At 38.3% G+C, this 144,179-nt stretch overlaps 9 protein-coding genes and 1 pseudogene across 12 annotated transcripts; 3 read left to right on the top strand and 7 right to left on the bottom strand.

The window, feature by feature from the left end:
• Positions 1-31,339: 31,339 nt before the first annotated feature.
• LOC129409292 (5S ribosomal RNA) lies at positions 31,340-31,457 on the bottom strand (annotated as a pseudogene).
• A 20,315-nt stretch (positions 31,458-51,772) lies between these two features.
• On the top strand, positions 51,773-57,378 carry pepd (peptidase D). Its single transcript, XM_020941490.2, has 15 exons — positions 51,773-51,823; positions 52,534-52,717; positions 52,786-52,913; positions 53,012-53,075; positions 53,650-53,697; positions 53,848-53,909; positions 54,184-54,228; positions 54,757-54,832; positions 54,966-55,012; positions 55,449-55,517; positions 55,612-55,689; positions 55,933-56,081; positions 56,179-56,363; positions 56,643-56,834; positions 57,030-57,378. Exons 1-15 carry the CDS (start codon positions 51,804-51,806, stop codon positions 57,168-57,170), a joined length of 1,488 nt encoding a protein of 495 aa, XP_020797149.2. The 5' UTR covers positions 51,773-51,803; the 3' UTR covers positions 57,171-57,378.
• A 5,924-nt stretch (positions 57,379-63,302) lies between these two features.
• LOC110175350 (thrombospondin type-1 domain-containing protein 4) lies at positions 63,303-77,462 on the bottom strand. Its single transcript, XM_055154837.1, has 17 exons — positions 77,416-77,462; positions 77,273-77,342; positions 75,977-76,279; positions 75,280-75,423; positions 74,390-74,492; positions 73,879-74,015; positions 66,829-67,033; positions 66,341-66,516; positions 66,159-66,249; positions 65,798-65,995; positions 65,594-65,723; positions 64,877-65,081; positions 64,567-64,740; positions 64,264-64,437; positions 63,984-64,163; positions 63,753-63,897; positions 63,303-63,638 (listed from the first exon to the last, which is right to left on the bottom strand). The coding sequence occupies exons 1-17, from the start codon at positions 77,460-77,462 to the stop codon at positions 63,496-63,498; spliced, it is 2,625 nt and encodes an 874-aa protein (XP_055010812.1). The 3' UTR covers positions 63,303-63,495.
• Positions 77,463-79,272: 1,810 nt separating this feature from the next.
• LOC110175349 (leucine-rich repeat-containing protein 49) lies at positions 79,273-92,398 on the bottom strand. The gene is made up of 18 exons (XM_055154692.1): positions 92,063-92,398; positions 91,922-91,981; positions 91,777-91,846; positions 91,491-91,682; positions 91,315-91,414; positions 90,969-91,172; positions 90,825-90,891; positions 89,685-89,828; positions 86,464-86,525; positions 85,790-85,937; positions 85,290-85,373; positions 84,714-84,889; positions 84,082-84,177; positions 81,362-81,590; positions 81,082-81,267; positions 80,906-81,015; positions 79,996-80,149; positions 79,273-79,852 (listed from the first exon to the last, which is right to left on the bottom strand). Exons 1-18 carry the CDS (start codon positions 92,141-92,143, stop codon positions 79,637-79,639), a joined length of 2,379 nt encoding a protein of 792 aa, XP_055010667.1. The 5' UTR covers positions 92,144-92,398; the 3' UTR covers positions 79,273-79,636.
• Positions 92,399-95,558: 3,160 nt separating this feature from the next.
• On the top strand, positions 95,559-100,051 carry larp6a (La ribonucleoprotein 6, translational regulator a). The gene is given in 4 exon segments (XM_020941428.2): positions 95,559-96,366; positions 97,677-97,875; positions 98,183-98,404; positions 98,406-100,051. Coding segments are annotated over 4 exon segments (2,076 nt in total). The 5' UTR covers positions 95,559-95,584; the 3' UTR covers positions 99,279-100,051.
• Positions 100,052-102,211: 2,160 nt separating this feature from the next.
• tm2d3 (TM2 domain containing 3) lies at positions 102,212-104,414 on the bottom strand. Its single transcript, XM_020941636.2, has 6 exons — positions 104,258-104,414; positions 103,855-103,956; positions 103,598-103,758; positions 103,285-103,459; positions 103,093-103,168; positions 102,212-103,006 (listed from the first exon to the last, which is right to left on the bottom strand). Exons 1-6 carry the CDS (start codon positions 104,409-104,411, stop codon positions 102,841-102,843), a joined length of 834 nt encoding a protein of 277 aa, XP_020797295.2. The 5' UTR covers positions 104,412-104,414; the 3' UTR covers positions 102,212-102,840.
• Positions 104,415-104,890: 476 nt separating this feature from the next.
• tars3 (threonyl-tRNA synthetase 3) lies at positions 104,891-112,617 on the bottom strand. Its single transcript, XM_020941364.2, has 19 exons — positions 112,277-112,617; positions 111,947-112,036; positions 111,695-111,882; positions 111,498-111,621; positions 111,228-111,352; positions 110,972-111,089; positions 110,821-110,885; positions 110,658-110,736; positions 109,749-109,895; positions 108,271-108,369; positions 107,550-107,716; positions 107,299-107,461; positions 107,089-107,226; positions 106,737-106,814; positions 106,571-106,671; positions 106,313-106,417; positions 105,939-106,011; positions 105,739-105,853; positions 104,891-105,312 (listed from the first exon to the last, which is right to left on the bottom strand). Exons 1-19 carry the CDS (start codon positions 112,604-112,606, stop codon positions 105,164-105,166), a joined length of 2,454 nt encoding a protein of 817 aa, XP_020797023.2. The 5' UTR covers positions 112,607-112,617; the 3' UTR covers positions 104,891-105,163.
• A 334-nt stretch (positions 112,618-112,951) lies between these two features.
• On the top strand, positions 112,952-122,659 carry ulk3 (unc-51 like kinase 3). 4 transcript variants are annotated; one of them, XM_020941637.2, is made up of 17 exons: positions 112,952-113,064; positions 113,940-114,076; positions 114,164-114,304; positions 114,632-114,752; positions 114,857-114,952; positions 115,041-115,184; positions 115,286-115,368; positions 115,709-115,864; positions 116,029-116,134; positions 116,236-116,276; positions 116,369-116,471; positions 116,993-117,057; positions 117,205-117,283; positions 117,795-117,835; positions 119,574-119,621; positions 119,699-119,762; positions 121,606-122,659. In XM_020941637.2, exons 2-17 carry the CDS (start codon positions 113,972-113,974, stop codon positions 121,620-121,622), a joined length of 1,410 nt encoding a protein of 469 aa, XP_020797296.1. In that variant the 5' UTR covers positions 112,952-113,064; positions 113,940-113,971; the 3' UTR covers positions 121,623-122,659. The 4 variants fall into 4 exon arrangements, with proteins under 4 accessions (XP_020797296.1, XP_055010908.1, XP_055010907.1 ...); XM_055154933.1 differs by having other exon boundaries at positions 115,691-115,864; positions 117,208-117,283; XM_055154932.1 differs by having other exon boundaries at positions 115,691-115,864.
• Positions 122,660-124,410: 1,751 nt separating this feature from the next.
• On the bottom strand, positions 124,411-126,886 carry si:ch1073-459b3.2 (growth arrest-specific protein 1). Its single transcript, XM_055154725.1, has one exon. The coding sequence runs from the start codon at positions 126,400-126,402 to the stop codon at positions 125,653-125,655; it is 750 nt and encodes a 249-aa protein (XP_055010700.1). The 5' UTR covers positions 126,403-126,886; the 3' UTR covers positions 124,411-125,652.
• Positions 126,887-129,961: 3,075 nt separating this feature from the next.
• cplx3b (complexin 3b) lies at positions 129,962-132,550 on the bottom strand. Its single transcript, XM_020941715.1, has 3 exons — positions 132,393-132,550; positions 130,284-130,371; positions 129,962-130,186 (listed from the first exon to the last, which is right to left on the bottom strand). The coding sequence occupies exons 1-3, from the start codon at positions 132,548-132,550 to the stop codon at positions 129,962-129,964; spliced, it is 471 nt and encodes a 156-aa protein (XP_020797374.1).
• Positions 132,551-144,179: the final 11,629 nt, after the last annotated feature.

The raw sequence follows: 144,179 nt of genomic DNA, 5'->3' as shown, positions 1-144,179 counted from the left end.
GGTGTACTTAAACCTGCTGGATTCTGACAGCATTTTGAAATCCTGTCATTTAAACATGGCATGTTTTGAAGAGCCCGTCACTGGATGAACTAAGTCAGAAATATACATAAACCATTTACTTGATGTGGTCATAGAAACACTGCGACAAATGCTCCCTTCTGGAGCAAGGTAACATTATGTGGAGTTGTAGCATGCTGTGGCAGATGGAGGACAGTTGTGCTCTAAATCAGCACCGTTAGCTTCTCCTGAATCACTGACTTGACCTTGGGCAAGGGGACTGTTGATATAGGGACCCATGGGTGACACTCTCCACTGCCCTGAGAGCATCACATTCCAGGAATATCTTAATTGTTGCAATGGCTTTAGAGCTGTCCTTATAAACAACAAATCACATTATTATTATGTCATAACTTGGAGGCTCCTTAAATACACATATTGATAAACTTGACCGCTGCATTATATAAAGTTGTTGACAAACAAGGACAGCAAGTATATTATAGCTGCACTTTTTTTTTCTTTTTTTTTATAATCTGCAAATAGAACTTAAAGAGAGACACATACTTAAAATGCACTAAAGCTAAAGTCACAGTGACCCATACAAGTGAACCTCCCAGGTTGTACGAACTCTGGAGCTTGTAGTCATTTGTGTAGTTTCTTGCAGTAATTTTCACAGCTTTCTATTCTCAATAACAACTTTAAGGTGTTCTTCAGAAAACAAAGCTGTAGGATGGTCATGGAGCTCTTTCATTGGTTTCAAATGTGTTGTGGAGCTTTGGTAATGCATCTTTACGGTAAACTTACTGATCAGTTTTCTCACATGGCCATCGTTTGCCTGTTCTGTGTATGACTCAAAGTGTTGTCAAGTTGTCCTTACAAAGATCTTGCAGCCTTTGACTAATTTTTGCAGGCAAATTCTATCTGGAGCAGAAGTTGTCATTTCACTGATGACTTGGAATACCTTTTACAGCATAAGCTTCTGAATGGGCTTTGGTGGAGTTTATTAGCCAGCACTGTCTTGTAGTTAATTATTCAAATTTTTGAGCTGCCTAAACACATCTTTGTTAATCATTGTTTAATAATTAAAAGAAATGGTAAACTTTCACTGAAAAGACTTAATGAAAAAGCCAATGTATTTCTTTGTCACATCATCAACTTGGGACACTTATATAGCTTGTACTATACAGCGTTTCATTACCCACTCTGTTTCAAAGTTTAATGGCAACTTATTGGTGTCATAAAGGAGAAACAAAGGCATTAATTTGACTCAAGATCAACTTAAAAGGTCAACAACACCAACATAAAGGATTCTTGAGGAACACTTAAGGCCAGTGTAGGAGCATGGGGGTCTCTAGAAGAGTTTTGAGTCTCAAATTCTGTGTGTTGTTCTTAGGGGGTTTGTAAGGCATTTATAGGATGCTCATAGGAAAAGGGTGACTGTAGTATTTTTGTAGAAAATCTTTGACAAGAGAATGAACCTAGCTACAAACTTCTGAATGTTCACAAACACTATGTTTTTCTTAAGGCTTCAAGAACACCACAGGAAAAGCCATTATTGTGACCAAGGCTTATGTAAATGATTGAGTTTCTGCCCCCTGCTGGTCTCTGTCGAGAGTTTCTTTGCCTGAATTGGTACACAGAATGGCATTAATAAACAAATCTGACTTGCCTTTATGCAACATCTGACCTATAACTTGGCCTGCAGGTGCTACATGCTTGTCTCCATGGAGATAGAAGAAGTTTATTGTAATTCTGTGGAACATTTTATGCAAAGAAATAGCATCTTCAAGAAGACAAGCAGGTGGTGGACCCTCCACCAAAAGTTACATTGAGCACTTTTAAACAATGGCACTAGTAGAGTGTTTGAAGTACCTTGCCCAAGGACACAATTGCATAAATATTAATGGCATTTCTTTAGGTATTGCCAACATTCCACTGCAGCAGGAAAATCACATTGTTGTACACCTATCCCCAATTCCGTCTCATTGACACACATGTAACTATGGACATCTCCAATTATAACCATAACTTAACATACAACAATAATAGCTCTTTGTACAAATGTCTTCTCTTATCTCAGTCTTGTCATGCTTATTTTCTTGTTTACGCTAAGACGTGACAAAATTACTTCCTTGCCAATTCCTCCAATTTACATTTTAAATACCTTTGCTTTTATTTATTTATTTTTTTTTATAAAAAAAATCTTGTTCAAGGGAAGAGGTGTGCCTAATTGTATAAGGCTGAGAGAGTGTTTTGTAGCTTTAATAATTGAGTAGCAGGTTCACAATTATGGATCCATGATAGAAGATTGAATTCCTCCAAAGCCTGGCTGTCCCTGGACTGACATGGTAAGAGAATGAAGGCAAGAGAAACGTCCATGGAAACAGAGTGTCCCTGCAGACCTGCATGGTAATGAGCTTGATGTTCGCAGTCTTCCTCCAGCATATGGCACATTAAAATTAAAAATGCATGCACAGCTTTGACACTTCTGAATGCCTCTTTAGAAGCAATACCTGCTAGTTTGTGAGGGAAAAATGACAGATCAGGAACGCCATGGGAGGTACAATATGACAGGGAAGATATAAAAGTAAAACTCGTTCTTGTTCCAAGTTGCTGCACACATTTGTTCTGTGATTTGGCATAATAAGCTTTGTTAGTCTTTGATCACATCTGCGTTTGCAAGATTTAGTTCTTTTGATCATCTCATTTATGCTATACAACGCTGACATAACCCAATAGCTTTGTGTTTTGTTATGGCGAGTGTGGAAATGTACTTCTTTGTAAGTAAGACAAGTTTTGCTCTGATACCTTTCATTACTTATTTTGATGAAAGTGCACTTTCTTTGATAGATCTCTTGTATGTGAGGGTATGAAAGTGGATTGTAAAGAGATGTAATATGAAGGCAAATGGATAGTTTTCAGCCTACTCAATATCTTTAAATCGAGTCATGTCTTTGCTGTGTTGCCGTGGGCTCTCCACTCCCAGCTTTCTTTCACTGTCTCAAAATGATTTTATCTATGTATCTAAGTGAAAGTGAGTAATTGATGTCTACCAGGGTGATATATAATTCTTTATTACAAGGTTCTTACTGCCTATAACTGGAGAAAAAAGAAACATGAAGTCAACGGCATGAACATAGTCACTTAGCAACAACCATGGGATTTCTTATAGGCTTTGTGTTCATAAATGTTTTAACCAACAATCCCATTCTTGCATAGGTTATTAAAGGTGGGATACCTGAATAAATTTTAATTTTGAAGGTACAGACTGCAAACCTAAATGAAAGAGACTTAGACTCAGCTCATTCACAAGGAAAAAAACATTGTATTGGTTACATAAACCATGTGAAAGTAATATTTTGCATTAAAAGTCATAATTCTAAAAGCAAGAACAACTTTAACCATGGAAGACAAATGAAAACAATATAGATCCACACATTGGATCAGTGGCTGAGAAGGCTCTTAGATTAGTTAGAGAAGACGTCAAATTAAAGTATTGTGTTAGAGCCCCACACATGTGTGCATGGTGCTACAGAGGGGGCTGTTGGCTGTTTGTTATGGGGGAGTAGTTGGACACGGTGAGTGCTGATGAAAGTGGAGCTGTTGTCTGCTCTGCCCTCGGGGGTGAGCACTTCTCTCACCACAGCCACGCACAGTTTGACATCCTCCACAGCTTTTGATCCTGCCATGTACGCACTGCAATATACGGGGAACCAGCCTGCTGTGAGCGTGAAAACAAAAACATGTACCGTGATAAAGGGTTCATGTTACACAACTCACTGTCATTCCTCACAGCATTTTTGATTTAGTAGTGAAAAAGTATGTATATATATATATACATATATATATATATATACATACATATACATATATATATATATATATATATATATATATATATATATATATATATATATATATATATATATATATATATATATATATATATATATATATATATATATATATATATATATATATATATATATATATATATATATATATATATATATATTACTAAAGATTACTCAAAACATGCACGAAACACTAACTTCAAGGGGGTAAATGAGAACTATAAAATGGTTAAAAGCTCTGAAAAGTCAATTTTGCATGATAGGTCTGTTTTAAATAGTTTTCTCAAGATGGTTGTTAGTTCCAGTGAAAATAGATGTGAGAGTGAATGTCTGCAACCTACAGTGGCCATGTTTGCTCTTTGACAATTATAATTTACTTACAGAATTTTGCTAACACGCGGCACAGTGTTGTTTGCATCCACATAAAATGCTAATGACTTGCTTTGTTGCTGCTCCTCACTCACCAGGCACAGCCATTGTGTGACTGTAATAACACTGTCAGATCCCTGTTTTATTTTTCTGGAATGAAGCCGTTAAATTTGCTGTAACAACACCTGTGTTATGTGCTATGCAGAGGGAGGCAAAAATTATGAAATACCAAAGAAACCACAACACGCGTTGTTTACTCTCTCTTCTTTTTCTCTTTGAAATATGACTAAAGACACTGTGCAAACATGTTGTTTGGTGGTGTTTTATTCATTTATTTAAAGGGGCACTAAGTAACATTTCTGGTGGGGGGTACCAGAAGGTAAAATATGTCTCCATATGTTGTTTCTTTGCTGTATTAGCAAAGAAATAACATGTGTTTTTATTTGTAAAATGATACAAGGAAAATCAAACATTCTTGCTGTGACTTGATCTTTTTAGTTAAAGCCATATAGTGGAACCTATATAGCAAAAAAGCACACCAACCAGGGGCAAAAATTACAGAGTTGAATTGAATGCACACATATGATGTTTTACTCTGTCAAATTGCAAAAAAATTGTAAATAAATAAATAAATAAATAGAAACATTACATTGAGATCATAGGATTTTGACACTTCAATCATACTAAGGTGATATTTTGGCATCTTTTTTAAAACCCCATTTAGTTTGGTAGGGAAACCACCAAGAGCTTTGATATTTTGATATCTTTTTTCTTTACATAATCGACATATCTTCCCTATTGTTAAATTGCATAGTTTTGCTCCATTGACTCATCCAGCGGTGATGGCTGTCTGTCGTGCCCCATGTTCTAATTACAGCTGCTTAACTTATCTGCAGTGTGCAAACAAGCACATCTTGATTGCTTGTAATGATCATCATTTTCCACTTAACTGGTAATCGGCTTTTCAGATGTTTTTCATCCACCAAAAAGCGGAGCAATTTGCTTTCTGCAGATTATGCATGTGTGCCAAATAAACAGTTTGAAGCACTTTGTGGACGTAAGACAGATTATGACAGGAGCAGCTTCACTCATTGTAACATACATTTTTTAAGAGAATGAAATCATTTTCACTCTCATTATTTACATTTGTAAAATTATAGCATGGCCAAAGTTGACCAGTGGCTCACTGATGTAATAACAATAATATGATTAACAATATGTGCCCCTCCAATCATCGCTTATCACTTAGACATCACATTACAGGTAAGGTAGATAAAGTGTCTTGCACAAGGACACACTGCACTGATGGGAGGAGCTAACTGCTGACCTTTATATTATGAGACTTCCATCACTAACAAAATGTTCTACTGTCAGTGGTTTATTGAATATTTTGTAGGTTAGAACATTGATATCAGACTAGTCATGATGTACAGTATGTGTATAAAACTAGGGGAGGTCCACTATATTTAAGTGTCCTTTCAGGACAACGCAGTCCTCTGCTCACTCAGCAGTGCACTCTGACACAGACGTGGTCATAATAAGATGATGGCCCAACACTTTGGATCCCCGCGGGTCATTTAAGCAGAATTAAATGACCATCTCTGGCCCCGTACATCAGGATAATAGCAGGGATTTCCTCATGCACTTAACCCCTCGCCACTTTTAACCATGGTGATAAATGGGCATCTCGTACTGTCTCTTGGACACCAAGGTGAGCTCTTACTCTGCAAACAGTGGACTCTGTTCACTCACACTGTACCTCGTGACACTTTATGGTATTGTGTATAGTGGAAGTGTGAATAATACCAGCTCATCGAAAGCTTAAATCTTTCGCACATAATTACCAAATAATGTTGTTGGCCATACAAGTTCAGCCAGGACTAGATCAAGACAAGATAGAACAAAGTCTAAAGTGAATTTAATTATAATGTGAAAAATTGTTCAAGACCTGTAAAACAAGACATGTCATCTTTGAGAAAGGAACAGCAATCACAACTGTGCCTAAGTTGCCAGTGCTTCAACTTACATATAGAGGACAAATACGAGTGTTTCTGATCCTCATGTGGACAGGCCACTAAGCTACAGAGGCTGCACTAGCAGTGAGAAAGTTCTTTTCATCTTAAAACAACTGGATTTCAGAGGAATTGGCATAACAAATAAGAGCTTTCTGCTTTCTGATTGGATAATCATCTTGAGAAACAAACTCCAAATGACAATATAAACCTTTTGATCAACATGAACAATGTTTTGGTATTCAAGAATGCTTCAACATCTTTAGCATCAACATGCATCAACACAAAAGCAATAATTCATTTGAAAACATTTACCTTGTTTCTGGGGACACAGATAGGTAATGTTTATGACATTTGAAATCAAAATTAAGCTATATTAGGCTATACATACCCTCCCTTTAGTAACTTAAGCTATTAGGACCTTGAGTACCATGAGAAGAAGCCCAGCCACAGTTGCATTTTTGCAAACACCTCTCTCAGCTCATGACAGTTTGAGATTGGATTTCAGAGGTTTACAAAGTGGAAACACAAACTTTGCTCGCGGGCCAATGGGATGTCCACTAATGACTCCAGTTGATTGACACAAGGACACTAGCACATAACACACCTGTCCCAACTGTCTATCTCTGTTTTACTATGTTTTACAAAAAATGTCAAATATCCAGAAGTGGAAAGATTACAATAATATACAGTATATTTTTTGTCAAATCACTTTGCATAGTCAGTAAGTCAACACATTAAGGCAGATTTTTGGCTTTTCATGAACTAATAATGGGCAGATACAGTTATTCCTCTAAAATCTGAAAGCTCAAATTCACCTAAAACAAAAAATTAATATGAATATATAATGCACATTTCTTCAGGAGCTTACATTCGTTCACATTGGAAACTAAAACATTTTTGTCAAGTGCCATGACTGTTGTTAAAAAGTATACTATATTCCAATACCTCCGACCTCAGTTTAGCTTATGAAGCCAGATAAAGAATAGACTGAAGGTTAGCTAAACAGCAGTGTCTCAAAGTCAAATGAGTTCACTATCAGTACGCCATCTGATGTAGATCTTTGTTTCCATGGCAACAGCCAAAAAGACAAGCTCCCCTCTCACAGAAATCTACAAACTGCAATATTCTTAAATGATCTAAACTTTTTTCTCTTTTGTGACCTGTTTATGCACCCTGTTCATTCTTTTAAAGAAGTTGATGTGTGCTAAGTTTTAATAGCTAGAATGTAATCTTTTTTAGACCCAAGTAAAAGTAGCCTAACAGCTTCTTTAGAGATTATAAGGTTTACAGAGAAGGTAGACTGTACTGTATCTGTAAGTATATCAGCATATGAAATATACATTTTATATAGACTCTAAAGTCTCATACATGTCAATCAATGGACTAAGAACTTTATATGGAATTTGCATGTTCTCTCCATATATGCACAGAAAACTCAGAGTTCATACAACCAAATTCAAAGCATTTTTGCCCCAAAACCTGTCAGACCACTCTTGTCCAGTGTCCATGCAGGTCAAAGAACCAAATAATGCAAATGGAGGCTAAGAGACATTCAGGTCCATCTGGAATATTCACACAAAAATGTACTGCTATAATTTTTTATTAAAATTCTATATATAACCACACACACATTGATAAGTGGCATCTTATTACTGCAGAGCAGAAACACACTGAAGATCTGATCATTTTTACTTTCATTTAACATATTGGATCAAAACAATAATACAAAAAAAAAAAAAACACAAGCTATTACTCAGTGGAACGGACTGTAGTTTGTCATCCCTGTACAGCTAACATGAGTCAGTGTCCACACTAAATACAAGTCTAATATTTGTCAGTTCCTTACTATGTGCAATTGAATGCTTCGTCTCATCGGACATCACTGTTGTATGCAGCAAGCATATGAGTACACACGGACTTCTCCAGATGTGCTTGTGAGATTCTGGGATATTCAAACACCTCTGGTTTTCCTGGTGTACATGTAAAAGTAGTGATTGAAACCATATAAGATCTAGAGATGAGTTCTCGAGCACTGCACTGTGACTGTCCATTGCTTCTGAGAGGTTGGCAGGGATGTTAAAGTTTTGCCACATTAAACCATAAGTGTGTTTTTATACATCCCTTTTTATTCTTCTCAGTTATTCTTCAAGAACACCCATGTGTGCCGGGCCTAATTGTCCACAGTATATTCCTATGAACATTACCAACTCAAGGATGTGCTTCCCCACACTTAAGCTGTTTGCAAACGGGTAATAAAGTGTGCTAAGCTGATTTGAGCGGTGCTTTTTAAATGTTCTGCTGCATGCCAGGGGAGCCATAAAACCATAGCAGCCACTCATGTGAGACACACTCCTGTACTGGGCCCAGAAGCGCTGCATAGTCTTCCTATTAGATAAGCCTATCCCTGTGTCGGTGAGATCTATTAACCATGGAGCGGTGGGTGGAGAGGTGGAGAGACTCACTAACAGCTTCTGATGGGAGTTACAACGCCATACTGGAACAGGCAAACTTTGCATATTTATATTAATAGGTCTCTGATGGGTCAAAATACTGCTTAATGCATAAAGGTATTTGCATGATGGTTTAGGATCTCTTAGCAGCTGTCAGTGTGGCTTCCTGCATGTAAAGAGATGTACATGTCTGAAGAAGACACTAACAGCTCACAAAGGAGTGGTGCAACTGACCATTATTAGAGGAAGAATTTGGAACTGGTTCTCTGACTGGATCTTGGGCAACAAAAATGTATTCTACATTGTAAAAAAATATGCACAATGTTTATTCTTTTTCAGTGTCAAAATCAGATAATCTTTAATGTGAGGTCATTTTACTTTATCTTTAATGCATCTGACATGTTAATCTGAAGGTCAGATTTTGTGATGTCCATTCTATATCAGAAATCAGCAGGCTGTGTAATACAATATGGAATGGTTTAGTAGTAGACATGACTTTAAGAGGTATCTGATTAAAATTCAGATTATATTTCCATTCAGTGCATGTCATGCTATTAAAACCATATTTGACCGCTGACATCAAATCATTGTGCGGATGAGTCTGCCTCTGACAGCTTGTTACTGAGTCCCCAAATGACATCTTCACAAAAGTTGAACTGATTGAGCTGGAGAGATGAGAGATAAACTATTTGGAGTGAGGCCTCACAATGTTCCAGTCTTGACACTCATGTTTTCATTTATTGATGAAAGGAAACAAAAAATGTAGTAAATATTTTCAGAGTTCTGTATATTGTATCCTTGCAGAAATCCTGTCATCTTTATATTAAGTAAGGTATCATTTAGAATACAAAAAAGTTCAATCATAGTAAAAGAAGAACTAGCTCTACTTTCACTTGCTACAAGATCCTGCTGAAAAAATGTATTCAGTATGGGATAGAAGAATTATAAAATCTGTTACTTTACAGTGAAATCACGCTGGGTGCATTTCAAGTGTGTATGATCCCATTTAGGTGTTTGATTTTCAACAAAAAAGATGAGAGCAACTATATCTGGAAAAAACTGTTGGTAAATGCTAGCTAGCTTGTGACATTATGTTATCTGTGGGGGTCTTTTCTGACAATAAAGAATCAGCTCACCTGTCTCTACAGCAAAGTCAGATGTTTATGGTCAGAATGTGCAGATCAAAGTTTAACTAGAGTATCAGAGCTTCTGACAGAGCTGTGCCTCCAATTAGCTTTACCCCCCATGAAATGTTGATGACATCAGATGCAAAGTATCAGTACACTTAGTGAGCCTAAACCTGTGGCCTGATGAGAGCATGTCAAAGTTTCAGTTCAGGACATACGTGGGGCCAAACATTAGACTTAGACAGATCATACTGTAAGGGGGGTGGTTGTAGGACATATAGTTTAAGATAAAGCTGTAATAAACAGGTCTTGTTCAGCATTTAGGTCCATAGATCCTCATGTTGTGTGTGTGTGTGTGTGTTGGGACTTGGGAATTGGAGCACTTTACATTCGCACCTCTCTCTGTGACCTTTTATCCATCGGCAGAATGTTCTCAGACAGGAGCCACAGGGGCAGCTGGTGACGTCAGTATTTTTCTACCAAGTATTTTATTGATGATTTTTAGGGTGGTGTAAGATATGACAGCACAAGACTTGTCCTGGAAAGAAAACTGGCACCTCTTCAAAATAATAGTTTGTGATTTTGTCACAATTTGGATCTGTTTGGAGAGCAGTAATTTTGGTGGAGAAAAAAATATTTTGGTGACTGTCATTCACAAACATTTTTTTTATGTTCCCTTCAATTTTATGATTTGCTCAATAACATCCAATTCTTCGAAGATGTTGTCTACATGTTGTCACCTTTTGCCTCATGAGTAAATCTGGTCACATAATGGCAAACATAAAAGCAAGTGGCCACTGCTCTTACCTCTGGAGCTCAACTTTAAGGTGTGCATGCCTGCCTCTGTGCCCCAGGCATTAGCTGCAGACCTTTATTACCTACAGGAAGTGACTTCATTAACATATATCTCTGCTCCTCAAACTTTACTCCCTTTCTCTCACATCATTATCAAAGACCACCACAGACAGTCCTGCTCCTCACAGATGATGTCACTGTTATTGTAAGGGCACATCTCCCTGGTGAACATAAAGGGACTGCAGACCTGCGGGCTCGCTGTGAATATAAAAGTTGTTTTAGTTTTGTGATAAAGGAGAAGCATTGTAAATCAGCGTGCTGTTGCCTAGCATTAATGGGAAATGTGATCTAAAGTGTGGATGAGATCGATGGCAGCAGGTGACATCATTGCTGTAACCATGGGTTACGGCTGCTGTTATTTCTGGGTAACTATTTTGGTAAAACATTAATAACGTGTGGTGTCTGTGTGTGTGAGTCATCTAAGGCGTGTCACTGAAGCATCACCATGGAGGAATCATGAGAGCGACTAAAGATAGACTGTTAGGAACAGCGCTAACAAGATAACAACTGATCTCCCTGACATTTCCAAAGGCTGTGTGCAGAAACACTGCAGCACAGGGCCAGAGGAAATGATATCATTATAGAAAGCCAGAGAAACATAGTTCACTTTTGCAGAGTGCATAATTACTTTATGAATACATCATGTGATTTAAACTTTCTGACTTTCGCATTCTAGTGGAGCTGTTAAGGACTAAAAAAGTGCCCAATTGTTCACTTTTATGGTACAAGCGTGAAACTTTCATGAAACATCCCTAGGACCAACATTTCTGGATATGGAACCAAGCCAAGTCGATCCTGGAGCTAAGTCCTGTGCATGTCACAAAACATGGAAAAGAGGCTGGTAGCTAAATTACTGCTTTAACCACCTTTTTTGGAAAATGATGTTAAAATATCACATAGGTTATAAAGAAGAACATGTATTTTCGATATGTAAATTTCCGATGCTATAGGTAGAAAAATAGAACAACAAATCAGTTTCTTAGGTGATGTTATCCCACTGATGTTTATGAATAAAAAAAATAAAAAAAAATATTTGAAATATAAAAAAAAATAAAAAAAACATACTGGGAAAAGTCCTGGGTGAAACCCAGTGTTGTGCAAGTTCACACTTTTCATGAACTAGTTCAAAGTTCAGTTCACACTTGTTCAAAGTGAATAGTTCACGTTCATAGTTCACAATTTTAATTTTGAACTAGTTCAAAGTTCAGTTCATTTTATATTTAGATGAGATCTGTAAATGAAAGGCTGCTTTTATTTTTCAAACTGATTTCTAGTTTACAACAACTTTACAAGATCCACTGTTGGACAAGTGACTTTAAAACTGTAATGTTTTATTTATGACTTGTTACTGTCATTTCAAAGTCATTTGTTACATTACAATATTACTGTATTTAAAATGTAAAACATTACACGACTATTGCAGCACTTTTAATTTACTCTCACCAAAAGAACTGTTAAGATGCTGAACTTTTGCGCCGTATATGGACTGAACCAGGACTAAACCAGAACTGAACCAGGTCCAAACCAGGAATAAACCAGGTCTAAACCAGGACTAAACCAGGTCTATACCAGAACTGAACCAGGACTAAACCAGGTCTAAACCAGGTCTAAACCAGGACTAAACCACGACTAAACCAGAACTGAACCAGGACTGAACCAGGTCTAAACCAGGAATAAACCAAGACTAAACCAGGACTGAACCAGAATTGAACCAGGACTGAACCAGGTCTAAACCAGGAATAAACCAAGACTAAACCAGGTCTAAACCAGGATTGAACCAGGACTGAACCAGGACTAAACCAGAACTGAACCAGGACTGAACCAGGACTAAACCAGAACTGAACCAGGACTAAACCAGGTCTAAACCAGAACTGAACCAGGACTAAACCAAGACTAAACCAGGACTAATCCTGGACTAGAACTTGGAATCTAGGACCGCCCCTGAGTGAACCCCGAGTGCGCTCGGGCGTCAGCTGCGTTTAGTTCGGTGGAGCGCGGACTTCTGCGTCGGTCCTTTCGCTCAGGATCACGGTCTACGCGGGCGCACCTCCGGCGTTTCACCGCTGCTGATATCGCGGTGATTTTAGCAAATTTGTATGAAGAAAAACGAAAAACCCACCATTTCAATCCAGGTTAAAAAAGCACTGTGACGCGCGTTACTGACATATGTACCAAGTAAAATAATACACGCGCGTCCTGTGCGTGTAGATTTCAGAAAATAGGATCCAACCTATTTTTTGACGCTCTACGCGAGCGTCCCCGTCAAAATACACAGAGAGCATGTATCTATTGTTGTATTTTGTGCATTTACCATCAGCACATTGTGCTCCCTGGGCAGTTGTGTATCATGTGAAAGAGCCCAGATCCACATACACTTTTAATTAGTGCTTTGAAATTTACTTTTGAAATCCTTGCGTTTGCCGTGGTCAGCCTGTACAGAAGGTAAATACAAGCAGCTAAACGCGCCCAGTCAAGTTTGATTGACTTTCCCATTGAGAGACACAAGAGCCCGTACGTTCTGCTAAAGCTGCCGGTGGAGTCGCCTTCGCGTTGACACGCGGCTGTGGTTTCGCGAGGTGAAGTGCGAGCAGATCGTCACTCGTCAGGTGAAAACAAATTCCGACGTTTAACTGAACCCCAACAGTGACGTACGTCGTTCATCACACATAATTTGAACAAATTCACGTTCAAGTTCTTGATTTACAAAAGTGTTGCGTTCAGTTCAAAGTTCACTGAAAAATGAACGTGTTCAATGAACGCGTTCTTTTGAACTCGTTCATGCACAACACTGGTGAAACCATTCATCTGATAGAGACATCAATAAGTCCAAAAATCCATCCATACAGGCAAAGAAGGTGATGTGTCTTGCCCAGCAGCACATTTTACAATGACAGTATACAATGCTGCACAATAGATGTAATAGAACCACCAACCATCAGGTGGGAGAAAATGATTTAATTTATTTTCTTAACAAAATATTTATACTGAATGTGTGTTTTTCTTCTCAGTTATGTGGCCAAAGTTACAATGAGATAATTATTGGGGACAGTTGACTCTATTCTCATTCAAAGGCAGAAATTGCTGAGTTGGCAGAGACACTAACTCAGGTTGGTAGTTTGAACCCTATATTTTGTGTCCCTAGGCAAGACACTTCACCTCCATTGCTGTCTGTGTCTGCATACAGAATGAATGAGCATATGCATATTATGTGTGAAATGCAAAGTGCACTTTGAGTGACAAAAACATGAGAGAAAAGTGACGTATTTACCAACACAACCATCCACCCCAAATGTGACATGATAGATTTCATACCTTTACTGCCATTTCTTGAAAGTCCTCTCCTGCCTAAGAAACAATGTATTTGAGGTGAAAAAGGCAGTTGGGGTCTGTTTTATGGTGAAACTCACAGCTCTTCAAATAGGACGAGTTTACATGAATGTTTCTCCTAAAAAAACAAATAATGTTATGACTACAGACACATAAAACACCTATTCCTTCACTCCCCTGACATGTTTACTCACTGATGAAACTTGAATTTTGGATACCTCAGTGTTTTTGATCAACACAGTGACTTTTTCGGCTGCCTATAAAAGAGCAGAACTAGAGAACAATACTGTACAAGTTAAGGTCTAAAATAAAAATAAATTGATCAGTAAAATTGCGTCTCACTTTGGCAAATCTATGTCATTCTCCAGAGGGCATCATAAAAACACCTGACAGGTTAGGATAGAATCAGAGAAGTTCACACACTGCCCCATTTGTATACCTACAAAATAAATCATATTATTTTTTATTGCTTTGTCATTGTTGTATTTTAGATACATGAAGCTTCTCTGGCTGCACACACATTTGAACAACTCATATAATCAACAATAATAATAATACACCTGTTTATATAGTGCTTCACACAGTAACTCAGACACTTCACAATACAAAGGACAGGACAAACAAACTCAAGTAGTGAGGAAACGGTAATTTTGTGGGATTACAGGATAAGAGGAAAAGGTGAGCTGTTTTTTGAAGGTGTTTAGTGAGTTCACGTTTCTGATGTGGAGGGGGAAAGAGTTCCAGAAGGTTGGGCCAGCAAGGGCAAAGGCTCGGCCCCCCAAGGTCTGGTGCTTTGATTTGACTGTGGGAGTGAAGAGGTTTGAGTCAGCTGATCAGAGTCTGCAGGATGGGTGGTGGGACTGGAGGAGGTCAGTGACGTACGGAGGCGCTTGGTTATAGAGGGCCATAATGTGCTTATGACTTGAGTCCAAACATAACCAGTTGGGCTGATAGCAGAACAAGAGTCTATGACGGAGTAAGTGAAAATTCTTCGCAAACTGAGACATTTCCGCTTTCTTACTTAGAAGCTGCAGGTTCATCAAATACTTCTGCTTTCCCAGACTCACATGCTAAAATGCTGATAGTCTATGACATTTATTACCACAGCACAGTGCTCACTTCTGTGTTTTCTAAAAGCTGACACTTGCACTTGTTTGGAGTTAAGAATCACTTCCATACAGCTTTTAATTATCATTATGAAATATGATATGGCACTTACAGATCTTTAGAGAATGAAATTTCGGGTTTTGTTATCAAAATCCCAATAAATATGGCTTTGAAAGATAAAATATTTTACTAACTTAGATTTCAACCACAGGGAACCCACACAACCCTTATAATCTTGACCTCTTTATGCTTTGGAAAAAAACAGTTGTTCAACATAACACAATTGATAACGAAGCAAATTAACTATAAGAAAGGGATTATGCAGTATTTTTTATGCCAGTCTCGTTTTCATGTATCCATTTTGTGACATTTGCAGTTTCATGCTTGTATCATAAATGCAAACTATTTTGGTCCTTAACAGCTCCGCTATTCAATCAAGTTAGGGTATTAAAATAATGAACATATGTAATATATCAATACAATTATATCAACAGCAATATTAACCCAAGCACACAGAATGTGACTTATTAAACTAGACATAAAAACAAAGTACTAATCCATTCCATTAGCTGTTTGCCTTTTTGGAAATGCTATAACCAGAATTGTGACAGATCTACAACTCATTATACCTCATATTATTGTGATCATAATTCATGAAAAAAAGGATGTGTGATTGAAGTATTGGACCCAGAACAAGCTCTCTGCTCATACAATTTTCACTTTTAAATAGGGAGTGACTTTCAAGGCTGGACTGAGCAGCCACAGGGGAACTATTGCTTCGTCAAAATCATCTCATTTTCAAAAGCCCAGATAGATTTTTTGGACACACATAGAAGAAAGATGTGAAATCATGTCTGCAATCAAACTTTAAAAGTTTCTTTGTATCATTAGTAGTTATTAGACTTATTTTAAGAAACACAATGGTAAGACTTACATGTGGCTTTTTAGTAATCTGTTGGACTATCTCCTTAAGGCCAATTGTATTTTCATCAGAGAAAAACCACAATAAGGCTCCAAACTCACACGTTTTAGGGACACGTCCATAATTCAGTCTAATGGCGGCTGTTTAAGATCATCTCTAAAAGTTGCTTGATGAGATGCCTGTGTGCAACTTCAGAATATTTATGCGAGCGACAACAAACCCACAAAGGCTAATTGGGCAGTTTAGATTGATGGCACGGACTTCAACCACCAGAAATAATTGCTTGTCGCCTCCAAATTGATTAATGAAAAGCCACAGACAAGATATAAATATATAACTTTTCACTTTGTGTAATTTTAATTGAGGCATGGACACTGTGGAAACAATGACATGTCAGCTTACCTTTCAACCGCATACATTACCCAGGCACAAATGTGTAATTATGATTATATAGCTGTCAGTGGAAATTATAGTTTTTAACAGAGATGGAAAAATATATTAGGTGTATAGTCTTGAATTGTAAACAACTTAGCTTCATTTCTGCTTTACATGGTCTTGTTTTTTACCTTATGTGGTCAAAATGAGCTTCTAGATTTATATTTAGATGATGGCTGCTGAGACAACAGGTCAAGTTTTCTTTTTCCCATCTGAATGCCTCTGAATGATTAAAATGAGTAGTGGTACTGCCTGGTGAGGTAGTCACACTCAAATTGATTGAATCAATCAATTTTAATGTTTTTTTCTTTTTTTTCTTAGTATTATATTATTTATTTCTTAGTACTTCTATTTCTGTGGTTTTGTTTTCTTGGTAAACTACTCAGTTCAATTTGGTTTTGTGTTGTTACAGGCTTCTTTATAATATATCAGATAATCTGATACTGGGATAATGGGAAAACACATTATTTTAACACCTGTAGATAAATTAGTTAAATGACTGTGGAACTTTCTGGGGAAATAGCATCTCTATGGAAACAAGTAGGCTGTGGTCCCTCCATTAGATGAGTTACATATAGTGCATTTCACACTTGAATAGACTTAGATAGTAGATCACTGGCAAACATGACACAATGCAGAGTTCTTAAATGTTTTGTTTCTGTAACAGATGTGTGTTTGTAAAGTAAAAGATTTGTGCTGGTAGCAGTGGCCTTGACTGGTCCTGTGGCCTTGTGTTTAGGAGGCATTCAGCTGCTTACCACGGGCATCCCTGTACCCCCCCCTTCAGCTCATGATGTATATTAAATGACATAGGTCTTCATAAGTGTCAGTGTCTCACGAGTCTGATGAAGACTAATATGTGCCACTTCCACCGGCTGTGCCTCACTCTTTTATGGCTGAGCTGAGATACAGTGAGGGATGCAGGGCTCTGGGGGCGGCAATAAAGCACACACCAATACATCCAATACATGAGAAAAATGTAATCTGCTCTCTGAGGAAAGAGCATGGGGTCAAGGCGAGTGCACATCAGCGAAGCTCTGAATATTTATCTGAACCAAGGCAGGTTTGCAGAGGAAGTTTCTCCAAGGAATTCAAGCAATGCACGGTGAAGATCTGATCCAGCTAAAAAAGGATGAGTTATCTTTAATGTACAAAGTAGCCCAGTAGCACAATGATTAGCACTTTCAATGTGAGGTTGTGAGTTCAGTCCCCTAGTCTTAAGACCACAGTTTCTCTTATTTCTTTCTTTCGTTCTGCTCTCTGGAGGTACAGTGGTTTCTTCCATTTTTAAAGTGACATGTATCTGTGATTTCATGCCTTAAGTGAATAATAAATGCCTATCCTAACCCCCCATCTACTCCTGAGTTTGAGAAGAAAGTGAACAATATACAATCACTCAGGCTCCACACATCTGCACAATCAATCCATGTTGTTAATACATTTTATGGACTGGAGTATGAACACATTTTTAAACCTGTTATTTTTTGCATAAAGAAACCCTGTATCTCCTCCCATACTGCAAGAGCTCACACTACAAAAGAGAGGTCTCTCAGGTGATCTTCAGAGTCTGTCTCACAACTAACTGTTCAACAGACATTTCAGGCAAAGCAAGCTCTATGGAACAGGTGGCTTACGTTCCCTTCACCAGAAAAGTTACCTATAATTTACATTATTTGTATATCACATTAATAATAACTGTAGGGTCATGCTGTGAATGAAATCCCAAAGGATCACAAGTCAGGTACAGATGAATTGCTCTGGCTACACAGAGAAAAAAAGGACAAAATGTGCAAAACCATATTCTGTTTCTTGGTCAAACTTCTTCTTTCTTTCTTCTACTTCTCTTTTTTTTTCTAACCAACTCACCCATTTTCCCAAGTTTTGGCTATTTTCATTTTCCAAAAATAAATAAAATGGCCCTAGAGTGCGCTCCAAACTACTCAAAAATACTTAAGGGTGTACAAATGAAGGCAAAAAAAAAAAAAAAAAAAAAAAAAAAAACCTGACATGTAGAATCATGAAATTTGACACAAAAGTAGATCATGTCAAGACAAGGAAAAAATACTATTACAACAACACCATCCGCTGCACCAGGGGGCAGCAATATTGGTTTAAACTTTTTTAAGCATCACTCAACATTTTTGTAAACTTCATACTTTTACACACTCCTTCTAAGGTGTTCTAGCCAGGCTGGCATCACCTAGTGCCTCTGCTCAATTTCATTTCTCTCCAGCAACTAGGTCAGGAATCAAAATACAATAGACGGTTTGCAAAAACCCTGGAAGTGCAAGTTCAGGCACCAGCCAATCAGTACAGAGCCATCTATTCAGTGTTGTCTACGATTCCTGAGATCGAGGATTTAAAGTCAGAATAAAGAGAATGTTTGGTGAATTTCATCAAGGGGAAAGACGTTATTGCCCTTCTTCCTACGGGATTTCGGAAAAGCTTAATATACCAGTTAGCCCTGTTAGCAGCACATTACATGACTACCATATAGCAGAGATTGGTTAAATATAAAAAGTACTCACCTACCGTCGAGCAAATGAATTCTAACACTGCAAGGTCAGACGGTTTCTACAAAATGAAACAAAGTGAAACCTGCTAATGAATCAGGTGTCAGCTTCTTCTGGAGGGGCCTGAAAAGAGCCTTAAAAGAGAGTCCAGAAGGATTAAAGGTGTTCACAAACATGTCTCTTTATTCGGCTCACACAGGTACAGGTCTTCTTGATTCAAGTTGATTCACACAGCATCTCTCCACGTCACCTCTCCTAGTACAACAGAGCTGGCAGCTTTATACTGACCATCTCCTCAAAATATTGACAGACTATAACTGGTATTTACAGGAAATTTACAGTAATGTTGACCCAGACAATGTAATCACAGATTGTCATATGTTAAAGAGTTCAGACACTCCCTCTTTATGTCTCGTATACATCACAAAGTCCATCATGACATGTCCCAAACTCATTGACATTTTAAAGTTCAGACACTGACTTCTCTTTATGACACATGTACAAGAACATTACACCCCTTCCATATTGCATGGTGAATTAACATGAATGAAACACTAAAAACACAGAAAATAATTCCCACACAGGCCAAGGGTGTTCACCCGAACTGGCTCAAATTTGATACACATTAAGGGGTGGGACACCAAAAGTTATCAAAATTTTTTACACATGTTTTACTCTAAGCAGTAAAGCAACAAAAAATGCACACAATTTTGGAAATGTTAGATTTTCACGAATTGGTCCCATTTGCACATATGAACTCCGATTTCAGTGAAATTTGAATCAGTTCTTCAACTCTCTGCCCTATAGCTACTTAATGTGAAAAAAAAAATGAATTTGGCGCATTAGCATCCCCTATAGCTTGAACCTAAATTTAATATGGGAGAAAAAGTTTAGTTTTCCAAAATTTTCAGATCCAAAAGTCAATGACACCCATGTTATATTTTTTACGGTGTTGCCATAGTGATGACATAAACTCTCTATGCTATTTTCATGGTAAAATCAACATATTACACAAATTTTGGCCAATTTCACTCAAATCATGAACTGTGGGTGCACACCCCCACCGTGAACAGACTGATTATGCAAGAAAATACAAAAATGGTTGCAATACCCCATAGACAACTTGTATGGAACAATAAGGTTTTATTTGTTGTAGATATACAAAATTTGGTACGAACATTTGTAACATGGTCTTGATTAAAATGCTCTTGGACATCCACACCCCATTTACATTGTGTTGCCATGGTGACAAGCAAAAAATCTGTCCTCCCCAGTGGGATGTCCTTACACAAAATATTGTAGCCAGATGGATCATAGGCAAGGCAAGGCAAGGCAAGTTTATTTGTATAGCACAATTCGTACACAAAGTAATTCAAAGTGCTTTACAGAATAAGAAATACATTAAAATCATAATAAAAACAAATCAAAACATAAATAAATACATTAATACATAATACATAAATTGGAGAGAAGAGTGCGGAATGAAAACCTTTCAGTTATATGCACAGTTAAACAGAAATGTTTTGAGCCTGGATTTAAACAGCGTCACAGAAGAGTCTGTCTCACATGTTCAGGAAGACTGTTCCAGGTTTTAGCTGCATGAACCTGAAACGCTGACTCCCCTTGTTTAGTTCTGACTCTGGGCACCAGCAGGAGGCCGGTCCCTGAGGTCCTCAGAGTGCGAGATGGTTCATATGACACTAACATGTCACAGATGTACTTTGGTGCTCGGCCATGGAGAGACTTGTACACAAGCAGAGCTGCTTTAAAGTCTATTCTCTGAGGCACAGGAAGCCAGTGCAGAGACCGGAGCACAGGACTTATGTGCTCGTACTTCCTAGTTCGAGTAAGGACCCGAGCTGCAGCGTTCTGGATGTTCTGCAGCTGTCTCACAGCTCGTTTGGAGAGACCAGTGAGCAGACCATTACAGTAGTCTAACCTACTGGAGACAAATGCATGGATAAGTTTCTCCAAGTCTGATTTAGACAGTAAACCTTTGATTTTTGCTATGTTTTTTAGATGGTAAAAGGCTGCAGATGTTATTGATTTTATGTGACTGTTAAAGTTCAAGTCTGAGTCCATTATTACCCCTAGATTTCTTGCCTGATTTGAAGGTTTTAGAGAGAGAGACTGGAGGTGACTGCTGACACTGTCCCTTTGTTTCTGTGGACCAAACACTATGACTTCAGTCTTGTCAGAGTTTAGCTGGAGAAAGTTGTTTTGCATCCACACACTGATCTGTTGGATGCAGTGACCAAGTGACTCCACTGGTCCATAGTCTCCTGCTGCCAGAGAGACGTAGATCTGAGTGTCATCTGCATAATTGTGGTACAACACGTTATTGCTGCTTATTAACTGGCCTAATGGCAGCATGTAGAGATTGAACAACAGGGGGCCCAGGATTGACCCCTGAGGCACCCCACAGGTCAGGGCCATGTCATCTGAGACACAGTTTCCAATTTCAACAAAATACTTCCTGTCTTCTAGATAGGACTTGAACCAGTTTAGTACAGTACCAGAAATGCCCACCCAGTCCTCTAGTCTCTGTAAGAGGATCCCATGATCGACAGTGTCAAAAGCAGCACTCAGATCTAACAGGATCAAGACTGAGACTTTGCCTGCATCAGTGTTCAGGCGGATGTCATTTGTCACCTTGATAAGAGCAGTCTCAGTGCTGTGGTGGGCTCTAAAACCTGACTGGAAAACATCAAAGGAGTTGTTCATTTGGAGAAAATTCGTAAGCTGTTGGTAAACAGCTTTTTCAAGGACTTTGCCAAAAAACGGCAGATTTGAGATGGGTCGGAAATTGTTCAGTACTGTGGCATCAAGACTGCTCTTCTTTAGGAGAGGCTTAATGACCGCAGTTTTCAACGCATTTGGGAATGTTCCAGATTGAAGTGACATGTTAACTATGTGAGTGAGTGGTGAAAGTAAACTGTTGAGGACGGACTTTAGAAATCTAGTGGGTAACATGTCCAGGCAGCAAGTAGATGAACTCAGACTGGTATAGCAATAGGAACAAAAAAATATATTGTGACTATGCCCTGTTACAAACCGGAAGTTAGCAAAAAAGCAAACATTTTAAAAAATTGCAGGATTAGGTTAGGAGTTAGGGCTAGGGTTAGGCCTAGCGTTAGGGTTGGGGCTAGGGGTTAGAGCTGTGGTTGGGGTTTACAGTTATTAGGGTTAGTGTGTGGTGAGTCTTCGCAGGATGTGGCATTTGCGGGATACTGTGTATGCGGGGCATGGTACTTGAGGTGCGCGATGTAGTGAAGTCCGATCATTGCCGCTTGCACCTACTACTGAGAGAGTGATCCATCCTTGGATTAACAATGTTATTTGTATCTCCCTTGAGCGACCATACTCGGTCATTCAGTTCACCTGGAAAATAAGAGTAGCACATCTTCAAGGCCTCGAAAGTGCCGTAAATCCAACAAGAGACACTTGCCCGCCATTTGACCTTTGACCCTGCTTGATGAAATGGTGGGCTGTGGGGGGTATGGAGCCTTGCATTGGGTAAAGTTGATGTAGTGTGTTATAGGAGCAGCCCAGTGTGAGGCCGTTCCACTCACTCTCCTGCTAAGTCAATCGGCAGTTAGGATGGGCTGCGGTGTCCTTCACTGGTGTTTTGGAGCATGGGCCACCATCTGTCACTGTAAATACGTCTCAATGACACACGCACACACACACACGCATATACACATGCACGCACACACACACACACACACACATATACTGTTGCATGTCAGCACCACTCAGGTTCTGGGTTGACAAGTTATTCTGCTATGGCATATGGCATAAGTGTCATAACCTAATTTTGTTTTTGCTTCCCTCCTTTCTTCCTTTCTCAGCACAGGTAGCCTTGCAGTGCTACACTTGATCAGTTTAGTACTACAAAGAGTTATTATACGAAATCCAATTATTTTCATCAAGCAGTTATTTTCAGACTTGTTTTGCTTGTTTTAAAGCAACACTGTGTGTAACTTTTTGAAGGTAGTACCTGAATGATTCTAAATGAAAACTTTCAGATACATTTTATATCATACTGTAGAATATTATAGTAAAAGGTCAGGTAAGAGTCAGGGCTGAGGAGATGCAAACACGCTCAGAGTAAGGAGACATGTTTTTCAGTGTGTAATAAAAATGTATGTAAAAAAAAAAAGAGAGAGAGAGAGATAAGCACACACTCTTTTTTTTTGGCTAAAATGTTACATGGTGTGGATCGTGTGGCTTCAAGTGGTTACAAAGCATATAGTAGTGAAATTAGTGCTGTCATGCGATTAAAAAAATTGAGAGATTAATTAATTATGATCTGTAATTAATTAATCTAATTAATCTCATTTTAATCTCACCTAAAAATTGCTGAGAAAAGCCTTCAATTTGAGGTATTTTCATTTAAATTCATTATTACATTATTGTGGCAGATCAAAAGACTGATATAGAACAAAAAAATGTGACTTTATAAAGTCATTTATTGTTTAACAAATCTCTCCAATTTGGCTGTTGAGCCCAAGTCTCCATGAATAAGAAACTGTTTGCTGTAAAGTAGCAAAGACGAGGAAATCTGAACATAATAACCTTTGTCTACTTAAAGACAATAAAAAGTCCAGTCTTTCCTTAACCATATTAAAAATATTATTGATAGAGAAATGCTTTATATATGAGATCACTGGTTTTAGTCCTGGTTTAGACCTGGTTTAGACCTGCTTTAGTCCTACTTTAGTCCTAGTTTAGTCCTGGAATGGATTAATCCTGGTTTTAGTCCTGGTGTTTAGTCCTGGTTTAGTCCTGGTTTAGACCTGGTTTAGACCTGGTTTTAGTTCTGGTTTAGTCCTGGTTTAGTCCTGGACTGGATTAGTCCTGGTTTTAGTCTTGGTGTTAGTTCTGGTTTAGAGGCGCACAGGAGGAAGCGAGAAAACACGATCCACACGCGGCTCACAGGAGCACGGTGTCCGCGCAGCGTCCACGGAAGGAAACGTGGTCCGCGCGTTCTCAGGTTAATGACGATGATGAAGGTGTGTTTGTGTGTGTTTGTGAGTGTTTGTGTGTGTCCCCTCATGTGGCAGGTCACTATAGGACAGTAGTGCAGACATCATGAGCCTATGCAGGGTGTTTTCAGGTGATATTATATTTGTTATTTTCTTTTATATTTCACGTCGGGAGAATAATTTCCAAGACACGAATGTGTTTTTACCTGTGCACTGCTGACTCTGTTCTACTGCCTCTTCGACCTCGTCCACTGTGTGACTGACGCCGCCAATGTTAACATGACGTTTACATCGCTCTTACTGCGTGCGTTTTGTGTGGCTTTCCGGCAATGAGTGGAATTACCGAAATAAAAAAATGTATAAATGTGTTTTTTTGTGTGTGTGTTGTTGTCCCAACAACACATAAAAACAGGTTTTATAATAAAGCAACTCGCATACAGAAACAGTAAAGTTAGAGATTAAAAATTAGATTAATGCGATTAAAAAACATAACGCGCTAAATATGACTGTAATTAATTAATCGCAATTAACGCGATAATTTGACACCCCTAAGTGAAATATCTGTAACGTCTTAAGAAAGATTATCTAAATAAAGAAATCAGTCAATTATAATGATCAGAAAATATAATTCAGAAGTTGGTTAGTAATAAATACATTTCTGACCAAATCCTCTACATCCCAGCTCTCTAAACACTACTCATTTTTCTTCAGTCAGTGCCCACAAACAAAAGAGGGACCCTTTTACATGTCCTGTGTCCTGGCAAGGTAACCACGGCGCTCAGCTCAGACTTGACAGGGTCAGACTGAGATGGCTTTGTCTCCTCCTGGGACATCATTAAATTTCAGCTTCCAGCACCCGCACCTCTTTGACACATCCGTTCACGTCCTGCCTCTTCTCCCTAAGCTAAAATGTGATGTCCCCTCAAATGTTCAGATAGATGAAGTTTCTCCCAAGACTGCGTGGTCACTTTTTATGGTGCTACTTGCAGAGATGAGAATGGGAGAGCCAGCTGAACACACCTCTGCAGTGGCCTAGATAGTGACACTAAAGGACAGGGACATTAATAATGATCCCAGTGACGTCCTCTGCTCCACAAAGTTAAACTGGAGAAAGAACCTTGTGCTCGCCTGTCAAGGTGAACAACTTAAGATGAAATTGGATGAAAGAGTACAACACAAAATATGCAAAAAAAGAATTTGATTATTTTTTTTTTTATGTCAACATTTTACATACATTTATATATATATATATAATTTAATCCATATATGTATGTGTGTGTGTGTGTGTGTATATATATATATATATATATATATATATATATATATATATATATATATATATATATATATACATATGGATTGTCAATTATCAAGTATTAATCTGTTTTTCTTATTGTTAACTACAGTTGTATTTTGAGTTATGTTGTCTTGGAAATTTCTGTTCTCACCTATCACTTATCTTTGTCATCAGCCCAGTGCTTACTTAGCATTTCCTTTAAAATGTAGACTCATGCATAGATGATTTAAACATTTTGGTATATCTATTAAAAAAAGACAACATATAAATGAAATGCTGCTTGTTATGTGTAAATGCACAAGGAAGCAGCCCGCAGTTCAATTTTCTTAGGTCTTTATTTGTTTCTCATTTAAAACGGCACATTTCAAACACTGATTTTCTTTTTTTCATTATTAATTATGACTCACCATTTATGCATCTCACATAGCTGAACTGTTTTCCCTATTCAAGTCTGACTGACTGAGTTTCTGCATCAAGTCATCCACTACATCCGCTATAGCTGTCAGTCACTCGTCATTTCTCCATTACCACGCTGACAGTTATTTGATTTATTGGACTTTCTTAGGACTAATTAGACATACACAGTCATTATATATATACTAGTATATTATTTATACAAATATGAACATACAGTACAGATGATCATCAGCTGGCAAATCTTGTATAGACCCTGCTCTACACTGTCTTGATGTGAAAACATGATTCTCAAAATATGGTGGGGTGATAATAGTGAACTGTAAGTATCATTTGGGAGATTTTTATTTATTTATTTATTTTTTGTTAATTGCTATGGCAATGGTGCTAATTTTTCATCTCAAGTCCCATTACATTTCAGCTAAATATGTCACAACCCTCCAGTACCCTATCAGGAACAAAGGCATCAGCGTAACAACTAGAATTGCAACCTCAGAATCTATTTTTTTCAGTAGTGTCTTGTTCCAGTTTTAGGCCTATATTTGTGCTCCTTTTTGTTGCTGTGTACTTGCAATATCTAAAGTTAGTTAAAATTATTATTATAATTTTATTGGATTTTTGTTTTGTAAGTTTTATGCAAGAATGTTCAGTTCAATACATTTTCATTTGTTGATAGGAAGTGTCTCCTTTTGCCATACAGGAATAATGTTTCAGCTTATCTCCTATCTTTCTCTGGCACTATATGTGCTCCCTCTTATCAGTGTCAGTGATTGTTCTCGTAGCACTCCACAGCACTCTGACAGAGATAAGACCACCGCACAGCCCACAAAACGCTGCTCCTCTCCTCAAACTGACCAGATAAGATTTTGCAGAGGATTTGGTCTTTGTTAAATTGATGATTCCCCACAGAGCCACGTGGAGAACTCAGGGTAATTGTTCACGCTGAACTGGCAGCTCGGCTTGGTATCTGTAACCAGTGAACATAAAGATAGCACTCCAAATCCTATCATCAGACTGAGCGATATGGCAGTAAACTGGCCTATTTGTGCAGCAGAGCGTGGTCAAAATGAGAGCTTACCTTTGATCCTACCTGTTTCCCTTTTCCTGGCAGTGCCCCGGAGTGTGCTCGACCTGCGCAATGATGCTCAGGAAAGAGAAATGGCTTTTGAGTCATTTTATCCGGATGAGTTTGGGCGCTGGGGAGGTATGATGACCGCGTACTAATTAGGAGGCATACAGGAAGTGGCAGAGCAAGTGCAGGTGGAGGGCATAAACGGATGGGGAAAAGGTCATTGGAGGCGCGTGTGTGCTCACTGTGAAGGATAGTATATGACATGGGGACAGAGCAGTGACCCACTGCTGGGGCTGTGTCCTGACACTACATGCTTCAATTGGCTTACACCTGCAAAATGACACCCGTGCCAGCAGATCTGCCCCAGAAATGCTTTCAGGATGAATTTGTGGAGAAAATTTCAAACAAAACTTTTTCCTTTTTCTTCAGTGAGCAATGGTCTCTGTGAGAGCAATACTAATGTAAACACTATAATACCTTACACAATGTTCAGAAGCCCTGTACCTGATTTCTTTCCATGTGTGCAAAATCTCTCTTGCCCCAGTATGCATTTGTGTTGTATAAGCAGCACTTAAGATCAAAATATATCTGCCTTGTACTGCTTGCATCTAATTGTAACACATTTTATTTTCCGGTCATCAGAAAGTGCATAGTTAGCATCCTATTAGTTGTTACTGTGGCAAAACTCTGCTCTGGCCTCTGAAAATTGTGAAAAGTGCTTATAAACTAAATAAGCTCTGATTTTTGGCAAGTATAGAATAGGCTAACTTTTGACCATTGCAAATCATTCTAGTTCTAATTCTGTTTTTCACGTTTTTAAGATAGGAGAAATCAGGTACAGTGCCTTAAAGTGACTGCAACTATCCACAGTGAGGGCTGTCAACAGGGTCACTCAGCTGTCATAATGTTTATGATATACTTTGAGAGGGAGGATGGAAATCAGCTTTGACGTTTTCAACCAGATGTCAGCAGACTTGTTCCTTTGATTAAGTCATTTTATATTGCAAATTTAAAACACCTCAAATATAAAAATAATGATACAGAGATGTCATAGTTTACACTTGTATAGCAGACGAAAGCATTATATTTTAAGTCGCAAGAGTCCTCCTGGTTTAAATCAAGGCTTAGTATGGTTGACTAATACGTTGAACTCAGCCCATTGCTCTTATAGATCTATTTATGTCCTAACACATTATTCTTCAACCAGAAGGACTATGCTTATATCCATGCAGTCTGAATTGTTTAGTGTCCTTGGGCAAGACACTTCATCTACCTTGCTTTTGATTATGTGTTTTGTTCTGATGAGAGGCCACAGGCAAAGAATACTGCAAGTTCTTTAGTTTACATGCCTAAGAAGACATGCTTGGGTTTAATCAATCAAATAGTTGGGTGAATTAGCTATTTTGTTGCTTTTGAACACTTTTTTTTTTTTTTGTCGGGAGATGCAACCACATGTAGAGGCAGAGCTCTCGGCTAGTATGAAGGCTGCTCTGCTAATTCAGATGCAAGCTGATAAGGCTGGCATTAAAGCGCATTGGGTGTTCCAAAGCATTCCAGATGAAACTATCTTATGCCATCCAAAGTGCTTTCCATTCCCAATGCCCACAGCACATATTCACATTCTAACACATTATAAACACAGCAGGAAATCAAACCAATAAGTTCCAACTGTGCAAAACAAGAGCGTGTTTGTTTTAAATGGGAGAGGGGCTGGAGGAAGCAGTGCCAGGGCATCCATTATGGCAGAGAATACAGCTTGTGAAGATTACCGATTTGTGATTTCATTAATGAGTTTTTGGTGTTCTGTGATGGAGTCAGAGGGCCTTCACAGTCAACAATAGTGGAAAACGCAATTATCCCGGCTGTAATTATTCATTTAAACTAAGCTTAGAATGAGGAAGTGTGATTTCCCTATCCTAACATTACACAGTGGATGCATGGTCCATTCTGTTTACTGTAAATGTCAGTACGTAGAAGCAGTCTTTATTCGGAACAAAGGCACGAGACACTGAGTTGCTGATCATTTGCTGTAAGGCTGCCAAGACCCAGACAAGTTTTATTGCTTCTTGTCTGAAAATTGATTTTTACTGAAATTCCTCTTGGGCGGTTTAATGTGGCTCACAAAGCAAACAGCCAACAGTTGTTCTGGAAAGGCATTGTCAATTGGCAAACATCAGATGGGATTTGCACTGAAAGAAGTCACAACCAATGTGGTACGGCCCTGTACCTGATTTATTCCCATGTATTTGAGCAATGTTTTTCTTGCCCCAATACATATTAATTGTATAAGAAGCCCCTGAGTTCAACATATGTTGCTGTTTGCATCTAATTATAAAGTGTTTAATTATCCAATAATAGGAAGTAGGGGTTACTGGGTACTAGTATTTGTAAGCATTATCCTGTGGGCAAAATTATGCACTAGGCTTATGGAAGTTGTGAAAAGGCCTTATGAACTCATTGCCTTGAATAATTAGGATGCTCAGAATGCATTAAAGGTTGTATAGAGGATTTTCCAAGGAAAGAGAAATCCAGCGACTGTTTGTCCTTTTTCAAATGTTGCGCATGCGTGAAACCACCCCCCCTCCCCTACAGCTCCCTACGTAGAAACGCCTCCTCCCTCCTCCTTACGCCAGAAACAGGTTTGTTTACAGCCGGTGTGCTGCACATGACTTGAAAACAACTAACTACAGTGTTGGTTAGGCAAGGTGGAGAAGTGAGGAGCGGGGGGAGCGGGTGCGCAGACATTTCGTGCGCGGACAAGAAGTGAGGAGCAGGGAGAAGAGCGGAGCGGGGAGCGAGGAGAGGAGAGGGGAGCAGTGCGCGGAGATTCCGTGCCCGGAGAAGTGAGGAACAGGGGGAAGAGTGGAACGGGCAGCGGGGAGAGGAGCAGGAAAGGGGTGCAGAGAAGGGTGTGCGGAGATTCCGTGCGAATGAACTAGCTACAACACGCAGCAGCAAGCGGACTCTTTCTTTGCCTTGAAAATTACGTTTTCAGACATAGGATATCGCTTTCATGTCCAGAAAAATGTTTGTCTAGCTCTTGGAAATAAAGTACGGTTTCATAATAAGCAGAAGATACCTGTCCAGGAGTAATTTGGCGACCAGTGCGTCAGTCTTTAGACCCTTCGTCTGCTTCAGTTGCGCCATCGCTGGAATGAATCTACAAGAATCACCTTAGTTTGGCTTCGCTGCTTTTCCCCTTGTCTTCTTCTTTCAGCGACCTCAAAAACAGACTTTCCTTTACGGCTAACTGCTCCTGGATTCTTGTCGCCATTGCAACAAACTTTGTGCTAACTGCGAGGAAGATATAGGCAAAAAAAAGCCGCTAAGAACTGTTGCGTTGGTGGAGTAAACAGCGTCTGTGCGTCTTGCGTCTGAGGACTGCGTGACAGGCGTATGCAAACCACGTAATGGCAGCGCGCAGGCAAGTCAGTTACGCTAGAAACGTAGGGAGTTTGATTGACAGCCTATCAACTAAAAGATAACGAGGCAGTGTCGTTATCTATTGGCAAATGTTTAGCTAGCCCCACCACGTCCAGAGTTGATTAATTTTTATTCTCTTTTTTTGGTCATCATAATTACAAGGCTACTGCACCTCTATAATGCTATCATTGACAATTTGAAACAAAAAAAATCCTCCATACAACCTTTAAGTGAGTGACTGTAAAACGTTTAAAGAGCCTATGTTATGTGAAATTGACTCTTGTCGGCTTTAAGCCATTTTAGAATGTTGTTACCTCCTCAAAAACATGCCTGGAGTTATGTTTTGTTTCATTCACACATGCTTGAGTAATCCTTTATTGTCTACATTTCAAAAAGCTCTGTTCCACCTTGTGATGCCATATGGTAGTTTTCAAGTTCCCAGTTCTTTTTACTTTTAGTTCAGTAGAGATTGGCAATTCCAAAGATGAAATTATCCAAATGATTCTAGTTAAGGTGTGATAGAAATGTATGACTGTTTATGCTGTGAAAATATTCTTATCATTAACATGTATAAAGGCTCAGCAGACACTGGCTCCAAGCTCCAGGAAACTCTTTTTTGTTTTACCTGTCCTCAAGTGTAAAAGTTAACACAGACATGAGATTAACTCATTTCTGTGAAATAAAAATCACGCTGCTTTGATATGTATGTAGCTTTGTATTTCTGTATTAATAGTCAGAGCACAGATGCTCTAGGAGGAACATAATGGAGACTTGCTTGGGACATTGAGAGGCTGTTGGTCTCTGACCAGCAGGCCTAGTCCCTGTCCTATCTGCTGTTACAAGAATAAACCTTTTTCTGTATTTCATCAACTCACCAAGCTCTGCAAATGGATTATTATTCTTCAAGAGATATATAATTTGCTGTTGTTGTTTAAAAACACAGTTGTATCACCACATTACATCACAGTGTTTTCACTCCATACTCAGTGGTGGTAAGCTACTATTGTAGCCACAGCTGCCCTGGGGCAGCCTGACAGAAGCAAGGCTGCCAATCTGCACCATTGGCCCCTCCGACAACCAGCATCACTCACGAGCACACCACTTTCATACTAGGCAGTGTGGGTGAAGTGCCTTGCCTAAGGACACAATGATAGTTCTTTTTGTGACTGGCACCCCTCTGTGGCACCTGATTTTCTCAGAGGTCTCCCATCCAAGTACTAACCAGGCCCAGCCTTGCTTAGCTTCTGAGATCTGACGGGATCAGGATTTAACAAGCTGGTATGGCCACAAATTATTACAAAGATCAGAAAATAGTGTAATATGAGTAACTTAAAATGAGCTAGATCTATTTTTCACATTTTTAAGAGTGTAGCAATGCGCACCTGCTGCCTTCTGCCATCAGGTGGTGCCTGGGCTTATAAAAGGGCACTCCCCGTAGCATCTTGTTCTCTTGCATGTGTCTGCAGCCTGACCCCCTCTCTCTAACGAGAGACCTCGGCTCACTTCCGATATAGGGCCCCGCCTTGTCGCGTACAGGTAAACAACCACTGTTCTCTAATTACAATTTGCAAGTTTATAATTTAATGTATGGCTTTATTATAGTGCCACCGCTCCTAGAGTCCCGATGTGCCCGATCGGAGTTATGGCTTGTTATGTAAAGCTCCTGTGAGTATTTGCTGTTGATCGCTACAAGCGCCACTGAAGCAGCTGTCCACGGTTGGGTCAGTGTTGCTGTCAGATGCCTTGTGGATTTAGAAGCGTGTGTTTTGTGGTATGTGGGTTGTTCACTATTAGGTTCATGTGTGGGGCTGCTAACAAGTGAAGCAATAAATAAATGTTCATTTTTGGGGAAAAAGTCATCGTACAGCTGCTTTTGGGAAGCGCTTAATTGGCAGTTATGTGAACAGTGAATAGTCTGCTCTTAAAGTTAATCTAAAAAAAGGAAACAAATGAATAATGGTAATAATAAATTATTTCATGTTTTGTAAGTCACTTGTCTATGTCAATTAGTGAATTTAGTTTTAGTTTCTGGGCTATGCCCAATGGCGTTGTTGGCTTTGTTAATTAGGATTACGTTGGATTTCTCTTACCCTCCCATCTACCCCTCTGCTACAAGAGTAAAAAAAAATCTGATAAAGCACCTTTAACAGAAGTGAAGCAATCCCTTTTACCTCCAATTGTCATCAACTACAGTTAGATTTATGAGTCTTCGATGGTAATGTTTGCCTTATGGAGCGTGAAGCAGTTGTCTGCGCTCAATTACAAGGCCATACTTCATATAGGCCTATTATATATGTCCTTTTAAATGCTTCTATTCCAGATGTGACTACGCTTTTCTGCTTTGAGCTAATACAATTTCTGATCTTCATGGCTTTCAAATTGATCATTCATCTCGCATAATAACACCATAGGATTTGGTTTTGTAATAGGATGAGAACTACTGTCATGATGTCCTTGGGCAAGACACTTAATGTTCACAGCCTGTATGAATAGTTTAATGTGGCTGGTGAAGGTGGAAGAGGCAACTAGCACTGATTGGTTTCCAGGATTACAAAATAAATAGCATGGTACAAAGTTATGTTTTCAGCAATTTAAAGATGCGCTATGTAACTTTTCTGGAAGAGTTCTGCCTCCTGCTTGTCTTTATTACAGGTGCTTTTCTTGTTAAATAATAATAATGTAATCTTACCTGTAAATCGCCTTGGTGGTGCTGTCTGCTTGTCTCCTTGGAGCTGGTTAATTTCAATGCCATAGTGTGGAATATTCCAGACAAAGTCATAACATCTCCTGAACACAAGCAGTTGGCAAATTTGCACCAGAAAAGTTAGACAGAGCACCAAGGGCCCATATAACGCTATTTTCCGATCTATGTTATAATGTTTCCTCATCAAAAACCTGCCTGGATCTTTATTTTGTTTCATTCACACATGTTTAACACACAAACCCTGCATATTTGGGTTGATTTTTTTTTTTTGTGAAAAAAGTGAAAAACACTTGTGAAAAACACTTGTGATGTCATGTGGTACTATTGTGCTCTGCTGTGGTTTTAAACTCCATACACCTTTACTACAATCATTTGGATAATTTCAGCCATAGAACTGCCAATCTTGACTGAGCAAAATGTAAAAGGTTGCTGTTAACATGAAAACTACCACTTCATTACATCACCAGGTGGAACAAAGCACTTTGAGCTTTGGAGATGTAGACATGCTAATAATGCAGGATTACTCAAACATGTGTAAATGAAACTAAAACACAACTCCAGATATGTTTTTGAAGAGTTAACAACATGTCTTAAAGCTCATGAAAGTAAATTTTGCATAATATAGGACATTTAAATACAACTTAAATTCTAACTGTAGAGATCCGCTGAGATTCTGCATTTGTAGGCTCACATAAGGAAGGCTTAATGAAATTGCCCGATGATTGTGTGGCTCTGTATAATAAACATAAGTTAATAAACACAGCATATGGTGCATGGAGGGATATTGCAGATTTACATGTGGCTAAATGATTTAAGGGAGTGTTGGAACAGTGCACACGGCTCTCTGAGGGAATGAAGAACATTTACTGGCTCCAATAAAGAAACAGCAGTGAATTGATTTGGAGCATGCCCACTGTGAGCAATCCAGTTTGTGCATCTTTCTGTGCTTATGGCTGCAGATATTTTGGTATTGAGAGGATGGAAAAAAGAGGTTCATAAGAAGATAGGGACAAAGAAACAATAAAATAAGCATGAGTGCTGCAGCATGTATTATTTCGTATTACAAACTTCAGTCTCAGTGTCCTGCATTTCCTGCTTTATAGGGATGAAAAATGTCATTAGAAATGCTTATAAAAATAGACTTCAATGAACTTCTCTCATCATTATATTATTTGGACTGATTCAAGAATGTTTGCGTAAAACTATTGCCCTGCATTCACTGCTTGAGTGCAGAAAATTCCAGTTTTCACCTATCTCCACCCCAATCTCTGAACTTTTGTAATAATGAAAAGATAAGACCCTGCAAGACACATGCTATTAGAATTGTAAAATTTCAAAACTAAAACATGTAAAACTTTGTGTAGAATCCCTCAGTCATCCAGATAGAATCCATGGCAAAGGAGAAATCCAGTTTGTCAACTGGATGAACGTTTATTTAGGTCAAAAACATTTTGCAGCTGCTTCTTCAGTTTTGGTCAGAATGCTGGTGTCCCCCAAAATTTGTCCAGTTGACAAATTAGACTTCTCCTTTGCTATTATTAAGCTTTTTAAAATCAATTTTGCACTTTACAATGACCAGAATGTAAAATAATGATCAGCTTATGTTAAACTTATGTTATCAATACAAAAAGCAATAAGTCTTTTTTTTTTTTTTTTTTTTTTTTTTTTTAACATACTGTGTATATTTTTGAACCCATGGCTATTTAACCATTCTACACAGCACCACAACTTTGCAAAGCTGTGAAAAAATCAATTCACTTATGTATTTTCCCCATGAGACATATGACTTGCGGCTTTTTGTTATGTTTAGATAATATATTGAAAGAATACCTCAAAGCATGTACAAGGCTGATCCTCCAGCGAGGTGCTCCTGACCAAAATCCTTGCTTATGTGGACATGGGTCCCCAGGCGCTGCACTGTCGTCACCTGTATCCTCCTGACAGATCGCCCGGAGGCACTGGTTGAAGAATGGGTGAAATCCAGAGGTCAAATTTTCCTACGGGGACAATAAAATCTACAAATACAAAAAATGCTGATAAATCTATATTGGCAAATGACCTCCTATTATTTTGAGCTGTCTTCTTTTCAACTGAGCACTGGCCCTTGTCTAAAGAAAAGAAGAAAGTGTTTGTATATTTGTATTTGTGGCCTTGTAGCAGTCAGCTGTACACTCAAAAGCCTGGGTGCTGACAGCTTGTTACTGCACAGAATCAGTGACAGGAACAGTGATTGTGCCACAGATTCTGCATTGACAGGATAAACATGGCTCACAGCAGAATAATGAAATCATGTTTTCAACTACAGCCTTACAACCTAAAATTCTGAACCAGGCTTACTATTTGTGACAATTACAGTGATATAGTCACACATGTATTTGATGTCTCTTTTGCAGACAAATAATCTCGCGCAATGTGCCAGTGGTGGAAGGAGTACTTGATTTTGTTACTTAACTAAAAAAGTACAAATACTGGAGCAAAAAATACTCTAGTAAAAAGTTAAAGTATCACACGAAAAACATCTACTTGAGTAAAAGTATTACTTGGTACCTATTTTAAAAGCAAATGTTTTTCATGCTGATTTTGATGCATTATAAGGTTGTGAGTTTGATAAAGATTTTTGCAGAATTTTGTTCACAACTGAATCAATTTCCTAGCTGTTTTTATTTGTATTTTGCATGTCTGTGTTTGCTCAAATTATGAAAGTGTTAAAAATAAACCTGTAGCCTTTTCAGCAGGTCTCAGAGTATCATAAAAAATACTTTTACTTTTCAGTCCTGTTCAAAAATTTAGTGGTGTAGAAAGTTCAGATACCTGCTCTCAAATGTAGTGAAATAAAAGTAAACAGTATCTAATATGTATATTTAAGAACAGTACTTTACTATTTATACTTTGTTTACCTTCCATCACTGAAGAACGCAACACACGTTCTATTCTATTTGGTGGTTTAAAACTATTTGATAAAGTGTCTTGCTCAAGGACACAGTAACATAAAATGAACAAAGATTTAATCACCAACAACCCTCTGATTAATGTGCAACCTCTTCCACCTCCAGTGCCAGCTGTTTTCTATGAATTACAACAATCTTAGAAAAGAACCTTTTCCCCTATGGCGTCTAAATGACACCCATACATTATTTTGTCAGAAACTTGTAAATTTAAATGCGTGTAGAGACCATGGATTGTGCATCGCTGAATCAACCTTCATGGTCTCTGGAAAAGGACACCAAAAGTGTACCGCATCTCTATACACCAAATGTTGTTTAATTGAGGATGTGACTCATCTCATCATAAATAATCTTTTAAGGCGCTTCAGATGACATTAGCAACAAGGTCAGGCTGCTTTCTGAAATAATAAGATTGGGATAATAATTTTTAATCCCTCCCAGCTGCTACACTATGAGATAAACTTCAGTTCCCCAAAACTCATTCTTCTCCTCTGTAATCATCTACCCATTTCTGACTATCTTAAAGAATGCTTTAGTCTTTGTTGGCTCCTCAATATGCATATTTTGGTTTGTAAAACAGAATATTATATTATATTGTTTATAAGAGACAATAACCAACAGTCAGATTTGCATAGAGCTTAGGGTGATCAGAATTTCAAAAAAAAAACAAAAAACTGGGACATCACTGTTTTTTGGTTGGTAATAATAAAATTGTGAAATGAGTGTGTAATTAAGGAAAACTGTTATGCAGAGACTATTCATGGCCAGTGTAGCCACATTTTCTTTGTGTTTTGGTCATTTTAAGCAGATTTTTTTGTATTTTACCTAAACAAATTACAATTCCTCTCTTTACTCTTGGCAGGGATCAAACTGGTCAAAAATAGGGACACCTGGAACATTTCTTGTAAAAAAAAACAGGACAGTTGACGCAGGGCTCAAAACTGGAATTGTCCTGGATAAACAGGGACGTCTGGTGGTCCTATTGATTTGAGCTACCCGTCGATTTGAGCTCCCTAGCACATGTGCACGACCCTCAAGCACTGTTAAAGTTTTAAATGCCGTCGATTTGGGCTCCCGAGGCAGAAGTGGAATAACAAGTAATATTTTAAAAGTGTATTGGTTTTATTGTATATTTTGACCAATTAAGCATGTAAGCAGCAACATATATGCATGCATGTTAAATTTGCAGCAGAATACCTACATTAGATGATTGAATAGTTTGGATTTAATATTTGATTTTATCATTATCATTTTCATTACATCACATTTCATTTTGTTTCCATGCATAGAAAATGTAACTTGTTTAAAAAGACACTGTATGAAGAAAATATCACTATATTATAATAGGAAATTCATACTATAGCCTAAGTTATTAGCTTTAAATATGTAATATTTAACACTATTTAATATAACGATTTCAGTGTTTCCAGTTATTTCTCTCTCTTATATAGTGGAAGCCTTATTTGATAGAGGATATAGGCCTGTCAAAATGAGCTCTATTCAAATTCACATAAATTAATGAATACCGGTTATTATACAGTGGGAGCATTATTCAATGGCTAAATTGGCCTGTGGATATGTGTTACCTTTAGCTGGAGCCCTGTTTGAGCATACGACTGTCCAAATAAAATATTCATATAAATGAGTTGAAAGTTTCCATAACTAAGGTATAAAGTCTGATCACCGTGTGCAAACAGCATCAAACCCACTGTCTCTAATCCAAAGAAATATGTTGTAAAACTATGGCGGTTACCTTTATTGGATCTATACAAATGTGATAGGAAAAACATAAGGTAGCTTATTTTGACGGGACAGCATGAACTGATAGACATCACTGCTGAATTAGGCTGCTAGTAGCTCTTTCCAACGGGGCAGCCCATTTTGACAGAACACTGGTCAGTCGTCCTAGTAGAGCTCCATCTCTTGATAGGCAATAGGCCTCTGTGCACAGCACGCTAGCTAGTTCATTGTGTCTCAAAGCCATAGACCGTTTAAATGAGTGAACAGAGCTAACGCTGTAGCCGCCACGTGCCAAATAGGAAGTTTGCCAGGAGGCTCTTCCGGCTCCTTCTGACTCTGGCACCAATTGACTTACATTAGGATCTTGTCGCCCCTTTCTCTGTAGCTGCTGTAGTGAGCCTGGTCATTTTGGTCTTAAAATGTTCGCATTAACTTGCTCTACATGATCCTGAATTTATTTTTTGCTATTTTGTTTGTCAAAAAAATCCTATTCCTAACACAGCCTGGCTTCAGATTGGCTCCTGTAACCGTTAGCATTGTGAGCCTCACTTGAGTGGCGCTGAACGCTGTGGGTGACATCACACTTGCTTCTCCACTTCTTTTATACAATCTATGCTCAAAGCTAACTCACTTTTATTAAAATCATAAAACATAAAATAAATAACCTATTAAAATTCAAATTAATTCATACAAAGTCCACCCAATTACTTTTATTTATAGAATACTTCCATTTGTGGTGTTGTTGTATTATGCCTCAAAATTAGCATTAGTGTTAGCACTGAGACACAAACATCTTCTAAACACAGAAATGTCCTCTGCTGAAGTATTCATTTTATTTGTGTACTTTTTAAGATCAGTGACATCCACCCGCAGCTCCCGGTTCACTGCCTTAGCTTTAAATAGTTATTCATTTTAGCACAACTCAGCAAAAACCTCATGGAGATAAAATTGGAAAGGAAGTAGTGATACTAACAGTGAGGCTGTCGAGTGTTATTGTGCACAGAGTCTACACTCATGAAAAATGTGACTGGCATAATTACACACGTACACAGATGTAGTGAAACCAATCTACCTGTTACACTGTCTGGGGAAAACTGTGATTTCTGAGGACCTAGAACACGGGATTACTGAAACAAACGTGAATGATACTTACAACTCCAGGTATGTGTTGTTGTTTTTTTTTTTTTGTTACAAGAGATCAATTTGCATGATCTGTCCCCTTTAAAGTCATGGCCACATTATGCATTTTTAAAAGCTTACCTGCAATTTCAGATAGACAGAACTTGGACCAGATTCATTTAAGGTGGGATCCTGGGATTGGTCCCACCGGGAGCAATTAGCGCTCACTGAAGGCTGCGTGGTAGTGGGATCAGCCAGATGTCAAACAATGGCTTCACCTCTCGGCAGCTGAACGCGTGTTAGCCTGTGTTAGCCTGTTCCTCTGAATGGCTCTGTACTGTTTGTGTTCATGCATCAGCACTCCCGGGTGTGCTGGCTGTTTAAACGTAACCTGCTCCACTGACAGCTCCTGATGAGGGGAGTTGTCTGGGATGGAAACACACACAATGATCTCTGCTTTTGGGAGCTATTCCACCTTACATGCTATAAGCTTATCCATGCATAGTTTTAAATAGAACCCCTCATGGGAGCAATGTGGTCTTTACCATACAACAACAGCATATTCAAGTGACTTAAAGGGCCCATATCAAGTTATTTTCTCATCTATGGTATAATGCTGTTTTAGGGGTGGGCGATATATCGATATTTTAAATATATCGAGATAGTTTTTAAACTCGATATGAATTCTGACATATCGTATATATCGATATAATGCTTATATTCAATTTAGATTTCGCCTCTTCGCTTGTTTACCTTCTCTCTCGTCGCTTCCGCCTCCCTGATTTTGTTCGCTCGTGTCTCCTTCACTCGTCACTATCGCCGTGAACGCCGAAAGTTGGTGCCAGTGAAAAGCTTCAAGCACCACGAACCTTTTCCACCATTTACAGACAAGAGCATCAGCAGCACATCCTCATATTCCACCTCGTGTCCTTTAGTCCAAAAGAAGCTAAACGAGCTGAGCTGCACGAGAAGTGCGCTGTTTATGCAAATGAGCCATGCGCTTAAAGGTTGTATGGAGGATTTTTTTTTTGTTTTTTTTGTTTCAAGTTGTCAATGATAGCATTATAGAGGTGCAGTAGCCTTGTAATTATGATGACCAAAAAAAAGAGAATAAAAATTCATCAACTCTGGACGTGGTGGGGCCAGCTAAACATTTGCCAATAGATAACGACACGGCCTCGTTATCTGTTAGCTGACAGGCTATCAATCAAACTCCCTACGTTTCTAGCGTAACTGACCTGCCTGCGCGCCGCCGGTACGTGGTTTACGTACGCCTGTCACGCAGTCCACAGACGCAAGACGCACAGACGCTGTTTACTCCACCAATGCAACAGTTCTTAGCGGCTTTTTTTTGACCTATATCTTCCTCGCAGTTAGCACAAAGTTTGTTGCAATGGCAGACAAGAATCCAGGAGCAGTTAGCCGCAAAAGAAAGTCCGTTTTTGAGGTCGCTGAAAGAAGAAGACAAGGGGAAAAGCAGCGAAGCCAAACTAAGGTGATTCTTGAAGATTCATTCCAGCGATGGCGCGACTGAAGCAGACGCAGGGTCTAAAGACTGACGCATTGGTCGCCAAATTACTCCTGGACAGGTAACTTCTGCTTATTATGAAAACGTACTTTATTTCCAAGAGCTAGTCAAACGTTTTTCAGGACACGAAAGCGATATCCTATGTCTGAAAACGTAATTTTCAAGGCAAAGAAAGAGTCCGCTTGCTGCTGCGTGTTGTAGCTACTTCATTCGCACTGAATCTCCGCGCAACCTTCTCTGCTCCCCTTTCCTACTCCTGTCCCGCTGCCCGTTCCGCTCTTCCCCCTTCTCCTCACTTCTACGGGCACGGAATCTCCGCGCACCGCTCCCCTCTCCTCTCTCCTCTCTCCTCTCTCCCTGCTCCGCTCTTCTCCCTGCTCCTCACTTCTCGTCCGCGAACGAAATGTCCGCACACCCGCTCCCCCCGCTCCTCACTTCTCCGCCTTGCCTAACCAACACTGTAGTTAGTTGTTTACAAGTCATGTGCAGCTCACCGGCTGTAAACAAACCTGTTTCTGGCGTAGTGAGGAGGCGGGAGAAGGCGTTTCTACGTAGGGAGCTGTAGGGGAGGGGGGGTGGTTTCACGCATGCGCAACATTTGAAAAAGGACAAACAGTCGCTGGATTTCTCGTTCCTTGGAAAATCCTCTATACAACCTTTAAGTTTCGTTTCTGTAAAATGTAAACGCACCTGCGCAAAACTGCATTAAACACATTATTATCGCAAACGGGCTCATGTGGCTCTAGAGTCGTTATGCTTTATTTGTTGTAAAGTGTATTTATGCAGAAGATTTTAATGAATAATCTGCTGCAGTGTAACTTGTACAATAGTGTTTGGAAACGTTGGGTTTGATCTGCAGTGGATTGTGGGAAACCTCAGAGCTCCTGATGCTGGTGAGGAACATGGATCTGTTAAAATAAGGAACATCCTGAGCTTCCTCTGCTGAAGGTGCTCTTGGTTCTGGTTCTGGTCTGGATAGCAGGGTTAATGCAAAGATGAGCTTGTGTTGAGTTGTTTTATTTATGAATGAAAAGAAGGAAATATGTACCGGTATTATTTCTTTTATTTTACAGTTAAATTATTATTTATGTAATTAGGGTTGTTGTAATCTTAAATGTTCCTATATGAACTGCCGACCTCTTACACTTCAATTAAAAAAAAAGACCTTGTGGAATTTGGCATATTTGTTTTTGCAGTTTTCAGTTTTAGGAGGTTATTTTCATATCGAGATATATATCGTATATCGAGATATAGCAAAATATATCGAGATATATTTTTTGATCCATATCGCCCAGCCCTATGCTGTTTCCTCATCACAAACTGGAGTTGTGTTTTGTTTCATTCACATATGTTTAACACAAAAACCCTGCATTTGTATTGGCTGAGTTCTTCTCTCCATCAGAAAATACTTTCTTCCACCTTGTGATGTCATGTGGTAATACAGGAAATGCTCCACTGTGTTTTAAAAAAAAAACTCAGGACCTCAGATACTATTCTCATGTTGTTGTCCAGAGTCAGGACTTAAACATGGGGAGTCAGCGTTTCAGATTCAAGCAGCTAAAACCTGGAACAGTCTTCCTGAAGATGTTAGACAGACCTCTACTTTGACACTGTTTAAATCCAGACTCAAAACACTTCTGTTTAGCTGTGCATATGACTGAAAGGTTTTCATTTCTCGTTCCACACTTTACTCTCTAATTTAATGTCTCTCTCTTTAAAATTTTATGATGATTATTTATGTTTTGATTTGTTTGTATTGTGATTTTAATGTATTTCTTATTCTGTAATGCACTTTGAATTACTTTGTATACAAATTGTGCTTTACAAATCCAATTTCAGTCCTGGAATTGCCAATCTCTACTGAACAAACATTTAAAACTAGCTGTTAACATGAAAACTACCACTAGATGACATCACAAGACGAAACAGCGCATCTTGATCTTTGGAGATGAAGACAGACTAATAATAAAGGGCTACTCAAACATGTGTGAATGAAAGAGAACATAACTCCAGATAACTCCAGGTATGTTTACCTTTAATACCAAAATGCTAAGGATGTCGCAAGCTATGGTGCAGGATGTTTATGTTATATTTATAGTCCTACTAATGTTTTTTTGTTTGTTTGTTTTTTAATGCTTTTTTGAAAGTAGACCATTGTTAGTAGACCAAGCTCATTATTATACATTCTATAAAATAAAAAGACTTATGTGCTTGAAAAATAAGCTCCTAATAAGTATGAGGGAAGTTGTGAGATGGGTGCAGAAAACCTGTACAAGCCAAGGGATGTTTTTCTTCCTTATTTTTGCTTCATGTATTCATGTCACCACCACAACCACATTTGATATGCATGACACATTTTACCTTGTGCATTAATTTAACTTCAAACCAAGCGAAAAACTTTTATCAAACTGACAGACAGACTTGTTTTCTTCCCTCTGTTCATCACATGAAGGTTGTGAAGAGATCTGAAGAGCATTAAGTCCTAGTTCTCTTCAGAAGAGGTGCAAACGAGAGGAAACTTTTTTGTGACACAACAATGCTCCTGCACCTGCACAAAGTCTCATTCATCTGTGGCACTCTCCTCAGCTCTGACAATTTACACATCACACAAGAACTAAGCCAGGCACTTCACATTCTCTGGGGAGGCTCAGAAAAGTACAACTTTTTAGTAACTTTCATAAAACCAAAATTTCACTCCTCGAAAATCCAGAGAGTATGTGGCCCATTTAAGTTCAACTGGTGGCACAAAAAAGTGTCACTGGAACATGGTAATGGTCTGCTGTTCCTAGTTTGGTTGCCAGGTTACTTTACCTGGAATACTTTCCCCATCACCAAGCAAAAATAAATTATGTATTCATACATTTCATACATATACTTATATACTATACTATAAATTTAAAGGCATTTAAAAACAGCTATCTTTTAAAATATTTCCAGTATAATGATGTGATTCAGAACCATGGACAGCGAAGTGTAAGTAAAAATTTTCTTTTGAAAGGAAATTCTGCCCTATAGAATAAAGAGGTTACAGATATAAGTTCAATAATTTAAAGCTCAACATGCTGCATACTGGAAGCACAAAGACACCTAGTGACAGACTCCTCATTTGGCAAAGAGAAAAGACCAGTTGTTATGGTTACACGTTATAAATAGAGCTGCTAGGAGTGTAGGTGACAAGGGAATTGAGAGAGTTTGAAGATGAAAGACGCTCAATGAAATCCACCCAATCCCAGGCCACCGATCTGTGCGACTCAGGGAACATGGGCGTGTGCAGAGCAGGAGCAGACAGATCAGCACTGCAAAACACATCTGTGACCACAAGTTATAGTGCTGGCTTCTCACATCGTAAGTCCATAATGTTTGAATTTGAACTGAAATGGGGAGCCATCAAAACTATACTGTTATGTGTATGGGTAAATAAAGATATCATGAATTTTCCTATAAATATTAATTATATAGTACATGGAGTTTATGGCATTATCAGTGTAAGAGAATTTAAGTCATTTATCCTCCACTTACATTTCTCTTACAATCACATAAAAGAACACATCGAGTGGTGAGAACTGTTCTATTAAGAGTCAATAAATAAATAATAAATACAGTACATACACTAAAACAAATAAATAAAATTATGCAAATGGGGTAATGCTGATAGATGGACAGGTAATAACAATGTATAATATTTTAATGATGGAAATAATGTCAAATATGGTTTGACAGTATTTACTTGCTAAATAGGAAATTGTATTGGGAGAAAGGTAAATTTTCCTTAGTTTGAGATTGAATGAACAACATAGATGGTGGAACAAAAAAAACAATGTACCGTGCAAATTTAAGTTACACCCGGAAAGTTCTCAGACCAGAGTTTTCACAGGGGCTTATATGTTTGTAATTTTACTTTGATCTTTTAACAGTTTTATAAACTTTTTCACTGTTTTTCTTCATTTTCTTTCACAAAAACCTTAAATGTTTCAGATTTTTAATCATTATGTTTATCCCCAATGTCCTTGCCACTGGCAGATAAAAATGTTAGTATTTTTAGTTTTTCTGCTTTCTGTCTTTATTTTAGCAGTTTTGTTCTGCATTACACACTGTTTGGTGCACTACTGCTTAGAAATGAAGGCCCATATACTGTTGCAGTGATGCGGGCCATAATTAGAAGCAGCTCTAGGATTTAATGACAAAGCGCTCACTTGATGATGGCAGTGGAGCAGGAGACTTGGCCAGTGGCTCCAACATCAAAGCAGAAGATAGTGCTCCTCTGTGAAGGCCGGGAAATGCAGCTCAGAGATAACAAGTCATGGCTTCCTTTTGATTTGTGCCATACCAGGGCACTTTGCAGCATATAATCTCATCCAGGCAACAAGCATGCAAATGACAGAGCAGTGTAGGACAGCACCGGGCAGCTAGTCTGAGGAGCAAAGCCAAAATGATCTAAGTGAAGAGGAGATAAGAAGTGTTGGAAATGTAGTACACAAAGTTACTAACTACTCCCACCTAAAACATGTACAAAGTAGTTAACTTTTGCAAGTATTTTAGTACTTCCACAATCACAGCAAAAGATAGGTCTGCATTTCTAGTTTTTGACTAGTGCCTAATCAACAATAATACTACTAGTTCTATTATCACAACAAGGTTTTGTGTGTACTTTGCATACCTTTAATTTATTCAGTTACCTTTAATTTATTCAGTTATAAGTGTGTTATTTATCCCAATAAAAACTCTCAAGAATTCTTTCTGTGAGTGGTCTCACATTTCCACAGATCTAATCTGTAACTTGGCCTAGTAAAGTAGAGTCATTGGCAAATTTCTGTGGAAATAGATATATTTAAATGCCGAATAAATTCCTAGAAAAGCAATAATAACCTCAGAGACAAGCGGATGACAGACCGTTCACCAGAAAAGTTACTTAGTGCTCCTGTGATTAATAGTCTAACTGCTAATGACTATACAGCTTCAACTACTTTTACAACAAGAAATACTACTTTAATGACTATGACCACATCTACTAGTACTATGGGACTGCCATGAATACTACTGCTACCCACTTTATAATACATCTCATGCCTCTGGAACAGTGCCTTCCAGAAACAAACTCTAAAGGAGAATCCAAATACTCCCCCAAAGACTCATGGGAAAAAGAAGGGAGTATTTCAAAGTCATTTTCCAGTCCCTTTGACTTCTGGGAAATTCAAATGAAAATAGTGGCTCCTGCGGAAAAGTGAAATGGCATTTGGATGAATATTAATCACAGTTGTGGGGCTATGGTTTGTGTGAGAGGCATTGCGCTGTTTCGACAGCATATGTTTGGAACTGCTTTGTGCGGATTAATGAACTAGATAATGTCCTCACTTGTGTCGCTTAAGGGCCTCCTCCCCCACACTTTATTTCATATTAGCTACAGTGTATTCCCCCAACTTCATCCCACATATAAGATACTTAACTTTGAGATGCCCTCCAAACACACTTAGCTCTTTTTCATTCTCTTTCTGCAGAGCATACATCCTTGGCTGGCTGTACATATGTATCCTTGTAAACAACATGTCATGTCTGAATAGAAAGCAAGACATTTTGGAAGGGATTAGAAGAACAAATCTGGCTTTTTCATGCATCATAAACATGCTGGATGAAATGGTACATCTTTCTTTGGCATGCTATTCAGAATCCTCCCAACAATATGATATAGCTATATCAGATTTAAATTCGGTGGTACAGTAAAAACTCAAACCATAAGGTGCTCCAAATAAGTCCTCATGAGTAAATCTTCTGTTTGTCTACGTATATTTTAACCTTTTTACTTTTTAAAGGTTGTGTACCACAGTCTTCTTATATATTTGAACAAAATGTGTACTTGCCTGAGTACAAATATATTGTATTAAATAAATAAGTCAGCCGTGTACTATCTGCATTTAGTTATAGTGTTTTATTGTCTGATAATCAGGAAGAGCATGATTAGAATGCTAGTTGCTGTTATCTTTACTGTGGCAAAGCTCTGCTCTGGTCTCTGAGCCACGAAAAATGCTTGAAAACTTGTTGCGGTAAAAAAAATTAGGCTCAGAATGTATACGGTGAGCAAGCAATACATTAGACCACTGTAAACTAAAATAGTTTGATTAAGTTGGCTAATATGGTGAGTATTGCTGAATGCTGTAATATTCAATACCATGGACAGCAAACTGGGGTTATTTTAAATTGGGTTTATGGAGCACAGTAGACTTGAAAAATGCTATTTACAGAACAAAGTGTTCAGTACACACTTTTATAACCATAGTCGCACCGATAATAAATAGAATCTGTCCTTGAATCGACTGTTGTGTGTGTGTGTTTATCATATAAACAGTCTGTCTTGCTCATTGTACTGTTATTTAGCACTTTTCTAAACCATAATATAATATACAGAATAATAATAAAGAATGAGAATGAACCACTGTTGAATGAAACCAAACAGTTAAGAAAAGTTACGTTTTTTGACATCTGAAGACTGGGGTATACATTACTAGTAAGCTGCCTGAAGTACATACAAAATGCACTGCTACACAAAGGAGTTAAGAATAGTAAAAAAAAATTTCAATCACAGAGATTTGCCAATAAGTCTAACTGACACACCAAAATCCTAGGGAAAATTACTGTTGTTATTTAACATCAAATGGAAAACTTCAGAGGACCACAGGCTAAACAGGACACACTCATGCACAGGTTTTAGTGTCTAATAATCAGAAAGTGCACCATTAGCATGCTAGTTGTTCTTAGCATTACCATGGTGGCTATATTCTGCTCTTGTCTCTGAAGGCTTTGCTTTGAAACTCATTGCAGCAAATAATTAAGATGCTCGGAATGTGAGGTAAGTGAGCAGTAAAATGTGGACTACTACAAGCTGTTTAAAATGAAGTACTTCTGATTTTTTTTGTTTTGTTTTTACATTTATAAGACTAAAAATCGAATCAAAACCTAATAAAATCAGATATAAAAATCAGGTACAGCGCATTAATGTAATATTGACACTTCATTCTATCTTATATGTGTAACTACTATCATTTATGCGTCTACACTGTTTAATGTAAAAAAAAAAAAAAGTTTCAGAACCAAGCAGCTGGGGTCAAATAACTGTTGGCTTCTTGCAGAACTTCTCTCATTACCTTGAGCTAATTATACGATGTTTGTGTGAAATGATGACACATTGGCCTATCACTGCTTATTACGTTCATTTGGTCTCCTCTTTAGTGTGGGCAAGAGAACTCACCAAAATACACAAACTTGAAAACAGACAAACTTGGTGAATGTAATGCCATACCTCATGTTTGTTGTAGTCATTCTGGTTTGATTACCATGCTATATTCTCTGGACTCCCATTGGCTCTCCCCCACATCCTTTCCCACTCATGGAAGAAGTGACCAATCATCACGCCTTCAGATCTCATTCTTTTATTGTTAATATGAGCCTTACTGATACCTCCCAAGTATTTTTCATTTTGTGACAGCACCAAAACCTAAAAGACCAAACACAGAAGAGCCCTCTGCTGGTCTCTTGTCAGAACCAAAGTCATTTAGTATTTAATATTTTCATGCTTACATAAATTCAATAATGTACAAATTAGAAAAAAAAAAGCAAACTGTTATGAAGCAGGTTTAGAAACAATACAAACACAGATTTCTGTGGCAAGTTAAAAAGAGAAAGACAAACAAGCCAGGTTCCAGGTTTCTCTTTAGGTGACATTCTGAAGAGTTTGTTAATTACTATTGCGACGGTGCAAATTTTTCATCACATTAAAGCTTCCTGGTTTCACATATCAGTGTCAGTAAAAATGCATGGAAAAATATAACGTCAAAACTAGTAACAATGACAAAATATCAGTGATCAATGATTTTCATAAATTCATATGTAAAACAAAGGCATGAGACATGATTTGTGTGGCCTGGAAAACAAGAGAATCTGTTAATACATGGGAGCTGTTTCATTGTAGTAATTATTGTCCACATTGAAAAGCATGTGATTACAGCCTGTGAGTGATTAACTCATGAAACACACAAAGCTGAAGAGCTGAATTAAGAATACACATCACAAGGAAAAAATACAAACTGTTATTATGCCACAAGGCCAAACCATCAATTACAAGAGGCAACCTTTCCATGTATTGATGCACCTGGACCATTTAAGATGTTTTTGTTTTGTTTTTGCAATAGAAAATCTTGACTGAAAAACTAAAAACTGATGCCAGGCTTTCAACTTCTGGGCATAGCTCTGGGTAATGTCGTCTGGACTGGCACATCTCACAGACATTGGATTCCATGACCACTGTAATTAAAATGATTTGGCAGCTTAAGCCCTTAGTTTTTTAAAATTTGAGCTGAACAAATCATGATGAAATATGTGGTGCCCCTAATCCGGTCCAATCATAAACATCTGCTGTGGGTTATGGGTCATGTGACAGCGGCTTAACCTGCTCACAAATGTCCTTTGATCAGTCAGAGGCCACACAAGTCTCTCTGATCCCCACTGGGACCATCTGTCACACTATTACTTTATTAAAGTCATATTTTTGAAAAGGCTCAGCTCAACATTTTCTCATTTAGTTGTTGAAAAGTATGCAAAGTGACTGCATCAAAAATGACTTCACGCCGCATTACACCTACAATAGGAAGGTTTTTTACACCCAGCTGACTTCCTGACAAATCTGCTAAAGACAGGGCTGAAGGGCTGTATTGTTGTCTGTAGCATAATTTGATTTAATAAAAAAAACAACAACTCTGCATTGTATCAATCAGTTATACATGTAAAAAAGGAGTTACAAATAGAATAGTAGTTCTGTCACAAGGTCATACCAGGCTCTGTGCTAATCTTAATAATTTGTTGAATGTTTATCCCAACTCAACCCATTTCACACTTAAATCTGTCCTACCCAATAAAGCATATACAAGACAAAAATGTCTTGCTCCCAGCAGTTGATATTGCTTTTTAAACAATCAATCTACTTTCAACATTATTATAAAATTAACAGGGAATTTGAAAGAAAGCAGAAATCAATCAGGTTACTTTTAAAAGAATGTAAAGTCAATCTGAACAGCCCTCACAGAGTGAATGGTCCGGCTGTGGCAGTTGCATTAGGAGGAGAGCATACTGACCTTGGGGTGAGGTATATGAGCCTGCATTGATCATTTTCACCTGCCAAAGTCAAATTGATCTGTGCAGACACTAATGATGTTTTACATCCTATACACTTGCACAGAGCAGAACAATACTTTATCATTGTAATTGTGATAACTGATGTATTTTTACTTTCTTAATTGTCTGACAAAATTGACTGCGGAGACATTTGTTTTCCAACTGAGTCATCAAAATGCAGTGGCTTTTCCATTTTAATTAAACACTTGCCTGACCATCTGAAGCAAATAAATAAAGTCAGCCAATAGCCTCTGTGCCACAGTCCACTATCTGCCTAATAGACTGAAGCATTATTGTAAGGCAGCAATTGACTTTTTCTTCTTGTGAAAACTTACTTGGGGCACTGAGCTGTCCCTGTCCACTGGTTTGAAAAATAACTACAACAGGTTTGGATCAATTTGATTTATTATTGTAGGCACTGAACGTATATGATTAATAATATGGAATCATTTTAAAGGTAGGAGATCTGTGGTCAGCAGTCATCAGATTAATCTGATCCTATGCAAATTACCATTCCTGGACATTTAGAAGATGAAGACCATAACCATTGTTGGGGAGTAACGGATTACATGTACCGGAGTTACGTAATCAGAGTACAAATTAGTAACTGTATTCGGTTACAGTTACTGTTTCAGTGAGTGGTAATTGGATTACAGTTACTTTGTTGAAATAAATGGATTACACGGCAATATTGTCCTGTTTTTACATTTTGGGCTATATCCCCTCCCTATTTTTTCTGTAATTCCATTCATTGCCGGACACTAAACCAGGTCTAAACCTGGTCTAAAACCTGGTCTAATATCAGGTCTAAACTAGGTCTAAACCAGGACTAAACCAGGATTAAACCAGGTCTAAACTAGATCTAAACCAGAACTAAACCAGGACTAAACCAGGTCTAAACTAGCTCTAAACCAGGAGTAAACCAGGACTAAAACCAGGTCTAAACCAAGTCTAAACCAGGACTAAAACAGGATTTAACAGGTCTAAACCAGGTCTAAAACCAGGTCTAAGCCATGTCTAAAACAGGATTTAAGAGGACTAAACCAGGTCTAAAACAGGATTTAACAGGACTAAACCATGCCGCGCGGACCGTGTCTCCTCCTCTTCTATCAATAATATTTTTTTAATACGGTTACGGAAGGTCTGGGCTTTTTATTGTCTTTAAGCAGACAAAAATTTCTTATGCGAAAATATCCTTGTCTTTGCTTCTCTACAGCAAATCAAGTAATCCAAAGTATTCAGATTACGTTACTCACTTTAAATACCTCAATGGATTCCATTACAAACTACATTTTGGTGTATGTAATCTGTAATCTGTAGGGGAATACATTTTAAAAGTAACCTTCCCAACACTGACCATAACCCATCAAGTCACTCCCTGTTTAATTTTCAGTTCGTCCTACAGGTCATGATTCCCAACTTTTTTCTCCTAGCAACCTACAGATCCTAATATCCTTATACGGAAGAATATAATTACTTTCTGGTTAATAAAGATGTTATAGAACAGTAATCATATAAAAATAAATTATGAGTTACGAGTTATTAAGTTATGAGCGTATTTAACTTCCCGTTTCTTCATCATAATTCAAATAACAATTTGGACATTTTACCCTTTTATCCGCGATGATCCCTTGGATCCTGTCCCCCAGGTTTGGATCTTACTTAAAATTCCATACATTGACCAAGCTCAAGATATTGTTTGTGTCTTTGATAGTGGTCCTCTCAGTAGTCTGTAACTTGCAATTGTCCAAAAGGCTGCAAGCAATTAAGCCTCTGGCACTGAAGCAGAGAGTGCAACTGTTGCACAACTTGGTTAGAGCTACGGAGAGCTATAACGTTTTGGATGCAGGGGTATTTCCTCCACAGTGGTAGGCGTAGAGGCTTGACATGTCTGCAGAGTTTTCCTTCGGAGAGGACATCCTCCCTTTAACTAAGGGCAACTGGAGTGAATGGAACAACTTAATGAACATAAAAACACAATTATTAAAGTATTGTACGCTAAATAATTGAATTTATGCAGAGTGCCTTTTGTGAATCAACACATGGCCCAAGCCTGGCTTTGTAGTCAGTTGTGACCAGTTGTGACCCACAAAGGTAATATAGCCTGCATAGATTTACTTGATTTGGAGGAGTAGCCTCCCCCTCTTCACGTGCTCATATTCTGTTATGCTCTGGGCTTCTCTGTATCTGTCTGCAACACGGTAAAATTTCCTTTAGCCAATAATTATGTTTAATACATTATGGTACACACATTACACGCACCGTAACGTGATCGCACAAACGAATAAATTAAATTAAATGTCAAGGCCCAGAAATGTTCAAATTACAATTGTTTTCTAGAACTATATTTTCCGACGGTTTTAAACGCACCACGACGCTACGTCTGCGCTATATACTCACGTGATTCACGAAAGCACGTGACAGTCTGGTTCAACGTGTCATCATGGCTGCAGCATCTCCACAGTAAGTGAGATTTACTTTTCTTATAAACATAGTATTTATAACAGTAGAATTTGTATTTAACATCACTATAATAAGTATTTACTTTTAAAAATGCGTGCATGATCCGTTTAATCGGGCGTAAACTACTTAGGCGTCTGAATTATTTTTAGTTTCTTTTTGCAATTTTTTTGTTTTAGTTTGCATATTTGGTTCATGACCGTGAAATATGAAAAAGATGTGAAGCAGACAAATGCTCTGGACTACAGTTTCCATAAAATGAGTTCTCATCCGTCAAAGATCACAGGAGTAACAGGAATTCTGACAGAATAATTTAATCAAAGCTGACATAAGATAAAATTAACAGAGAAACAACTTTCCCATGACATTGTATGTGCTTATTTATGTGTACATTCTTAGTTTGCTCTAATGAAATGCACACAAAAAAATCATACTTTCAATCTGTTATATAACACACCGTAAAACACTCCAATTAACCTTTGGTACAGTGCAAGTATTACTGCGAGTGTACTGTGAGACAGAGTTTTATTACTTTATCTTGTTTTGTATCCCTGGCGGTCATAAATACATTAAGTACTTTAAGTACTTTACATACCCCATATTTGATCTCACTTGGTTTTTTTTAACATTTTTTGTGTGACTCCTAAATCATGGAATATGACCCAAACCCCTTTAAAATTTTCTTTTGTCTTGATTTACTTCTCCTTTTTCAGCGCTGTTTACTGGCTCGGCAATGACACCCTGAGGGTGTCTGCAGCTCTGTTTGCAGAGAACCGCCAGCGCCTCTGTAAAGGGCTGAAGGCCAAAGATGGAGTGGTGCCACAGAGCCTGGTGCTGCTGCAGGGAGGAGAGCAGAAGCAGAGGTACTGCACAGACACCGACCTCCTCTTCAGACAGGTAAGACTTAACATAGACATGTTTAAAATATAACTCTGACATTGGTGTTAAATGTGTTGATTCTGCAGGAGTCTTTCTTCCACTGGGCCTTTGGAGTGACTGAGGCTGACTGTTATGGGGCGATTGATGTGGACTCCAGAAAATCCATCCTTTTTGTTCCTAAGCTCCCTGAAAGCTACGCTACATGGATGGGAGAGTAAGTTCTTATAGCTCTTTTATGTTAGCACATGGTTTACTGCTACAAAATAGTTATTCAGTTATTGATTTAGCAGAAATGATATTTTGTCACTGTAGGATCTACTCCAGGGATCACTTCAAGCAGAAGTATGCCGTAGATGAAGTCCACTACACCTGTGATGTAAGTCAGCTGCTCCTGATATTGCTATCTTCAGACTGAATTGTTTACAGGAGAAGTCACCATCTGCTTGACACAAGTTATATCTGATTAGATATTTTGAAAAGCACGTGTTATGGGTAAATTACATTGGGTTAGACTATGACCTATGGACTATTTGACTGTTTCCTTTCAAGTACTCACTCCTTCTTAACTCATTAATAAGTTTTGGTGTAAATCAGGAATTTTAAGAAAATTGACAATCATTCAGATTTTAATGTTTGAAAATCACACTTGTGCTTGGAGTTGAATATTTATTTTTTCACTAAATGTATGTTGTATGTATGCTAAATTACTTATTATAAATTATAATCAATCCACTAAGCCCTTTTCTCAACTTTTCACTATGAATTTTCAGTAGGACTCCACAATTTGCCATTTGAACCGCTTGAGATTTTGGTTGTTAGTTGCTGTCTTTCTGAGGCCACTAAGCCACTCTAGAGCCTGTCCAAGTGACCTTTATCCCAGCTTCTGAAAGGAGAGGGAAAAAAAGTCTACTCTCACGGACACTAATTGGCCCTTTTTAATGTCCTTTCAGATCGCCGATGTGTTGTCCAACCTGAAACCGGCTCTTCTCCTCACACTGGTATGCCATTTGGTCCCTGTCTCGACCTTCTGAAACTTTTTGAATAGGCTGCACACAACAGCACAATAATTTCCCTTCATCTAATTATAGTAAATGTGTCCAAGACCGGTAATAACCATGCCAATCACGGTTTTCCACGGTCTTTTTCAGAGGGGACTGAACACAGACAGTGGCAGCATCTGTCGTGAGGCCTCATTCCAGGGAATTAGCAGGTGTGTAAAATTGGCATCATCGACATTTCTATAACTAGAATTTAATTGGACACATTATTATTTTTCATGTTTTTATTACCATGGACACCACACCAGCGCTTAGTTATTGTTGATTCCCCTCATTATAAATGCAGCTGCTTGTTAGATATTAATTAAAAGCAAAGCAAGCTCTGTCCTTCACACAGCTTTTCTCTGTAGAACAAATTAGGCATGTTCCAATTGCATTTATTTCCCTGCATCGAAAACTGAATATCTTTCTTTTGTTCTTCATCAGCTTCCAGGTTAATAACAGTCTCCTGCACCCAGTCATTGTGGAATGGTAAGTTATTAAATTGTTATTAAATCATTATGCCTGTGTTTTCTCAAATAAATGAAATCCTAGTGTTTGCACGCTCCCTCCAAGTGCAATTACCGCTTCCTGCTCGTGCGCGCATGTACACAAAGGGCCGGCTTTATTTGCTTGTTTCTTGTCCTCTCCTTCAGATAGATGTCACCAAGCACTGATATAATGGGCTTCGTGCTCGCTTGGTATTTCATGGCATTAGTGTTCACTCCCTTTAGTTCTATTGACATTTTCTGAAATAAACAGGACGACTTGGCAGACACAGCACCTGGGGAGAAGGATTGTACCGAACCCCTTTGTCTCCTGCTCTCAATCAATTCTGCACAAATTGAACTATTAGATGGAGGCATTAGATGAATTTTTAATGTGTTTTTATTGAGACTGTATGAAATATTGTTGTCCTGACAAAGAAGACTTTATTTTCTGTCACACATTCTCATGACTGATGAAGAGATATAGATAATATGATGTATATGAAGCACTAATCTAATATTGTCTTTGAAGCCGTTTGCTGAAGACTGATATGGAGTTGGAAGTGCTGCGTTACACCAACCGGATCTCCAGTGAAGCCCACAAAATGGTAAGCATTTAAACAAAAATGTGTTTTTTTATGTATTAAATTTGAACATTGAAACAACAAGGTCACATAGTCAAAAGAACATTTATTCTGCTTATTTGCCTGTCCTTACAATATACTTATGTTATTTTTCTAGATCATGAAAAATGTGAAACCAGGCCAGAAAGAATATGAAATGGAAAGGTATGTGGAAAGACATGCTTTTTAAAAATTGTATTAATTAACAAAATTAATGTAGTACATTTCATTTATTTTACAGTTAACATAAATCATTGAAACCTTTGTACTATTCAAGTTGCTATTTCTAATGGTGTTGAACTGCTTTGTGTCACATGGTTCATTTACTCTTATACACTCCACAGTCAGATGATCACAGGCATACTGTATGTTGTCATCGGTGTTTGTCCTAAGTGAAAATACAATACCTCAGCATGGTACTTCATGAGTAATACGTAGAATTAACATGCAAATACCTACATTTGAACACTTAGAGAGGAGTTGTTTAATTTCTCTTCATGTTTTCATTCAAGAAAATTTAAGAATAGTTCTTTAAAGTCATAGGATGGATAAACCAATACCAGAGACCTAGTCTACAGCTAATGATCCATTGTTTTGGCAGCCTTTTCCAGCACTATTGCTATACCAAAGGAGGGATGCGCCACACTTCATATACCTGCATTTGTGGAACGTAAGGAAATGTAATAAACTAATACATAAATGTTAAGGTGACATAAAATCCATTTATATATTCTATGTATTTATTAATTGATCATTTCTAATAGGGGACACAATGGTTCCATTCTTCACTATGGACATGCTGGAGCCCCAAATGACAAGACTATTATGGATGGAGACATGTGGTAAATCATAGGATATCTATACCTTTTTCCTTTTTGTGATGGTGGTGCCATGTACTAAAGTATCCAGAAGGGGGAGTTGTTGCCTTATAGATGTGCTGCCTGTATGCATTCTCAGTGTTGTGTTCATAAAAAGGAAAAAAAAAAAGGGATTCAATTTGGTTAATTGATGTGATGATAAAAGTGAACTGTTCTTTTAGGCTCATATTGCCATGTTTCTCTTAATATCCTGTTTCTTATATACAGCCTCTTTGACATGGGTGGAGAATACTACTGCTACTCCTCCGACATCACCTGCTCATTCCCTGCTAATGGCAAATTCACTGCAGACCAAAGAGCCATCTATGAAGCTGTCCTCAAGTCCTCCAGATCTGTCATGGCTGCCATCAAACCAGGTTAACAGTTATTATTGTATACCACATAATGTACTGCAGGAGGGTGTGATTTGAATACATATGTTATTTAAGTCGAATCAAAAGTCATTTTTTACAGGGGTGAAGTGGACTGACATGCATCGTCTGGCTGACCGTGTGCACCTGGAGGAGTTGGTGAAGATTGGTATCCTGAAGGGTAGTGTTGAAGACATGATGAAGGTCCACATGGGCTCCGTGTTTATGCCTCATGGCTTGGGACACCTGCTGGGCATCGATGTACATGATGTGGGAGGATATCCAGAGGTGACCTTTCAAGACAAATTTTTATTCATACATATGTAGCAAATTTAAGTCTAGACTCACCAGTCACAACTTGTCTTAGAGTAAACTGGCTGAGTGGCTAGCTCTATTGCCAAGAGGATCAGAGAGGCTGCCCTGAGGCACCTGTTAGATGGGTTAAATGCTAAAGTTAAATTTCCAAGGGATAATAAAGTCTACAAAAATGTAAATCTAGATTAGAAAGGTTTTACTTCTGCCTTATAAAATCCAGACTCCACACTTAAGATAAAAATGTCATTCTAGGGCATAGAGCGCATTGATGAGCCAGGACTGAGAAGCCTGCGGATGGGTCGTCCTGTACAAGAGCGCATGGTCCTGACTGTGGAGCCTGGGATATATTTCATCAATCACTTGCTGGACCAGGCGCTGGCTAACCCTGCTCAGAGCTGCTTCATCAACAACCAAGTGCTGCCTCGCTTTAGAGGCTTTGGAGGGGTTAGTCTAATAACACGTTTAATGTGTGCAACATTAAAGCCCTACATTGTGTTCACTTTTACTTATTTCAACTAATACAATTGTAGCCATTACTGGGGTTAATGCTTCATCGTGCAGTAGTTATAATTTGTCTTAAAAGTTTCACTTAATATTGTGTACAACAATTAGTATAACACTTCCCAAAACATCTTGCAGGTTCGTATTGAAGATGACATTGCTGTGACAGCCAATGGCATGGAGCTGCTGACCTGTGTGCCCCGCACAGTGGAGGAGATCGAAGCTTTCATGGCAGACTCTGCCAAACCCTTCAGTCCTGTCACCAGCAATGAGAAATGATCAAATATAAGTGAAAGCTCAAGACACTGACTGATCGGATATTTACAATGGAGAAAAAAAGTTTATATTTTTTACAGTATTTTAGAAGAATAGACTATTAATCATTCTAAGTATTACTTCAGTGCCTCAAGATTAATGTTTTTGCACTGGTAATTTTGTTCTTTCTGTATGAACAGACAATGGTTAATAAATTTGCACTTCAATTTTCTGTCTTGTAGTGTTCATAGTATTGTGTAAAACGCAACACCTCCATTTGTTGTAAACAACAAATAACTGTGATGAAGCCAAATTGACATGGGTCATGTCAAATGGTAAAGAAGTATAACATGACTCCTGCAAAAATGCAAAGATATGAGCCAGTTTTGATTTATTTTGACAAATTCTTATCTGAAAATCTACATTGTTATGTCTCATTGCAAGAATTTCAGCTTTGTAGCTGTTGCAAAAGAGTTGTTTTTCTGGTTAAAAGGGTTAGGCTCACAGTATTGTTTCCAAGCTCATAGAGAAAATAGTCAACCAGTAAAAGGACCATATCCTACAGAAACTCCCCTATAGTTAAAACTACCAAGTATTCATAAGGATTTACGACGTCTGTCCTCATCTGACCAACCGAGAGCATTACCATGACCACTTTACAGTATAACCAGTATAGTAATAGACAAAGAACAGACCATTAGACTGTTAAATTACTGTAAATGTCTATAATTTACAAAAGATGTATTATACTTATAGACTCTAAATCTTAAACCCATTTACATTAGAATGGTCAGCTATCTCTGAGTCAAAATGAGATAAGAGGTTGGGCTCTGGAAAGGACCTGTGGACCACTATAACAGCATAGCAGCAGAGCAAAAGTTAACACTGGAGTTTGTCTCTTCACTGGCTTTGTGTGATCAAAGCTTTGACTCAGTGGTCTTTAATTTCTTGAGAAATTGTCTATTTGAACATTTTATTTAAATCCATTAATTAAGTAGTACTACATATAGCTATTATTTTGTACATAAGCATATGTTCTTTTCAGAGCCATTTACTGGCTTGGCAATGACACTCAGAGGGTATCTGCAGCTCTGTTTGCAGAGAACCGCTAGCACCTCTGTAAAGGGTTGAAGGCCAAAGATGGAGTCACAGAGCCTGGTGCTGCTGCAGGGAGAAAAGCAGAAACAGAGGTACTGCACAGACAACGACCTCCTCTTCAAACAGGTAAGACTTAACATAGGCATGCTTAAAATGTAACTCTGACATTGGTGTGTGCAAAATCCCTCAGTTGCCCGGGTAGAATCCATAGCAAAAGGAGAAATTAAGTTTGTCAGCTGGACAAAAGTTTCTTTGGGCGAATACATTTTGCAGCTCATCCAAGCTGTTTCTTCAGTTCTGGCCAGACGCTGGTGGATGCTGCCTTATATTTGCCTGAAGGAAGGAACTAACTACACTGAAACTACTCCGAAACTAACACCCTATAGCTACTAGTTAGCTACTGAGCTACACTGAGTCACGGGCCACTTCTTAGGTAAAGAAGCTATTTTTGTTAAAAAAAAAAAAAAAGAGAGAGAGAGAGAACCCTTCCTTAAACAGAAATGGAGCACTCTATCTCCTATTTAAAACTCCAACCCCAAACCTAAATCAAAACACACAAAGGAAGCCATAGGGATAGCCAAGTCAGGCCCAGAGATGTGAAAGCACCCAATTATGGCCCTGAATGATTATGCAAAAAAAATCCCAGTTGAGTAGACCTAGCTAATAATAGTAAGTAAGTCTTTATTTATATAGCACTTTCACAGACATTTCTGTCCCCAAAGACACTTTACACTTTATTCAGCATTTTTCATTTAGCATTCATTCAGCATTATTCATTCACTCTATACCCTGGTGATGGTAAGCTGCTATTGTAGCCACAGCTGCCCTGGGGCACACTGACAGAAGCAAGGCTGCCATGCCACTCGGCACCATCAGTCCCTCTGCTCTGACCACCACCCACTCACACACCACTTTCATACTAGGCAAATTGGGCGAAGTGTCTTGCCTAAGGACACAATGACTGAATTGATTGTATTTAACTGACCTTGACTATCAACTGTTTATGGAGACCTATGCAGCATGTTTTGGGTTGATGGGGGAAACCGGAGCACCCGGAGGGACACGGGGGAGAAACATGCAAATTCCACACAGAAAGGCCCGGGCGACCCGGGGATCAAACGCAGAACCTTCTTGCTGTGAGGCATGAGTGCTAGCCACTCAGCCACCATGCCGCCATAATAGGAGTAGTTTACTTAGTGTAGTTAGCACCTTCCTTCAGACAAATATAAGTCAGTGTCCACCAGTGTCTGACCAGAACTGAAGATGCAGCTTGGAGGAGCTGTAATGTATTTGACCAAATAAACGTTTGTCCAGTTGACAAATAAAATTTCTCCTTTTGTTCTGACATTGGTGTTAAATGTGTTAGTTCTGCAGGAGTCTTTCTTTCACTGGGCCTTTGGAGTGACTGAGGCTGACTGTTGGGGCCATTGATGTAGACTCCAAAAATTCCATTCTTTTTGTTTTGAGAGTGAGATACTATCTAAACTATTTTCACTAATGTTCATCAAGCAGTCATGTATTCATTCTATGATTACCTGACTTAATGACATGATTTGATCAGATATTTACTTTTGTGCCACCATTGAATTTTTTTCAAATTTTTTCAGCAGTGTTTTGTAACAGAGTTACAGACTCACATTGCTGAAATTAATTCTTTGTGTACAGCCTTGCAGCTGTGATCGATGTATATCATCACCAAAAAGAGGCATGCTTTTGACACTGTCTTTATAATTTCCATACATTGCTGACGTGTTGTAGATCCTGGGAGAAGCACTCCTTCTTACTCTGGTATAAAATCTTTTTTCTCTATTTATGAGCTTGTTTTATTAGTCATAAATCCTTTGTCTAATGTATTAGCTTTCTCTCGACAAAAGGGGGGAGTGAACACAGACGTCACACGAGAAGCCTCCTTTCAGGAAATAAGCAGTGTGTAAGTGTGTAAGAAGTGTAGGTCACAGTGTCAATTATGGCTTGTCTTAGGAGCTGATTTATTTGTATTCAGCTTTCAAGTGAACAACACCTTCCTATACCTAGTCATAGTGGAATGGTAAGTTTTTACAAATATGAGGAAAAATGGCAAAAAGGTTTAAGTGTAACTCAGAGACAAAGGGGTACTTTGTTAGCATGTGACTGTATGGGAGTATGTGGCAATAAATAATTGCTTAAGCCTACTCTTTTTGGTCTATGTATGTTTTTATGGACGCATGTAATGTAAACTAAATGTAAAGAAATTTCAAATAAACAAAACTAAACTAAGTTTAAATATCTGACCAAATGATATAACTTTCCACAGCCATCTGCTAAAGACTGATATGGAACTGTAGGTCCTCCACTGCATCAACAGGAATTCCAGTGAAGGCCACACTGCTTTTCTCACACACTGACAACTAATGGGACACTTATTGCACTGATTTATTGAAATCTCAAATCCAGATCTCTTAAAACAGTACAAGCAAACTAGGCCTGTTGTAGCAATGTAAGTAAACTTTGTGATCCAATACAATATGCCTTTCCTCTGTAGGTTGAAGAATGTAAAACCTGGAAAAATGGAATGCGAGATGGAAAGGTGGTTTAATATTCATAATGTCATTCAAACCCATTTAAATTCAAAACTATGTAAGAATTAAACAACTAAAGAGCTGTGCATTAAAACTGTATAACACATAGTCTATTAGTGAGTTCCAGCATTAAACCAGGTATCGCTGATTAAATAAAATGTATTTGTTACAGTCTTCATGGAAAATATTATAGTTAAAGGAGCAACATTTCTATGGAAAAAAAAACAGGCAAGAGCAGGCTCTCCTCAAGGCCAAGGTCAAGTCAAATTTGTGGTACTGCCAGCCCTCCCAGAATAAGGAACCATGTTTTTCAGTGCAAAAAAACCCCCACATGCTTATTTATTTATGTTTGGCTAAATAAATAAACAAATAATAACAAAAAGCAAACAATTTGTATGCTTCGTATCACTGGTTGCCGGCCCAAAAGTGACATCCATGATCACAACTTCTAGCAATCACACATAACCTTTGCCTGTGTGTATACTGTAATCCGCGTACTTATACGCAAGTTACGGTAACCCCCAAACTGCGACCATGGATGCCACGTAAATAAAGCAGACTTCAGAATATAGTTAAGTATAATACTTAAAATATACTATTGTCAGGTTTGATTCATAGTTGTCACATTTCTTTCAGCTTGCTAGTATACTCTTTTACAAAGAAAAGTAAAAGTAAACAAAGTGTATTAGCATTAGTAGTCTTAATTCTCATACAATTAAAAATAGTTTGGCTTGTGTTTGGCTTATGTTTGATTTCTTGTTTTATATTTTTGCGCCTTGCTGTCCCACGGCTTTATGGGAAAGGGGGCGTTGATGTTTATGGACAAATACATAATTAAATAACAAAATAATAAAAAAATAAATCCCATCTTTGATAAATGAAAAATACTAAATCAATACTGAGTTAATGTGGCACTCGCTTTTGCATGAAATGTACATGAAATGTACATGAAATGTAGCCTACGTTATTTAGTGGGTAAAGCGCTTGCTTTCTGTTGGCTAAAGCTGCAAATGGGCTAGCATATATGGCTGTATAAAGATGTTCATATATATAAACTACAGCTTTAATTTAAAAAAAAGTAACATTAAGTTTATACATAAAAGCAAAAACTGTCTTTTAAAAATATATTTGAAACTCAAGTATACTTCTCTCAGACATCAGACACCATTTTTTATTGGTTGGGGGTTAACTTTGCACAAAAAGTTTCATGTACAGTTAGACCTGGATATTTAAGTACAAAAATAAATATAAAAAGTGAAAAATGTTCAACTTTACTTTGGACATTATGGAAAAAAATGTAATTAAATCTTAAGTAATGTAAGGAGCAGCATCATCAGTGTCTGATGTGATGTTGATCCAAAATATAAAAATAACTGGATATTTTCACATTTACAAAGTATGAATTTCAAGCCCCTTTGTCTAAAATACATTTGTTCTTAGAAGCACAGACTGTATAAGAAAATTATATGAATATTTTTTATAATATAATTTATATATACAGTCTATGGTTAAAAGCAATTACACACACCCATGACTACCTTTCACTATACCACCTGTGTCTCACATGTGTTTCTTTTTCTCATGGAAGAGATTAAATACAAAATGATAAAAATAGGGTATTTGTGGTAAGTGGTAAATTTTACACTGGCTCTTCACCTTGTGCAAAGTGGCAAAGTGTTAAATATTGGGATGTTTCCCATCCCGTAGCCAAATAAAAATAACTAATATATATATATATATATATATATATATATATATATATATATATATATATATATATATATATATATATATATATATATATATATATATATATATATATAGTCTACTGCAGGAGTCTCCAACATTTTTCCTACTGTTACAGAACGAAAATGCCAGAGAGCTACTCTACTCATTCTCTAGTTGCAAGAAATTGAGACGATTATAAGAAAGAGGACAAGCCTTGAGGTACAGTTAGAAAACTATAAAACCTAAACCCTTGTCTATTTATTAATTCACAAAGTGTGCTTCAAAATGGCACATTTACCATGGTAACAGGCATGTAATTAACCATTTTTTTGTTATTATTCAGCACAATGGCATAAATCTGAAATACCTTAGTGAGCTACTTGAAACAGGGTGGAGAGCTACTGGTAAGTCCTGAGCAACAGGTTTGGAGACCCCTGATCTACTGTGTAGCCTAGTGCACTAGCCCTATTCTTTTTCCATATGACAGTGATTGTTGGGTAATTTTTTTTTAAAAGTAGTATTTCCACAATAGGCTACAGTCTATTGTAAAAACTATGCTATATCAAATAAATATCATGACATTATCATGAAGCTTCGGCAGAATCTCATAGCAGTAAAATACATTTTTACCCATGCTACTGGATTTGGAGAGCCTACTACCAACTGATTCTGTCTGTTGGTCTCACCTGTTGGTCCAAGCAGTACCAAACTACTTTCTCAGTAATACACAACTAGAAAGTCTAGAGTAAAGCGTAGCTCCTGAAAATGCTATAGCATTTAGTTTTTCTCTATGCTATGCTCTTGAATAGTCCCGCTTATTCTGTGTTTGACAGCCACGTCATCATGTGGTCAATATTTCTACAGTTTCCACAATGAGCACAGAAACCACTGTCCACAATAGGCAACCCACTCTGGAGTGCCAGCAGTGTATTTTCCATTAAGTTTGAGGCCTCTGTTAGAGCTGGCTAGCTACGGCTCTTGTGATGCGATAGTCTGTGAGCCACTCTTGAACAAGATGCACAGCATGTAGTCTTGTAGTAATCATACACACAAAGGCGAGCTTGGACCACCACGTTGCAGTTGAAATACTTGTCCCTGCACTTATCATCTGCAAAGAAACAAATGCACTTTAATCTGTTTTGTCCATTGGACTAATAATGACAGCAAACATCCTTGTTGGCACAACTTTACCAATATACAATCGTATGGAAAGGCAGCTGACCTTTGTGAGGTATACAGGGCTCAGGGTTACAGTCCTCTTTAACTTCTGGTTTAATGGTTTCATCACACTTTTCACTGGAGAGCATGCCATCAGACAAACAGCGGACTTCACGCACTCGGAAACCTCCCTCACACGTTTTTGAACACTGAAATGAGTTTAAAGTCAGAGTGAAACTGAATGTACATTCACTCCATTGACATAGATGAAGACAAGATTATTAATGGAACTTACTGAACTCCAGTCAGTGTGGTACCATTTGGCCCCACACGCTTTAAGTTTACAGCTCTGCTGGCTCAGCGGTCGCTCCAAAGAGGAGCATTCGTAAGGAGGCACGATAGTGAATCCTTCATCTGACTTCATAAGGCACACCACTGACCTCTGCTGGCTACCTGTGCCACACTCTACAGAACACTGAATCATATATAATAAGAGAAAATGCAAAGCTGATTTCTAAGTCGCTGTACTCAACTTCAACAGACAGCTTCTTATTTTAGTCATTATGTGCTTGTACCTGACTCCAGGGGCCAGTGAACCATTCAAAGCCATTCTCACATGGCCCATTGTTGCACACCTGAGAATCTGGGGGTCGCTCGCTGCCACAGCCCTCCAGAGGAAGACTGGTAATGTGGTTGGTCAGGCAGAGCACTCCCCTGGTACGTACTCCCATCCCACATTCAGCTGAGCACTGTGAAAACACATACAACCTTAATATAGGACAAGATGCTATAACAAATAACATCCATTAGGTAAAACATGTCAGAAGCAGGACACAGCTCTGGAAAAACCATTATATAATTTGGTCTTTACACATTACCCGGTTTCCCCACTCAGTATAGAACCAGCTCTTGGCACAGGGTCCTGAATCACAGTTCTCCACATGAACAGGCCGCAGGTGCATGTTGCACTCATCATCTGGTACAATGTCTCCCACATTGCTGACACAGTGCACCTCCCGAGTTCTCTGTCCCAGCCCACATGGAACTGAGCACTGGTGCAACACAGATCACAAGATTCATTCATTACTCCAGTAAGAGTTTAGTTACTCTTGCAAATCTGGACATGAATATACACATGTCCAACCAGTTAAATCAATTAAACATTCCAATGTGTATGCTTTGACTTACAGGAGACCATGCTGAGCGTATCTGCCACTCACTGCAGATCTTCATCTGGCAGGTGCTTGTTGTTTCTGGGCGCTCCAGGTGTTGACAGCGGCTCATGTGCACATTGAGAGTGTGGTTGGCATATACTTGCCGACAAAGGATTTGTCTTTGCTGCATACCAAGGCCACAGGTCTTGCTGCATTCTGACCATTCCCCAATATCCCAGCTGAAAAAGACACATCAGGTTGAGTTCACATGATGTCACAACATTGTAGAACACTTAATTTACAAATACTTCAAGTTGAGCTGAAGGACACATCAGAATTCTATTCTATATATATATATATTTTTTATTGTTTTTTAATGAGATTGCATAGTTTTTCTTCTGGTTGATACTTTATTTGTCTGTAATTACTGAGCCTACCCACCACATTAATCAAAAACTGCCAAAAAGCTGAATGACTTTTCTGTTACTCCAAATGAACCAAGGTTTAACAATTGATTCAGAAAGTGGTGTCATTATTCAACCAAAGCTCTCAGTGGAAAGGACATAAAATTGTAAGATGGGCAATATAAGCCTCTGCCCTGTGTATTTTTTTCAACGCAATCTGTTATATTAAATGTATATGGCATCTGTAAATTTGTTCACTGATTGTTCTTTGTTCAGAATTCAGTAAGAATTTGTTAAATTCATAATCTGAGGTACACGTGATAAAATACCAGTCTAAAATTTCTTACAATGCTGGGCAGGGCTGCAAGTTACAGGCCTCTTCTTGTGCACTAGGCTTGTGGCTGGTGTCACATAAAGTATCAGATACATGAAGGTTCTTTCGGTGGTGGACACAGTGAAAGACAGAGTATCGAAAACCTGACAGAAAAGATTTTTTAATGAATGCATTCTACACTTTATATTAAAAATGAACAAAGATTGTCTTTCCTGACCTTTCCCACAGGAGGCACTGCACTCTGTAGAACCAGCCAGTTTCCAGCTGTACTCTCTGTCCTGTCTTGGTGGCAGAACAGCAGTTACCTGGTTGTCAGGGAGACGTGGAGAATACCTTCCTATTTCTTCACCCTCTCTGCTGTGCGGAAAAACATTGTTATGGTGGCTGAATCCACCCTCTCTATTCAAACCATTGCCTGTGAAGAAAAGAAAATAATAACAAATGGATAAACACGATAAGAAATACCAGCAAGACAACTCTAAGCTACATAGAAAATGCATTCGTTTTCTAGTTCTATTACCCCTTTGGTAGGTAAAAGACTAAAGATGGAACTGTCTGATTAGAGAAAAATTGCTTACCTTCTTGTTTGTTGTTAGACCGTGGATCTGTTTTCTCAAAGGGAAGAATGTATTCATAAAGAACTCCAGGGTTTAGCTGCTGAAAAATCATCTAAAATAACATTCATATTTTCAGTAATGATGCACAATAAAAAATCCTAATATCAAAAGAAATCCCCAAGATTAGAAAAAAATATTCTTACATAAACATCCAAAATTTCATTGGTGGGTCCCTCTGCCACAAAGGACTCTCCTGTGGTGCTACTGATTTCATTGGGTCTACGGTAAGTAAACATGGTTCCACCTCCTTCATACTTTCCTGGTCGGTCGATGGCCCAATTTCCATTAATAATGGATCGCCCGGATCTACTTCGAAGAGCTGAAAACATGTTTTTCTTGTACTTTTAGAGAGTGGAACCTTTTTTATAATGCAAGATCTAAAGGAAAATTCTTTAAAATGTTTTCCACTGGTTCCATGGCTTATCTTTCAAGAAGCTATTAAAGAGGCAATAAAAAATCTGAATCCACTGTATGCCTCTTGGATGTAAATTATGGTACCTTAATCTTGCATTATCAAAACAACAATATCCACATATATATTTTTTAACCTAGACATTCCTTTTTAAAGCACATTAAGCATGGTTAAAGGTTACTATTAGCGAGTGTTATGAATCACACAAAGTATACCCACCGAGGTAGTTTCGGCTCTTTGCCATCTCTGTGATGTTGATCTTGGTGGCTCCTTCTGGGATTTCTACTATTTTATGGTAGCCCATCTTTGACAGACTATGTTTGAACACTCCAGAGACCAGTCTACAAGTGGTGTTATCACCTCCACAAACCCCACATCTGTCAAGGGACTTTCCAGATCCAAGATACTCATCACAGCCTGGACTCTGAAAGTACAAAAAATGCATTAATTATTACCGTATTGATTATTTAGTATTCATATTTCATTCATATATCACAGTTGTGTACATAGCAAATTCAACATACTATAGTAAAAATCACGATCAAGAGCCAGAGAGAGTAGTTATAAATTACAGCATAGTTAAAATAGAATTGTTTACATCAGCAGTCCATAACTGAACTCATAGCTGTAATAAAAGTAACCTGCTGTTCAAACAGGTGATGTGGATACTGGGTTCAGACTACTACATGTGTCTATGAGAAAAAAAAACGGTTCACACACACCAGAAACCACTTAGCTATACAGACAAAAACACAAACAGAACCAAAACAAACAGCACCTCTGCCTACACGGGGCGAGGAGACAAAATTACATCACAAAATGAAATTGCTAAATGCAGGTGCCAGGGCAAACTGATGCTTAAGAACAGGTGAGAATGAGTGTTTAATATTGTCTATTAGTGTATTATTATTATTATTATTATTAGTATTATTATTATTATTATTATTAGTAGTAGTAGTAGTAGTAGTAGTAGTATTTGAATTTTTATGACTTGATCAGTATTTTACTGCAATGTTATATATTTTGACTGTAACTGGAACTTATTTTGAAGATGTTATGGAAGTGATGCATACTTTCAATACTCAAGGTTTAGATCAAGATGCAAATATATCTGTAAAATTTCATTTCACATTTGAAGTGTTTATAACTCTATATTTCCACACCATAGAGACATTTAGATGTGCGGCCATGCAGCCAAGTTGTTAAATGAGATATAGAACTAAAGTGAAGAAGCCAGACAGTTAAAAGAAGCCTGATTCACATCGCAGGTTGTTCTTACAGTCTGGGGCAAAGGGCATGCTTCATAAAAGGCCCAAGCTTGTAAAATCAGAAATAGCATTGAACATTATTATACCCATTAAATGCAAAGGTTTCTCTTGACATTACTGCTCTATACTTAATGCTATAGATTCAGCACTGAGCAAGTTACAAGAATAGTGAGAAAAGCAGAGATGAAAAATTAGGGGGAAAAAACACATTCCATTATTAGAGTTTTGTACTTGTCTTTTTGAACATGACACACTGAAGAAATAAACATGTTGGCTTAAAAAAATCTGCTTTTAACCATCAAATAAATCACAGCTGGCATGAGTAAAATAAAGACATTATAATAATGAATACCTGGTAAGATTTACTTGTCCAAATTGTAATCATCAGTAATTGCGCATGGACTAAAGTGAAACCTGTAGTGACAAGTTGAAACAGCATCCTCAACAGAATTGAACATCTTGATGACTTTTCCATTAAGAGAGATAGTACCTGGGAAAGTTTTGTGGATAAAGAAACCCATTCATACCAATCAAGCAAACCAACAAAACAAGACTTAACTTTTGGCCACAGTATCAGAACAAAAGAAGGAGGCGTTCCACATATTAATATATAAATGTTCAACATTTTGAAAGCACATCAGATAAGACTTTAAAAAAAAAAAAATCCATGGTCCTCCAGGTGAGATCAAAGTGAGTTGTTCTACCTGTGTCCGCAGCTTCCCCTGCACACGCATGTGGAGACAGGCGAGCAGCAGAAGAGCCAACCCTGACAGCATTCTCTGATGTGGTCACACAAATGTTTGACCAGCCCGTCTGCCTTCTGCCAGGGCTAGTAGCTGCCTCCAACAGCCTCTTCCTCGCCCTCGTAGTATGGAGAATGCCAAAAAACTCTTTGAGTACAGACCTGATCTGTACGAGCCCCCCTTGTAAACTGAGCAGGGGGAGGTGCAGCAGGGGATCTGGGGAAAGGGCTTTTTTAGTGGAGGCAAAGGGAGAGGAGAAATGAATAGCAGGGAGAAAGCAGGCAGAGAGCTACTGCTGACAGTAAACTCAAAGTCAGGGAGGACATTCTGGCCACTACTTTAACAGGACAGTAAAACAGCTGCAGAGGAAAGAAAGTATCCTATCAAAAACAATGGAAGGTCAACTCTGTTGTGTTTCCCCTGATTAAAATAAAAGGAGGGCTTTTTATTCTTTAGTCACACTGTAGATTTTCTCATACAAAGGCACATGACAGGTGAGGTACTCATTCGTGTCATATTTTCAACACGGAAAGATGTCTTGTTTTCTGAATTAGACAGAAGTGAAAGAAGAATAAGTTAACAAAAATTGAATAATGCTACATTCTAGAGCACACCTTTTAATTTGGGCTGTATCTAGAGATTAGATACTGCCCTAATTAAAACAGATGTCTAAATTTCATTAGATTAGTAGATTAGTAGATTACAAATTCACATAGGTTTTACTAGTTGCAAACTTGCAATGTTTTAAACACGCAGCTAAAGCTCACCTCCTCTAGTAAAATTAACAGCTTCTGGGAGGCTTGGGAGTTCAGATTTATGTGTGCCCTCACACGCACAACAAGTTATGTCGCTCTACAGATGCCAACTATTCACTCTATAATAATGTTGGCACTATTAATCACACTCTGACACTTTTTCAGATATTCAGTTAAGATGTTTTACAGATGAAGTAAAGCTGCTGAATGCAAATAACAACTATGTGCACACCTGCAACTGGCGTGGCGTGGCTAAGTCCTTCTGGATCCCTGACAAGTGCAACAGGCTCAAAAGAGGTATATCCAGTCTTATACTAAGTGCACAGTAAACTTATTCTGAGGCCTCTTTTTATTGTAACGATAAACAGTAATTCTCCAACACAAAACATGACATGTGGTTGCTGTGTTTATTTTGCGAAATAAGGCTTTTGTCACCAAATAACTTTTAGCAATACACTAATAGTTGGGGAAAAGCAAAAAAGTAAACAAAACTATATATTCTTGAACTAAACACTGCTGTTGAGACATTTACTGATTCTAACTGTTCGCATTTTTGAAAGTAGCACAATGTGGGGTTGACAGGGCCAGATGGACCATCCCAAGCACTGTAGGGGCATTGTCTGCCAGAACAAGTAGGTCAGTTCTGAAGGTACATAGACTTCAGCAGGCGCCTCATTTTCAGGACTCCAACCCACACACGTCCGAGTCATGCTCTCCAGCAGGTGGGCTCAGCGCTCCTGTAATGTTGCAATCTGCAAGACACATCCTCCCTACATTCAACTACTGCCCTGTTCTTACAGATTGCAATATAAGTATTATTTTTATTGCACCATTTCAAGTGTTAAAGAAAAAAAAAATCTCAGTTTAATTTGGCCAGATTCTGTTTAATGCATCAACTGCATCAACATACAGAGGGAGAAAGTTGGAAAAGAAAGGATGATTTTGGTGCATCTGGGATACATATTAGTAAGCAAGGCCAGGCATGTAGGTCCCCTGACTGTAATGTATTTAAGTAAAGGAGGTATGAATGCTGCAGCGGAGGAAGGGGAAATGTAGAAAGCAGGTGCAATGACAATCGGAGCCAGGAAGTGCAAGGTGTGGCTGAGATAGAGCCATCTTTCTCGCTGAACCGCCTACACAACACTGGACTAATGCTCTGATCATACATGAACCATATCTTACAAGAGGAGCTTTGGGCGTAACGCCATTTATATTAACCACGTGGTTAGTTATAAGACAAAAATAGGGATGGACGATTATAATAAAAAGGAATCTAATCAGACAATTTTGTTGCAATCACTACCAGAAATGGGCTCAAATGTGCATGTTAATGTCGTTATCAAGGTTTCAGTAAAGTGCATGAACTGTAAGACAAGCTTCAAAAGTGGTATGGTGATGTTGCCACAATGCTAAAATCAAACAACATTTTGACACCAAGGTAAAGCTTTTTCTAGCTTTTATTTTATATTCTATTTTATTGAAGATATGCTTCAGTAAAAAAATTAATTAATTAATAATAATCTATCATCCCCATCCTCATAAATGGGGATGGGTGAAGAAGGGTGAAATCAAAGGATGCATTTTGCCATGTTTAAAAATGTTGTTTACCATCATCAGCCATACCTGTTCACAAAAGTGTTTGGACAGACACAGTTAAGACATTTACTTTTCAAGCCCAATTACACATATTATCCAAAGCCCAACACAATACAACAAAACTGGATTGAGACTCCCATCCTTAAACTCATCCAATTCTCAAATAATGGCCAACCTACAGTGAAACAAGAACACTGGATCCTTGACATTACAAACAAAATGATATAATGTAAAGAGTATAATGTCCTCTAAGTGTCTGGTCAAGAGACAGCCACCCAGCAAGCAGCCACTGTCAACAGGCGTCTGTCTGAGGAAGACCCGAGTGACCACTAAGTGCTAAAAATAGAACGCTACATGTGTGTCCTCTCATAAATCTGTCCAGGACTTCTCTGTCCACCCAAACACACCTCCTCCACAAGTTAAGTAAGTTGACCAATTAGCACAAACTGTCAGTCAAGAGATTCACAAATGCTCAAGTGCTAAACCTAATTCTACAATGCATCATAATGAAAGAGGACTCAAACTCAGTCTCATCTCATCTTCTTAACCCCCTTAAGAATATACAACATGACTTAAGAGCTCATTTGACTATTAAAGATCCAACAAGTGATTGTATTTTAGACAGGTGCCCTAACAAGTGCCATTCACCAAAATATTGCTTCACAAGTGCTGCTCTAAGATTGAACCTGACCTCTGACATTCCTGTGTAACAAATTCCAAAGACTTGGCATTACATTTGAAGACACATTTTTAGCATAATAAGGTCAATTTAGGTTACAAGTGATTATCAAAAATTTGCTATTATTATTTTGATATACTAGATCCATTATTTTTATTTTTCCTACATTTATCAATAATATCTACAACAAAACAAACTTAAATGTAAGTTTCTTTTAGCAACCTAAGGAGAGTAATAATAGGGATGCACAAAAATTCTACTATCTAAATAAATTCAGCCTTTGCAATTTGATAATTGTGCCAAATCAAACTGTGATTTTGATTTAATTGCAATATATTGTGCAGCCCTAATGAGAATTGTTACTTTGATAAAGAAACTAATACAACTTTCTAAATATCTTTTATGACTTTAATGCAAATCCCATATATACAGGACCTTTCAAATGCAGTTATTGATAGAAAAGCAATCTGTGCACTGAAATGAAAAACTCAAAACTAGCTGTGACATGGACATGATTGAGGTATCTCCACTAGTGATGTGCCAAGAAGGCTATATATCAAAGCACTCATCCCCTTTTTAACAAGTCTGCCTGTCCACCACAGCAGGGAATGTACAAACCAGATGCAGCTGTCATGAACGGAGCCGTGAGGAGTGGTTTGAATGCTGTTTGATGAGAATGGCTCAAGCCAAAATGCATGATATGTTATGATAGCTTTCATGCCAGCAGTAGCACATGAACAAAAATGTAATACAAATTTACATTTAACAAATTATAGCTTAAGGAAGCAAATTTTTTTTCAGATATACAGTAGATACACTGAGTGAACATGTGCCAAATCAATAAAAGAATCACTGCGCAATAGGATGATTTACAGTGGATAACCAAGAACGAAAGGAAAGATAAACAATAACAACTTAAGCTTTCATAGTTGGTTTTCCTATATTTCATCATCAGCTGTGCAGAGGGAGCAGCACAACCCCTCTCCAGGGTGTAAAATAGTCCCAGTCTACATAGATTCTACCCTCAGTGGGGCCCACCACCGCCTGCAGAGAACTGTGTGGTCAGTGATCGCCCTTTAAAAATACACACACCCTTCTCAAATGCACTTCCTCAGTATAAAAGAGAGATGTAGCTGCTGAATGGAATTCCCACTATAAGGGGATCTTTCTTTCATTGCCCCTTTGACCACATTCAAGTCTATTTAGTGGTTTGCAGTTGGTTCGCACAGTGTTGGTCACCTAAGAAGTGTTTAACATTTCTCCTAGGTGGACTTCGAGGATCAACATTTACAGCCTGAATGTAATTGAATAAATATGAAATAACAATTTACAGCCAATTAGCCAATTACAAATGCAGCATCCTGGTGATGATGACTTTATTCTGTTATAAACAGGAAAGGAGAAGGGATGGAAGAATAGACTAATGCAACGCTGATACTAAATTTGGAAATGTGAGAAGATGGCTGGGATGACACTTAGGGCAAAGGGTCTAATGGACAGACCTTGGTAGTTATTCATTTAGCAGTAAGGTGTCACAGTAGAACAAGGTGGACCACACAAACTCTAGCTCTGTGGTGGAGCTAGGGATTCTCCTCTTAAACAGCACCAAAAGACCACTCAATTCTTAGGACATAAATAAGTTGCATATTATGTAAGTATTATCTTATTTTTTATTATTACCAGCTTACTGAGCTAATCATGCAGTTGCAAATTTAAACACTGCTTTCGTAAGATTTTTTCCCCCTCATTAGATAGGAACCACAGATCTCTGTGGACAGGCATTGACCTATCCCTCTGTTAGAGTCATTAAATAGAAAGTATTAAATGGAGTGGCTGCTCTCATGTGAACCATTTGGGTTTGTGGTGGAAAGTGTTACTGTGACACCTTTACCACTATAAAATGTGAACCAACATGGAGACATGTAGCCTGCATGTTGTAACTTGCTTGCCTTTTTTAAGTGAAAATATATAATAGGGCTACATTCATCTTCCCTTACTCACTTTTTTTCACGCTTTATGCCTTCTGTCTTAAACTGGATGAAATGTACTTAGAAATGTATAAAGCTTTAAGTCAATGCACTAATTTAAACATGCCCACTTGCAGCAAAAGAACATAATTCATGCTCTACACACCTTGTGTATTTTAATCACTGTAGCACTTATTCTGTACTGCCCTCTTCTGGTCTAAACCAACATAGCATTCAGTTTTTTACTATCCATGCACTTACCATGCACTTTCCTGCCACACACACAGTAGAATGATTTTGTACACATGGTGTGCCATCAGTCACTGCCTTTGACAGTCGCACGTAGAACCTGAAGCCAACGGCACGGCAATGGAGTTCACACTGCTGTTCGACAGGTGCTATTGACAAAAATAGAAAAATATTACATTTGAACATATGCATATTTATGTTTAGTTCAATTGGAGCAGTTAATATAAAACTTTACACACAGTTAATGTGTGGTATTTTATTCACACAATATGTCAGTTAAATTCCACATCCTCAACCAGATATTATTGCAGCAACTGTTCTTACCATTAGCAATCTCAGACAAATGGCTTTTCATATTGTGTTTTGATTGTTGTCAGGGTGAGCATGCTTGAATGAACACTGCACCTCAGTCTTTAATTGTATTTCTAAGGTTTGACAGATCGGGAATCATTCAGCCTACACATAGCATTTACAGGAACAGTCCAGCAATTGTACCATAGTGTCATTTGAGGCTGAGTCCTACCTTCATTAAAAGGCTCCCACTCATACAGTCTGCCCATGAAAGGCTTGCTGTTGTAAGAAGAACACTGGACAGCTCTGAATGTTCTGCTCGATGGAAGACAGGCCTGAAGCAAAGACATACACTTTCCATAAAGTCATCATCATTTAAGATCTGAAGCCACTCTCTCTGTGTAAACTATGCATTTGCAATGTCAGCAAGATCTACCTCTCTGACTGTTTCCCATACTGTCATTGTCTAAACAAGGTACAGGTCTGTCTTGCATCAAATGAAAAGACATGGAACACTATGTACAGTGAACAGAAGCTACAGTATAACTGACCTTATAGATGCACAAAACTAGTTTCTAGTTAAGAAATGCATCAATGATTAAAATACGAGTTAAAGTACACATGTGCTTGTGGGGACAAGCAGTTATATGATTTAAATCAGGGGTCTCCAACCTGCAGCTCGGGAGCTACCAGTAGCTCTCCACCCCCTTCCAAGTAGCTCGCCAAATAATTTCTGAATTATAGATACTGTGCTGAACAAGTAAAATTGAATTAATTACCATTGTAAATGTATCATTTTGATGCATAACTTTGTGTACTAATAAATGGACAATTGTTAGTTTTATAGAGATCTAACTTGTTCCCCATCTAAGGCTTATCATGGCTGTTATATATGCAACATTTTTTGCAACTGCTAAAATTTGTAGCTCTCTAGAATTTTTGTTTTGTAAAGATAGCTTACTGAAGGAAAAACATTGGAGACCCCTGACTTGAATGTTTAGACATGTTGTGTAACATAGTATAATCAAAATATATAATGATATGAAAGAAAAATGTATATTAAAAAAATTATTATATGAACAAACCTAAATAATAATTTGGTAAAAAATTTAGTTGGCTTACACTATTGGTACAGATCTTGTAGCGAGCATGCTCTCCATTGCAGAAGGACACAGGTAAAGGGTCATAAGGTCTCTCTGGTTGTGGATTTCCTGGCTGTATTTCCTGGTTGTTTTCTGCCTGAGGTCCTGGTCCAGCTCCTTCTGGCTGATAAAGAGGAGCCCATACAGGGTTGTTCATGGGCTGTTGTGGCAGTCTATGGTTTATGAAGGACCTCTCATACTGTTGGGGACTTCTGGAAGTGCCAGGGTAGTTAGTCTGGCGATCACCTTGTCTCCTGGAGCCTTGAAAGTTTAGGTTTCCTTCAGGAGAGCGTCTGTGTCTGTGAGAGCTGCCCCTGCCTGCATCCTGGCTTTTATCAGTATGTGAGGTACGGACAGAGGTTGCTCTTCCATAACCATACCTCCCTGGGACCATGTGGCCTTGCCTTAAAAATAAATATTAAGAGGTATTCAGATTTATACTCATTTATACGGTAAAAGGAATCATTTAGATTTTTTTTGTTTGTTTTCCATTAATTGTTTTAATTTTAACCCCATAGTCAGTGCAATTGTCCCAAAAAAAGAGGGTGCAAAGCTATTGATCACATGTTTGCTAAATTACTCAAAGGATAACAACCAAATGAAAAATTTAAATTGTTTATTTTACTTTTGAATGAACTAAATAATAATAAAAAAAATGTAATATGACCTGTGTATACCTGTGTGCTCTTGATTGGGAAACTCTGTGCTTCCTCAGCTCTCCCTGGGAGCTGCTGTCGCCGTGGCGCAAATGGGTTGTAGTTTGCAGGGCTGATGACATGACCGGGTTGCTGTGGATTTGCTCTAGTTCTGGTGGAGGGATATTCATGTGGGAACACACGCAGACAGGGCCTGCTTTGCTCCTGGACCCCTTTTGCACAAGTCCGAGAGCAGCTGGTCCATGGACCCCAAGCTCCCCATGAGCCAGGAACATTTCCTTGATCCGCTCTGGTCTCCTGGTGTGGAACCACCCTATGGGGAACCTATATATGAACAGCAGCCATTAAGGACATAAATGCCACAGACACAGTAAAACCCCCTGTCAAGAAGATCATATAGACAGATATGACCAGATCAGCCTAGTTTAAAGATTCAAGTCGGTGATCTCATCCTATAAATATCCCTTAAATGTGTGTGGCATTCCCCTATGCCTCCTGCTCTCCATGAAGACTTCTGTTGCAGTTAATACTAATGATGCCTGATTTGTCTGCCTAACTATGTTGTCTACCTGCACTTCTCACTATACTCTGCCCTGAGCAGCTCTACCAGAAACATATTAGCTGCAATCACTGTTCTCTCTGAGGAACTTGCCCAGAGATCCTGTGCCAAGATAACTTTATCCATGGAGCTGCGTGGAAATCCTGCTCTTTAAGGACCACTTTGTCTTCATTCACTGCAAAGTCTCTATGCAAACACACTGTAGTAACGGTTCAGCTGCCTCTGACTTTTAGTGGATGGATGGAGAATACTCAGTAGGGAGACTTGGCACAACTGTCTTCCCCTGTCAATCAGCATGTGCAGCTATTCAAAGCCTTCTTCTGTCCTCAACCTTTGTAATGCAATGCCACTGTCAGTTACAGGGTCAGCCACAGGTCATTACAGAAGCACAGTGTAAGCTGCTCTAAATGTGCTTTTCAAAAAAAAATCTTGACATCCGTTTTACTGTGGTGCTTGTGGCCCTTAGGATCAGGAAGTGCTTTGGAGACATGCTAACAAGACGTGTAACCTAAACCTCTCACTAGTGATCTTCTGATGGCCTTATGATTATTAATGTCTACAGACCCAAGAGAGGCAAGGTATTAAGAATGGCCATTTACTCTTAGCTAACATGGCAACCTTAACGTTACTGTGAACAATGTGAAGCTGATATTAAACTATATTAAGGTTAAAATGGACAAGCATTAAAGTTTGTGTTTACAATGTCATGTAAACAATAGGTCAATGTTTTCATGTTTCTATCACCATTTGCTCCTTACCTTTCTGTGATCTGTGGTATGCTGACATTTTAGTGTCTCTGAATGAAGCACAAGCAAAATAACTGACACTCTACAGAGAACAGGGGAGGAGAGGCCATTAAAACAAAAACATCTTCACAGGATGCATAGAATTACCTACTTACCTGACAAAGGCATTGTGCCTCACTCCTTCATAGCTACATTCAGACATCTAAGTGTGGACAAGAAATATACATTATACCGCTGTATTTTATAGGCAAACCTTTTATTCCTAAGGCTTATGTAATATAGAAATATTTTCTATTGCCCATGGCACATCGAGATAGGTGTAGCTTGGAAAAGAATTTCAGAAAAGGAATAAGGACATTATTAACATGATAACTTGCACTGATAAATTGCGCAGCAACAACTGCAATTGCATACAACTTTCTGCTTTTCTGAATGCATGTGTGTATTAATATATTATTATATATTATAAGCTTACCTTTCAGGTAATTTAGGAATTTAAAAAAAATCTAACTCTTAAAAGTAAATAATCAAAAAACAAACAAACAAAAAAAAAAAAAACAAAAAAAAAAACGACTAAATAATACAATACCTACCCAAATATTTTGCTTGCTTACTTTTCTAATTCAGCGCCCAAATTATTGCCTACTGACCTGTCCACCGCTACCACTATCTCAGCATGTTAATTAAAATGTATTTGCAAATCTTCATTTCTAAGTGTCAATAAAAATATCAATAAATGATACAATATACAAATGATTAACAGCAAATTGAAATGACCTTATTTAACTGTAGCTATTTCAAAATAAGAAAAACACGGGCTATGAATACAAGGCAGTGACAATTAACTAAACTAAAATAAATAGCCTACTGTAAAAAGGGTCAAGAGATGATCTTTCTCGTTTGGATAGAGTAGTAGTTATCAGTCAAAAGAACACTGTAAGGTCAGATAGGCTACTAATACTACCTGTAGAAGTTTTCTTCCTTACATCCACTTTTTTGCATATTTTAGGAGCTGCGCCCAGAGCTACTTAACCGCAGGTGTCCTCGTGCTGGAGACACTCTTCCAGGTAAACATGGTAAATTTGTCTTTGTGAGGCTGATCTAGTCGCACTTCAGAAAAATTAATCCACGTCGAGGACCATGTTGTAGCTGATATCGAGCGCGGTCGAGGCTGTTAGGTTGACTGAGGCAGACTCACGATTCCAAACGAGGACTGTACTGCGCCCCCTGTCGTAGACTTGTAACTGTCTGCTATATGTGCGTAAAGTCATCGACTGACCCCTTTGTCTACGTGGACTCGGTGCGCCTTTATGGTAGTCTGAGAAGTGGGAGACACTAACATTGTAATAATAACTTCATCTAGGCTACAGAGTTTGTGAGTGAATTGGGACCTAGTAAACAATATATAATGCATTGTAACACGCACGCACCCATTGGTTTGTAGAAATAGCGCATGCTTGTAAAATCTTCCTGATTTTTTTTTTTTTTACAAGAATTACAATAATTATACAGAAAGCAAGTTTTAGCTATTTCAGTTAGTCAAATAACGTACATTCAGCCAGCCCAGTAAATTTATATTCTTTGTCTGCGATACGGTCTACTCAGATACACCTGCAGGTTTGTCCTGTGCCCCTGTAGTTTCATTTAAAAGCGGCCTCGTCAGGACAGTGTGAGAGAGGGTGAACAGGTGGTGTAAAGCTCACATAGCTTCAACGCCTTCAGGGGCATTCCACTCTCAAGTTTACACTTAGAAGTCCATGCTCATGCTGTTCTGTAGACCTGCGCAAGCGGACGCTCTTCTTCAAGGTCAGTGTCAAGTGCAATATAGGATAAGTGATTAGTGAGGGAAAAGCAGATCAACCATATTCAAACATTCAGTAGGCATTAAAACCAATAAATATACATGAATGCCAAAATATCGAAATTGTACATATTTTAATATTAACAATACAGAAAATCTGTAGTAAACAAGAATGTTTAGTCCATTTTTAGGACCATTTGAGTCAGGCAGAAGGTGAGAAATTAATGCATGGTTAAAGACAAATGATTTTAGTAAGAAAATACACCCTGGTCAGTAACAGCTGATGACAGTAATGTTGAGGAGGAAAAAAGTGCACAGGGTGCATAACCACAATGCACAGTGAGTCATTAAGTCTCTAGCCTGTCTTCAAGTACAATGATATAGCTCCCAGCATTGCTGATTTTCAGGAAAATTCTACATTCACTCTATAATGCCTTTGACATGTCAGGCTCTGACCTTGCAAACATGATTTAACTCTAGTGCTAAAAATGAAGCTGAGTACAAGAGAGCGGTGAAAGCTGTGTCCATGTGTGAATATACTAGCATGTCCAGTCGCAGTGAGCCTTTGATCATTGTTACTTGGTTTCCGAAAGTCTTGCTAAACTGGCCCGACGAAATGCTGCCTGGTCTTTCATCTCCAACACACAGTCTTTGACCATTTCTGCAAACATGGACGGCCAAAGCTTGTGAAGAGCCTCACCCTTTAGATTAGTGTCTGATGCCCTCTGGGCTACATCCTGAAGATATTGCTCAGTCATGGAAGCTCGCTCTGAAGACTCCACTGTACCCTCCTACAACAAAACAAACATAAATGACCAAACATATAGAGCAGATGTTCTTCTATGATCATTGCTTTGGGCTGAATGTATATCATTTATAATATTCATCCCATAATTCAAACATACAAGGCTAAGTAGAGACTGTAAGGACAGACCTCAGGGCTTTCTGCATTGCTGTCTCTACTGGGATAGTTGAAGAGTGCTCTGCTCAGACCTTCCCCCAGAAGTTTCCCATTCTCTCTTAACTCCTCTGGACTTAGCCCTGCACGCCGACCACGTCCTTCTAACAAGAACTGAAGCTGTCGCTTTCTGCAAGACAAGAGAAAAGAAGACAGGATATGATAGCAAATATAGTTCCCATGCTTTCCAAAAGTATAACTAATTAACTTTTGATTGTATGCTAATATATCCAGAATGCCAGCTTATTACAAGATGCTGTGCCAGCATTATTTCAAAAGATAGCAGCTGTTATTAGTTTAAATGTTTTTATTTTGAAGCTGCTTACTCATCTGCTTAACATCTGTTATGGCCTGGATATGAACTTAATACAGTCAATGAGGATGAATCAGTGATAGAATGTTCAGCCAAACTCACACTAATCTTAAGGGTGGTGGTGAGAAGCCCAATCTAAGTAGTGAAAACTAGTGCTCTTGGGCAACACATATCACCTGCTTTGTGTGGATACAATTACATGTGTCATATCAACTTTATCAACTTTTAGTATGTTTTGCAAAATGAAATACTAAAAACACATTTTGAACTACAACCAGATGCATATTTAAAACAAACTAATCGTTACATATGTATGGTTAAGTGTTATTTTCACTTGGAAATTCAGTTTGTTGCCACAAAGTGACAGATGTGAGGAGTTGGTTAAGGAGGAAAAAGAATGTTGGTGTTTAAGTGCCAAAATCCCCACCCTTCACCCCGCTACAAATTAATTAGTTCTGCAGATAGATAAAAAGACATCATGCTCACACATTACTCTTGTGTCCTGTACACTGACACAGTAGCTACAATCACATATTCTGATGCAAACCATATTTATGGGCATCAACACCTTACCTTGATTCTTCTAAGAGCAATAGAAGTCTACAACGTGGAGTTTCAGTGGCTGCTATATGACCCAATGTCCCAAAGACACGCTCTGCTGCAATGACATCATTCATGGTCACCTGTGGGAGATTGAAATTTAATAAATATCAGAGACTGTATCAGTAAAAATGTATTTTGTACAATACCTCCTGCCCATTGATCCTTTGCAGATTAAAGTGGTGAAGTCTGTATATGACAAAGGAGCGCCACAGCGAGAGACTGACCACTGGGTTTCCTTCAGGATGGATGGTGAGCTGGTCCAATCTCCTCACTTGAGCCAGTGCTGCCAGCTGAGGCAGTCGGCTAATACTAGTTTCCAAAAATATCAGATGCTGCCAAAAGAGTACGTGAAACAGTGTAATAATACAATTCTCAGCCAATATTGTAACAATATTAAGGTCAATTACTGCCTACTCTAGTCCTTACCAACAAATTAGGAAATTTGACCCTAATTCTTGGCAGTGTCGGTACAATAGAGTCAAAGTTGATATAACGGAAGGTTATTACAGTGACAGCACCAGCAGTCTGAACTCCCCAGCCTCTTTCAAGAGCCTCCAGGGCTCCAAGTCCAAATAATCGCAGAGTCTCTCCATCTAGCTCTGCGAGGTGACTTTCAGACATGGACAAGCTCTGCACACTGCCTGTCTCCACAAGCCTGAGAGAAAGACAGAAAACACACAGCATCACTGTCAAAATTAATTTACTGGTATTTATGAAAAGGCAAATCATCATAAAGCAATGTGTTTTCAATGGCATACTTGGCATTTTCGATTAATGTAATTTAAACAGTTCAGTTGAGTTCACGTTGGTGACATTGCAGTGGTTCATGTCTAAAACTGCAGCTCTAATTTCCAACCTGCACTAAATATTTCCTGAAGCAAGCAACAACAGGTTGAAGATCTGTCCACTATTAGACAGACAGACGCCATGACTACAAGTAAAAGTTTAATCACTGGGACATGCCACACCTCGTCAGTGAATTAGGTTGAGCTATGCAGAACAGCAGGAGAGGTACAGTCTAGAGGTAACACTACATTTAATTGCAAATCTTCACAATTTAAAAAAAAAATGAAAATAAAAATTACACATGATTAAAGACTGTGTGCTTGAGGGAACACAAATGTTTCCATAGAAATGCTATTTCTCTGGCTACTAATACTTTGTAGCTAATGTCATCAACACTGGGGGTGTGATGCTAACTGTAGGCTCTGCTCAGTCTTTATTAATATTCTTATTTAATCTGTACTGATTTAGCTCAAACTACAACAAGTGAGCTGATATGTGCTGTTAGACAAGACCCTCTCAAATAACATTATTGTCACAAGCTAGTTAGCATTAGCCAACAGTTTTTTCAGTTAGTCACTCTCACCATTTTTGTTTAAAATCAAAACCTAAACAAGACCACGAATGCTCATATTGACAGTGTTGGGAAGGTTACTATTAAAATGTATTCCCCTACAGATTACAAATTACATACCCCAAAATGCAGTTTGTAACATAATCCATTAAATTACTTAAAGTGAGTAACATAATCTGAATACTTTGGATTACTTGATTTGCTGTAGAGAAGCAAAGACTAGAATATTGTAACATAAGATGTTTTGTCTGCTAAAAAAAAAAAAAAAAGCCCAGACTTTACTGAACCGTATTAAAAATATTATTGATAGAAGAGGAGGAGACACGTCCACGCAGCATGATTTAGTCCTGTTAAATCCTGTTTGAGACCTGGTTTAGACCTGGTTTAGTCCTGGTTTTAGACCTGGTTTAGATCTAGTTTAGACTTGCTTTTAGTCCTGGTTTAGTCCTGGTTTAGACCTGGTTTAGACCTGGTTTAGACCTGGTTTTAGACCTGGTTTAGACCTGGTTTAGACCTGGTTTAATCCTGGTTTAGACCTGGTTTAAATCTAGTTTAGACCTGGTTTTAGACCTGGTTTTAGTCCTGGTTTTAGTCCTGGTTTTAGACCTGGTTTAGTGTCCGGCAATGAATGGAATTACCGAAAAAAAAAAAAAAAAGGGATATAGCCCAAAATGTGAAAACAGGAAAATACTGCTGTGTAATTCATTAATTTCAAGAAAGTAACTGTAATCCAATTACCACTCATTCAAACAGTAACTGTAACTGTATACAGTTACTCATAATTTGTACTCTGATTATGTAACTCTGGTACATGTAATCTGTTACTCCACAACACTGCATATTGATTACAGGCTCTTGAAAATTTGTTTTTTCTGGAGTTTTCAGACAGTCCTAAAACTTTTTTAGCATGACATGCTAATATGTGCATTGTATCACTATGGCAACTACTAAACATTCTACCATTAGAGATACATGTAGGACACCCCCCGCACAATGGCACTGCAGTGTATCAATAATCTTCCACAGTATGGCATAATGTTATCTATCTCCATGGCGAATTTTGAGAGGATGGTTTACATATTCTATTTCCATGAAATCATGCAGGTGATGTGCCACTTCCAGAAGGCTATGTAGTGTACCTTTAATATGAATAATGCTATTTTCTGTGTCTATGCATGAACCATCGTAGAAAAGAAAGAGGAGGCTGTGTTCACCTCTTGTGCCATAAAACAAAAAAGTCACAAGGGTGTAAGACAAAGCATGTCCATTGAATTGTGAGAATTGTGCTTCAGGGCTACAGGTTTTTTTTTTTTGTTTTTTTTTACAGAGCCCTAAAAGGAAAGTAATCTGTGAAACATGTAATATATTCCTGGACATAACCATTTCATTCCTCGTTACTAATCCTAACCTGGATTACATGCCAAAATAATGTCTGTAAAATCTTCAAGAAGAATGAACATATTTTATGTCTGAGCAGCAAAGACAATTAAACTGAGTAGCATGAGGTCATTTTTGAGTCCTTCGATATTTCAAAGTAACTTTGATGGAGCCACAAGGAGAAATATGACCTCATCTTAGTTGTATAACCCATCACATATCTTTTTAGAAATTGGAAGCATACTGGTAAATCATTGTGGTGACTAAGAATGAAACATCTTGTCTGTCTGTATGTTCCATAACCTGTGGAGATCTTATCAGTGAGTAGTGATTGCATATACTGACTGACCTATGTGTTTCAGTTCTCCAAGTCACAACTCATTACATATGGATAAAGCACTTATAAACATACTTGGGATCTCGTGGGCTGTTTGGACGGCTGTTGGAGCGCAGTCTGCTCTCTGGACCCCCGGAGAGTCGCTCTGGTCCTGAACCTGGACTGATCCGCCTAGAGTGAAATTCAGAATATTAAGTGATATAAAGTGATATAAAGTGATGATAATTGTCAAATAATTTAAGGTCCTAACAATTAAAATGGAGTAATAAAAAGTTGATTTGACATTGTCACTGGGAGAACCCTAAATATCTCTACTGCTTGACAGTAGGAGGCTGACCACAGAGTCATCATTAGTCTATACAGCAGCAAGGATACTCAAGGATATCAAGCTCCTTATAGCCAGCCATGACAAAAAAAAAGTTTTACTAGGACAGCACAACAAATTGAAATCAAACTGATAATGCATTTTGGCTTGTAGCAGTTATCAAATTGCAAAGGCTGTAGAAACAGAATTACCTCAGCAAACCACAAAATATTATATCAAAATTTTCCATGTTTGGAAATATTTGGAAAGTAGAATGAATATAATATAATATAAATCATCATCATATAATATATTTTGTCTGTGTGATTAGATGCATAAATAAGTGGTTTTGCATTAAGTGCTGTTACACTCACTAGTAAGTAGGCAATGAAACAGGACATACTTTGGTTCTTCTGGAGAAGACTCCTGCGTGACACCATTGCTCTGGGCTGGACTATGGGCCGGGCTATTCTCTGGACTAAATTCTTCTTTAGCTCCATTTGTTGGAGGCATCTCCAGGCAGGCCCTAACACCCTCCCACTGCTGTGCGGCATTACGGATAGCTAGGCGCCGCTTCTCCTATGTGAATGCAACAGAAAAAAATATATCATATAACTCAAAATCTGGCAAAGACGTTATATGATCCTTTCAAGTATGTATCCAGACACTACAGCAAGCTATTTAGAGATAGGCATCTATTACATAAACTAAGAACTAAAAAGAGTCTAATGCAAGCCTAAGCAGACATATGCCCTGTTAAAGGGCCTATTAATATGCCACTCCTGCTGCAGCTTTTTGGTTACCATTGTTCAGCACCCTCTTTGAGCTCAAACACACTTTCAGGCACCAGCATTAGTCTCTATAGTCTATGATCTACCCATATAATGCAATTGTATATTTTTTTCTTAGTATGACTATTAAGTAAATGTCTGAAATGTTTAAAACACAAAAATAATAGCTATATAGTTCAATGTCTAACCTTATGAATGGACTGTTTGTGACTTTCTCTTTTTTTCTCCTCTTCTTTTCGAGCCTGTATGCCAGCTGTACGCCGATCCTCGTCCTGAAAAAAAGTTATCACAATGATGCTCTATTTGTTTAGCCTAATCTATACCACATAGATAAAGACAACCAGAACAAGTCCACAAATAGATTCTAACAGCAGCCGGCTATATTTTAGGATTATCCTTCTGTTTAAATCTCAGATCATTGGTGCACAGCTGTGGTGAAAAGCCTTATTTCCCAGAATACATTTTCTGTCAGCACAATAGAGGATGTGAGTGTCCCAGGGAATGAAAGGTTTTTTTTAGGATATCAATTAGCAAAGGAGCTGGAATGATTAGTAGGTTGAACATGTTTGTTAAAGATAAGTGTTTGTACTTGCTCATAAAAGTATAACTGACATGAAATTAAATTATATAACTTTATTATTATTAAGAGTGTTTTTGAAGAAACAAAACATTTCACATCCGTTCTTACTGTGATGCGCTTCATGTCCAGCTGTTTCAGGTGAAGCACACAGCGCAGGACGGCCTGCTTGTACCATGTCTCCAGGGCTACAGGATTCCCATCCAGGGTGAGCTCAGAAAGGGAGCACAGTTCTCCAAGATGAGCAAGCTGGTCAAAACTGAAATGACATTTTACCTGATAGTTAAATGGATAGACAAGACAGAATAAAACAGCAATATTAAATTGAAAACATATAGGAATGTGCATCTGGTCCACAAGACCTATTTAACTATTAAACATATATTTTACACATTCAAATAAAACATAAAATGCAAACATGAAAACTTACTAAAACAGGCTGCATCAGGAAGTTCCTTTACCTAGCAACACATTGTTGCAATACAACATGTGCATTTCTGGATGGATTTGGCCTGGCAGCTAACTGGGCCAATCAGTCAGTATCAATACTGCTACCACATCAAAACAACTTTGTCAAACAGCTCTATGCTCGATTGGCTGATAAGTTTTAAAGGAAAACTGTTTAGTGATTTTGTCTACTAGAGCAAATTTTTAAGTGGGGCACTGTGTTCTGCTGCAATGGGGGTAGCCAGGCCGTGCCAATAGCCGAGGCAAAAGATGTGGCCCTGTCCGGACACTGGGCCTGTGCCAGGGGAAGGAGAGAGTTAAGCAGCCTGTGCACTTACCTGCTAATGTTGTTGCAGCTGAGAAACAGGCGCTGCAAGCAGGGCAGGAAGTCCAGTTCAGCCTAAAGAGATGAAGAGAGGAGGGATAAGAGAAGAGAGGAAGACGCAGATATTCAGACCAAGGGCACCACATCCTCTGTGTAGTCAGAGCTGTCTGTCTTCTCCATTTCCTCAGTCACCTTGCAGCACTTAGCTGCGGTACACAGCATCCTCATCCACAATGCGCACACACACACACATAGGCATGCTGCTGCGTCTGCACATGGAGAGGTGGGGCAAAAGAGAGGGAGAGGAGGGGGAGGGGTTTGTGCTGCGCTAATGCAGAGATCCCCTGCTGCAGGAAGATGACTCCAAACACTCTCTCTACCACCAGTCACACACAGATGCTTCAAGTTAGCGATAGCACCAGGGCTACAGTATTAGTACAGCTGTAGTAGAACGGGCCGATTAGCCTGCAGAGATTAATCAATGTAGAGCTGAAGGTGTAAGACTAAATATTAAAGACAAAAAGGGGCAAGGATAATGTGACAAAGGATTCCTTTCAGCTAATGTGCCTGCTTTGTTTAGGCACACCACGTTCAGTTGCGTACAGTCTTCTCTGTGGTGGGCGTCGCCGGCACAGAGCTGAATCTGGAAGGAGAGAGAGGACACTCCCAGGCCTAGGCTGAATGAGCTGCATCAGCACCCACCCTCCCACGCAACTTCCTCTGGATCTTAGCACTTGGCTTTTAAATTAGCTCTGTGATGCAATTACACCAAATGAAATAATCCTCTCATCTTACACATCTACATGCAGCCACTATGGTACAGTTTGGTGTATATCTTAAAATCAACCCAGAACATATTGCGTAGTATGAAATGCTAAAAAAATGCTAAAAAAAAAAATAAATATAAATTATATATATATATATATATATATATATATATATATATATATATATATATATATATATATATATATATATATTATATATGTGTGTGTTGTGTGTGTGTGTGTGTTATATATATATATATATATATATATATATATATATATATATATATACATATATATATATATATATATATATATATATATATATATATATATATATATATATATATATATATATATATATATATATATATATATATATATATATGCATAATTGGATAGTTAAAACAAACGAAGACAAAGTAATATTTTATTATTTCAGAAGTAAATCTGATTACGTTCATTTTTGTTTGTTAAGTCCCACATTCCACTTCTGTGTATACATTGTTCAAACTACAGGACTATTTATAGCAGCTTTGTCTGTGACCGAATGATGTCACTGCTTAGCTGATGTGCTGCATCACCAACCACCTACGTAGGTAGTCTCCCTTTAAAAAGTCTGGCTGATCAGGTCCAATCAGCTGGCACAATGATTGTAAGTGCAGCTGTGTTGCTCATAGCCTCTAGGTGAATTTTGTCTATAAACGGCCTTGCCTTCACCTTTGTATCCCAGCTCCACCCTCCTCTCACTGACAGCTTGCGTGTCTGCATTTCTCACACATACAGTAGACTGAGCCCTACCTCTCATCACTGCAGTTCTACTTGAATGCAGCAACAAAGAACACAAAGTCTGTGCAAATGAACGGAGACTTAAATGGACACGAAGGGGAGCTTTAGGTATTTGTATGGTTCTTTACTCCAGGGCATATTTTCAACAGCTGAACGATATGCTACAGTAAAAGTATCTTTTGCATTTATGTCCTCTGTCACTGTCTTTTTGGTAATGACTGTGGGATAACTATAAATCAAAGTATAAGAATAAGTTATTCAACCTTGAAATGAATCAGCACTCTCATTGTGATTTTATTGGACATTTGATGACTGCTTTAGTGTAATTTGTAATCTCTCTAAAATCCTAAATATTACTTTCAATATATTTACAATTTACCAACATTTTATCACTGTAAATCCGTGATCTTATGAACGTTTCATAGACTGGGGAATGCCTGAATATTTAGTTGTACCGCTCTTAAACTCCTACCATGAAGCCAACATAATGACAACATGAGTGAAGAATTCAGAGAGGTTCTGGTGTGTGGCAAATCAAATAAGGATCAGCTAAGGAAGTGGTTATGATGCAACAAATTTACACTCAAACTGCACACGGATGTTATTATTAAGGCTATAGTCAGTTAAGATGCCCTGTCAGTTAATTGATACTTTGCAGCAGATGTTATTAATATTCCCTGGGGATGTAATGCTAACTGTAGGCTCTTCTCTGTCTGAGGCTTTATTGGACTTTAATCTGTGCTTTATTTTAACACAATCTGACTGTAAAGAACTGACTACAAAAGGTGAGTTGATTTGTGCTGTTCAATTCTCTCACACACAAAATTAAGGTCACCAGCTAGCTAGCATTATCCAGCAGCTTTTCAGTTACTCACACTCACCATTTTTGTTGAAAATCAAACACCTAAACAGGACCATGAATGCTTGTATTGAGTTGTTTTGAGTTTTCATTGTGTGCATTGTGTCTTCATAGTAACTCCTAAACATTCCACCATTAGAGAAACACGTAGAACTCCCTCAGCATGATGTCACTGAAAAGTATTAATTAGTCGACTAACAAGGGGGTGCCTTTTTCATATGTTTGCATGTATGTATGTTTAATATAATTAGTATGTATGTATATATGCAATAAATTTTATGAAAAAAAAAAACAAACAAACAAGGGGACGTGTCAAACGTATCACTATGATCTGACCATGTATTTGACCCAAACTGCACTCACAACGCGGCCGTACGGGAGTTGATGTAAAAACAACTATTTACAGTACAGTACTAAAAAACAGTGTGTTTTCATGCAAACTACTAGATATACTTTCCCAAACAAATCACTATATAACAGTAGAAATGATGAATGACTAACAACACATTAGATTCCAGGCATGTTTTCTAACACAAAAAACAGAAAAGGAATTATGGGATTTATATTCAAATGAAGAAGCCTGTTTTGGCATGCACTGCTCTGTCTTGATGTATCAGGGTTTTTTGTGTGTTTGTGAGTGTTGAGAATATCTACTTACTTTATACTTGTACACACTTGAAAATTGGTAATAGAAAGCAATGACATTCTGTCTACTTAAATACCCCAAAAGATACTGGAGACTGTGTAGGTAATGTGCAATAAACCATCCATTTAACTATATTATCAAGTATACAACAGAAATGTAAAAAAGACCCTTACGAAAGCAGAGATGCAGTTGTGTCGTAAGTTGAGCTCTGTCAAACAGTTGAGACCACGCACATTTTCCACTCTAGAAATGTTGTTTCCAGACAGGTTCAATACCCGCAGTTCCCACAGCTGAGAGACATTCTGTATAATAGAGATCTGAAAGGAAGTAAATGAAAGAGTGTAACAAAATTACAAAAAAATTAATTGTTACAATACATAATATGTCTCACTAATTAATAATCATCTAGTTAATCATCTTTTGTTTAGCATTTTGCTCAGTTTATTTGTACTGCACATTGGCTAAAGTGGACAAAGCATTCTCTAGGCCTTCAAGTCAAGTGGAAGTGAAACCGTATAAATGTCACATCACATTGTGTTGTATGCATGTGAAGTTTGAACTGGTCTACAGTATTTCCTTTGAAATTCCCTACATTAAAACAAACACAAACAAAATATTTAAGTCTTGGGGATCTCATCTTTGTCCCCATAGGGGAGGCAGTTCCCCTTGAATTGGGTGTGTTTATTGATTTTTGCCCCCATAATGTGATAACTGCCAGGTCACATGTACAAACATACTTAAAACAACTGAAGTGAGTGAATACTCAGCAGCACACTAACCACTGTAATGTGCTACACGAGCCTTACAAAAAGGTCCATAAAAAAATAAATAAAAATGCATTCTTCATGAAGAAGAAGCATGGGATTCAACCAGGCAAAATACTAATTTGACCAAAGAGTCCCCAATGCCCTTTTTTGCCTTTCCAGAGGCTGTTCAAATCCAGTCACCATTTGTAGTGGTCTGCTGTTTTTAAGCTCTCATTAAAATGAGGCCTCTGCATGAGTGAGTAATAGACCGCAGGTAATGTCGGAAATTGAATAAATAATAAATCTAGCACATAAACAGTAAAACAGTTAGGTTCTTAATATTATTATGCTATTAATATAAATGAACACAGTTTATACTGTGTTAATTTTTACAATATGAATGAATGTATTAATTTATATTGTACCTACTCTGCAGCACTTTGGAGACTTGTGTTGGTAAAATGAGTTATACAAGCTGGATTGGATGGATAATAACGCAATGCAATATTACACCTGAGGTGATAAACACCACTTAAAATCGTACATTTTATTAAAACAGTAACTCACCTGATTATCATGTAAATCCAGTACATTCAGTTTGACCAAATGATCAAGGCACTTTATTTTCTGTATCCTTTAATAAAAGAACAATAATATTTTCCTTAAGTATAAACCAAAAAAATATGATAATCAATTAAGAACATGACTAACCTGTTTTTTCCCAACATAAGAATCCTTAGAGAGTTTAAATACTCAAGACCAGCCATGTCAGTGATGTGATTATCATACAAATTTAAGAAAATAAGATGTTGGAGTTTAGATAAGTGTTGGATTCTCCTGATATAATTGTGCTGAAGGTTCAGAAGTTGCAATTCACCAATGAAGGCTAGATTGGGACATTCTTCAAGACCGCTCCTTTGAAGGCATGATAGAAGAATTTAACATGAAGCTATAGGAAGTCTACACACAGATGCCTTGCTGCCCTCTAGCTGCGTTATAGGGTACTTCTGTTCTGGCATAGTTGACATAAATAATGAAAATGATCCAAAACAAGTACCTGTCCAAGTCAATTCGAAGAGGATTTGCAGCAGAGGCTTCACGGTGGAGCTGGATGAACTGAAAACCAGTGTGTGATCTCCGGTGAGATTTCTGCAATCCTGTATAAAACAAAATGTTTCAGTAATAATTGTAATACATTCTGTTTGTCGTTGAGGCAGTTACCCATGAAGTTACCTATGGGCTTTGAGGTGTTAACGGGGTGGGAATATGTTCTCTTTGCCTTTTGGTGGTTTGTTTGAGTAACAGTTGTGCCAGTCTCTATGCTACTTGGTGATGTTGTTAATACTTGAGACTCTATAAAGCCTCTTTGTGGTGGGAGCGGGATAAGATGTCCTTGGTCAGAGGTGTACCTGAAAAGCTTTTTTTCTACAAAAGAGTTGGGATACCGTGAATACGAAATGTTATAAATTTTTGTGCAATTAGAGAGAATGTTGCATATTTTATTTCCTGTCCCACCTACTTTGATTAGAAGAACAGACCAAATGTATGTCATTGCAGGTTACTTGGTCTTCTCTTGTTGAACAATCTGACTGTAATAATAGTATACAACTGTTATGTAGCCTAATGGAATTAACACATATCTGTATTCTGTTCAAGGTACTCACTGTTCTCTGAATTCTCTCTGCTGGAGACTTGAGTGTCCGATGCAGTTTGCAACTGTACACCTTCAAATATAAAAGATTGGTTTAAAGCATAATAAAATTGTTCATGCTGAATAGGAGCGTTGATGTTGCAATGGATGTTACCATTGGTCTAAGAAACAGCCACCTATCGTTGACACTTGGACAATGTTTTATCGTTATATCTTCAGTCTGGTTCGATTCCATTTCGAGAATTTTTTTCGTAGAAATTATTTTTATCACAAAACTAGGCTACAGGTAAAACTAAAATACATTTCTTTTTCTTTCAGCTAATGGCATCCACTTCTCATTATTCTGCTACTAATACCCTAAACTATACAATAAACCGGAGCTATCAATATTCATAATCAACACTGTATGTCTACCACTGTAGCTTTCATTATTTCGAGCAAAAGTAACTTTACAAACATCGCTGCCATGGCAACACGATGACCACGCCTACTTTTGTGCAACTTCATAAATACTCCGTGTGAAACAAAGAAACAGTTGTTTTTTGTTTTGTTTTCTTAACTTGTGGGCTATTTCTATGGGCCACTTCCGAGCCTGATAATGGTTTAATTAGTAAGTATCTCTCTCTCTCTCTCTCTCTCTCTCTCTCTCTTCCCAAAAATAGCAGGTGACATATTTTATTATCATATTATATATTGTATGCAGTCCGTTTTGCCAAGTTTATTTAGGCCTTTAGTAGCCTATAAAAAGTAGGGCCATGTAATTGGGTCACATAGTAATCTATTTTAGAGTGTTTAAAATAGCCCACTTTAGCCACATTTTGCATAGATGTAAGACACATAATAACACAACACAAGAGGTCTTACAATAAAAACATAACACGTAACATACATACATAAGCTTATTAGCCTATGTTGGCCGAAATGCTCATAGATAGGTCTACACTCATTGGTCTACCACATGAAATTTGTGTAGTGTGTTCTTATATTGAGCACGTTGTGAGCAGTTGCTGAGGGAACACAAGTCCAGATTCAAAGGGACATCCCACACACTGCCTGTCACAAGCTATTCATGAAGCACAAGCTGACACATATGGGATGTGCTCATCGAGAGCTTGTGTGACAGGCCATACCAAACAATAAAGGCTATAGACTACATGCTGACTACTAAGTATTGCTTATAGCTTGGATAATCATATGAGTTCACTGTATTATTCTGTACAGAAGAGGATGCTGTCCCCAGCCTTATACAATAAACCTATTTGACAGAAAAATGTGACGTCCTCTGCTATTTTAAAGGGCTTATATTACCGTATTTTCTGATCTACAATATAATGTTCTTTCCTCATCAAAAATATACCTGGAGTTTCATTCACAAATGTGTAACACAAGCGCTGTATATTCAGGGTGAGTTCTTCTATTAAACATAAAACACTGTCTTCCCCCTTGTGATGTTATGTGGAAAAAGAGGAAGTGTATTTTTAAACTTCAAACTACATCCAGAGTTGCCAGTCTTTACTAAACAAAAGGTGAAAGGTAGCTGTTAACTTAAAAACTACCACTTCATCACAAGACATTACAAGGTGGAACAGAGCATTTGAACTTTGAAGATGTAAGCAGACTAATAATAAAGAGTTACTTAAACATGTGTAAATGAAACAAACTACAGCTCTGGGTATGTTTTTGAGCAGCATTATGACTTAAAGCTCACAAGAGTTCATTCTGCGTAATATAGAAGAAGTGGAGAGGATCGGCGAGCCAGAGGGTGAAAAGCAAGTAAATACTGTTGAGAGGCAAACAAAATATTTGTTTGCAAGAAAAGGTACATCTTTAAATTTGTGGCATCAGAATGAAAATGTCAAAAGATACAAAGTCATGTTGTCTTTTATACAGAGTGAATTTTTGTAGCATAGCCTAGATGTAACTGCAAGACTTGTATATAAATAAAAGAGCACAGTCCATGAAAGTTAGACACTGAACTAATGGTTGTACAATTTGTCAACCTAGTTAGACAACTGACACTGGTCCCATCCACACAGAAAGATGCCAGTGGCACAAACAACAACAAAAACAACAACAAAATAAAATCTGTTATACTTTAAAACAAGCAAACTGTGGATGAAGAAGACCACTAAGCATTAAGCATTAGGGCAAACAGTTTAAAAAAAATAAAAATAAATAAATGGCTGAAGTCAAACTAATATCTTTAAATACACACACACACACACACACACACACACAAGGTTGCATAATGTATAAAATGCATAAATAAGTGAAAATAATTAATTGGATAGTAATAATAATAATAATAATAATAATAATTCCCACCAACTATTACTAAAAAAATAATTTAAAAAATAAATAAAGAAGTGAATTATTACAAATGCCCTTGTTGTTCTCATAACTGATCCTCATTTATTTGCTCTCCCCATGTCGCATTGTACACAAACAGGAGCGCTGCATGGCATGTGGTGCAGGGAGTGAGTCACAGACCACCACCAGCTGTGAGGCCAGCTTGTCAGAGGGGCGGAGTAAAGATATTTCATACCAGGCGGACAATAGGCAACAAAAATGCAAGGCGTGATTTGCAGAGTGGTATGGGATCAAGGCCAATAGCAAAATGAATGTACAACATAAATGCACATTCAGGTTATGATACCTACTGGACTGGAGACTGATTATTGTGTGGCTGTACAGTCATGTATCAAAATGTGAAATTAGTGGCTAAAATAAGCCTAATATTGTAGCAAACATTGTTAAGAGGTTTCAAATGGCTTTCTGAATAAAACTTGCATTTATGGACTTAAAACACAAGCTACCCTAGGAATATTTGACATCTGTTCATTAGCCTAATTGAGACTGAAAAATGGAAAATAATTCACATCCTATCTTTTTCTTCTACATCATAACTAAATAGTAAACATCATGTGCTAGAATGTCAATATGCACAATTCAGTCTCTTTTTGGGGATTCAAATCATGGCAAATTATAAACTCATCACTACCAGACTAAAACCTCACCTAAGACAAAGATTACTGGTCAGACAAAGCTGGACACAATATCTTCCTCTCCAAAACACCTTATCAAAGCCAGACTTATAGGGGGTAGGAACATAAAGATAATTGTTCATCCATTAAGTCAGACAATGGGATGAACATAGTAGTTACAATTCAGTCTTGAAGTTTTTGAGAGGAAGAGCATGGAAGAAGGGAGAAGAAAAGGAGGAGTGAAATGATGACTTCAAACAAGATCATTAAAAACAATGAGTTATTTTATTTAGTTCTCTTTTCTCTCTTATTTCTCTTTTTTATATGCTATTTTGTTTCCTTATGTCTCAATTCATATTCCTGCATTGTGTGAGCAGACCCTCACATCCAGTCTGGACAGAACTAGGCCTATAAGAGGTCAAATAGCCTACAGTTAAGCCAAAACAATATTCACATTTTCTGGTTTATAGTTATAATAGTTTGCCAACGTTAGTCTAGAGTACTAACATTGACTGACTTTTTTTATTATTATTATTATTCCTACTTCCTCTAGCACTACCTCCTTCCCCAACGTTCCAGGGTTATCCAATTAGCTGTTAGAGAAGGGGTCGCCCTAGGCACAATGAAATTAAAGAGGAACACGTGCAATTGGTTGCCCACTTAGACCTCTGAAACAGGCCACCCGTGCCTTCATGGGAAATGGATTGTGTGTGTGCGTAAAACAAACAAAAATGCACGCCTTGGTGAATGTCTTTTTGCGCTGCCTCTCCTTCCTTTTGCCTCCCTCTTGGCTTTCTGTCAGCTCTTGCTTGTGGGTTGGGAATGCATGCGAGAAGACCAATCCCGACGCTCGTTTCAAAAGCAGAAAGCCTCTTACATATGAGGAAGTAAAAGCAGCAGAGGCAGTGGCGGCGGTGGCAGTAGAAGCACACGGAGGCTCTAGTCCACCACCGTCGCTCATACTAGGTCAAGGCTGTGTCTCGCCGGCTGCTACAAGCCCCACTGTTCCTCAGAGCCCTACATCGGGTCGGATCTGGATCAGGGGTCTGTGGCGAGCCGTGGAGCGCGTCTTCCGAGGACCCTGGATCTTCCTCCGCCATCGCTGGTGCCAGAAGAAGCATCGCGCCCCGTATCCCGTGCGTTCTATCGACTCTGACAAGACGCTAGGCTTTCAGGGCGACACTGCTGTCACACGCCGAAGAGCGAAGGAGATCACCGAAAGCACCTTATCTTACTCCGAGAACATGAGTGGCTCCGTGGGCATCCACAAGATGAAGACATCGAAGTGTATTTCAGACGGAGTCGATGAGGTAATCACAGTGGATAAGCTCTCGCAAGAGATGGGGACCGTGACGATAACTGTGGCCATTCAAGCTGCGGAGGACGAGGAGCCGGAGGAGTTGTCATCCAGTAATATTGACATCCTCGGGGGCAGCTGTAGTGAAGACGAAATGGGACGGCATGACAAATCAAGGTCTGAGTATAAGCCACCTTATTTCTTTCATTTGCTCGTGAAAGTGTGAGTTGACTCACTTAATACATTCTTGGACGTGATGCGTAAAGTTTGCTCGTGAAAAATATGTTGGCAAGATATCCATCATTGCATCATTTCCTCTGCTGTAGCAGGCGTTTGGCACAAACTTACTGTACCAATGAGAAGGTAGTCTTTCACTGGTAAACGTAAAGGCTAAATGTAAACAAAACAAAAAAAAAAAAAAAAAAGAAGTTTGCCCCACAGGTTACTGCCCTCACTTGTTCGATCTCCTGTGGACAGTGGGGCCACCTGTAGCAAGCAGCACCCCAGACACCTGAGACAGATAAAGGATTGCACCTTCTTTTTAATCTAATTCCCTACGTCAGGGCTGCTATTTTTAACCCGTGGCCTATAGGCAAAGTTCCTGCCCAGTCTACGTGCGCAAAGAGTGACTCAGTGATTGAAAGGCCAAATGGGAAAATAAATTAGGCCTGCCGTTCCTTGTATTCCTTGTATATGGGCAATATAATATAGACAACATTTTAGTTCATATGTAGGTCATACTTAAAGCTTATTTTGGCATAAGAAGCCTATAAAGCACCTGGTCACGCTCTTGCAAAATATGGAGCTAGATGTGGAGCCTTTAGACGGCACACAGGAAGTCTACAGGCAAAGGAAATAAGCTACGTAAGCAAAGTCTTCTGTGACTTGTGTTTGCGACACATAGCCTATAATACGATGTTTAAAGTGTGCCATCTGATTTGACGAAAACTTAATTACCATTTAGCTTACGTCTTATTTAGGTCTACTTGACTGCTCCCATCTCTCTTTGGTCCATTCCTTTTTTCATCCCATGCACATCCATGACATTGAATGGCTCCACCTGATGTCCCGAGGAGGTTTGTGCCAGTAGTGCAGCAGTTGACTGTGGGTGTATGAGTGTTTGGGGTGGGGGTGTGATGAGTCATCCACAACATTTCATTCAGACCCACTCTCTAATCTGCTACAACTTGACTGTTATGCTTTATACCTTCACACAGGTGTCTCTGTGCATAATTCACAAGGTAAAAGGGTTAATGTTTTTGTTAGTATTATAGCCACCATATTATCAGTGTGAAGGAGAGTTGGTATTTTCTTGATTGGTTTTAAAATTCTTTTTGATCGAGCAGCTATAACAACAACGTTTAAATAATTCTTGCCATGTTCTGCATTTGAGTGTTTCATCACTGGCTCATGATTTTACAGAAGTACACTGCGTGGAGTACTAGAATTTGCTCTGCTCTAACTGTTGCTATTGTCTTCCCACACAGTGGAGCAGGGACCAGCGGAGGTGAACTGGAGGAGGAAAGTTGGCAGCCCCCAGATCCAGAACTCATCAACAAGTTGGTTTCTCAGATTGAGTATTACCTGTCCGATGAGAACCTGGAACATGATGCCTTTCTGCTAAAACATGTGCGACGTAACAAACTGGGATTTGTCAGTGTCAAGTTGCTCACCTCTTTTAAAAAGGTAACTAATTTCTATAGAGCTGGATGGAACATAATACACAGGCATGAGTGCTCGTGAGGACAAAAGCTTTAGATGTAATAAGAACTAACAAATTGTAAGGACAACAACAAAAGTGCATTTTCCAGTGTAAATATTTTTACATGCATTGGCAGACATATTTATGATTTATTTATTAATAAATATTAACATGACAGATACATTTTGATTGTACAGATCACCAATGCATGTTTTGCGAAAGTAAATGCATAATAATTGAAGTGTTGCATAAATTAGGCCTTTTACAATTTGACTGTGGTCTGTGTTTCAGGTAAAGCACTTGACTCGTGACTGGAGAACCACTGCCTATGCTCTGAGACATTCCAACATATTGGAGTTAAATGATGAGGGACGAAAAGTGCGACGCAAGTCTGCCGTCCCTGTCTTTGCTAGTGAGTCTTTGCCAAGCCGCATGCTACTGTTAAGTGATTTGCAGAGGTGGCCAGAACTGGCTGCACTGACAAAGGAAAACGGGGGCAGTGAGGGAGGTGCCACAGCAGGAGCAGCTGATGAAGCTGCTGCTTAAAGCTTTTGGAACATATGGTGCCATAGCCTCTGTCAGGGTCCTGAAACCTGGAAAAGACCTGCCTGCCGATCTGAAGAGGCTAAGTGGTCGCTACACTCAGCTTGGCACTGAGGAATGTGCCATTGTTGAATTTGAGGAAGTGGAGGCTGCTGTCAAAGCTAATGAAGCAGTGGGGAGTGAGGACGGAGGGTCTAGTTCACTTGGGTTAAAAGTGGTTCTCATTGGCACCAAACCACCAAAGAAAAAAGTACCAAAAGAGCGGCCAAGAGAGGAAGGAGGGATACGCAAAAGTCGCTCTCTCAACAGCAGAGTTCGAGAGCTTCAGTACCATGGAGACGATTCAGCCTGCAGCTCATCAGAAACTGAGAGTAATCCAACGTCACCAAGGCTAGCCAGAAAGTCCCTGTCCTGCAACAAGCTCAGCCCCACAACAGCAGGCATCAGCTTCCAAAACAATCACCTGAGCCCTGGAATGTCCCCACGCAACAGCCCCTGGTCTAGTCCTCGAGCTAGCCCATGCTCTCAGCGCAAGGCCCCACCCTCACACAAATCCCCCTTGGCCAGTGAGGGCCGTCTTAGCCCGGAGGTTGGCCGTCGGTGGGCAGACTACTCCTCAGACAGTAGCCTCACGCCTTCAGGAAGCCCCTGGGTTCAGCGTCGAAAGCAGGTGGCATCTCAAGAGAGCAGCCCAGTAGGGAGCCCTATGCTGGGCAGAAAGATTCAGAACGCTGATGGTCTACCACCCGGTGTAATGAGACTACCCAGGGGCCCAGATGGAACTCGTGGCTTTCACTGTGTTACAATTGCAGAGAGAGGAAAGACTGCTGCTACTCAGACTTGATTTGAGTCTTTTGCAGCCTTCACTCACATAAATGAGAAAAGGTTACATTGAACTTGCAATTTTCATGTTGGGTCGGTCAGCCCTAAGCAGCATTTGAGACTGTGTAGATATATTTTTGTTTTGAGTTTTCAGTCTTTGTTATATTTTTATACAACATCTTCAGTTAATTTGATAATATTTGGATTTTTTGAGGGGACATGAGTGAATGTATTCATAGATAATATTGCTTTAGAAGAAAAGAAAAAAAAGCCATGACATTAAATTGTGTAATCCCCATTTTGTTTTTCATTATGTGTCCTATCATAAAGTTTGGATGTGTAATAAGCTCACAACGTTGTCTGTGGATGGTGTATTTATGGCATAGGCATGCGAACATGCAATGTCACCATTTGCCTTTTCTGTTTGTGTCTACTGTGAGTTTAATTTCTCCATGCCGTTATACAGAGGTCATATTTGCTCCTCTACTCTTGACATCGAACAGGTACAATTTGCCATTTTTATTAAACTTTTCTTTCTTTTATGTTAGAATGCTTATGATTCATTAACACATTGCTGAAATGTCTAGCCCTAAAATTAAGCATTTGCTGGGCAGGTAGCTACTATTTATTTTGTTTTAGATTTATTTTAAGAGTCACAGTTTAAGCTCACGGTATGATATGAGGGATTATAGGGAAAAGAACTATAGATGCTCTTTTGTTCTTATCTTTGTATAAGAGCTGAGGTCTTTGTACAGTGCAAAATCTATTGTACAAATAAATCACTAAAATTGCAAATGTCTGTTTTTTGATAATATCTTTAAAATTAGAAACAGTATTTTACTGTATATATGTTTCTGAGAGCTTAATAAATTGTCATCTGGCCAACACTGTAGCTGCTTCTAAATGAGGAGAGTATTGTTGGCACACTGTAAAATGAATGGCACAGATGGATGAACAACCATGATTTGGCCACCTCTGGAAATGATATCAATATGGTAAAATGAGTTACACATTATATTGGTTTATGCAATGCTTTGTTTCTATAACCACTAGAAACATAAAATAATCTAATCTATAGGATGGCAGAACCTTACAGAAACAATAGGCCACAGAGCACTATTGGTCACTATTGACAGACAGTTGAAATTGCTGTCACAAATGTTTTGCAGGACATTTTTATGGTGCTTTGGACAGTGCTACTTAAAAGCCTCTTCTGACACAATACAACCAATATTTTCTCTCAAAGCCACTTCTATTCTATTCACAAGCCTTTGAAAACAGCTTGTGTTTTGCAAAAATGGCATCAACACTTGCACTCTCCCTGCGTTTGTGCATTTGTGTCAGATTCTGGCTGGTATCACGCATAAGAGTTTTGATAATGGGCAAAAGCTCTCGTTTCATGTCTGGCCAAAGCAGACTGAGAAGGGAAACATTCACCTTTTGTGTGATTCTGTACCCATGATTTCTAGTTCAGATTTCAGACAGTAGCATCTGGTGTGTGCAATTTGTTCCCTCTCAGTTGTTATGTCCTGTTGCTTTTTCATAGTGTCATAGGGTCACAGATAGATTTTCTGTCAATACTCTCTGGTACATGCATGTTAAGTTTTAAGAAGGCCTGGAGTAGGTGGTCTAGTAATGGACTTTGCACACTCCAATAGAGTTCTTTATATGTGCACAGTTATACTAGTATTCGCTATTAACGAAAAACCATCAAATTTCCTGTCAAACAAGGTATATGTAAAGCTCTTTTACCAATCGCTTTTTAATTTTCTTTTGGTATGTATATTTTGTGTGTTTGTGGCAGTGTTCTTTATAATTGATGGGGAAATCTAAATTGTGCTGCGTACTATCTGGTTTGGTTGGTTTTCAACACACTCTGTATCCTAGTGTGCCAAACTGTTTTTATAGACACTGCAATTATGGCTCTACCTCAGGTGCTCCTTAGCAACCATCCAAATGTGATAGAAAAGGGGGAGTAATAGACATAGGTGAAATTCAGAGGACTACAACCTGTGCTTTGAAATGTACAACTTTGATATAACCAAATTGGACTGTGAAAGCTTGGTGTGAATAAACTTTTGTTCTCACTATAATGAGCTGTTCAAAAGCAGGCAGCCGTGATACTGTCTGTCTTTTATAGACAATAATCAGCTCAACTCTAAATTACAGCTGATTTTTGTCATTTGAATGATCTGAGTCAAGGTAACAAAATTGGATCATTATTTTTACCATTTAGAATGCTATCATTGTAACTTCAAAAAGGTTAAAGAAAGGGCTATTATCTATAATATCTGATAATGTGTGAATAAAAGATTCAGTCATTTAGCTTGTTACCATTTTATGTTATATAAGATATGTTTATTGTAGTGTGTTTATTAGACAGGGCTGCCCTATTATAGAAACAGGTCTGTGTACTTCTCATTTGCCTACACAAAAATTTATGAGCCACATATAAAGAAGAGCAGTTGGCCTAATTGCTTTAATCTTTGCCCTCCAAAAATTTAAGCTTAGTCTGTGTCATCTTTGTTCTAAAGCCTAAACGCAATTGTTTGGAAATGTGGCAGATAAAATGACTGAGAAGAGGAACAGTGCAAAGTGCCCAGATATTTGTGCTACACCATTGACTACAAATGTAAGCATTGACAACTCATAAATTATTCATTGTTATATGGGTAATAAGGTTCTTTTCCAGCTTTTTGTCAATTCCTTCATGCCCCATGCCAGCAGAAGAGAGTCCTGGCAACAGGACTGTTGTGTGTGAAAACACACAAACAACTGTGAAAATGACCTCAGCTAATAAGCACTAGCTAAGACTCTGTAGTAATACTAGCACCATTAACGGAGATATTCGATGTACACATTAATACACCACTGTGGTGCTCTTAATCTTAATGAAGTGAATTTTAATTACAATAGCTTTATTTGTGTGTAATCCGGGAATATGTAGAAATAATACTCTATTTTTTTTTTTATTTAAATAATTTAAAAATATACAATTTAGACAATGAACAGAGATGCATTTATGCCTCAAATCAAAATAATAGTACAAAACTGCCTTCCAATCATTAAAGATAGTTGACCTTAATGCATCTTTTGGGACAAAAAAAGAGGTACTTTTTCACTGCATTGGGTATAAACAACCAACCTCTTGGTATCCATGGATACCACTTGACCCTCCTCCCTCCTCTGATACATTTACTTATAAATAAGGAAAACCCTTGGCTCTGAGGTGCAAACTAATCTCCCAGAGCTCTGCGCCACAGGAAACCAAACCAATATCGCAGTATGAGTCCAATCTACCAGACAGACACACATAAATGTCTCTTCGTTGTCTTCCTGCACAACTCCATCGACAACAGCATGACACCACAAGGTAGACGCAGAGATGGAGCTTGATCTGATGCTTGTGTGGGTAGAGTTATCGTTGATGCGAAGAGCTAAACACTTCCTGCCTGACAGCAGATGGGATGAGGACGTGTTGCACAGCAAGCTTGGGCAGGCAAACGTGCTAAGATCACAGCATCTTAAGTCTTGAATATGGTGAAGCCACCAGAGGAAAAAGGGTCAGAACATCTAACCATGTTTCAGATATACAGGGAACCATCAGCCGGTCCCACATAACCAACACCAATCAGAAGAACATCTATTAATGTCCAAATGCCCAGGCCTCCAAAGCTAAACAGTTTGCCCAAACCCTCTCTCCACTGGCCCAGATAAAAACGATCTGCCCCAAATCCTCCAAGCGTAATGCTGCAAAAATAGATCACAGAAAAATATATTGATGTTGCAATGCCATAACAGTAACCATTATTTTAATTTTGCATCCAGTACAATACCTCAGAGCGAGTGCAGTTGACCATTTGTATCCTCCTGTCCAGTTACAAAATAACCGTTTCTGAAAATGTCTTTTACCTACATAAGCAATAAAGTAGAAATATGTTAAATGTATACAGCACGTGTTGAAAAACACTAAAATGCTGACAGGAGTACGGACACTTTACTACAGTTTCTTTAATCTTCTACTTTACCTAAACAATGTACATGTTCCAAAACATTGCAGGTGGCGTTGTAGCGTTTCCTTGGGCAAGACACAGTCATACAGTTGGTTGAGTTAGAGCAGCGGTAAAGCAATGGGTCAAGCTGCCAACAGAACTGACAGGTGATGGATAGAGAGAAGTTGGTTTGCTGCTGCCCAGTCTCTCCCTGTAAGAGCGCAACAAAGAGAATATATGACGACTACTCCATCCCAATTTTGTTTAATTTGTCATTTTATAGTCTATAATAGTCTTATGCAATACTTTGTGAGGGATGGATGAAATTAATTAATACACATGTACTCACAATACAGTGGACACCTTTTTTAGGTCTGCATTGGAATGAGACTGGTTTCCCATAAGTGCAGTTGTGTTGATAATTACAGCTTATACAATCAGCTGGCAGCAGACTACATAGACCACCACTTGGACATTTGGCAATGTAGTTTTCTTCTTCTGAAGGTGACACTGCAAGATGCAACCACAGCAATACTATGAAGACATTAACGCTACATTGTGACTATGGATGAGCAACGCACTTAGTTTTCAATAACATGACATTACCTGATGCAGCAGCAGGCACCACGGGACTGGTTTTGATCGGACCGTGCTGAGTGTCCCTGGTGTAAGGAGGCTCTGGACCAACATGTGAAGATCTCAGATAACCTGACAGGGAAACGGAAAATGCAATTTGTGATTCACGAAATGCTCCAAATTGACACATGGGTCTCCAAACGCGAGGTTTGTGTGGAGTGACATAATTATTAAGATAGTAATATTCTTAGGTTTCCGCCGTACAGGGGAGTTACAAAATGCGCAAGATGACACTTTCATTGATACGTTTGGAGAGAATAGTTCAAAAGCAAGAGAGAAAGCGTTAGCTAGCTAGAGCAAGCTAACAACAGTGACATTACTCCCCAGAATATGCGACATCCAGTTCGTTTTAGGACGCGAAAGTCCGACATACCGTTCACACCTTGTACGACTATATCCATAAGTAATAACATTACTACTCCGTAGGTTTTAAAGCATCGTTCCCGGTCCGGTTTCCGTAAATGACCAGGAGCCATTGTTACTGCTGCTGATGAGAGGAGGAGCCAGTGCGCTGCGCTGTGCTGCATTCAGGTACAGTGGGAAAATATAAATCAACATTTATTTGCAGAATTTATATTGGGTTTGGTGGTGCTTCTTTAAAATTGCGTTACATTTTACTTTCTGTGTAGAAGGTAAAATCTCTACTTAGAGATTGTTTGACAAAGGCACAAACAAAGAATAACAATAGATACACATTAATTTATAGTAATGGGGTTGGTCATACAAAACCTTCACAACATCAAATTTTTTATTGTAGCCCTTTCTCTTAATTAAGTTAAAAACATAAAACATATACAAAAAGTTACTAAGTGAAAATGGTATTTTATAATAACATTTATTATTCTGATTTATGATCGGTTCATAATCTTTAGAGATCATTCTTTGTGATAGCTGCTGAACTAAAAAGGCCCAGAAAATTATGTGGACTATGGTTTATATTTAAAGTGCAAATACTGATCATTTACATATCTTATAAAGATGTTTTGTAATAAAAAAAAATAGCATCCCATATTCAAAAGCCATTTATTCATTCACTCCTTCCTTTATTTTTGATGATACATAAACTTTTTCCATCTGCACACTTCTTTCCAAGCAACAGTGGATTTCGTAGGCAATCCTTTTAGACACTTATCTAGTATTCACTTGCATTGACTTATATTAAAAGTTAGAACATACTTCTTCTTCATTAACTCATAATTTTACTAAAACTATTTTAGTAGCATCTCGATCCATACCAAGAGGTTATATCCTTTCATTTCTGTCTTTGTTTTAATAACTATCAAAATTCCTCCTCAGCATTTTGACAGCGAGACTGCTTGAGCAAGGTCAAACGAGCCAGAACCTCAGCCACTGACATCTCGCCATGGACTTTGTTGTCTCTTGTGCGCACATTGACACCATTAGTCATCTTCTCCTTCTCTCCAACCACTGCCAAGACATGTGCAAAACAACTTGATATGGTTTCAATTTACAGCATTTACAAACAGACAGACATCTACCATAAAATGTCTACACTTCTAAAGGTTGTTGCTCTAGACAAATTTGAGACAAAGGAATACATAAAAAAATTATAATAATAAAAAAAATAAATCGCCATTCATGCAGTGCTATATCCCTCTAAAACATATACCTTGTAATAATAAAGATGTGATTAGCTGACTATGTGTACTGTAAAACAGAAAGCATGTGCTGATTACAGAGTAGAGTTTAGGTTATTTTTAAGAGAATAAAGGATCTTACAACTCCAACGTAATCATGCACTTAAAGTGATGATTGCAAAACACTAAAGGTCCAAAATAATGGCTGAGTCACACAATCAACAATCAGCTCTTTGCACAACAAAGCAAATCTTACCAAGGATGAAGTTATATTGGGCCAATTGAGCATTACGGATTTTCTTGTTCAAAAGGCAACTAGAATCCAAATCAGCATCAGCGTTGAAACCAGCATCTGTGAACTGCTTACAAACCTACAGAAAAAAGTATTCACCATATAGTTCAATTTAGTGAGTACATATTGTAGCGTTCATATACTGTATAGAGTATTAATGTTACCCTTTTTGCATAATCCTCGAATGATGGATTAACAGGTACCAACATTACCTGACGAGGAGAAAGCCATAGTGGCCTAAAAGGTTAAAGGTTAAACAATTAATTAAAACTGAATGTCACACAACCAAACATCACACTGTTCTATAAATAAACAGATATCACAACAGTAACAAAGACATCATATGTAGATGTGGGAAAGAATGTCTCAATCTCTAGAAAAAGAAGTGACAATGGCTCCTAAGACTCCTGCCTCCTGGTGACCACGTCCATATGACTTGTTTTCATTTTGTTTCAATTGGGAAACATGCACAATGTATGATCTTCACAGCCATTACAATGAATAAAAGTGTTTTTAACTATTCTGAATTTTAACTTACCACTTTCCTGCATAATTTTCTGTTAAAATGGCTATCATCCTCTCAACAGAACCCAAAATGGCCCGATGAATGATGACCGGTCTGCCTTTGTCATCTCCATCTTTTCTGTTTGTTACAGAAAAAAAAAATTACACACTTGGATAGAAAAAGCACATTCTGTGTGCTCTGTGTTTTAGTTAGTACATTTATATATTATCATGTATTTAGGAGAACACATACACCCACCAGGATACCAATTTTATTTATTAAGTGACTCACCCAACAAAGGTCAGGTTGAAGCGAATAGGCAGTTGAAAGTCCAGTTGAATGGTTGCGCACTGATGATAGCGTCCAATTGCATCTTTGATTTTGATATCAATCTATAAAAAAGAAAATGCATCTCAACATCTCAAGGTTTCCATCAACACAGAATGAAAGTACTTACCTTGGGGCCATAAAAAGCACCATCTCCAGGATTAAGTTTCCATGGTTCCCCAAACTCATTCAGGCTGCTCTCCAGTTGCTAAGTACATGCAAATGTATAGTGAAAGTAATTATTATATCAACCTTTAATGATTTAAATGCAATAATTACAGTGAGGCTGCTATTGGAGGGGTTGTAGGCATATGGACAATTAGAGAATGGGACTTCGTGCTGCTTCTACTGTTATCGCACACCATTGTAAGAATCCACATTTCAAAACTGACATTTAGAAACTCCAACAAATTCAACAAATAAAATGTAATGATGGTGCAGATGAAACAGAAAATAGAAAACATACAAAAGAAACAATATACCCTCTCAGCTTGGTTCCACACAGAAATGTCACCCAGATACTTTTCTGGACGAGTGGAAAGGTAAAGCTGGAAAGAGAAGCCAAACACGGCATATACGCAGTGGAGGAAGTCCAAGCACTCCTTCATTTCTGCCTTGATCTAAAAAAAATAATCATGCATTGTGAATGTAACTCTCCATTGGAATATTTTCGGAATTTGAAAAATTATTACCTGTTCCATGGTACAGAAAATGTGAGCATCGTCCTGCTGGAATCGACGTACCCTGGTCAGTCCAGTGAGAGCTCCAGAGAGTTCATTTCTGTGAAGAACTCCAAAGTCTGCCAGTCTTAGCGGAAGTTCTCTCCATGAGCGAGGTCTGTGGCCAAACATGAGGCTAAAGACACACACACACAGGAAAAACATTACATAAAATAACACACAATATTGTTAGGTTGATGTTTCCACTATGCCTCAAAATTCACCAGTGTCCTGGGCAGTTCATTGGCTTAAGTGCAAAAACCTCTTCTTCCACAGGGAAAGAAAACATGTTTTCACTGTAGTGCTGCCAGTGGCCAGATGTCTCCCAGAGTTTGCTGTTGTATATGTTGGGAGAAGCTACCTCTTGAAAGCCTCTTCGCCAGTACTCACTCTAAAAGTACAGTTAAGAGCTTTAAGAACAATGTATACACTGCACTTTCAATTATCTTAAGTAATTAACATAATAAGCATTTCTAAACAGTTTTAATTGCAAGAATATTACATCTCAGAGTCCACAGTGAATAAACATTGGCCTGTCACATGAAAATCAATGCACACCACAGTGGCATTCACTACCACTACCCTGTGCTAACAGATTGACACGATAATGATCTTGCACTATCTCTGTAATGTATGTGAGGTCTGCTTGGCTTGCTCATGTGTGATAGTGTGACTTGTGAAACTCTTCAGAGTTTAACACATTTCTGCAAAGACATCACATGAACTGTAGTTATGAAGTTGATCAAGTCATTGAAATTACAAGGTTTTCTCGATCATATCTGGTCTTCTGAACATTCTGAACAAAGCTACAACTTGGTGTAAATCCAATTCAATCACATAGTGTACATAAATAGATCTAATGTTATCCCTAAGTGCAACTTGACCAACAAAAGAAACAAACAAAAAAAAACAAAAAAAACATGAAGGACTGTTGAGACCACTTACCCTGATGAAGTCAATTAGAGTATTGTAGATGTATGCGCCACGGGGCATGAAGAAACAACTACCAGGACTGAGATCATGAAAGAAGAAAAGTTCTTGGTCCTGTAAAAAGAATTGTCAGAGGAAAAAATACATTTTAATGAGTTCACATGTCCCACAGATCCACAGGTACATCCAGTGAGAATCTCCACCTGCCCAGAAGGGAGCGATTCAATAATCACACATTGGACCACCTGGTAATAACTGACAGATGAAGCTCTGAAGAGTCGGGCAAGCTTTGGCCAAGAGACGAAAAGAAAAACTTGATCGAGAAACTGTGCCAGTTCTTATGACAAAAATTACTCATTACTTTAAGTTTATAAATAATGAAGGACGCTATGCAGAAAATTGTACTGCAAAAACGATTAATTGTAAAATAAAAGAAAACTTGAAAAATGTTTGAGTCTGGTAAAGAAATCCCTGTGCCAAGGCTGTACTGTACATTAATTCGTGCCACCTCTACTTTTAGATTCTTAAACCAAAACAGACCTGTAAAATTTGAGTTAACCAGGTGATATTGTTGTACTGTCTCCATGCTGTATTTATGAATTGTTTTATTTGTATGAACCCTCATTACCAACATTATCTTCTATGTATATGTGATAACGTACTGTGAATACTGTATTGAGGCACGAACAGCATCCAAATCTAGGAGCTTGCACAGATGATTATCAGAACCACTGATGTGAATTGTGTTGCACTAGACAGTAATATTAGAGTGGAGTTCCTTCCTATTGTGGACCAGGGTTGTAACCACCTGGGGAGCAGAGATGACTAGTTCAAAATATATAAAGTTCTAGTGCCCTCTAGTGGATTTTAGGTAGCAGTATAAAATGGAAGTTGCATGAAGCACCTTCAATAGAAAGTGACAGGAGTGATAAGCATTTGGAACATAGTTTTCAGTTATTATAATATCATGAAAAACTAGCATTTTTTTGTCATTTCCGTATATTACACATAGCATAAAGCTTTCAAGCCTTTATTTTTTTTAAAGTTGATGATTATGGCTTACAGATAATGAAACCCCAGTCTATCTATATAATATAGGAATTTGACTTTCTGAAATGAGTGACAAAAACTTGAACTTTTTCATATTATTCTAATGTAGCTACACTTAAGTGCATTTAGTTAAACAAATATCAAATTACACCTAAAGCCAATCTAAATCAAAATTATGTTAAATATATTAAAATATTACCCAAAAATTCCAATACTATGATAGTAGCTGCTCTCTGTATATTTCTTTTACATGATTTTTAATAGGGCTGACTCACCAACTAAATCAAGACATGTGAAATCACCCCAAAGAGGAGAGCCATTTTGAAACACTGTAATATGATACATCAGTGTGGGCCATAGATAGTGCTTGTTCTCACTCTCACATTCCAGTTTAGTTCTGTATCTCAGTGGATCTACATGTAACTGCCTACACACTGTCTTACTTTGCCAATCTTGCGATGGTCTCTATTCTTGGCTTCCTCTTGAAAGTGTTCCCACTCTTTCAACATTTTTGAGTCCGGGAAAGAAATCCCATAGATTCTCTGTAGTGTTTCCATGTCCGAACGACCTTCCCAGTAGGTTGAAGAATTCTGACAATAAATAAGAAGTGGTCATTAGATTAACCAACATTGTCTTTTCTGATATGTTATAGCGTTGCCTGAAATGTTCCACATATTGGCAATAAACATCCTATCTTACATTTATTTAATTGAGTGTGTTTTTATTGCTCAGAAATACCTTAAAAACCTAGGGGTCCACAGATCTAACCTGTATTTTAGCCTAGTAGAATCACCAGTTTGTCTTTGTATACAAGTTTAATGCCATAGTTCCATCTAGGTGATATCAACAAAAATTACTAACTCAATATTGTTTCATGTTATGTTGATAACAATATTCAGATGGTATTTAACTATGCATCAGGAATGTGTTCAATATGCAAAAAGGAATGCATTGAAACATGCCTGTTTCAAAGTATTGACTGATGTTCAAGTATCACACAAAACATGAATGGATTGTAAAAGTAAATATGACTTGATACACTTGTTTGGTAGATTACACATTTTTTTGCCAGCTCTTTTTGCTGTTATTTTGAATAGTTTTATTTATAGACTCGATATTCTATATATAGATATATAATTTCATATCTCCAGAACTACAATTGCAATATTATCCAGTTTTTAATATATTTTCCACCCTTAACTGTACTGTGGAATATTTTAGTCAAAGCAATAACATTTTCATGGTGACAAGCAGGCAGCAGACCCTCTACTGGTGCACCTTTAAGACAAATTACTGAACATCTGAGTAATATTATGGGATATTTATTCAGATGTATTAAAAATAATATATACCTTATAAATTTTCATCGCTTTGATCTTGCCAGTGTGTCTAACATGAGGACCTCTACATAAGTCAATCAATGGTCCACATCTGTCAGAAACAGAAGATTTTACAACAAAATACTTTTTTTCTTTTTTTTAAACATATAAATGGCAAAATATTTCCTCTGAATACCTGTATACTGTAGTTGTTGGGGTGGTTACCTTCTCATTCAGAATCCGAGCCTTAAACTTGTTGTACTGAAATTGCAGTTAGGTACAGTAATGCAATGTTGTTAATAATATACTCTATAAGAAATTATAAATATCCCCTTGGGCTTTAATACCTTGAACATTTTCAGAAGAGTCTCTTTGCTGACTTCTAATCTTTCAAATGGTTGCTTTTCCTTCATTACAGACTTGCACAATGTTTCCAGGTCTCCAAACTCAATACTTGATACTCCCCTAATATGAGTTTAACAATAATTGTATGTATTATTTTGATAGTAGTATCAAATGATCAAATGCATAATAAAACCAATACTGACATATTGTACAAAAGACTTTCAAAAGGTAAAAACATGATAATGACATTATACTTACTTTTGTCCATCCAGATACATGTCATAGTAAAACCCATTTTCAATAGGGGGTCCATAGCATAGGCAGCCTCCATAGAAGCGTTCCATTGCTTCTCCTAGGATATGTGCACTTGAGTGCCAGTAAACCTAGGATTTAAGATAAATCCGTTTAGATAAAATATATTGTCCACATCACTTTAAATAATTTACAATTTGCATGATTCATAACCAAGTAACTAAGTGAACAAATTAGTGTAAAAGGGTTAGACAGCAAGTGAGGTTTGTCACTGACTGCCTGAGCATCTTCATTGTCAAAGCGTAGGATCTCAAGAGAGCAGTCTTGTTCCAGAGGACGATCCAAGTCCCAAAGCTCACCATTCACTCGAGAAATTACAGCATTATCAGCCAGACCCTGGCTAAACACAAAAACATAAATAGTGTTAAAATTGAAATCAAATTATGTGCAAATGGAATTCAAATGAAACCAACCTGATTTCAGAAGCCAACTGATAAGGAGTGGTGACCCATGCTTTGCCTGACACTTTCCGGCCATCTGGAAATTCCACTGTGATAGGCTTATTTTCTACAGCTTTCAGAGCTAGTAAAGCATCACTCTCCTTCTTAAGTTGCTCATAAAGACTGAGGCGATCATTAATGTACTCAGGCCATGGCTTAAGCTACACAAATAAACAGAAATCAAGGGATTGGCATGATTATGACAAATATGCATGTGCCACTTACCTCTTTCACACCACTATCGCCAGTCCCCTTTTCCTGTTTCTTTTTATCCTTATTAGTATCATTTGGTTTTCTCTCCCCATTTGGGAAATGCTGTAAAAATAATAGACCTATTACAACAAAATAGGTCTGTGAATCAACCTCTTATCTCTTATTCTGATGATGGATAATTTAGGAAATTAGTGCGTTACACAGTTGTAGTCTTAATTGGTATTTGTTTTGCATAAATCTAAATTATATGCACACATTGTCAATAGAGTCCGAAGAATGGATTGTCCACACAACAGAAAGGCGTTTGAAATCATGTAATTTACACTAAGGGTCGTTTATTACCTTTGTAATCGCTGGTTTGTGACACGGGTCTTTGTTCTTTATCTGCTCCTTGCTGTTGGTTCTGTCAGAGGTTTTGTTACACTTTGCCTCTTGCTGTCTGACACACTGCTCCAGCTTTAGCTCCGCTTGCAGACCGCGGCGGAGGTGCAATAGCCGGTACTGAAGCTTTTCATTCTCTGTACGCAGGGTCTCCAGCTCGGGTGAGGCGAAATCTGTTCCATCGGCACAAAGACCTCGACTTAAACCATCGCGGAGAGTTGTTATTTCCCGAGCTAGGTCTTGAATTTGCTCCTCCTGAGCGGCCAAGCGTGCCGCTAAGTGCTCCGCCATGTTTAAATGACCGTGCCACCACGACTTCCGGTTAGCATTATTAATAGTGGTCATCATTAATTGTATCTTAGTTATTTATTTTAAACGAATAACAATAGATGCATGTTAGTAGTTGTATTCAAATTAAACTGCAACTAGCCCATAAACACAGTATGTAATCACCAGATATAGCCAGCATTGTATAGATGTAATTATCACATTTATTCGTGGAATTATTTGAAAAGGAGAGTTAATTTTCTAATGTTAATTTTTCATTAACCGAAAACCTGTTATTATTGTAATATACTGTTAACAACTGTTAATATATTATTTTCAAACGGATAATTATCTTACAAACTGACGCTAGGCGGCAGTGTCGCAGTTCTCCAACAGCCAATGATGTTCCGCTTATGTTCTGAGAATGTAAACCATGTAGACCTGAAGTAAACATTGCTCATTCACATGGAACTGGACTTGAGGCAAGTGTCATGTTTATTGTCTGGACTAAAAAGGTTAAACTTTTTTGAATGGAATTAACTCAGATGTTTTGTAGTTAGCACGAACTTCAGCTGCATGAAAAGCTAACGACTCACAAGCTGTTGCTAAAGCCAATACCCCTTAGCTTAGCTAAGCCCATAGACTGTTAACTACTACTGTAGACTTAAGAGTTGTCAGTTTATTTGACTAATCAGCATTAATTAAATATATTTATATGCGCGACAAGCCAACTAATAGATTGCGTTCACATGACACCACAACACAATTTAGCAGGAGGACAAATCAGAATTCTATGGTGAAATGTGCTGTTTGGTTGTCTGAATGTAGTAATATGTAATATGAGTGTTCATGATTAATATCTCTGTAATTACTGGACCTATCAACATTAAGCAGGAACTGGCACAAAGTTTGATAAAACAAAACGGAAATATTTTTTTTAAAATAGCTTCATAAAGTTGTGACAATATTCATGACTTTTTGAAAGGATTTTAATTCCTAATTTTAATTGCTGATGACAGCACAACATTCTATTGGTCAATAATATTTAGTAAAGATGGTGGTCATCGAAAAATATATTGTTAAATTACAGTAAAGTAAAGTAGTAGCAGAATCTGAAAACCACCAATATGGCAAGTTTGAGAAGCTAGTGCCTGCAAATAATCAAGTTTGGATATTTCCAAAAAAATCTCTTATAGGCCATCCAAAATCAATTTGTAGAAAGGTACACCTTTTTCATTTCACCAACTATTTTTACCTCTACCTTTCCCTTACACATATCTTAACCCATTACAACAAACTCTTAGTATTCAAAGGCTATTTTTCTGTTGTTAATACTGCTGTTATCTATATCATTCAGATGTGGCATGAATAATTGATGTAGTCGTTAGCATGGCCTCAACCTCTGGCTTTGCCCCTCCTAAACTAGCGGACTTTATACTCACAGAGCGTCTGGGTAGTGGAACCTATGCTACAGTCTACAAGGCTTACAGAAAGGTAGGTGGCCTATGGGTGTATTGTGAGTCTTGGTTTAAGATAATTTATGTTTATTTTAAATTTTTATATTTTTGTATAACATTTCAGGGTGACAGCAGAGAAGTGGTTGCAGTGAAGGTAGTTGGGAAAAAGACTTTGAATAAGGCTTCTACTGAAAATCTTCTCACAGAAATTGAAATTCTCAAAACTATAAAACATCCACATATAGTCCAGCTGAAAGACTTTCAGGTAGGTAATAAATTGTTTTTAAAACAAAATGAGTGGAAAAAAAAATCTGAGCTGGTTCTTGCTGTTAAAGTGCCTTTCAATTATAAATACAAATGCTAGGGTGATCGGGCTGTCTCTTTCACTTACCCCAATCTCAGGAAAAAACTGCCTCCTGACATGTACACTGTCACAGATTTTGGCCTGTTTAAATCCAGGCTTTAATGTTTTACATGTTTTATATCGTGTTGATGTTATTGGAAAGTACTTTGGTCACCTTGTGTGTCGTAAACGGCTCTATAAATAAAGACTGATTGATTGTAAAATAATTTCTGTCTCTCTGCCTTGCAGTGGGATGCAGAAAATATTTATCTGATTCTTGAATGGTGTTCAGGAGGGGATCTTTCCCGCTTCATTCGCAGTAGAAGAATTTTACCTGAAAGAATTGCCAGGCGCTTTTTACAACAGATTGGTAATTAAGTTACCTGTCTAAATGTAAAACTCTGATATGCAAATACAACATGTATTATTGAACAACTATAACATCCACTGTAATGTATCTGCATGTGCCAACAGCATGTGCCCTCCAGTTTCTTCATGAGAAAAATATTTCACACCTCGACTTGAAACCCCAGAATATTCTTCTAAGTGGCTCTGTTCTTAAATTAGCAGGTTTGTACTTCATACAGTATATAAGTAAATGTATTTGAACATTATAACTGTATATTAAGACTGTAATCCTATTATTTGATGCCATTAGATTTTGGCTTTGCCCAGTACATGTCACCTTGGGATGAGCAGAGTGTGCTGAGAGGCTCTCCTCTTTACATGGCTCCTGAAATGGTCTGCAGGAGGCAGTATGATTCTCGAGTTGATCTGTGGTCCGTTGGTGTGATCCTTTATGGTGAGTTACAGCCAGGTTTACATATCATGTAATATATGCCTCATTGAAAAGAAATTCCATACAGTATTTGTTTTCACTTTAAACATTTTCTATGCGTACAGAGGCATTGTTTGGGCGAGCACCCTTTGCTTCAAGGTCGTATGCCGAACTGGAGGACAAGATTCGCAGTAACCAGCCTATTGAAGTAAGCATTGTTTATTATTGTGAAAATCCTTTGTCTTCCTTTTATTGACCACTAGATGGTACAATTTTACAGTGCATTAACACTCTTCTTCTCAGAACTTAAAAACATGGCCTGCTAAGGATTTTCCTATGCACTATATTTTTTATGAATGTGAAATTATATAAATTTTATATTTTTCCCCAAATACGTTATGTGTTATGTATGCGTATGCATGTTATGTATGTGTACAATTATGTTAAATTTGAAGACAAATTAAACCCAGTTGGTATAATTATTTTATATGATTTTTTAAATTATTATTTAATAATTATCAAACTCCCAGATGACATATTGTGTTCAGCTCCCACCAGGGACTAGGGTATCCAAGGACTGCAGGGATCTGCTGTTGCGTTTGCTGGAGAGAAATCCAGATGCCCGGATCACCTTTGCAGAGTTTTTTATGCACCCTTTTGTGGACTTGGAGCACATGCCGAGTGTAGAGAGCCTTGGAAAAGCAGTAAGAGAATATGAGGAGAGACATGGGTGTGATTGACTAAGCACATGTTCCATTCATGCTTGCAAAGCATGTGCTTTCACTCATCTCTATCCATACATACATTCATAAAGGGTAGGAAGCTGCCACATTTTGCATTCATTATGGTTTCTTTTGCCTCTTTTCAGAAGGACTTGGTGATGCAGGCTGTTCAGAAGGACCAGGAGGGAGATAGGGGTGCTGCACTCTCTTTTTACTGCAGCGCTCTGGAGCACTTTGTCCCTGCAATTCACTGTAAGAGTCACAGGCAGTCTCATATCTTGTCTGTGAAATTAGCCAGAATTAACGATAGTTGTTCAAAGTAACTAAAACACAACTTAACTGTGATTCTCTAGATGAAACAGATGGATTACGCAAAGATGCCCTAAGGCAGAAGGTAACTCTGAAAGCCTCAAACCACTCTTAAGATTTTTTTTAACACTTTCTCATAAATATTCACCGTGTTGTTGATTACATTGCATTCAAAAGGTCAGCCAGTATGTGTCCAGAGCAGAAGAACTGAAAGCACTGATGGCATCTGACAATAGAGTGAGCTTTGAGGAGGCCCGAACTGCAAGGGATGTCCTGCGAGGTACTACAGCTCATTTAGACAATACTTTTTAGAGACTACTGTACAGCACAAAGTAGATGTACATTGCATACTGAATAATAACATTATTTTCTTTAGTATTACACTTGTCTATGTTAAATGTATTTCTGTACCAAATTATGTCATAAATTACTCATCATTGCCACAAATATTGTATTATATACTATAAGTCTATGGCAGTAATACAAGAACAAGAGTGACGGAATGTTGGTGGTGCTTTGTTCACATAAGCAGGCAACTACAATCAAAAGGGTTGAACCAAAAGAAATGCAGTTACAATAGTTGAGCCTGCACTAGTATTGTAATGGACATATGAATCACTTTTTTAGAGTGCTTGGCAATTTAGTATGGATTTATTTTTATATGTATATATATTGGTAAGTAACCTTGGCTTTTTTCCCCACTGCACTAATCTGTTTGTACAGCTCAAAAGACACATCCAAAAACACAAAAGTTAGTTGAGTAAAATTAAAGGTTAAGAGTAATAGTCTGTTCTTGTTCAGAAATGTCTAGGGACCGCCCACGACTGCTGGCTGCTTTAGATATGGCATCTACTGCAGTTGCAAAGGTATATTGATTCTTTGTTTTCAATTATGTTGTGCTGTTACTTTAACAATGTACTATTTAACATAGATTCATACATTTACACATATTTGTTATGGTGGATACGGACTCATTATAACTATGTTCCTTCTTTCTCACATTTTCCTTGGAGGAGGAGAGTGGATTAGATGATTTTGAAGCCCTAGATTTATATCAGCAGTGCCTTGGTGAACTTCTGCTGGCATTAGCAGGTACATCTACTTTATAAAAGGTTCTCTTCTTTTATAGATCCTATTCTTACTATGTATTTTTTAGCTACATCTTTATTAGTCTTTTTGGAAACTACCACATAATTTATATATGCTCTAAACTCAGATTTTACCACCAGAGTGGTCGTTGTTAGAAATTGAAAATTTTGTCAGTGTTTAAAGAGCAATTTGCAAATGACAAAAAGGACCACAAAATGAGTTCCAATAACTGCATCTGGAAGAGCAGTGAAATGGAGGAAGTGGGATCCAGATATGGCTTTGATCTGTATGGCCCATAAGGTTGCATTTCTTAACATGCTATATATACTTTGTATCATTCTTGGGAAAAAAAACAAAACATCTTGCCTCCTCATCATCTCTAGAATAGTGAAAACACTGGCATAGAGAAAAGCCTAGTACGCACTAAGAAAATACACCCTCTTGAACAAACTATTGGGTACACTCTCTCCTTTTCTTTTTCTCATTATGTTGTGTCTTCTCTTACGGTGAGCAGCCGAGCCTCCAGGCCGCAGGAAAGAACTGCTCCACAATGAGGTGAGTGGGCAAGGCTGTCTGCTCCAGTAGTCACAGAATGAACTATCTGTCAAATCTAGCAAGCCCTTAGCCAGTCGCCTACATCAAGGCAACATACTGAATTGTCTATATCACATGACCCAAGACTTTCCCATTTGTCTTAGCAGAAATGTAATTAATCATCTTCATCTCACACTCTTATAGATATTATTAACAGCACTACCTAACCCAGAAAACCTTTTTACAACAAGGTGTGAAGGATTTGAACAAACACTTATGAATTTGTATTTATTACTACAAATGTACAGTGACTGCAATAATTGGACAGGTTGGCATCTAAAACATTTTATTTTGTATCAAAAGGTGCTACTCGCATGAAATTTTCAAATTCATAGGGGTACTGGGCACCAGCCAGGCTGGCACCACCTAGTGCCTCCACTCAATTTTATTTCTCTCTCCCGGAAGTGCAAGGTCGGGCACTAGCCAATCAACGAAGAGCCGTATATTCAGTGTTGTCAACGATTCCCGAGATCGAGGATTTAAAGTTGGAATAAGGACAATGTTTTGTGAATTTCATCAAGGGGAAAGACGTTATTGCCATTCTTCCTATGGGCTTTGGGAAAAGCTTAATATACCAGTTAGGCCGGCTATTGGCACATTACGTATGTGACTACCAAATAGCAGCGATTGGTTAAATGATAAAAAGTACCCGGCTACCGCCGAGCGAATGCATTCTAACACTGCGAGGTCAGACGGTGAAACCAGCTGATGAATCAGGCTAGCTGGGCACAGGGGCCTTGAAACATTCAAATACAATAAACTCGTTCTTCAGAATATTAAATTATTTTCTGTAAATGTGTCCAATACTTTTTCCCTGTACCATTTATTATTCTTATTTGTATGGTAGCCGATTGATTTTTTTACATGTGCGGATTATTAAGGTTGGTACTTAAGTTGGTACTTTACATTTAAAGCAAATTCAAAGTAATTTGGTTAGTTGTGTAAATGAGAACTGAAATCTTGATCCTTGCAATTCTTCAAGATTTGCAAATCAAGATTTTGGAAAACACAAAACCATTTGACCCAAGTTCTTGGTGTCAACTATTTACTTTCCATTTAAAATATGATTAATTACTATAACTTTTAATTCTTTTTAGTTTCATTTAGTCACACTGAAGTAAAAATTTTTTCATCTTATATAGAAGAGTGCAAGGTCTTCAAGTGGGCCATAGACCTCCCATTGAAGTTTTATGGGTGCTTGTCTTAAGTAAATTCAGATGTGGCTGTAATAATCTAACACAGCATTAGGGAGATGGGTGTGCGGGATAAGATCAGAAACATATGTGAATGTGAGAACCTTAAAGGCCCTACACAAGCAACATGACTGCTTTCATATACTGCAACTAGATTTAAATGGCTGTGTTTTTTTTAATTTTTTTTAAATTTTATTTTGTTTTGTGACACTGTGCTAGGTTATTTTGGGATGTGCATTATGTAACTACATTTTTATGCTTGTATGTTTATATTTCTTCCACATTTATTTAAGTGGTTGATTAAAGGGTATGTGATTAAAGGTCTGTGGCTGTGGGTTAGTGCTGGCTACTGAAACCCTGTGGTCACAATAAATATTTACTAAAACATTTATAGTTTTTTTAAGCAGCAGTGTACTCACTCTTTAGTAATTTTAACCCCCATTGCCCTACTCCCAAACTTCTATTTGTCATAGCTAATACTGTATGTATCTGTAATGTTTCACCAGATTAAAAGCCTCATGACCAGAGCTGAGTACCTTAAAAAGCATATCAAGGTAAGAATGTGTCATATTTACAGTAAAATAAAATGCTAGACATAATGCAATACAATAATACTATATACATTTTACAGATGCAGGAGACTCAGAGTGACGTCTCTCTGGATCGAGAGTCAATTGCGGATTCTGTGAAAAGTTGTAAGTTAAAAAAAAAAATCCTAAATGGTAAATGGTCACATTTTTCTATAGAAACCACCTTCAAGGCACTCAAAGCTTAAGATGACACTGAGTTGGCAACTCAGTTGTGATTGTAATAACTTTTTTACTGTAAAAGTACAGTTCTTTTAATTGTTATTATAAATTATTAATCATCAGCAAATTAACATTTTGATAATTTCCTGGTTGGACATGGGTTGCAGTTGAGATATATTATTATTATTATTATTTAGGGCAGGGCACGTTAACGCGTTAACTTTGCGTTAACTAATTAAGTCATTAACGCCGACAATTATTTTAACGCCGTTAACGCAGTTTTTATTTATTTTATTGTAAACGTCTGTTTCTCACTGTCTTTTATTTTGAAAAAGTCCAACGCGAGCGTTTCTTTAAGTTTGACGTCTTTTCTTTACACTTTTTTTCACTTTTTTCTGACCACGTGAGGTGCAACGTGCCCGAGCCTCCGCGAGCCGCGAGCCCGGCCGCGGGCTCCTGTTCCGGCCCCGGCCGCGGGTTCAGCCCGCGGGCACCGACTCTGAGCTGAGCTTATTTCTTTAGTTCAGTGCTGGAGTAACTGATTTACCCAGTAACTGATTTACCCAGATACCATTGGAAGAAAAAATGTGATTGGTCCATTCCATTATATTAACCCTTTGTTTCCTAAAAAATATCAGTCCAAGTTTATAACACTGATCTAGAAATTATTACTAGTGTAGTGTTCCATTACTCACAGCATAAAAAATATTCAATAAATATATTAGTAGTACAAACGTCCATTCAATATTTTTTCTTGAGCCTTCCCTGAATACCTTGAAGGCTCTGAGGGTTCCCCTGTGAAAGAAATGCTGTTTGCACAACAAATGTATGGCTCTTTCATTTACATTTCCAATAAAAGAGTGCTATACTCTACTTTTTAATTCATTAATTGGTTTTTGCGTATAACATGCGATTAATCGCGATTAATCGCTCGAACTCATGCGATTAATCGCGATTTAAAAAATATATAAATTTGCCCAGCCCTATTATTATTATTATTATTATTGTTATTACTACATTTGTCTTTTATAGGGCTTTTTCCAGACACTCTCAAAGTCCCTTTACAGTTGCCTGATTAACACCATCACTCACTCACATACTACATTCATACTAGGCAATGTCAATTAAGTCTCTTGCCTAAGGACACAACATCAGTTATTTCCCACTGGCATTCCCAGCAGTCTCGCATCCAAGTACTATCCAAGGCTTAACTTCTAAAATCTAAAGAGTTCAGTCATTGACAAGTAGGTTTGGCCACTGATGTTTTTGTAATTAACGATGAATCAACATTACAATTGTTACCAGTAAAAGCTATATTTTAACATGTTTACTTCATATCTGGATAGTTTAAATTAATGAAATTTTAAATCAAAATCTTACATACAGTTCCTTTAAAGTTGCTGTGACTCAAACCAACTCTACATTAGTTACCAAAATGTCTACTCTGTTCTTAATGACACTGCAGGGGAAATGGCAAGTTAAGAGGATTTTCATGAAGGGGAGTAAATGAAGGGTACGGATGACTCTAGGGATTGATCAAGTATGAAGAATGGTGTGTCCTTCCCCTGCTGTTACTTTAATAAAGACCACATTGCAGTTAGTCGTACCCTTGGGATGGAACCAACAACAGCTGTACAAAACAGAGTTTTAAGGAAGATTTATTAATATATTTTAGAATCCACTTATATATTTAAAATAAGTCAGAAATGTTGCTTGTTCAAATTGTTCATCCCATTTAAATTAATGCACAACAATCAATAGTGTTTTTTTTTTCTTTTTTCTTTTCCAGCTTGTTGTTTACAATAGACAAGGAGGAGTGAATGCTAACAACTATGAGAATAACGCCCCGCCCATCTGGAAAAAGGTTTGACATGGAGCCAGACATTCACCTGGCTGGCAAATAATTATGCACCTTAACACGTTCACACGTTAAAGCTAAGTGACTCATATTTTGGTTACATGTGGAATGTTTTCTCTACATGATTTTGGCTGGTGCAGTGTTTATTCTTATTAAGGGAAAACATGACTTCCATAATTAGCTCTTAAATTGTGGATTTGTGAAACTTGAATGCTATTCTGTTGTATTGAAAAATCTGAATCACCTCATTCTGGCCTCGATCATATGAAAATGCAGAAAAGCTTGTGCGCCAATATATAGCACATCGCTGTCAGGGTAAACCAACATAGAGGCCAAGGATGTATTTTGTCTTGACTTGGAAATATAGAGATTATAGTGAACTGAAATGATACTGTAAAGTGTAAACTACTGTTTTCATTAATATGGAATGCAATGATTGCTTTTGGTAACTGGTAAGGAAATGTTTACTTTGACTGAAATATGCAAACAGATGATGGTTAACTTTTGATCTTTTCTTGTAATTTTCGAGATTACTGCTTCAGTTTACAATCACATACTAGCTGCCTTTGCTTTGGGTTGACCACAAGCTCACCGCACATTGGCCACTGATGCCGCCCTCTTCACCACTTTGAGGGTAAAACTAGACTGGATTTTTTTTCTCCATCTGGCACTAGTTCTAAAAAGGGACACACTAAATGATTCTCTTATCAAACTGGCTTATTTTAACTTCTGTGAAATGGACAGAGGGACAGTGTTGCAGAGTGCAAGTATGATTTGTACTACATTGAAACATTTTACATTGTGAATGTAAAAGTTATACAGAGTGTGGTTTATAACTGACAGTACAGTAACAAGAGCCAAAAAAGTTTGTCCAGGCAGGGTGCCCTCGCTGCTGAAATTTTAATTTGACATTTTGTACAGTTGTGTGTTTTTTTTGTTTGTTTTTTACAGTGTATTTATTTTAAAATAAAATTGTATACTACAATTATGCTTTCACAAATGCTGTTTTTTCATCTAGAATGTGAATGGGAAGATATAGTCTGAATGTTGTTTGTTACTGGCCATCGTCGTCATTTGGCAGGGCAGTGGGGAAGAATGCTGGCATGTGTCCATAAGGGAGGAGAGAATGGTAGACAAGGGAAAGTAAGGACATTTCAAACTTATCCTTACTTATAAAGTGTACTTCAAATATATATATATATATATATATATAGATAGATAGATAGATAGATAGATAGATAGATAGATAGATAGATAGATATATATATAGATAGATATAGGTAGATATATAGATAGATTGATATAGATATATAGATAGATATAGATAGATATATAGATATAGGTATATATAGATATATATAGAGATAGATATATAGAGATAGATATATAGATAGATATAGATAGATAGATAGATATAGATATATACAGATATATATTTTTTTTCATCATTATTAGTTCTTTAAAAATACAGTTGATTGTTTCTACAAAGCTGTACACTAAACAAATATAGCACATTATTGTTAACTTAAACATTCGAACACACCCAAATTACACACAGTCCTATTAAAATTCTGCAGTCAATCTAAGTTGAACATTTCATTTGAGCAAAGTGTTTTCTCTTGGCTGCAGCGGTTCACTAATGGTGCACACCTGCCCTGCCAGGTGTAAGTCAGTGCCGGAATGTACAACCGAACAGAGGGGCCTTTTCCCTGAGCCCAGAGTAGCAGAGCCGCTCAGTGTGTGTGAGGGACGGAGGGGGCTATAATTGGTTTGAGCGCTCACATTGTTGGTTCAGCCTTTTTCTGTTCATTATGACATGAACATTTTGCTGCCAGGAAACTTTGGATTCAGATTTGACCTTTTTTCCCCTGCTTTGTTGCTTGTTTCTGGGAGTTCCGCCAATTTATATTACCCTCAAAAAGCAAAGACTCTATATCTGTAGAGTCTCAACCCACAACTAAATAGAAAGAATCTAAAATGGAAACCTCTCCTATCCCATGATCAAGGCGCCCATAGTCTCCTCTGCCTGACCACCAACTACAACATCATGGCTTTAATCAGCCTCTGTTTTTGCAGCTCCAGTGTCGTCTCTCAGTGCCCTTGTTTCCTAGTAAGCACTTATCCATTTGGGCATTGAACCTCATCCATAAAGACCTTTTCTGTGTTATGGATTCTGGGTTCTCTCCCCCATCTCTCCCCCAAACTCAGATTGGGTCAGCCATTCATTGTAGCTAGATGGCTATCATGAATGGAACATTGTACTTGTGAGAGACAAGGGCTGCGTAAATCCTCAGGTCACTCCTACTCTCAAACATTGAAAAGAGTTACGGATTTGTTTGAGAAAAATACTTAGATCATTTAGAAAATGGGCTCCAGCACAGAGGTGCCTCTGTACCACTCTGTATCCCACTAAGGTCCTCCATTACCTAAGACCTCTCTTCATGTGTTTATTTAGATTCTGATGCCAGAATTAAGCTGGAGACTGGCTGGTTTGCCATTTAACCATTCTAGTGGTTAATATATAGTACTGTTGCACACATATTTTTACTTATTTGTTAGAGCAGACTAAAACACGTTTGGTGACACAATACAATGGCATAGAAGCCTGCTTTTATGTTTTAGAATATGAGTAACATAGTTTAAATGCAACATGAAAGAAACATGTATAATAGTAAAAACTGTTACACAAATTATGTCATGAACATTTTATTATAAAACATAGTGTCTCGTCAGGCACTTCAAATTTGTAAAAATTTCAAAAATCATGATGTTATGTCCTTACAATGTACAGTGCAGCAATGTACAGTGGTCAGACAAATGCTTATTTCTGCATAACTTCAAATATATTTACACATTCTTCATATTGTAGCTTCATAAGTTAACATTCAATAATGTCCAGCATTGAAAGGGTTTTAAACTACCAAATGGCAGCCTGCCTACAAAATATAGCATTTCTTTTCAGCCACAATAAAAATGGCATCAACAATTGAAGAGTAATGCAATCTGGGGTTTTGAGAAAAAGTGAGTGGAGCTAATGCCGCACATCTGGTCTCTTTTAGTCATAACCTGGTTCACATGTTTTGTTTTGTTTTTTTCAAGAAAGTTCTTGAGTAGGCAGAGTTTTAAAGAGACTGGTTCTTTGTAAACTTCTAATACAACATTGGCCATTCAAAAACTGTGTTAACCATTACTTGTTTTCTGTTTAGAAAAATGCTACATGTGAAATATTTAGTTCTCACCAGCAGCAGCCAACAAGTTGTTTTGGGCCGCTGCTTTGGTGTGAAAGCAGCAATAAAAACAGAGGTGTTTTAAAGGCACAGGGGCAGGGGGCACACGGGAGGGAGGAGGACGAGGGTCCAGGAAAACTTCAATAAAACAATCTTGCAGGGGGATGGGCCCCAGACAGAGAGCTGGAGAGGCGCTTTAGTTAATTTAAGTACTTGATCCCACACCCTCGCCTGTCCTTTGACTGTTCCCACAAATATTTGAAGTGTGGTTGCTGCAACAATGCCCAGCCCCACCAAATGGAGAGCAAAGCAAACAGCCTGGATGTGTCCGATGTTTGTCTAAGGTCTTAATAAAGTCAAACTCCAAGCACCAGGCCGCTGACAGCAAACCAAATAAACACCAAAAGTGGCAGTACATTTGCCCTTACTGTGGGTTGAGGTTGGCAACCAAATTTACTTTGCTTGGGAAAAGTGTATTCATAGTTCTACCAGGGTAATACAAAATACAACACTTTTCCTGAGACTTATGTGCAAGACAAAATGCTATACAATTGGTATGGCTGTGTAATGCCTAAATAAATTGCCACTGTGCTCACAACAGAGTGATACTTGAATAGAAAAGAGGCCCAGGGCTGAAGAAAATCATGTCCTGTATCCAGCAGAAATGCTTTGATGCTTTGCTTAGAGTTCTGAGCCAAATCCCTACAAGATCCAGAGTGCACTGAGCAGGGTCGAAGAACAGAAACTGTCTTTAATAAATCCATACTAAATATGGAACTAGTAGAGTCACACAGTTAGGCAGTGTATGTGCAGCAGACGAGTAGTCCAGATACGCCTCTTCTCTGTCACTTTTAGGATCATAGTCCTCGTCCTCGTAGATGTCCTCTACATCAGGCTGATCTGAAATTACACTCTGATCTCCTATAGAGCAGAGCTTGCTCATGTTCTCCTTAACCACTTCACAGAAGGGCCTCTCCACCCCATCACAAACACAGCGGTTTAGCAGCATGCCATTTGGGATGAAGAGCATCTGCTGAATGGTGGCTTTACATTTGGAGGAGCACTTCCTGCCATTAAACAGCTGGCCGCAGTATGACAAGTAGGCCGTGAGGGAGGTGTGGCAGCTGCTGTCCTCTTCGCAGCGTTGTCGGGCCTCCATGCATCCAATACCTCCGGCGTCACTAGGGTGTCTGCGGGGAAGGCATGGCTCTATGGCCCTTTTTGCTTTTACGCACTCCGCGTCTTGGGCGCAGTCGCAGCTTTCCAGATCCGGTCCGTTGCGAGTGTGGTTCAGTCTGATTAGTGCACTTATACAGTGGCTCGGGCACTGCTGCCTCGTTCCTCGGAGGTTGCCCTCACACGCCGCCAAGTACTGACTGTATGCAAGCTCACATTCGGGCTCCTCATGGCACCGGAGCAGCGCCTGCCAGCATATAAACTGGGCGTCCATTGCCATGAGCACCCATGGGAGTAGGGCCAGGGCGCTACACCACCATCTCATTTTTACATGAACTTAGATCAGCAAAACATTAGAGCAACTTACACAATGAGCGTCTCCGAAGTGCAGTTTGCGGAGCATTAAACTTGGCTCATACCAGTATATTGTAAATTGAGCGGTGCAGAAAAATTACAATAAGTACCTTGAAGTTTGGCATTCACTGTCATTTGATGAAAAGACTCGTAACGGAGTAACGGCCATCCCGATCAATTGCAACAGCCTTCTACGCTCCTTCAGGCCAGCAGTGGAGTCTGTTAGACTCCAAAATGAATGCCCCTCGGGGCTGTCCGAAGTTAACTCGCACACTTAACCACGCTTATCGTCCACAACCCTCTTGGAACTCTTCTTTCTTGCCATAGTTGTTTCAAAGTTCGAGTCTTGCTTTCCCAAGCGCTTACCGCTGTTTGCGCGTTCCGTGATTTTAGTCTAAAATGTCTCTCTCTCTCATTCTGTCCCGCTATGTGCGTCTTTGTCCTCTTTCTTGCTGTTACGCTTCACGGTCCACCGAACATTTCCCCACAACACCCCTCCCTCTGTTGAAAAAAGAAAGAAAACTTTTCCTTCCCCCCTCTCTGGCTCTCATTTACAATTCTGGCCAGTGATTGGTCGTCATTCATACAGGAGTCAACCGTGTGTCCCATTCCGAGGCCCGAAGCGGACACATGGGCGAACAAATCCTTTCCACTTATGACAAGATGTGCAAGATGAAAATGTTTATCATTTGTTTTTTTAAGAATCTGTGTGGTCTTTTGCAATGCACGCAGAGTGGATGAAGAGGGGGTTGTACGACGGATTCCACTGCCATAAGTTCACATCTGCATAGCATAATCATAACGTAGATGCTACACGTAAACTTTACATTTAAAAAAAGAAATGCAATCGTCCACATTTCTGTGCTAGTTTTAAAGATGTTAATTGCCGATTTCTCCCCTTTATACCTCCTGCCAGTCTTTCTGCATAGCATTAAGCCCTGATTGATGGACAAGAATGGCAGAGAATAGTATTTTCTGGCCCGTTTCACCTCCATTGTGTCAGTGTCAGACTGGCCATGCAATGGCCCGGTGTCTCTTCAGATGAAGATTGTTCACGCACTAAGGCCTATCAATGGGGAAGGGTTTAAGCATCAATATAGTTTACAGCTAAACCCTTTCACAACACACTTGAAACTACCAAGCTGAGACCAACCTAGCTGAGACTCTTCTACCATTTTAATGCATATATATATATATATATATATATATGTATGTATATGTATGTATATATATATATATATATGTATATATATGTATATATATATGTATATGTATATATATGTATATGTATGTATATATATATATATATATATATATATATATATATATATATATATATATATATATATATACACACACACACACACACACATACATATATATATTGAGATTGAGACTGAGATTGAGATTGTAAGCATTATGGTTACTCTCAACATTCATCATCCATATAATACTTCTTTTGTGCTGTAAAATGTACCTTTATGTTATCTAACGCTTCTTTGATATACATTGACGTCATTCTTGCCTTTTTGTGAATATGGAGTGTTGGGGTAATCATCTCTATTCAGATGTGAAAATGTAAATGTACAAATGTCTCCATCTGGTGTTTAAGTAGAAGAACAAGCAGTGGTGACAGTGGAACAAAGAAAGTAGATGTATGATCCTAAAAATAGGTTTATTGCAACTTTAACGCAATATACACTTCAATATTTAAACAGCATTGAAAAAGAAACAAACACAGGAGGAAATGACGTGTCTTGGCAGCCAATTCCTTAAATTTCTGGTTTACAGGATGACAAGACAAATACAACAGTAATTAATACTGATTATATTTCACACTCGTACAAAGCAAAGACTTGCTTTATGGCTTCTTTTCCAACCTTTATTGTAGTCGCATGATTATACATGAGTGACTTTATCTTTAAAGAATTTATTCAAATTCTTTATATTTTTCTTTTTTATCACTAACACCCACAGCAATAATATAATATTAATTCAGTCATTCAGTTACATGGCACCCAGGACACAGAAACCAAAAAAAATGATGACAAAACTTTAAAAAACCTGTTGTATTTTGTACTGTACATACAAACTCAAACTGAAGAAAACAAACTAGTGTGAATGTGAATAGCAAAATGTAGCATAATATGAAAAAACAAACAAAAAAACAACAACAAACAAACAAACAAACAAACAAAAAAAACAAAAAAAAAACAGTAGCAGCATCCTATACATCACTGCAGTAATTTACATGTTTGAGACTATACACGGACAGCACGCCAAGGGGAGTGACCATGTACCATCATTACTGACAGCACTCGGAGTCACAGGACACATTTCACAGCGACTCTACTGACAGCTCATATGGGCTAGCACAAATCCACAAGCACTGAACGGCACCACAGAGACACAGGGGTCAATGAAGACAGAGTAGGGGCCAGGAAGAGGACAGCAACAGTACATGATCTGGAGAGCCAGATCAGTTTGCAGATAGAATAAGCAACCAGATATACGCAATACACAGCAAAACTGTATAAATGGATTTGCTGCTTGTATTCACACACCTGCATTTACATAACACTTGTGCTCTTTCCTTTCTTTTAGTGTTTTAACAAAAGCCTTAGGCTTCTAACACATGTCCTGTTAAGAGCAGCCTGTCCTTTTCATTGACTCAGCACTACACAAACACATAAGAATCTATAATGATGCCTATAAACCCTGTAATTTTATATTACCAACTGTTGATAAAGTAACAAAAGTGTGGTTGCTTAAAAAATGACCAAGGCTTCATTAAAGATTATCAAAGGGCCTGATATTGCTGGTAGCAGCATATAGTTTGTAGATCTTGAACTACAACCTTGCACAGACGTCCAAGGCACACTGAAGTACAGAAAAGCTAAAATCCCCATATAACTAGCGGAACTACACAGTAGCAAAAACTGCTATTATTTGACTGAATATTGCTGTCTTTATATTGTGCTTTGAACAGTATTATAATTAATGTAACGAGGTTCCAACTGAACTAAACTAATGACTTCCCCACTGTTGGTACTGTAGATGTTTCAAATCCATCCCACTGGTTAATGAATTCGCTGACCCAAGATAACTACCTCAGTAGCTTTAACATACACATGAGACTGCTGCAGAGTTTGTAAAATTGTAATACTGGTTTTGTGAGGCATAGAGAGGGATACATTTGGACAAAGGACTGACTGAGTATCAGAGAAGAAACTGCTCCTAAGATCAGAAACACCTCACATGTAAGTGGGTAAGTGTTATTGACACAGTATGAAAATGAGCTGCTGAAAAGCTAAACATATTAAATGGTATGCCCTACATTGTATTATGCCTCTTCCTATATGGCTTCAGTCTTATTGTGCACAGCAAGAAAAAAACATTATTTGGCTCCAGTAACTTCCGCTAAGGCATCTAGAGTATTTCCACCTTGTGAGCAGCTTTGCCTCTGAGAGAAGAAATAAATATTTATACAACTAAATCTGTAATCATCAGAGAGTGTTTCTGTTGCCAAATCACATGAGACTGCAATTCTCTGTCTGCTTTTTTAGATCTTCCAGTGTGGCCTGGGCTTTGTCTTTCAATTGGTCGATGTCCACATTCTGAATATTGGACAGCTGGCCCAGCACAGACTGCTTGTGGGTTTCCTCTTGGTTATCTTCTGCGATCATCTTGGCCAGCTCTTGGGGAAGCTCAATGTCATCTCCTGCCTGTTGTATTTGGGTTTCATCATTTTCATTCTAAAGGTGAAAACATACAAAAAGACAGGATTAGGGGTCAAGAGGTTTTTGTTTTTTTTATATATATAAAATTAATTAACCAAGATACCCCTGTTACCTTGGGTAACTTGTACTTTTCTCGGAAATGAGTTCGAACTGTTGCCCTCTCAGCTTTCTTTTGAGCAAAATGGGCTTCTCGTTCCTTTCTGGAAGAAAACAGATTTGGTTGTACTATAAATGTAATATTTTCCAGGAAATTGGTAACACAGCAGAATCAAACAAAAATACAATACAGGCACATTGCAGATGTTGAAAATGAAAAATACAGCATTACAATACAATAATTTACAATGAGTTGGAGATGCAAAAACATAATTTCCATTTTCTCCAAGGGATATGAACTACTAGCAGTCCACAAATTACAGCGAGCTGACATACAACCAAGCACCACCTGCATACAGTATCTCTATAACTAAGGTTTATCTTTGTAAACCCAGAGTGCTCATGGAAGATCATTAATGGGTGTTATTTAACCAGGACACTTACTCCCAAGTGACCACTTGTAAGTCCAAGAAAATATTTAACATCTATTCATTAGGTATGCTTATGTTCTTTCATTGAAATATCCATGTTATCTTTGGGTTTTTTGTTTGGTGATCCAGACCACAAACATTTGAAATATCCAATAGAGGCCATGTTTTTTGACTACCAACCAAATTTTGGAGTTAATTTGTTTTGACATATTGATATCTTATATATGATCTTAATATTTAATATAATGCTTAACAATACATTTCAGCCATGTTATGAATAACGATCGTGTATGCCCAAAATATCAAATCGGTAACACAATCTTGAGCCAAGGGGACACACAAGTGTTGGTTACACAGTGTTCTCTCAATAGAAGGTCGTCTATATCTAGGCTGTTGTTTCAAACTGTTGTGCACATTAACATAAAGAAGCCTAGAGCCTGGTGTGTCTACAAACGTACAGTTAAAGGACCATGCCGACTTGTGGCCAATGAAAAAAGGCCTCTCAAGGGCATCAGATGACCAGTTGTCAGCACAGCCTGGTGTGGAGGGTGATAAAATGTCTCTCTGTGACATGGCGGTACAGGCATCCCACCCCCAACCTCCAGTGCTTTATCAGGGCACAATGGGCTATTTAGTGATGTGCACCCTTGTTTAGCACCTTTGACTAATAACTCACTTCCACTGAAGGTCATGTTATGGGCGTCATGCCTTGCCCCCCATAGAGCTCAGTGCTGTGAGCATGATGCTGCCAGGGTTTGATTTGCACTTCTTACTCATGCTGAACACTAAATCCAAACAATGAAGCACCTTGGAGAGCGTTAACCACACACACAGCCGATTGTAATAGCGTAACTGCCATTGCAAGTAATTGTATGTTGAATGTAGAATGAGCACTACACAAATAGACTTCGTGACCTCTTAGGACTTAATCAGCCAATCAATAATCAGTACTGCCTGAACTCTGCCCGATGACCTTGTTGCTAATGAACTGAAGGTCCATTGCATGTCCTCCATTTGTCTCAGGGGACAAGAAATAATCAAAGTTCAAATCCTAATAGACAAGATTTAATTAACCCTCACACAGCTGGGGAAACACATGCAATTGAGTGTGCTTGTCAAAAGACTGAAACTATTTGACAGCTATTAATAAACATAAACATAAACATAAACATGTAGGCTACTACTTGGGCTATAGCCTAGTTAACTTTCAGTGTTTAGGACAGAACGGATATCTTGACTATTTCCCACCTCATAAAATGCATTTGTAATCGTTTCAGATAATCATCGCATCATTCACTTACACTGGGATGGACAAAAATTTAACTATTGCCAACGTAAATGCTCAAACGCACGCAAACTTATGTGAAAGCAAATGGGAATCCTATTAGAATCTTAGGAATGCCAAATTACAAGGGAAACTGGCTACATAATTTGCTTGCGTTGAGAGATGTAGAGCTCCCAGAGCGAGTGGAGCAGCTGTGCATGGAGCGCTCGCATTATTGCAATGAAGCGTGAAAAACGCGCACCGTGCCGTGCGCAGTCTGATTTTTACCAATAACGGTGCGCTTTGAACACAACATCTCATCATTATGCGGTTTTAGTGTGAACACTGTTGATTTTTTTATTTATTTTATTTTTATTATTATTATTATTATTTTACAGTAAAACAGTTCTCTGATAGAGTGGTTACTTACTTCTCCTCCTCTAACTGTTGCTGGTACTGCTCAAATTCTTCTGGAGTCATGCCGTGAGCGGCCGCGTCAGACTTCTCCGCTTCGGTTTTTTCCTCTGTCAGTCCGCCTGTCAGGTTCTTCAGCTGGCCGCCCACCACGTGTTTCACCATAAATGCCATGGCTCTTTCAAGAGATTCCTACACTTCCTCGAAGAAGTTGAACTTGTGAGGTCGCTGTAAAGAAACACTCGAAAGAAAGTGCCACTTAAAGAGGGGGCAAGGCTGGGCTTGATAAAGACATAGAAGTTTCAAATGATGGAAAGTATAAATCCAAGAGCCCGTTGGAAAGAGACAGGTTCAGCACCACTGGACTTGGACAGCTCCGCGCGTGAAGGATGAGAGGAGCTGCTCCGTTATGAGTCAACAAGTTTGGCGCTCATCTCTACCAATCCCGTAGCTCCGTCCGCGCGCGATGCTCCCTCCCTTTGCCCAATCCCAGCACTAGCCGACTGGGCGCGCGCCTGCACTGTGAGCTGCACGGGATCCAGTGATTCGCCGTCTGATTTGTGCTGTGACTGGGCTCCGGGGACGAAGACAAACAACACGTGACATGCCTACAGCGTCTCCTGGGTATGGTGACGGCGTCTCTATAAGGGTCATGAAGCGAGCTGAGTTTGTCTACAAACAGCCCTTGATTGCAACTGAGTCAAATGGTTGCTTGTCAGTTCAGACACATAACTTGATTGTTACAACCCATTTTGTAGATTTCTGATAAACCAGGAAAGTTCCGCTGAGATTCCCGTGGCCCTAGAATGGAGTCTCTTTTATACATTTATTTGTGTAAATGATAAATGATGCGTCCACTGTCTTCTGATGTTTTGTTGAGCAGAAGACTCACCATGCAATATAGCAATCTGGCAGCTGCACGAATCACAGTCAAGTAGTGCGTGAATACGCTGCAGCCTTATGGTTTCAGGAATGATGCGAGGAGCTTGTTCTAAAATTAGAACTTTTGGTTCCTGTTACATAGCCATGTCACTATGAGGCACGTGTCTGTTGCTACCATAACTGGGTGCTTCATAAATGTAAATGGGCCTAAAGGCTACTTTAATGTTTCATGAGTGAATAATTCCTCAGATTTGCTTAGTGACGACACAGTGACGACATGTGTAGCTGCAAAATCGTATTTCTAAAAATAAGACTCATGTTTGTGAGACATTTTCCTCACTGTGGAATACTCTCGACATTCAGTGTGTGTGAATACTTTAATCACCAGTCAACAACCTGTGCATCCTGATCCTCGCAGCAGTCTGACTCCAAGACTGACCTAGTTTTTTTGGTCCCTGTGCATCAGGAGTGAGGGATCTTAGTGTCTTTTTTGTCATATGGCTTAGCTTGGTCCTGCAAACATATGCATTTGTCTCACACTTTCAGCCACCTGTGAGAAGGCTGAAATGAACAAAATCAAAGCTATAATCTGTGAAATTGAATAAAAGAAGGAATTTGCCTTACCAGCATGTTTCACTATTAAATCCTGACTATTCATATTCACAGCCATGGGATCTGCTGCCATCCCAGCCCTCACTCATTTCGTTTTAGGATTATAACTGAGCCCTCACTACAGGTGCACTATGGAGCAGGTACCAGCGGGAGCATTTAATCCAAGATGATGTTTATTACTCTCATCCATAAGCTTATTGATGGAGCGTACCATGCACACAGCATTATAGTTATAATACAGCTGGTACTCAGTATGTAAAGGTATTGTTCCTAGTTTTCTTGTCAAGTATATCAAGTATAGAATGACTCACCTGCCTATATAGTATATATATATATATATATATATATATATATATATATATATATATATATATATATATATATATTCTAGTAGCCATTTGAAAAAGAAAGGATCCAGAAAAGTTTTTTTTTTTTTCATGTAATGCCCCATTTGCACATCCATGATTCAGCCCTGCTTTCCAAGCACCACTTACACCTTCACACTGTCATGGGCAAATGAATGGTGTTAAGAGGGGCAGACCATATAGAAAGCAGAATATTGTGTGTAAGGCTGAAATGTGGATTTTAATTCACCATCATTCATAGTCACTGATCCTCAGCTATCGAATGTTACACCTTTGTTTCTTCTGACAAGAAATTACATTTTCCAATGAGTGTGCCCCGCAGCAAACAATGTGCACTCAGACAGCCCTGACCCCATTAAAATGAAGTGGAATATTGCTTTTTACAGAGAGCAGTATGTGGTGCTTCCTTCCTGTGCTGACAAAATAGTCCAGTAATCCTGACAGAAGTTTGACTCTTGTGTGTCACCTGCTTAGTGGCCTGTGTGTTGAAGTTACTTTAAATAGGGCTTTACAGTGACAGGTACTGATACCATATGGTTCAGAGTACGCCCCACAGGGCACAAGTAGCCTGATGCCCTGCAGGCTGTCCAGGAGGTGTTAGACTGCACAGCATGTCAGCATGGAAACTGTCCCTCTGGTGAACATCAAAAATCAAGATGAGGATGTGTTCCTCTTCTCTTACAAAACACACAAACCTGATACTGCCAGATATATCCAGTTTGGAAATTATGATTTGGTTTTCAACTCAAAAACAATTTAAAAGGAGATTTTGAGAAGGACTATAAGAAATTAATTTGAGCAAAATTTAGAGAGTATTGTTTATTTTGTCTTTAGAAGTTACCAATTGCTATTGAAAGCACATGTATATGTAAATCAGCTTTTAATATTATCTATCTGCAATGGATCACGATTCTTATTATATTAATTGTGAAGGTGATGAAGCACCCACCACCTCCTCTTGGCATCACTGAGGTGATGATAGCACAAAAATAGGAGAATATATTTCTTCCTCTATGTAATAAACATCTTTTCTATAATAAGGAAGTTCTAATGAATTTGATGTCCAAATGTTTTCACTTAAGAGACAAATTAGAAATTCAGTAAGTAGCAATGAAGACCCACACTGTTACCCAAATTATACATTGGCATGTGAGCTGTGAAAACAAGCTGCTAAGAGACACACTCTGTGACGACATTCGCAGAAGAAAAATGCTTTTAACAGAAGTCAAAGAAGCTGAAGCACAAATGTTCAGAGGATTGTCTGAAATAGGCTGTTAAATTGAGTGTGAACTGAAAATAAGAACACAAACTGGTCAGAGATGTCACACAACAGCTGCCATCCAAACTGTAATCTTGGTCTTGAAGGCAGAAATTGACAGGATAAATCAAAAATGAAAACTGAATGACTCAATCAACTCTAAGGGAGGTTTATTAATGGATAAAAGACACAAACATGGCCTATAGCTTCTCTGAAACTGGAACTGACCCAATTGAACCAAACCATACTAAGAACTACACTGGCTGAAATTACAGCAGTACAATATGGCAAAATGATAGTACCACGCATAGGTTGTTATCATAGTTAACTTTTTTGTCTTTGGTGTTTACGGGAACCAATCTGTTGTCAGTTGGCAAGAAAACTTGTATTTTAATATGTGTATCATTTGGCAAAATAAATGAATAATTCACATGAAAAGCCAATGCAAACAATTTACCCACCATGCTTGTGTGAATGTGGCGTGTGACTTAGTCATTAGAGAGGCTGTGTCAGAGTGGCTGTTACCACAGATTGGCAGTGGCATCATTCAGCCCTATAGGGCAGCTGTGGCACCATCGAGTGTGATACTTAGCCATATAATGTCAAAGTAATGCTATTATTATTATTATTATTATTATTATTAGTAGTAGTAGTAGTAGTAGTAGTAGTATATTAGAGCGCCCCTGGCCTTTCTTATCTGCAATGTGGCTGCCAATGTGTTAACCTGAGTTTAAAGATGTTCATTTCTGGCTCTGTGTCATTGTGCTTTCAGAATTAATACTTTCATGATCATTCTCCCATCTAGTACAGCTGCATTAATCAAAGTAGCTCTGAAAATTAGAACAGAAATAGAGCTATATAACCTTCTTACAGTGAGAAGAACGTGTATGATATATGAGACAAAGCCCAACCAAAAGAGAACACTGAGGACATCAGGGAGAGACAAACACTGGCAGCAGCAAAAGTCAAAGGTCAGATTTGAGGACACATTTTTCTAGGCATTCATGGCATCAAGCTAAGCCCTGTCTGCTTATTCATATATATCTTCCACACTACTTCCCTGTCACATTCTCTGTACCACTTGACTCACCCCTCCCCCTTGTAGTCCTTACCCTCCATTTTTCTCTCACTTCCTCAAATCCCTTCATCGCTCCTGCCTTCATCCTCCCATCCCTCCCCCGTCTTCCTCTGCCTGATTTAGACCTCTTGCCTGAGAGGAACATCACAGCACAATGGGTTAGTGCTGGCAGAGCTTAAATGGAAGGAGAAAAGCGTAAAATTCTCTTTCATGACTAGATGCAGGCTGTGTGATGGTGAATGGAAGAAGGGGCACCAGGACAAAGGGAAGTGCATGTAGATAGGCAAAGTTGATGGAAAGCTGATGGAGTGTTACAGGTGTAGATAATGCAAGTCATGTTTAGTATGTTATATGGTATGTGTTAGCTCTAGTCTTCAATATTAAACTTTCAATACTCGATGCTCAATACCATTTAAAATCAGATTCTCTTTAGACAATAGAATTAGATTTTCAACATTAAATAATAGTACTTTATATTGCCATACTGTAGTGTTCGATAGTGGTCTGATACAAGTCAAGATCATTCTAAAGCCACAGGGAAGGTTCATTTCTGTCCTGTGAATTGATACTTCAAATGAGTATCTTGTTTTGATACTAGTTTTAGTATTGAGTTTGACAACCCTAGTCCTAATCTCTTCATAACTGGCTTCAAAACTTATCTGAAATATTTAGCTAAATAAACAACTTGATGTACTAGTGGGTGTTTGAGTTATCGAGGCACCATGAAATAGACAAAGAGATAATTACTTGGTTGCAGCTAGGGTCCTCTTATCTCACAATCAAATCCTTAAAGGTGCACTATACGTTTTCTGGTGGAGGTCCACTACCTGCTTGTGTCCATGGCAATGTTAGTGGTTCCACAGTATGCATTAAACATATATATTTTAATTAATTGCACATGTTTCTACTGCTCAAAAAATGCACAAAAAACATGCTGTCTTACCATAAGAAATCACACCTCTCCTCAGATCTGAACCATAACATTGTCTGATACTGTCAGTTTTTTTCCTCCATGGAAAAGTTGAATGGAACATTCCAGACAATGCAAAATCTCTCCATGGAAACAAGCAGGTGGTTGACCCTACATTAATCTATTATATAACTCCAACATCTAATTGACTGACATCTCCAACAATGAAGAAAGCCCGAAAGAAAAGTATTATTAATTAAATGTATTTATTTTGAGATGCATTAGTCATATGTGTCATCAAACCTGTGCAAGAGTGCAAGTTTCACTGAACAGGGCATTTGAATCCAAACAGAACAATTCCAAAACAAAAATAAAATGATGTGTTCTTATAAACGTGATCACTGGAGTGTAATATTTCAGGACTTGTTTAATTAGCATTTCCAATAAATACCTGACAAATCCCACGGTCCAGTTTGTCATGCCTAATACATCAAGATGTTCTCCCTGCTGTCCAAATCTCAATCGTACTTTCATATTTCCCTTGATGCTGAGCACTGTCTCTACTACACATCTTGTAGTGACCCTCACGTTTGCCTGAAGCTGAAGCACACACATCATCTGTAACATCTGTTCATGTGAAAACCATTTACTATGCTACAACATACTATGTGAAGAATCTACGCATGGAATTTAAATGTTAATTTAACTCAGTCTGTTCATTTTCTACATACTAATACAAGTTAAAAAAAAAAAAAAATCCTCATGTGTGCTTGCTTTAATCTCACTGTTAAATAGGCCTATTATATTATAAACAGTCTCACTGTTGATATACTACACAGTTCTAACTGAGCCTACAACTATTTTGCCTTAATTCATTATTAGCTTACTCGAATGAAAATCTACACTACACAAACTGAAAAGGAGCAGCAGACTGTAGATAGAGCATGTTTTTATTTTGGACTTTGCTGCTGGCAGCTTCTGCAGTCATATCTGCCATGCTGACCCCACTCAGATCAAAATATCCTCACAGAGTATGTGTGCTCTTATTTGGCATTGCGTGCAATGTCCCTGTCTGCCTGTTAGTCACTAGAAGCCAGGAGCACAATGCTAGCTCATAATGGTCTCGGTGGACATAGCCAACATGAAAACAGCTGAATGTGAAGCCTTGTGGAGTTGGGACAGATTGTGATGGGGGCGGATGATGCCTATACGTGCAGACATGTGTGTTCGCACTCATTGCCAACACTCTTCTTCTGTGTGCTATTAATAGATATGGGTCCAGTGTTTTTTCACTCATATTGTTGCATAATGAATGCAAATGAGTGAATTATGTGTGCATTTAATTTACATGGTCAGTGGTCTTGCAAATATGCCTCAGTGAAACAGGAGTAAGGACACTGTAAATGACTTCTGACCTGTAACACAAAACTAGCGTAAATGGCTTAAAAATATAGGCTCTATAGAAACTAGCTTTATTACCCAATTATGTTTTACCAGCCACCCTATTTTCTTTTTTGTCAAAATTGGTTAGTTGTAGCTACAGTAAGGTAGAATATCCTTGGACAGTAAACAAAACTGATTTTGATTCAAAGACTCATGGCAACTGGATGTTTTAATGGGGCCACATGACCTGACAAAGATCCACTGATTGAAATGTTGTCATTCACTAAAAGCAGTTTGGGAGTAAGTGTGCAAGCTTTGTCTCACTTTCTATGTTCAGTGTAATAGCCTTGCACCAGTGATGTGCCTATACCTATACTTTTGCTTGTCAAAGCCTGATCCTGTCAGATCTCAAAAGCTAAGCGAGGCCAGGCCTGGTCAAAACTTAAATGGGAGACCGCTGGGAAAATCAGGTGCCACAGTGGGGCGCCAGTCACAAAAAGTGTTGTTGTGTCCTTAGACAAGGCACTTCACCCACATTGCCTAGTATGAAAGTGGGGTGTGCACAGATTGGCAGTCACACTACCATCTGTCTGCCCCAGGACAGCTGTGGCTGCAATAATAACTTACCATCACCGAGTGTGGAGTAAATAAATAATGATCTGTAAAGCGCCTTTGTGACATATGTCTGTGATAAGCACTATATAAACACACTTACGTCTGTGACACTTACTTAACTTTTCTGATTAACTGGGCCATATACCATCATTTGAAGAATGATATTTGAATATAAAATATATGATATTTTAGAAGTTTGGAAGGGTTTCCTAAAAAGTCTGTTTATGTCATAAACCTAATGAACTGATGAGGACTTTAGTTAGTTACATTCTGTCCATTCAGAGAGACTATAAGAAATACACTACAAATGTGACTTGCTACAATATGATCACCCTCCTGGGTTGCCATTCAACACAATGCCCATTTAAGCTGGCCACTTCTGATGACTTCATCTCATGTGGCCTCTCATACACCATTCTCATCCGAGTCCTAGTTATCCTGAAAATCCTCATATCTGTAAACACCAAGCTTGTATTTGCCATAATTTAGTAAGAGGCTGTGCTGCTCCCTATGTGAGGAGGGCTCTGAGTCAGTAGAAGCAGGGCACGTGCCATGGGGTGAGGGAAGGCGGGGCTAATCGTCCTCATCCTGTCACTTCCTGTGTTCCTCTGTGAGCTCAGGTTCTGGGGAGGCATACACACTAGACCACACACAGATCAGGTTAAAAACAGCGGCGCCTGTTTTGGGCCCAGGGGCCTCAAATGGCCTTTTGTGTGTGTTGGAGTATTTGTTTAGTACTGCCATGGCTTGATAAAATCTGATATGTTGCAAATTCAATGTATACTAAGACCCTTTTATGTAACTTTTTAAGTTATGCAAAGCTGATAATATGAGGTAAAAATAAATAAACTGCCTATCCAGATTTAAATGACCAGAATGCTAGAAATGCGCATATAAATGTTTTATGTATTTTTAATATAATGGTATCACACAGACAATAAGAACATCCTGTCATAGTATGTAGTGTGTAGTCCTGTAGGTCTACTCCTTTGGCTGTGCTTCAATTTCAATTTTTAATGCACAATATTGCACAATGGTTTGTAGTTTTTCAGATCTCTCTTTAATGTTGCAAACTTGTGAAATATAAATTGACTCATGGTCAGAAGTCTATATTTTAATTTTTTACACTACTTATCATTATTATCAGTACTGAAAATTGGAGGGATCTGAAATCAAACTCAAATTAACAATAGAGACCTGAATTATATGTGTTGCATGTTTTACCAAACTTTCAGCATGTTCATCTCTTTCATCCCTGTTTGAATAATTATTATGGTGTTATGCAAATTGTGTTTCCATCAAATGCTCAGTTAAATTTGTTTTTCTTTTTGCTTGAGCCCCATTGCACAGACTTGTGTTAGCTTGGAGAGAAATAGTGACAGTGTGTCAGATTGTACGTGTAGCTTGTGATAATAGAGTAAATCACTGTTCAAGAGACTGGCCCTCATATAATGTAACACCATGTAGCAGAACCTAGCTGTCTCACACCTTTAGCCTTTGTCATTTTATAACAGACAAGGCAAGATGTGACTAGCTCAACCAATAACTGGAAAATTGTGTCTGGGAGTTGGCAACATCTAGTGGTGAGGATAGATTTTATGTGCCCTTACTATCACTTGATGACCTTTTTGATAGCAAAACTTCCTCTATAATTTTTCCAAACTCTGTACCTTTTGCATTACAAGGCTGTTACACAAATGTTGCTGTATCAGTAACATGTTCCTATTCCACATACTATAGCCTCCATCCTGCTCTAACTTGCAGTCAGTGCTGATGAAACTCTCTGAAAATGGATCGTATGCTCTACTGACTCAAGCCTGGCCCCAAAGGCAAACTCATCATCTTCAGCCCTGCTGGAGCACCGCCATCCATTCCTTCCCCTCCACCGGACCTTTACTCACTCAATTCAATTAACTTGGGTGCAATCAGAGGGGCTGGCTACGTCATACACTGCCCAAGTTGAAGGTAAGGTGAACTGTCCACGTAGGCCTTTGACATTTGTGAAGCCCATGGTCCTGGCTCTGGAGGTTGGTGAGGATGTGGGATTTATGTGACAGGCTGCCTGGAGATGTTAGCATGGCTGGGTGTCACAGCAGAGGCGCTGGGCCCGCTGACACGTGACTCACATGGAGCGCTCACAGTCCTGAAGTGTGTCTGTCACGGCATGTCCCTGTGAAGAGCTGGCCCTGTCAAAGTCCCAAGGCACCTGGCACCTGACAAGCAGCCTCAAATGTGCCACTTCTATTAGCATAAAAGGAAGCCAATCACAGCCTAGATGCTATAGAGCACTGCCATAGCATACAAAGGACCTGCAAACCACTGCTGGTAGTGCAAGTATGATCTGCATATCTTTAATGTACTTGACGAATAATCACAATTACACAGGCAGTGTCCTGGCACTATATTAGGCCATAGGCACATAAATCTGCATGACATGTCACCAGAATCTTAGCTGCTTTTGAAGCTTAGTGCACCAAGTTGTACAAACAAGGTAGAATGTGATTTATTTTAGTATATTCTTTTATGCTTGATTATACATTACCATGGTGTATTATGATTGGTAAATACTTACTGTACCTCATATCTTCCTTTAATCCACCTCACTAAAATGGACCTTTTATGGGCCATGTGAGCCGTGTTCAAGTATAGAGTACTGCACACTTCACTGTTTGTGGGGCTGAAGTCTGATGTCCCATGCAGGGGAAATTTAAGAAAATATGCCATTTCAATTATCTTTGGGAAAATTATTCTTGTATACTTTTCAATCCAAATCCATGTATGTCCAGGCAGGTTCCATTGTTTGGATTATGCTTCAGAGCAAACAGAAATATGCTCATGACTCAGGTGACCACCACCTCTGAAACAAACACAAGCCTCAGTGAATGGGCTACAACAACGTCGGTGTGGTGACGTAAAGAGGCCGCGGGCTGAATAAACAACAGAGGTTGCGTGTAATTCTTATATAAGACGTATCACTGCACTAAAGCTACTCTATCAGATGACCTGTGGGTCAGACAGCAGCCAGAAAAAGATATTCCGGTTTGAGCTTGTACAACACCAAACATTCTGCAAGACTTAATGAGCATTGTTATTTAGGCCAAGATTCTTGTAAAAGCATTTACATCAATACAAGACCATCATCAGGGATTTGTTCCCATATCATAATCTAAAACATAACATCCAGTAAGAACAGATAAATCCAAACTAGTAAATGTATCTGAATTTCTAACATAGAACATCATAATTTATTATATTTTTATTTCAAAATCACCGTGTTCACTGTGTCCTACAAAACTGCCATACTACAGAAATGAAACAAATAATGCAAATTTATATAAAAAATAAATAAAACTGCTGACATACACTGAATTAATTATGGTAATGCTATTTATTTATTTATTCATATTATTTTGACACACTGATGTGTGCTTTCCTCACTATTACTGTAAAAAAGTAATTACTCTTAGCCTTAATTTCTTCTTATTGGTGTTCTGCCTTAAGCTGAGAAGGAACAATAACAATCATCAATAACAATCATTTAATAAGATCTCCTAATTGCTCCATTGTCTTCAACCACAATTTGTCCCTGCAGAGACCGTGATGCAGGGGGAAAGGCACATAGGAAATTCAGTAAAATATGAACAAAATTACTGTATTCTTTTCAAAACAATTGCCCTGATTAAAGGCAGTCAGACGGAAGAACTGTTACAACTGCAGTTCAGAGTGTTGCAAACATGCCTTGGTAACCCTGATACTGTCATGATTTTTGAAAAAACAAGTGGTTTTCATCCTGTTTAACTAGACATGATGAGTTTGTTCTAATTTAAATGATCCAGAAGTCACTGCAGGTGTTAATCATAAGAAAACAATAGTGACAATGATTTCAGTACCATAAGATAACAAGTGCAGTATGTACACACACACAGCAGAGGCAGCCCAGGTGACCATCTGGTGACATGTGTTCATCATTACCATTGTTAATTACATCAATAACAACAAATAAGTGCATTTAATGACTGCATTTGTTCACCATCACTGCACTAGTGATGACTCAACAGAGAGCTGAAAGTAAAGTGCTAATTATGGACTACACAAAGTCTAAATGGGGTTAAAGCACTCCTGGTCACACAAGATCTGGGAACAGAGTAACCATTGTGTATGCATGTATTTTCAAGGAAAGCTTGTCTAATGCTTTTGACACACTGCATCAATTTAATTAATGCCAGACATGCAAAGCCTTGTCTGTGGAGAACACGTTAAACATACAACATACAACTAGTGTATGTGTAATGTTTTTTTTGTTTTGTTTTTTCAAATAGTGTGTTTGCTCTTTATCATTGTCCTACTGGATCAACACATTTAGACCAAAATTCTGCAGTGAGACAGATGGCTTCCCATTTGTGTGTAAAATATTGTTGTTTACAGAGGACTTTGTGGTTGAATCAGCAACTGCATGGGGCCTAAGTTGTGTGGCTGCAAACAAGTCCAAATGATCTGCTCTCCTCCACATTGTGGCAGTAGGAGGTTGGGACTGTTTTCATGAAATAGGTTTTGTTTTGGCATTACCACACAAATTTACCCTTCTATAGGGAGGAATTTATAGTATCATAAATATGCAATAATACACCATCTGTATAATTATATGTGGTCTAGCTGAACTGTGCGGATTTCAGTCTACAATACACCTGCACACTTCACTT

Source organism: Boleophthalmus pectinirostris, unplaced genomic scaffold (genome assembly GCF_026225935.1).
Source record: "Boleophthalmus pectinirostris isolate CB_2022bp ecotype Guang Dong unplaced genomic scaffold, ASM2622593v1 HiC_scaffold_19, whole genome shotgun sequence".
Lineage (NCBI taxonomy): Eukaryota > Metazoa > Chordata > Actinopteri > Gobiiformes > Gobiidae > Boleophthalmus > Boleophthalmus pectinirostris.
This window is presented reverse-complemented; position numbering and strand designations above follow the sequence as displayed.

Coding starts and splice junctions, on each gene's coding strand:
- LOC110175350 (XM_055154837.1), bottom strand. CDS start 77,462: ATGTCTGAATGTAGCTATGAAGGAGTGAGGCACAATGCCTTTGTCAG. Junction 77,343..77,415: donor AGGCACAATGCCTTTGTCAG/GTAAGTAGGTAA, acceptor TGTTCTCTGTAG/AGTGTCAGTTATTTTGCTTG. Junction 63,639..63,752: donor GCCCTGTATACCTCACAAAG/GTCAGCTGCCTT, acceptor GTTTCTTTGCAG/ATGATAAGTGCAGGGACAAG.
- pepd (XM_020941490.2), top strand. CDS start 51,804: ATGGCTGCAGCATCTCCACA. Junction 52,914..53,011: donor TACGCTACATGGATGGGAGA/GTAAGTTCTTAT, acceptor TTGTCACTGTAG/GATCTACTCCAGGGATCACT. Junction 55,690..55,932: donor ATTATGGATGGAGACATGTG/GTAAATCATAGG, acceptor TCTTATATACAG/CCTCTTTGACATGGGTGGAG.
- tars3 (XM_020941364.2), bottom strand. CDS start 112,606: ATGGCGGAGCACTTAGCGGCACGCTTGGCCGCTCAGGAGGAGCAAATT. Junction 108,370..109,748: donor ACCATCGCAAGATTGGCAAA/GTAAGACAGTGT, acceptor TTCTTTTTACAG/GACCAAGAACTTTTCTTCTT. Junction 105,854..105,938: donor TCGAGGATTATGCAAAAAGG/GTAACATTAATA, acceptor TTTTTTCTGTAG/GTTTGTAAGCAGTTCACAGA.
- tm2d3 (XM_020941636.2), bottom strand. CDS start 104,411: ATGCAGCACAGCGCAGCGCACTGGCTCCTCCTCTCATCAGCAGCAGTA. Junction 103,169..103,284: donor GGAACATGTACATTGTTTAG/GTAAAGTAGAAG, acceptor TTGCTTATGTAG/GTAAAAGACATTTTCAGAAA. Junction 103,007..103,092: donor TCAACTGCACTCGCTCTGAG/GTATTGTACTGG, acceptor CTATTTTTGCAG/CATTACGCTTGGAGGATTTG.
- si:ch1073-459b3.2 (XM_055154725.1), bottom strand. CDS start 126,402: ATGAGATGGTGGTGTAGCGCCCTGGCCCTACTCCCATGGGTGCTCATG.
- cplx3b (XM_020941715.1), bottom strand. CDS start 132,550: ATGGCATTTATGGTGAAACACGTGGTGGGCGGCCAGCTGAAGAACCTG. Junction 130,372..132,392: donor CAACAGTTAGAGGAGGAGAA/GTAAGTAACCAC, acceptor GTTTTCTTCCAG/AAAGGAACGAGAAGCCCATT. Junction 130,187..130,283: donor AAAAGTACAAGTTACCCAAG/GTAACAGGGGTA, acceptor TTTCACCTTTAG/AATGAAAATGATGAAACCCA.
- LOC110175349 (XM_055154692.1), bottom strand. CDS start 92,143: ATGGAATCGAACCAGACTGAAGATATAACGATAAAACATTGTCCAAGT. Junction 85,374..85,789: donor TGGACATGAAGCGCATCACA/GTAAGAACGGAT, acceptor ACTTTTTTTCAG/GACGAGGATCGGCGTACAGC. Junction 81,268..81,361: donor TCAAATTTCCTAATTTGTTG/GTAAGGACTAGA, acceptor CTCTTTTGGCAG/CATCTGATATTTTTGGAAAC.
- ulk3 (XM_055154932.1), top strand. CDS start 113,972: ATGGCCTCAACCTCTGGCTTTGCCCCTCCTAAACTAGCGGACTTTATA. Junction 114,953..115,040: donor CTCTGTTCTTAAATTAGCAG/GTTTGTACTTCA, acceptor TGATGCCATTAG/ATTTTGGCTTTGCCCAGTAC. Junction 116,277..116,368: donor AAGATGCCCTAAGGCAGAAG/GTAACTCTGAAA, acceptor TGCATTCAAAAG/GTCAGCCAGTATGTGTCCAG.